At 37.5% G+C, this 144179-nt stretch overlaps 9 protein-coding genes and 4 long non-coding RNA genes across 18 annotated transcripts in view; 9 read left to right on the top strand and 4 right to left on the bottom strand.

Moving 5' to 3' along the window:
- Positions 1–360, bottom strand: part of LOC125272890 — a 1196-nt gene extending 836 nt beyond the window's left edge. Inside the window, exon 1 of the long non-coding RNA XR_007185953.1 lies at positions 233–360. This is a non-coding gene — a long non-coding RNA (uncharacterized LOC125272890). The remainder of the gene's footprint in view (positions 1–232) is intronic.
- LOC125272884 (CD59 glycoprotein-like) overlaps positions 1–2170 on the top strand; it is a 14264-nt gene extending 12094 nt beyond the window's left edge. The window contains exons 1-4 of one of the 2 annotated variants that reach the window (XM_048198052.1): positions 258–329; positions 404–523; positions 668–790; positions 1942–2170. In XM_048198052.1, the coding sequence (XP_048054009.1) occupies positions 281–329; positions 404–523; positions 668–790; positions 1942–2009 (360 nt within the window). In that variant the 5' untranslated portion in view covers positions 258–280 and the 3' untranslated portion in view covers positions 2010–2170. Of the gene's footprint in view, positions 1–257; positions 330–403; positions 524–667; positions 791–1941 lie in introns of those variants that run through there. The other variant, XM_048198050.1, reaches the window with a different exon arrangement.
- A 10433-nt stretch (positions 2171–12603) lies between these two features.
- On the bottom strand, positions 12604–14146 carry LOC125272889. The gene is made up of 3 exons (XR_007185952.1): positions 13110–14146; positions 12936–13046; positions 12604–12851 (listed from the first exon to the last, which is right to left on the bottom strand). It is a non-coding gene; the product is annotated as an uncharacterized LOC125272889 (long non-coding RNA).
- A 291-nt stretch (positions 14147–14437) lies between these two features.
- Positions 14438–45801, top strand: LOC125272879 (prostate stem cell antigen-like). 2 transcript variants are annotated; one of them, XM_048198045.1, is made up of 6 exons: positions 14438–16047; positions 16125–16244; positions 16513–16644; positions 16821–16928; positions 24268–24473; positions 45201–45801. In XM_048198045.1, exons 1-5 carry the CDS (start codon positions 15999–16001, stop codon positions 24456–24458), a joined length of 600 nt encoding a protein of 199 aa, XP_048054002.1. In that variant the 5' UTR covers positions 14438–15998; the 3' UTR covers positions 24459–24473; positions 45201–45801. The 2 variants fall into 2 exon arrangements, with proteins under 2 accessions (XP_048054002.1, XP_048054001.1); XM_048198044.1 differs by having other exon boundaries at positions 14446–16244; positions 45201–45789.
- Positions 43637–45201, top strand: LOC125272881 (prostate stem cell antigen-like). The gene is made up of 5 exons (XM_048198047.1): positions 43637–43766; positions 43859–43978; positions 44254–44385; positions 44586–44693; positions 44993–45201. Exons 1-5 carry the CDS (start codon positions 43718–43720, stop codon positions 45181–45183), a joined length of 600 nt encoding a protein of 199 aa, XP_048054004.1. The 5' UTR covers positions 43637–43717; the 3' UTR covers positions 45184–45201.
- A 3077-nt stretch (positions 45802–48878) lies between the features above and the next one.
- Positions 48879–52901, top strand: LOC125272877 (prostate stem cell antigen-like). 2 transcript variants are annotated; one of them, XR_007185946.1, is made up of 9 exons: positions 48879–48998; positions 49274–49352; positions 49694–49730; positions 49873–49965; positions 50391–50428; positions 50746–50790; positions 51848–51967; positions 52120–52242; positions 52576–52901. XR_007185946.1 is itself a non-coding variant. In XM_048198041.1 (4 exons), the coding sequence occupies exons 1-4, from the start codon at positions 51729–51731 to the stop codon at positions 52692–52694; spliced, it is 411 nt and encodes a 136-aa protein (XP_048053998.1). In that variant the 5' UTR covers positions 51373–51728; the 3' UTR covers positions 52695–52901. The 2 variants fall into 2 exon arrangements, 1 of the variants encoding a protein (XP_048053998.1); XM_048198041.1 differs by lacking the exons at positions 48879–48998; positions 49274–49352; positions 49694–49730; ... (1 more) ...; positions 50391–50428; positions 50746–50790 and adding an exon at positions 51373–51777.
- Positions 52902–57245: 4344 nt separating this feature from the next.
- LOC125272876 lies at positions 57246–58079 on the bottom strand. Of its 2 annotated transcripts, XR_007185945.1 has the most exons (3): positions 57813–57910; positions 57681–57747; positions 57246–57609 (listed from the first exon to the last, which is right to left on the bottom strand). It is a non-coding gene; the product is annotated as an uncharacterized LOC125272876 (long non-coding RNA). The 2 variants fall into 2 exon arrangements; XR_007185944.1 differs by having other exon boundaries at positions 57246–57747; positions 57813–58079.
- Positions 58080–58082: 3 nt separating this feature from the next.
- On the top strand, positions 58083–60145 carry LOC125272875. Its single transcript, XR_007185943.1, has 3 exons — positions 58083–58434; positions 59109–59204; positions 59316–60145. It is a non-coding gene; the product is annotated as an uncharacterized LOC125272875 (long non-coding RNA).
- Positions 60146–64663: 4518 nt separating this feature from the next.
- Positions 64664–122236, top strand: LOC125272874 (lymphocyte antigen 6E-like). Of its 2 annotated transcripts, XM_048198040.1 has the most exons (4): positions 64664–66903; positions 66981–67100; positions 67369–67500; positions 67680–67816. In XM_048198040.1, the coding sequence occupies exons 1-4, from the start codon at positions 66855–66857 to the stop codon at positions 67814–67816; spliced, it is 438 nt and encodes a 145-aa protein (XP_048053997.1). In that variant the 5' UTR covers positions 64664–66854. The 2 variants fall into 2 exon arrangements, 1 of the variants encoding a protein (XP_048053997.1); XR_007185942.1 differs by lacking the exons at positions 66981–67100; positions 67369–67500; positions 67680–67816 and adding exons at positions 121809–121928; positions 122199–122236.
- LOC125272872 lies at positions 68394–73054 on the bottom strand. The gene is given in 2 exon segments (XM_048198037.1): positions 68394–70278; positions 70280–73054. Coding segments are annotated over 2 exon segments (4641 nt in total). The 5' UTR covers positions 73040–73054; the 3' UTR covers positions 68394–68397.
- On the top strand, positions 80465–88919 carry LOC125272873 (vegetative cell wall protein gp1-like). The gene is made up of 3 exons (XM_048198038.1): positions 80465–81354; positions 81473–83027; positions 83254–88919. Exons 1-3 carry the CDS (start codon positions 81247–81249, stop codon positions 83379–83381), a joined length of 1791 nt encoding a protein of 596 aa, XP_048053995.1. The 5' UTR covers positions 80465–81246; the 3' UTR covers positions 83382–88919.
- An 8507-nt stretch (positions 122237–130743) lies between the features above and the next one.
- Positions 130744–133055, top strand: LOC125273168 (GATA zinc finger domain-containing protein 14-like). Its single transcript, XM_048198433.1, has 5 exons — positions 130744–130896; positions 131055–131186; positions 131397–131510; positions 131598–132157; positions 132465–133055. The coding sequence occupies exons 1-5, from the start codon at positions 130803–130805 to the stop codon at positions 133053–133055; spliced, it is 1491 nt and encodes a 496-aa protein (XP_048054390.1). The 5' UTR covers positions 130744–130802.
- A 5596-nt stretch (positions 133056–138651) lies between these two features.
- Positions 138652–142135, top strand: LOC125271485 (urokinase plasminogen activator surface receptor-like). Its single transcript, XM_048195530.1, has 4 exons — positions 138652–140843; positions 141024–141149; positions 141346–141456; positions 141600–142135. The coding sequence occupies exons 1-4, from the start codon at positions 140681–140683 to the stop codon at positions 141944–141946; spliced, it is 747 nt and encodes a 248-aa protein (XP_048051487.1). The 5' UTR covers positions 138652–140680; the 3' UTR covers positions 141947–142135.
- The last annotated feature ends 2044 nt before the right edge of the window (positions 142136–144179 follow it).

Below are 144179 nucleotides of genomic sequence, written 5' to 3'. Positions count from 1 at the left end.
CTGAAGTTTAATAACTTCTGTAAAAGCTTACTGAACTGAACTGTGTGTAAATGAATATTGCATTATATTCTTATATTCTTGCAAGTTATGTGGCAAACAATGAAAAAAGGGGTTAGCCTACATCGCAATATTGAATATCTTTCCGTTTTAAACCAAGAAGGAGAGCCAATGGATATCACACAAGCAATGTACAAACTTTGTGCAAGAGTTATGCCGGAGAAAAAGTCTTAACCTCGGTCAGTATTCACTGCAGCAAGTGAAAGTAAGTTCCTGACACAAGATGGATCTGAGAGTCTCTGTCCTTCTTCTTTTCATTTTTCTCACTGGAGGTACAAAAAACAGCAAGTATTGAATTTGGTACACATACTGTGAAGTGGAAACTCAGTGTCTCTCTGTTTTTAAGGAAATTCTCTCAGGTGTTACTCGTGCTTACCTGATTCGACGGGTTCCTGTAAAGCAAAAGTGGAAACATGTCCAGTTGGATATTCTAAATGTGCGAGGAGTGTACTGGAACAAACAGTTGGTAAGTCCAGTGTGAAGTGGAAATCTGCTGTACTAATTTACTGAAAGTGAAGCTGGAGAGAAAGTACTTGTGGATCTCTTCACATGACTGCAAATCTTGGAATAGTTTTGTCTTATTATATGGCTGTTTATGTCTTTTTTGCAGGTTCCTCTAAGGTGTTCTTCACATCTAAAGTGTGTGCAGATAAGTGTGTACCAGGGATCCATCAGATAGCTGAAGGGACGTTGTCTCTCCACTGCTGTGACACTGACCTTTGCAATGCAGCAGGTATTGTTCCTCATTTGACTGTGTGCAGTTTGATTTTACCTACAGTAACATAAACCAAGGAAATGATTTATACAAGTCATTCAATAATTCAAACAAACAATAATAATACACAAGTGATGGTTCATAAGATGCACAATATCAAGAGTAGTCAAAAATAGTGTAAAGCTTGAACAGCATGAAAAGCATATGAATTAGTCAAGTGCTTTCTGAGAGTTTTTAAAAATTGTGATGAAACTGATCAACAATAAACATGCCATTTTTTAATAACTACACTGTAAAAAAAATCCCGTTGTTTCTACGGAAAAATACCGGCAGCTGTGGTTACCAGAACAATACTGTAAAAATGACATCAAACCGTAAACATACTTACGGAGTTACATGTGAATTTTACATTTTAAATGTGTATATTTAACATTGGATTTCAGTACACTGTAAAAAAAATCCCAGTAAAATTTACGGTAAAATAACATATTTCATTAACTGATATAATGTTAATTTACCAACCTAATGAAGTACTAATATCTGTTTTGTATCTTTATCATACACTGACAGTCACCAAACACAGTGGTGATAAGAGTCACATGATGAATCAAAGTTTATCACAAGCAGCTTTTCCACAAGCTGAGGAGGACAACACTAATATATAGAAGGTGCACACAGTGTCATTTACACACACACTAAACACCATCATGGTAACACACATGACATTTTAAAAATGCAATAAACATTAATTTAACAACATTAGATGTAACATAAAACCCTAATGTACATAACTGATTAGAAAAAAATGAGAAAAACTAAGAAGAAACAGAGTTATTTCAACAAAAAATATATCAAATGTGAAGTGTCACGCAGGGAATTGTGGGAATGTCAATTTACGTTTTTTCACTGTAAATTTTACAATGAATTGTTATTTTTCACTTTCAAAAACGGTGAATTTAATGGTATTTTACCGTAAAATTACATTAAATGTACCGTTAGATCTATTACAGTTATTCACCGTATATAGTACGGAAACTTTCTGTAAACCAATTAACAGTTATTCACCGCAGCATTTTTACAGTCTTTTACTGTTAAAATCACGGTAATTTTTTACAGTGTATTATTATTATTAGTAGTAGTAACACCAATTTCTTCATAATCTTGATTAGATGAAGTGTTTAAGGGAAGCTTCCTCCTGCTCTTCTCTCCTCTGCTCTTCTACTTCCTGTTTCAGTGAGTCCAGATTCAAGACTTCAGATTCTAGTGAAGATCAGCACAAAAACTGAATATGAGACACAATTGATTTAATTTACTGAATACAGCTTGTTTGTTGCTCTGCTGTTCTTTGGTTTAAGGAACTAAAAAGAATTGTATTTACTGCATCAGCACTAACAGATGTATAAATGTATAAAAGTTATTATAGAATGTAATAAAGAATTAAGGAAACAGAGTGTGCTAAACTGCTGTAATAAAATACTTATGTATTAGCCTACACATCTTTCTCAGTTATTTCTGGAATGACTGGAAAATTTGACTGTGACTATGACTATGACTGGAATTATGACTGGAAATTTGATTTATTTTGGTTATTCAACTAGTAAAATTTAAGAAGGTTGAAATGCTTAGAAATAATATGCCTATAATCCACAACTGCCCACAATTACATTTAATACATTAAGCTTTTATCCAGAGAGACTGCACAATTGTCTATGTTGCACATATATATATATACACACACACAGCAAAGATCATCGCAAAAACTGAATATGATACACACAGTCACGTAGCCATCCGTTCAGTCAGGCCCATCCAGTCAGTTGCCTCACAGGGTAGCCTAATGAGTGAATTCTGTTGCAATTATCACAATACTTGACCTATAAAAATAAATCGTATTGTTTCTTTCTTCTTGTTTGCCATATAATGATGAAGATAAGTTAGTTTTTGAGTGGTAGAGCCGTAGCGTATTTCTGCAGTCAGATCAAAGATATAGATCTAAAAAGATGGTGAATGGAGAAACTGTAACTCGCTATATGGCTAAATACATCCCGCCTTCTAAGTAAAAGAGCCAATCGCTGATTGATAAAGTCATTGCGTCACTGCAGCTGCAGTTAGAGGACTGCACATGCTCATCGGCTCATCTAGCCTAAAAAACAAGCTTTTTAACTCTTTTTGTGCAAAAGAAACAACGTTTATGGGACAGTTCATGTCAGATTTTGTTGTTGATTTGAAATATTTCATTTAATTGTGAGTTTGCCAAGCAGTTTTTGAGATTCCAATAACATCAAGCACACAAGCAGGAAACCAAAGTTTAACTGGGAGTGGGAAAGAAAGAGGAAACAGTGTTAAGGTTAATACATTGAAGGATAGATTAAATACACATATGTTTCCCAAACATTTTCATGAGAGCACACACCTACAGTTAGGTCCATACATATTTGGACATTTCTCATGATTTCTGTTATTTTGGCTCAGTACTCCAATACAGATTCTGAAATTAAATGAGAAAAAAATATATATATATATCCATATACAAACCACTATTGTTATTCAAATTTGTATTCTTCCACACAATAAGATCATGGAAAAAGCTGGAAATAAGGGAAAATAGACTTTTTATTGCATTATGGTACTGTAAAAAGCTCAGCCATAAATTCTGCTTTTATGTTTCTAAAATGTTCAGGATTTTTTTTATGCTGTAATAGAGGTGTAAATTCAATCACATGTTTTAGCATTGAGGTCATAGTTTGTGGTGGTGTTGTTATACTTGCTTTATATCCAGATTTGTTTTATATTCCGGCCACCATGTAAATAGGTGGGCCAAAAATATTAAGAAATTCCTCTGAATACAATGTAGTGCAACATCACTGACATACATCTACAAAAGTTTTTATTGAGAATTACCAGAGGTTTAGATGTTGATGATTTGTTGAAAATAAGTTTGGTTTGATGTCACCGCGATTAAGGTCAGCGCTTACCAATGTTCCCTCTAAGTTTTTTTCTCGCTGAGCAAAACTTTTCTTTGTTGAGCGCACATTTTGGCCACCTGAGCAAAAACATACTTTATATCAGACCTGTACAATCAACATAAACACAGAAAAAAATGGTTTTATCATGCAACTGTAACATTTAACAAGCAGTTCAGTCACTAAATTAAGCACATTTTAGGTTACTTGAGATTTTTTTTTTTTCACATTGCTGTATTAACTGTACCAGTCTTTACCAAGAAATTCTATTAAAAAATAATTTCTGTCCTCCTGCAGGACAGTTTAATTCTTTATAATAATATAATATGAGCAGTTACAATGATGGTTTGGAACAACCATAATATTTTTTTGTACAGTCAATTATTAGCAACAGACAGTGTTAAACCATTAAAATTACATGTTTATTGCTTATTAATTTCCCAGATTTTTTATACCAGGAGGTTTCAAGATTTTTCGTGGCAAGGAGCCCTAATCCACTTGGGTAAAGTAGGTTTTATATTCGCACATTCGGACATCCGTATTCAATAGCCTTGTTAATCACACTACATTGGACATTCAGTGGACATTCACAAGTAAATATGCCATTAAAACAATACTTGCCTATTTTGATCGACTGTGAAAAATGTTGTAAGTTGACAATCGTTGGTTGTCAATATCATGGCGCTGCTTAAAATTCGCAAACAATTTATTGCACATTTATTGGAAAGTCTGAATTTAACAGAAGTCCGAATGTGTTAATATAAAACCAACTTCACCCAAGTAAACAATCCCCTTGTGAGATCATTTTTATTAGGCTTACATTATAATATAATAAAATATAATATTTAAGTATTTAAACTGATATACAGTATTATATCAGTTTAAATGCTTCCATTTGTTTTAATATATTATAAAGTGAAAACAAACTGAAGCATTTAAACAGATCTGATAGCTAAATATTTTTAAGAAAAGTGAACGTTAACTCTTTTTATAGTTATTTAAACATCCCTTAAAAACGCACACCACGACCACACACAAAAATCTATTTAAACTGAGGTATATCACTGATGTATTTTGAGTTTGCAAGCTACACCTGTGGTGGGTGTGTGATTGTAAATGTCTCAGAGTTTTAGCATTCTGTGCCCATCATCCGTTATTTCCGCCACTTTTCATTAAAACATGGCGTTTTATTTCACATTTCTTTTCGTTTCGCGTTGCCTCTCATCAGGCCTGGACTGGTAATCTGGCATACCGGGCAAATGCCCGGTGGGCCGACGCACTTGAGGGCGGGGCCGCTATATGATATGATTTTTTTTAATAAACATAAAATTGGCCAACGACCGGCCCATAAAGCAGGGACAGCGGCCCATTGGTTCATTTTCCATACTGACACTGGGCTGGCCCAATCACATCTCTTAACAGACGCCACCCCGTCCCCTCTGTTTCGCCAGAACATCTATGGATTAGGAGGATGGAGAAACAAAAGCGCAAGTGCAAGGGGGGTGCGGAGAAGTTGCGGGCAAAAAAATAAAAACTTTTTTGGGGTTGATGCCTCAACGTGCAAAAATTACTGGCATGTTTAGTGCGGTTACTGTAGCTTCAGTTTCCAAACCTACAGTACCTGACGTGCAAAAACAGGTGAACATAGAAGAACATGGAGGAGACACCTGTAAGGCAGAGGAGCAGCAGGTGTCTGACAGTGAAGCCAATGAGGGACAGAGTAAGCAGGAGAGTATAATAGAAGCGGTAAGCAGGGTAGTTACATGATTAACAGCGAGGGACTCATGATGCGACGACGACGACGATGATGCTTAAATGAATGAATATTATAAGACGACATAATCGTCGTCGTTATTATAAAGTCAGACTGTCACCTACTGCACTGGTCACTCAGTCAGCTAAAGTCAAATAGCACAGCAAAAGTTATTTTGCACTGTTTTTTGTAGCTAGCAGTGCCCTTGTAGCTATCAGAGTTCACTTATGCAGTAACGGCCCTTCTCATAGAAAAACCTGAAATGATGCAATTTGATTTTTCAAAAAAAAAATTCAGGTTATTATTATAATGTAATATTACTGATGATGCGTTTATTTCACAACGAGACTATAAGTGTCTATTTATAGCTGTTAGTCGTGATGATGGTCTACTAGATCTCACTTTTCAGCTATAAAAAGTTATGTTTTGTAGCTCTTGTACCCGATTACTCTGGTATGAACACTTGGTTGTTTATGGCAAGTGAATAACATGAATATAATTTTATTAGGACGTTTTTTTGTGAGTAATTTGGTAGTATAGTTTTCTTTTTCATTGTTTTTAATGGGGAGTATCTAAACAATGAGAGGTAAATGTTTGACACTTAAACAGGGGTTTGTGCTCTTTAAAACAAAGTATATTTGTAATTGTAAATTATAGTTTTTCTGCTCTGTTTCATTGAAAAAAAAAAAAAATCTTTATAGAATTATCAGTATTCTACATCCACGTTCTAAGGGTTAACTAGCTTTTATATCATGGAGCACATTGTCCATCTAGAAATCCTACTCTTACTAAGTGTATTTTTAATAACTCTACCAATTAATTGTAATACTCTGGTGGGTGGTGTCCGACCGATTGTGGTGGGCCGGTCTGAGCAAAAATGCCAGGGCCATTTTTTTGTCCCAGTCCAGCCCTGCCTCTCATATTAAGGTTTTTAGTCCGCAAACATTACAGTATTCTTACCGCGACTGATTGGCTCAGGGCCAGCCAGCTCACAAGCGCTCAATCGTTCTCTTTCTATGGAACCTGTAAACCACATTCACCGGTTGTAACTCTATAGCGACAATAACTCTATAGCGGTTGTCCAGAGCACTGCAATTATTTCTCATTTAAACTACTACAATCAAATGGATTTCTCCACACATGATTTTCATGTCTGTTCTCTGCGCGGCAGTTATTTTTTTCTGCGCGGCAGAAAAAAATAATTGCTGGTGTTAGTGTTTTTGTCTTGGTCTGGGTATTTAAACGAATGTTGTAAAAGGCTCAGGGCGATCCTGTACAAAGATCAGCCCGTAATGTTGGGTGTCTTCCATACACTCAGCATTATGTGTTTTTCTAAGGTCAGGTACAGTGACATGCGTTGACTTTTTTTTTTTTCACCGGGTATGCCATGTAAAAAAAATGTGGTTGATGTAGTAACATTGAATGGGTTTATAGCTAATAAACAATGTTAGTTTACTTAGTAAGTAACACTATAACTGTAACACTAACTTTGTAAGGAACACATAGCAACACAGTGAAAAGGATTTCTAATATGTTGGGCATTTTATTGAGAGTAGCCTACATTTACCTGTTGAGACGTGCCTTCACAAGCAACCGTACGAGCTTTTGTGATGTTCAAGCTGACGGATGTGCGACCTGCGAAAGGTGCGCTTGCAAAATATGTTGTATTTTTGTAAGTCCATAGGTGCCGCTAGTGTCACACAACACCGTTTTCAACTAAAAACTGAAAAATTTGTATGCGTTTTTGCAGTTCATTTACGCGTTTTGGTGGCCTGAAAACGCAAACTTTTGAAAACGGGTTTCAAAATGCAAGTTTTTTAAAACAGTCTCCGTGTAAACAAAAACTCAAATCAGTGAAAACGATGATGTCATGCACATGCGCATTACATGTTCAGTCTATAGTGTTTCATCGCCATCTAATGGCCTGCCAGCAAAATACAGCGTTTTTAGTCATTTTCACGGATTTATATGAAAGGGGGATAATTTTGACAATGGTGTCGTATGTACGCGGAAAACTCAAAGGAAAACTTCTCCATTTTAACCATATCGTTGTTGTGTAAACGTGTTTAGGACACAGATCTAAATCAGACACAACAAATAAGAAACTCCATGGTGTCAATTTAAATGTATGCCAGAATTAATAATTAAATTAATAATAAATTTAATAAGTGTAATATAATTAGTATTAGCAGCCTATTATAAATTAAAAGTAAAATGTAATTATAATTAAGTAGTATAAGTAGGTATAATTAATTATATAAGTAGGCTATGATAAATAAAAATATCAGTATTCTTTAAAATAAAAAAAGTTGAGATTATAACTGATGATGAACAAAACACACACATCCTCTGATAGATACAGTAGGACTGTCTTAAATAATTTATAAGTTTTCGTAAAAAATAAACTTCTCTATGGAGAAAATGAAATACTATGAAAATAGTTTTAGTCATGATTTTTGATGAAATTACTGCATTTTTGACATTTGAATGCATTAGCCGACTTCTCATGAGTCTAGTCAATATAGCTGTATTTTATGTAACCAGCTTTAGTTAATGTTTATTGGAAGATAATAACGTTAGTTAGACTCTAATTGCAGCTAGCTTAAAGGGATAGTTCACCCAAAAATGAAAATTTGATGTTTATCTGCTTACCCCCAGCGCATCCAAGATGTAGGTGTCTTTGTTTCTTCAGTAGAACACAAATGATGATTTTTAACTCCAACCGTTGCTGTCTGTCAGTCAAATAATGCTAGTGGATGGGAACTTCTACTATAAGAGTAAATAAAACTTGCTTAGACAAATCAAAATTAAACCCTGCAGCTCGTGACGACACATTGATGTCCTAAGACAAGAAGCGATCGGTTTGTGCGAGAAACCGAACAGTATTTATATCATTTTTTACCTCTAATACACCACTATGTCCAACGGCATTCATCGCTCGATTCGTTTGGTCTGATCGCGCTCTGACAACGGCAGTGATGTCTCGCTCTCATTGAAGTATATGCGCGAGACATCACTGCCGTTGTCAGAGCGCAATCAGACCAAACGAATCGAGTGATGAATGCCGCTGGACACAGTGGTGTTTTAGTGGTAAAAAATGATATAAATACTGTTCGGTTTCTCGCACAAACCGATCGCTTCTTGTCTTAGGACATCAATGTGTCGTCACGAGCTGCAGGGTTTAATTTTGATTTGTCTAAGCAAGTTTTATTTACTCTTATAGTAGAAGTTCCCATCCACTAGCATTATTTGACTGACAGACAGCAACGGTTGGAGTTAAAAATCATCATTTGTGTTCTACTGAAGAAACAAAGACACCTACATCTTGGATGCGCTGGGGGTAAGCAGATAAACATCAAATTTTCATTTTTGGGTGAACTATCCCTTTAAATGACCAAAGCTTCACTAACGTTAGCTACCATAATTTGATGTCAGTTACACTACATTTACATTTACATTTGCAAGTTCGTTGTCATACAATGTTTATCTTCAGTTATTAGATTTGTAGTTAAAGTTAGAATAACACAGTGTGGCAGGATGAGTTACGTCATCTTATTGGTTGGTTGGAGTGTCGTTGGTAAACCAATTGAGTGATAATAGCTGCCCTATTTAAGGACCCTTATTTTGACGGGTAGGTATGTTTTCTGACTTGGGGTGCTTCTCTCTCTCTCTCCCTGGCATTTCCGTTTCCGTTCCATTTTCCATTCAGGTATGTAGAGTTTTTGTTGGTGGTGTAGTGATGCGCATATTGCGAGGCTAATATGCGCTATTTATAGTTTAATTTAGAGCGGAGCTGGTGGCATTTGGCATTGCGGCAAGTTGTGGCGGAGTTCACTTGCAGGTATGTTTTGATACTTAACTTGCGACCATTTAAGGTGTATTATTTATAGCGTGTTGCTTTTAGTAATATAGCAGCAAGGGCAGGTGCGTATGTGTGTGAAGGCTGATCGCTGGACTGAGCTGCGGCACCGGTAGTGAGTAACCATACAGCGTTGCGTCCAGTATTCAACATCAATTGTAAGTATGCCGCTTTTGTCTTTCATATTTGTTCTGTTTAATTATTTCTTTTTTTGACTAATTGTCATACTCCTGGGTTAAAGGGAAAGGGGAACATTGAGTCCAGTTCTCGGCTAGTGATTTCACGTGACGCAGCTGCTGTTTTGCTTACGGATATATTTTGGTTTCGATCGTGTCATTGGACTGTATACTGTTTTGCTGCCTTGCACGTCGCCGGGGCTGTTAAAGCGGGCTTCGGATACGCGTCCGCAAGGCTGCCTATCAGTTAAGCTTTTGGATTTAATTTTTCTTGTTTAATTTGATTGATTTTGTTTGTTTCGTTTTCTGTTTATTTTGGTTTTTTTCTTTTTATTTCATTATTGTATTTTCTTTATACATTTCTTGTTTGTATGTATTGGGTTGTTTATTTACTTATTTTTGATGCCTTGCTCCGGTGCCATTCTGATGTTGGCTATTCGTTTGTAGGCCTATGTGGTGTTTCTGGAGGCCTGAGCATTAGAACTGTTGCAGTAACTTTATTATTTTGGTGTTTGGCTTATTTTTCATTTAATTGTTATTTGTCTTAATTGTTGGTTTTTCTTTAATGCTTTTTTTTTTTTTTCTCTCTTTCTCTCCAGGGCCAGTGAAGTCGTGTGTGTGGAACTGGGGAGGCTAGCTGCTCCATTCTGCGGTGTTTCACAGTGTGCTGTGTGCTGATACAATTTCTCTTTGGATGGTGTGTGTGTGGTGTTTGCCTGGTGTGGATTGAGGTGGGTTTTGGATGACCTCTTGAGTTGCAGCCGGCCTGCCTGGTTCCCACAAATCCTGGCCCTGGATATTATATTTCTGTTATTGTGGGTGTGTTTGCGAGAGAGTTTTAATTAATGTGATTTTATAATAAAGTCTATTTTGTATGGTTACCCACGTCTCCCTTAATTCCTTGCCTTCAGTTGGTAAAACTTACCTGTGTGTCTTGTATTGGGAGTTATTTCCCTGGCCTCCCACCAGGGTGGCGTAGTCGGATAAAATCTAAACAGTGACTAACATCTTTCTCCATTCGGTATTGTCACATTTTGGCGTAGTCGGCAGGGTTGATGATGAAGAGGAGGTCGATCACAACAGCTCTCCATACGACCTAGACAGCGACCTCCATTCTGGCTCAAAAAGCAACGAGGATCAGATGGACATGGAGCGGATGTCTTTCCTCCTCCCGATGTACAGCATGTTTCAAAACATCAGCCCACGGTCATGTGACATTGGCCTGGGCTCCAACTCTGATGGCAACTTGCATGTGGCACAAACTTGTGAGGTGAGCACACTCTTTGAGGAGGGTAGGCATGATGAAGACAGCGAGGAGGAACCTGTGTTTCAGCTGGAGGATGCTAGCACAGATCTGGCTGTTCCTTTGAACAGCGGAATGAACACAGAGGTTCAGGATGAGGAGATGGCCCAGTCGGCTCATCTCATGACTCTTGGGTTGTGCCGAATCTCCAGCACTAAGTGTCAATCTCAGTCTGTGAATTCAGCGAAAAGCCTCTCCCATCCAGAAGGTGAGCAGGATGCTGGAGATGCCAGCATTGAAGCTGAAATGCAGAAGCCATCCGAGGAGGATGGCGGATTGGCCTGCATCCTCTGCCAGACAGTTGCATCCAGTCGTAGCATGCTAGAGGTGCACCTGAAATGCCATAGTGGAGACCAAGGCTTCAGGTGCCCTCGCTGTGGTTGCGAATCAGAGGAGTGGGTTGATATGGAGCAACACTGGAGGGGACATGGAAAAAGAAAAGGCACAAAGAGGCATAAATGTAGTGTTTGCCCCAGGACATTTAGAAGAGCTGATTCTCGTGAAGCACATGAAGAAAGGCATAATCAGCGGCATCACTGTCGATCTGAGTCTGAGGGGCTAGTTCAGTGTTCTCTGTGCCTGGAATGGTGTCACTCAGGGAAGGAGTGGGAAATACACCAACAATGTCATTTTCAAGGAGGATTTAAATGCTTACACTGTGATTTCGAAGAGAAGTCATGGAAGAAAACTCTGAAGCATATTCACACTCAACACCAACAGGCCGATAAAAATCAAGAGAAACAGATTGCTCACAGTATAGAAAACCAGCAACTTAACACATCCACCAAATACCCAGAATGCCTCAGAGGTATGAAGCCAGACTCATGGTCCCAGGTTAGGAAGAAGAGGTTGAAAAACAGGATTGTGGGAAGGGAAAAAAGCAATGAAGGAGGAAAGGACAGAATGGGTCACCTGAAGGGTGAGACAGCTGTTGGACTCACTGTTTCCAGACGGAAAGAGTTCTGCTGCAACCTCTGTGACAAGAAGTTTTCCACCAAGTTGACCATGCGGCGTCACATGGGCATTCATCAAGGAGATAAGCCATTTAAGTGCCCACACTGCCACTACTGCACTCGTCTCAAAGCCTCGCTCAAACAGCACCTCCGCGTCCACACAGGTGAGAAGCCATACAAGTGTTCGCAGTGCGCCTATGCTTCTATTGACAGAAGCTCTCTGCGCCGACACTCAAGGACGCACACACAAGAAAAGCCTTACTGCTGCCAGTACTGTCCATACAGCAGCATCCAGAAGAAGAGCTTAGACCTCCATTCACGCCGTCATCACACAGGAGAGTCGTTCCCCTGTCACCTGTGCCAGTATTCCACACCAGACCGCCAGCTTCTGGTGCGACACATGAGGAAACATCACAGTGCCGAACAAACCGCCGCACTGGGGCAGAGGAACAGCTCTGGTTCTGGCTCCCAAACTGCTCCTTCTCAAAGAGCACGGACATCCAAATGATATTTATGGTTGATTTGTAAATAAAATTGATTTTTATATATATTTTAAAAGAAAAAAGCATTAAAGAAAAACAACCAACAATTAAGACAAATAACAATTAAATGAAAAATAAGCCAAACACCAAAATAATAAAGTTACTGCAACAGTTCTAATGCTCAGGCCTCCAGAAACACCACATAGGCCTACAAACGAATAGCCAACATCAGAATGGCACTGGAGCAAGGCATCAAAAATAAGTAAATAAACAACCCAATACATACAAACAAGAAATGTATAAAGAAAATACAATAATGAAATAAAAAGAAAAAAACCAAAATAAACAGAAAACGAAACAAACAAAATCAATCAAATTAAACAAGAAAAATTAAATCCAAAAGCTTAACTGATAGGCAGCCTTGCGGACGCGTATCCGAAGCCCGCTTTAACAGCCCCGGCGACGTGCAAGGCAGCAAAACAGTATACAGTCCAATGACACGATCGAAACCAAAATATATCCGTAAGCAAAACAGCAGCTGCGTCACGTGAAATCACTAGCCGAGAACTGGACTCAATGTTCCCCTTTCCCTTTAACCCAGGAGTATGACAATTAGTCAAAAAAAAGAAATAATTAAACAGAACAAATATGAAAGACAAAAGCGGCATACTTACAATTGATGTTGAATACTGGACGCAACGCTGTATGGTTACTCACTACCGGTGCCGCAGCTCAGTCCAGCGATCAGCCTTCACACACATACGCACCTGCCCTTGCTGCTATTACTAAAAGCAACACGCTATAAATAATACACCTTAAATGGTCGCAAGTTAAGTATCAAAACATACCTGCAAGTGAACTCCGCCACAACTTGCCGCAATGCCAAATGCCACCAGCTCCGCTCTAAATTAAACTATAAATAGCGCATATTAGCCTCGCAATATGCGCATCACTACACCACCAACAAAAACTCTACATACCTGAATGGAAAATGGAACGGAAACGGAAATGCCAGGGAGAGAGAGAGAGAAGCACCCCAAGTCAGAAAACATACCTACCCGTCAAAATAAGGGTCCTTAAATAGGGCAGCTATTATCACTCAATTGGTTTACCAACGACACTCCAACCAACCAATAAGATGACGTAACTCATCCTGCCACAACAGTATGGAGGTTGCATACACTTAGTGGCCACTTTATTAGTTACAACTTTATGATCTAATGTAATTCAATTCAAAAGCTCTAGCACAAATTCTACTTTTATTAAGTTTAAAATCAGCCAGAATTATGTAAATTCAATACTAATGCTGTTTTTGGAGTTGTTTAATGACATTGGAGCTTGACATCAAAACAATTTTGTGTTTAGACATCAACCTGATTTTCATTTTCAATCAAAGTTTGACGTCTATGGGTGATGTTGAAGTCCACATCCAGCGCCCGATGGGAAACTTCCCTCTAAAAACTTTATAAGAACGTTAGGGGATAATGTTCTAACAATGTTATCACTAAACATTTTTTCAATGATTGAAAAAATGTTCATGATGAATATTTTGATGAATATTTTAAATAATGTTATCCTACCTTTTTAGGAGAATATTCTGGGAACAAAAATAAAACTTGCCACTGAAAACATTACCAGAACATAGCATAATGTTCTTAAAACATTCTTATAACAATAACATGTCTAGCTGGGTTAGTGAACAGCTTTGGAGAATTTTATGTTTCCCCATTCAAAGAGAGCTGCTCTTGCACAACTGAAGTAGCTGCCTAAGAGGCATTTCAAAGATGGCTGCCAAGGACGTGCCCTAAAGGGATATTTTGGTTAATGGAGGGTATACATTCTTTCGAGTTCCTTTCTGGATTCCATCAAGTCTGCATAATGTACCCTTATGTATAGTTTTTCTTAACAATTCTTTAAAACTTTTTTCTATGCTTCATTTTTGTTAGCCACCTTTTTTGTTATTTAATATGTTTGTATTTAATTTGTATATTAAATTTGTATATATTGTGTATATATATATATATATATATATATATATATATATATATATATATATATATAAAATGTATTTTTCTAATTATCTTTGAACTGATTGTGTAATTGGCATGATACTTTGATCTTTTTAAAACTCTGGAAAAAAAACATAAAATCTCTTATCTTTTTAGTCATGTGCTTGTGAATGTGATCAAAATGACTGAACTCACTCTGATGTGTTTTAGGGTCATAAAGTCTAAAGTCTGATGTCGATTCACTGTGTAGGTGTTAGTCATATATACTGAATTGCAGCTACTGTAAAACTTTAGGATCAAAGATGAAAAACTGTAATATAGCCTTAAATTATTATTTTCTTTTTTGTAAAACATGTCTTGTTTAATTTTATATTTTTCTGAGCAAAAAAGAATGAATATACTTTTTTTTTTTTTTTTACCATGACACCCATTAAAATGTCATTCAGTGTAATAATATTTATGTATCAGAAAATCGTTTTGGGCATATTTAAAACAGGAATCATTTGATGACATATTAAAATCCTCTATGTAAGGATCACAGTGCATCCCTCAAACACTAATTAATTGTAATTTTTAAATCTTTATACTTCAATAATATCCTTCAATATAGAATCATGAAACAACCTTTATCACATCACAGACTTTTTGAGAGCACAACCATCTCAACCATCAGACATAAATCCTGACAGAGTTGACAAAATTGAATTTTGTTTTTCCACTTTAACCACCTGTTGGACAGTGGAGCAATTTTGTTTTCTCTCTCAGTTGTAGCTGCCTTCATAAACATATTAAAAATGCCAAGATTGTCTGGAGCCTAGTGGTTAGTGCACCAACATGGCGCAAATGCATTCATGGAGACCTGAGTTTAATTCCCGTCTCAAGGTCCTTTGCCAATCCTGCCCCCCTCTCTCTGCCCAATGCTTTCCTGTCTGCTCTCTACTGTCCTCTCCAAATAAAGGAACAAAAAAGGCCATAAATATAACTTAAAAAAAAAAAAAAAAAAAAAGCCAAGATTTATCCCACAACTATTTACAGAAACTATTACACCTGCCTGAACACAAGTGTTACAGAGAATCAGACCACGGACGACCGGGCAAAATTTGTCATCTGCGCCATCTCTGAGGACACCCTGTCTGGATGTCGAGCAACCACCAGCAGCGCCTGTCAAGGAGGATCCCTTTGTTCCATCTCGGCTCCGCCCTGGCTCCTCCAGAGACTCTTGTCCGAGTGACTCTACCAGGTTCCCCCATCCCGCCGGCTCCCCTTTGGTCTATCGTCGCGCTGCCTACGCCACGGACATCCAGGCCATCCATTGTGCTTTGTTCCTCCCCTATGGCTACAGTGAGCTCCTTCCTCCCTCTGGGATCACCTCTGTCCTCGGTCTCATCAGTGTCATCCCTGTCCTTAGGTACTCTGGCTCCGCCTATGACGCTCGTCACGTGACATCACCTGGGTCTCCTGCATCAACGATGTCGCTCATTTTTGGGTCAACTACCACTTTAAGGAAGTTGGTTTAAGTAAACCTATACATTTCTTGCAATTCTTTTTTTAAACCTTGATGCCTTCCTTGAACTTTAACTGGCAAGTAAATTATGTAAGCTGATGTTTCTTTTTCAAGAAATGTCTACTTCTGTTAAACTTTAATTTTCTCATGAGATCCTCCTCTTTTGATAAGCTATAAAAATGAGCACTGAAACAGATGTTATTTCATTCTCCTCCTGATCAAAGATGGATCTGCAAATCTCAGTTTTTCTTCTCTTCATTCTTTTCACTGCAGGTACAAATAAACAATAATGTTTTCTTTCTTTTTTTCATTGGATCTCTCTCTCACTTGTCTCTGTTTTATTACTAAAGGACACTCTCTCAGCTGTTATGAGTGCAATGGTCTGACGGGTTCTTGTGTAGATCAAATGGAACTAACATGTCCTAGTGGATCTACTCACTGTGAGAGTTTAACAGCAGTGACACAAATTGGTAAGTCCAATATTACTTAAATTTACTGTTATATTTGACTAATAGAGATGCTGCTATAATTCGCTGGAGCAGCAACAGAATGTATACTAATTTTCTGATGGATTTTACAGTTTCAATCACAAAATCTTCTGCATAGATTTTTTTAAGTTGTTTTCCCTCAGATTGTTATGACTTGTGTTTAAAAAATTGAAATAAAAGTGCTAAATGTTGACATTTATAAATCAGTTTTCCATTTTAATTGGTCTTTCCTGTATCGTTCATATTTTAGGTCACATTACTTCTGAAGAGAAGCGTAAAGGATGTGTTTCTGCCTGTCAAAATGGGTCCATAAACTTAGGCCTTGCCAGGATGACTACTACCTGCTGTAACACAGACCTGTGTAACCTCCAAGACGCTCCAGGTATTGTGCCTAAATGACAATGTGCAAATCTTTTGTAAAGTCAACACACATTTTACTTTCAAAGAAAATACAAAATAAAACGAGGTTTTGACTTGTCATTGAATGGAGCAGCTAAAGGACTGTTTCATTAGAATTTTTGTACAGAAAAAAAAAGAATACTTGATTTCCTCCTGTAGATCCCTCTAATGTCCCAAATGGAAAGAAATGTTACTATTGTGATGGACTGACATGCTCAAACACATTGAGCTGTTCAGGAGATGACGACCGCTGCATCACTGCAAGAGGTAAGAATCTGGAAAAGGAAGATGATTAAAGTCATGATCTTTTAAACTCTCTAAGGTTTAAATATTAGTTACGTAAGGGATAGTCCACGGCTAGCCATGCATTAAAGGATTTTAATGCACGACGTGAAGGCAAAGAACCACCCGACGCGAAGCGGAGGCCTCTGCGTCGTTGCCTCTGCGTCGTGCACATCAGATTGTTTTTATTTTAACGAATTATCACATTTATTTAAATTCATTATTAAAAGAGAGAGACAGAGAACTGAAAGAGAAAGCTCAGAGAGAGATGGAGCGAGAGAGAGATGCATGCGCGCGTTACCTGCACTGTGTGCGTCTCTTCTTTAAAGTCTACAGTCTAAAGTTCCCTCGTTGCTTAAGCATATAACTAACATAGGCTAACTTAATGATTCTTTAATGGATTTATTAAAAATATTTATAATATTTATAAATGACAGGCAACACTGACAGTGACAAGGCAATCTTTATTTGATATTTTGAATCATATCATTTATTTAAATGAATTATGTAGAATGTGAAATAAAACCGGCATGACATTACATTTATTGAAATGCATTAAATTAAATAAATAAAAAATAAATAAATAAAAAAATCAAACAGTTGGAAATTTCTTTTGGGGATTGTTTTACTCATCTATAATTGATGTTAAACTCAACATTTCCATTTATCGTGAAATTATACATGGAAAAGGGTAGGGTCATTTCAGGTTTAGGCTCCCAGCAAGCAATAGCCGTCATTTCACCGTCTCGGTTAACTATAGACCTGACATAGTCCGGCTATGTGTAACCCACTTTTAGCCAAAATAATCTTTCATTTGGTTACATGTCGTTTTTGCCAAAATAACTTGCGAGTTGTATGATATTGCATCATGTAAGTGATGTCAAAAGTGATTACAAGGTGTTTTTTTACATCTTTGACATGTTATATTGCGAAGGCTGTGCGTAGCCACGATAGGCCTAGCTCGTAGTCAGACCGGCTATTTCTAGCCCACTAGTCAATCCTGATTTATTGTAGTTTTTGGACAGGAAGTGCATGAGATATCTCATCATGTTCGTAATGTCAACGATTTCTACAAGATGTAAGTGACATTTCATGACATGGTCTATGTAGTCACGATTTAGCTCTGAATTGGATAGGCTATGTGTAGTCTGCTTTTAGTCCACCCGGCGAAATCGAGGCAGTCTAGTTTTTACGGCTTGGCTATAGCCCTGATTCAGACCAGCAATGAGTGTAACCAAAATAGTGTTAAGTAATTTTCGACCACAAAGCTTGTGGGATTCATGATATACTTGCATTTATATACATATATAGACTTTCTAGTCCTGCATCAGAGAGTCGTCCAACGGTGGTGCTCCGCAAACTATGGTTTGTGTACATTTTGTGAGATACCTTCCACCTGAACAACAAGAATTTAAAGTATACAATTTAGATTTGGAAAATAATATAAACACAGTTTAAATTCATGGGCAAAAACAAAATATCTATTAACCTCTTCACAAATATTTTTCACCATATAGAGAATACGAACCGACGTCATGCTGCGTTGCATGCCGGGGCGGCGCCGCCATTTTGACAGGATCGCCCCCTACTACTTGCACTGAAATGAATACAGATACTTGCTTACCTTTTGTTTTGTTTCTGCCAATAAGTGGAACATTCACATTTTTAATGGTATCGTTTGCAGGGAACAGAAGCTATTTTATAGCATCGCATGATAATTTTATTTATTTTTTCACTGAAGTTTTGTAGAATTTCGTTTACAATGTTCATCTGTTTACCGTGTCGCACGCTGGACTCTAGCTTCTATGAATATCCAAATAAAAGTATGTGTTCTGAGAAAAGTCGATTCATTTATTTGTTGGAAACGTTTAAATGATGCTTAAACGAGCATATTGAGTAGGCCTAACTGTTGTCATTGTAAATATTCCTTTCCACGATCCCAGAGAATCAGAGATTATGGGTCAAAGTCAGCGGACAGACGGACACGAACACCCTGTATTTTTATATTTATTTCAACAAATGACAAAATCAAAACCGCAGGAGCTTGTCAAAGTGAGTCCTTGCAATGGCACATTTTAAAAACGCTGGCTTAGTGGGTAACACTTTAGAATACTGATCCTTCATTAATGAATAACTACACAGGAACAAATGAATAATGCATTATTAACACTATAGTAACTACTATTAACTAACAAGGAACTCTGATGAATGAATTATTAATTAATAGTGCTCAGTTGAAGGTGGTAGTTCACTATTAACTAATCAGTAACTACTGTTTTTTCATACCTACCAGAACTAGGTTCATAATTAATGAGAATAATGCATAATGTATAATTAATTCTAAACTGAAGGTGATAGTAACCCACTAGTAATGACTGAAGTATTACCAACTTAAGAAGGAATTACTAATTATTTGGATCAGTATTCTAAAGTGAGAAACATGATAACTCTCTAGTAACTACTGGAGTCATTGTAAACTTTTGATGTTTTTGTAAAGTATTGGATAGTAATAACTCAAGAGTTACTATATAACTCTTAAGGAACTACTTCTTATTTGGATCAGTATTCTAAAGTGAAGATCAACCCACTAGTAGTGTCACGATCACTAGTGAGAGTGCCCTAATCAGCCACTAGAGGGCACTCCATCCTGGACTTGTTTTCACCCCATGAACTACATTACCCATAACACACTTCCCGGACTGATTATCCCACGTCATTGCACCCAGCTGTTTTGTGTTTGTTCATTAGTGTCTGTCTATTTATACCTGGTTTGTCTCTGCCTTTGTTATGGTGTTTTCATGTATGGTTCCCGGTTTCGTTGTGTGTTCTCTTGTTTTTCTTGTTCTTGTTTTGTACGGATGGCTTTTCTGGATTTTTGACCTTTTGCCTGTTTTTGGACTCACGATTGTTGGATTACCCTTATTAAACAACCCCTGCAAATGCATCTTACCTGTTTGTCTCTGTGCATTTCGTGACAGAAAACACCATCACTTAAAGGATCCAACAGGATGGGAATCCAGATCACTCCCCCGGCTACTATAAAGGAGTGGATGGATCGCCTAGAAAATTTGACCACCCTTAAACAACAGGGGAATCAGGTGGGTGGTTTGGCACAAACATTTTGGACCCTGGCGGTAGGGCTGGGTTACAATGATGCAGCTTTAATCGACCTTTTCAATAATTGTCTGGACTACTCATTACCTCTGTGGGAGATGGAGAGACTGGGAGACCTGGACTTTTGGGGGTTCGTTCACTACCTCCAATGTCGGAGTAGGGGGCCTGCACCGAGTCAACTAGGGCACGCTCCAGCCAGTGAATCCGTCCCTGAAGTCACAGAGGAGGTGGGCACTGAGCCTCCGCTTCACCCAGGTAAAAGGAGGAGGAGGAGGAGAAGGAAGAGGGCTTCCTTCATCCTTCAAGGCCCGGAGGCCTCTCCAGCCAGTGAGTCCACTCCAGAGCCCGCTCCAGTCAGTGAGTCTGCTCCAGCCAGTGAGTCCACTCCAGAGCCTGCTCCAGCCAGTGAGTCCGCTCCAGCCAGTGAGTCCACTCCAGAGTCCACTCCAGCCAGTGAGTCCACTCCAGCCAGTGAGTCCGCTCCAGTCAGCGCGTCCGCTCCAGCCAGTGAGTCCGCTCCAGCCAGTGAGTCCACTCCAGAGCCCGCTCCAGTCAGTGAGTCCGCTCCAGCCAGTGAGTCCACTCCAGAGTCCGCTCCAGTCAGTGAGTCCGCTCCAGCCAGTGAGTCCACTCCAGAGTCCGCTCCAGTCAGTGAGTCCGCTCCAGCCAGTGAGTCCACTCCAGAGCCTGCTCCAGCCAGTGAGTCCACTTTGGTGCCTACAGATGAAGTAGGCACAGAGCCACCGCCTCACCCTCATAAGCGGAGGAAAAGGAGGAGAAGGGCTTCCTCCGTCCTTCAAGGCCTGGAGACCACTCTAGAGTTGTTTGTTGTTTTCCCAAACTCCTTGCCCTGTCGGCGCCAACGAAGCGCCTTGCCCTGCAGTCAACGAAGCGCCTTGCCCTGCCGGCGCCAACGAAGCGCCTTGCCCTGCCGGTGCCAACGAAGATCCTTGCCCTGCCGCCGCCGCCAGAGCAGCCCGTGCCCGCTGCCGTCCCAGGGCAGCCCGAGCCCGCTGCCGTCCCAGAGCAGCCCGAGCCCGCTGCCGTCCCAGAGCAGCCCGCTCTCCCTGATACGGCCACGGAGGCCGTCACCGAACGGTTGCCTGAACCGTTGAGACCCGCCTGGTCTGTTCCTCCAGCACCGCCCTGGCACTCAGCCAGGAATCCAGGTCTGCCAGTGCCCGCCTGGTCAGTTCCTCCAGTGCCGCCCTGGCGTTCAGCCAGGACCCCAGACCTGCGGGACCCCACCTGGCCAGTTCCTCCAGCACCGCCCTGGCCTTCAGTTGGGGACCCTGGATCTGGCCCGCCATCCCTCCCCCTGATCCTCCTCCTGTCCTCCTCCCTCCTGAGTTTTTGTGTTTTTGTTTTTTTTAGTCTGGTGGAGCGTCTGGTAGCCGCTCCTTTGAGGGGGGGTAATGTCACGATCACTAGTGAGAGTGCCCTAATCAGCCACTAGAGGGCACTCCATCCTGGACTCTTGTTTTTACCCCATGAACTACATTACCCATAACACACTTCCCGGACTGATTACCCCACGTCATTGCACCCAGCTGTTTTGTGTTTGTTCATTAGTGTCTGTCTATTTATACCTGGTTTGTCTCTGCCTTTGTTATGGTGTTTTCATGTATGGTTCCCGGTTTCGTTGTGTGTTCTCTTGTTTTTCTTGTTCTTGTTTTGTACGGATGGCTTTTCTGGATTTTTGACCTTTTGCCTGTTTTTGGACTCACGGTTGTTGGATTACCCTTATTAAACAACCCCTGCAAATGGATCTTACCTGTTTGTCTCTGTGCATTTCGTGACAAGTAGTTACTTAAGTGTTACTACATCCTTCTAAAGGAACTACTTCTTATTTGGATCAGTATTTTAAAGTGAAGATCATGGTAACCCACTAGTAATTACTTAAGTGTTACCAAATATATCATAAGGAATTACTGTACAAAAACATACAAAAACATCAAAAGTTTACACTGACTTCAGTAGTTACTAGAGAGTTATCATGCTTTTCACTTTAGAATACTGATCCAAATAATTAGTAATTCCTTCTGAAGGATTTAGCAATACTTCAGTCATTACTAGTGCGTTACCAAGGCCTTTACTCTAGAATTAATTATACATTATGCATCATTCATGTTAATTATGAACCTGTATATAGTAGTTCTTAGTAGTCGGTATGAAAAAACAGTAGTTACTGATTAGTTAATAGTGAACTACCACCTTCAACTGAGCACTATTACCAATTCATTAATCAGAGTTTATTGTTAGTTAATAGTAGTTACTAGAGTGTTAATAATGTATTATTCATTTGTTCCTGGGTAGATATTCATTAATGAAGGATCAGTATTCTAAAGTGTTACCACTTAGTGTATTATGATGACATTATATTAAAAGATGTGCAGACGAGCCCTGAATATGAACGCAGCGCGTTCTCCACACAGTATGCTTTAACAGATATGTACAGAATTTTGTGTTTGTCTCGGTGCATTAAGCGTTTGAATGTCCCCGTTCAAGTTCTACTCATTCACGAGCGGAGTGACAGTCAGACTCGCAAAAGGTGATAAGCAGTGGGTTTAATCAGTGACATTACTAAAAGATTTGCCATCCGGCGTCTTCTCGTCATCTCCTCGACCTGCTTCCCTTGGTGTTTTTACACGTAGAAAAGGCAAAAAACGTTGTTCATTGTCCAGTTTTCTCTCAGAACAATTATCAGAGTTACTATCGCCATTATCGATGCAGCATTAATGACATACAATGGTGACATTTTTCACAATCATGACAGATAACAAATTACTGCACTAAACTCAATGATGGAAAGGCTGCGCGATCCTGTCAATATGGCGTATAAACAAAGAAGTTACCCAGAACTCAACGCGGCGTGACGTCAGATTCGTATTCTCTATTGCCAAGGTAGTTGAGCCCCATCGGCTCCCTGGTGAACCACACTTCGGTGCTCTCGAGTTTGCACAGAGGGATGCGTCTGGAATGCAAATAGAATGCTCCAGCATTTTCTGGACACTTTGACAGATATTTTTTAAAGCTGTCCACGGGACGTAGTGGGTCGCCGGGGCTCGCAAACATAAATCCTCGTAAATTTTCTCTATCCAATGCAGTCTGATCCTTGTGTTTTTTTGTCTCTGGGTTATGCGCCAGGGTCAGGTACTCTTTCCCATTCTTGTCTTGCCAGAGGTTTTGATAGGTTTCGGTTTCCTTCTCTTCCCCTCCGCGCAAAACACAGCTGTATGTCAAACCAAACTTTTCTTACAAGTCCTGTGGGTGTGAAAGGGGAGAGTGCAGGTGCATTTCTGATTTTCTCCAAGTCAGACTCAGTAATACGCGGATGATGAACGCTGGTGTCTTTTCCATTTTTCCTGTAGCGCTTTAAAACTGATTTAAAGACGGCATTGTTTGATGTGAAGTCTTTATCACTTAATATGTTGTATTTTGTAATGTGACAATTAATACCTGCTCTGAGACACATCAAACTTGCGACACTGTATTCGCGTCCAGAGGTAGACTGAACAGAGGCATAAAACTCCTGCAATGTCTTATTTTAAAGAGAAGCAAAGTAGGTTTCGACATCACAATTGTTCTGTCTTTGGCGCAAAAAGTCAGTGAAAGTGTTAACTGCCCATTTAGTTGTCTTTTGTATTGACCTCATCTTTGTCGTCTTCTAGGTCTAGCTCTGCCGGTGTTAATTCTTTGTGCCGCTTTTTGTCATTCAGCGTCGTCTCCAAGTCTTCTATTTCGTCTTGTACCTGGGCCCATTTCTCAAAATTGCCATATTCACCATACAAATTAAATATGCAAAAAAAACATCTATTTAGCCTAGGCCTACCTAAATAAACATTTTAATATATGTAGGCCTTTCTCACTCTGTTTGCAAGTGTAACTGTGTTACTATGGTTACCAATGTTTATAGTGGCGGATTAATTTCGTAATTTTCTGCACACCTTCCAGCCAATCAGAATTGAGTATTTAAACAGACCAAGGTATAAAGATCACATATAACAATGTCCACCTTATGTAGCCTAACTGTTGTAGGCCAGTAAAAGCTGTGCGTGTAAACTCTAGCGACTGTCGCTACAGACTGCGGTTTTTAGCCTCCTCATTAGCACGCCCGCTTCCCACGCTGGAGACCACAATCAAATCCTGCTGGGAGTGGGTCGAGTAGGACTGAATCAACCTTTGTTTTTCTTGTCTTTGTTTTCATCAGTGGCTTCTGGAGGCCCGCCAGCAGTGGTAAAAGGCTGTGTCTCTAAATCCTTTTGTGGTGCCACAACATCAGTTAGAAATGTTGAGAGCTTCTCATGTTGTGAGGGGGACCTGTGTAACGGTGCTCAGAGTGTCTCCCAGAGCTTCCTGTTCCTCTGCTGTTCTCTGCTCTCCTACTTCCTGCTGCACTGAATCCAGCAGCTCTTCATCCTACAATGAGAGACACTGTACTGAATATAGAGCTTGTATTTTCACCGTACTATCTTTGGTGTTCTGATGTGATTTTTTTCCTGTAAAATTCTGATGTGACACTTTATGAAATAAAATACATCACCTTGTTCCTGAGGTAATATTTTTAATAAAGCTTGTCATGCTGTAAAGAAGTCTGATAAAGCTCTGCAATAATAAACTATTTTATTTCTTAAAAAGAGATTAAAGGGATAGTTCATAAAATGAAAATTAACTCATCATTTACTTCCCCGTGTGTTGTTCTAATGCCATATGCACTTCTTTCTTTTTTGGACTGCAAATTTAAAAAATGTCCCACTTTTGCTCGTCCATATGATGGCAGTGAATAGTGACCATCATCAAGCTTTTAAAAGATTCAGAAGTATCAAAGAATGATCCCATGTAACACGTTATATATTCCAAATGTTCTGGGATGAGTGTGTGATTGTGAATAAAAATAAAATAAAATGCTGCTCTGATGCAAGATAAAATTGTTCAGAGAGAATTTGTAAATAATGTAATATGATGCATTTAAGTTAATGTGACATTTTACACTTCAGTTTTATAATTGCCTTATTACATATTTTTACAAGCTAGTGGTACATTTTCTCTTCTCTTAGCACTAATCTCACAACAACAGATAATCAAATGCACTTTTCCAAACAATTTTCTATACACAAAAACCTTAAAGTATCCCTTTCACAACACAATGTTTAATTTACAGTACTCAGCATAAATGAGTTCATCCTCTCTCCGAAACGTAACTAATTTAGCATTCAACATCATACTCTTTACTTGTAAGTCTTGAACAAAATGCCACTCAGTTGGTGTAATGTTGGAGTTGGGGAGTAGTCAAAAAAAAACAGGCAAATATCAGGGCAGGCAGCAAACAATCATAATCCAGGAAACAGTCCAAAATCAAAAATACAGGCAGGGCAAGAAACATGGCAACAAGATCAAAAAGGGCCAAACAATACTCAGCAATGTGTGTGTGTTTTGAGTGCAGCTTATAATGTGTCACTGATGGGAAACAGGTGCGAGTGTGTGATCAGTTCCTAGATGGGGAATTGTGGGAAATGTAGTCCAGAGTGATGTGTGACTGTGTGTGCCATCAAAAGGTGGCAATGGTGAACCGGTGACCTCTGGTGGGGAGTAGCAGGAAACAGCAGGCGCAGGATAGGTGACAGATGGCTGGCCAGTCTCCTAATTTTTATATGGAAAATATTGGCATACGTACAGGTGAGTTATCACACAGCACAATGATACCAGTAGCTTTTAACGCTTCAAACACTGTTGTAATGCTATTGATGGCTTCTTTTTTTAGAAGGTATTGTGGTTTGCACGGTCAATAATCAGACTTTGGTGTAATTCTTACCTACTTTGCATTTCAAATTAAACCCACATCATATTTATTTTTTTAGCCCAAACGTGAATCACATTATTTTCGTCGACTATGCATACACTGCAAAAAATGCTTTTCTTACTTAGATTTTTTTGTCTTGTTTCCAGTCCAAATATCTAAAAAATTCTTAAATCAAGAAGCATTTTCTAGACATTTAAAAATGTTTGCTTAAAACAAGAAAAAATATCTTGTTTTTGGATTGAAATAGGATTCTTTTGCTTACCCAGTTGGCAGATTTTTTTTTTTTCTTGTTTTAAGCAAAAACACAATTCTGAGTTATTTTTTCTGAAAACAAAACAATTTTTGTCTTTGTTGGCCATTGTTTGAATGGTCCCTTGCACAATTGTTATGCCTACTGGAGAGAGAGCAGTGAAATGCCTAATTTACACATTAAATCTCGCCCCAATAAATTTAGACATCTGAAAGCAGGAAACAATGCTTGAATATCATGCCATTTTCATCTTCACATCTCAATGGAACAGAATGTTTTTCTTTCAGGGTTTGCCCCCATTGACAAGACATAATTTCGACTTTGGCATTAATGTGAGCTCTTGTGTTTTAATAACACTGTTTGCGGCCCCACTATCGACCATAAATATCAATTCAACATTTTTGATCCACAATCTTGTGGTAATTGTTTGTTATTCATTATTACTCAAATGACCATATGTGCCTTAGTGCCTACCTTCTGATGGTTTTATTGTTGTATTTATTCGAGTTTCTAAGCACGCAAGCTTATGTGTTTTTTTTCCAAAAAATTATAATCATAACTTTTATCTCCATACCAAAATCCCAGATGGCCAGACAGTGATTAATCTTTTATAAATCGTTAAAATATTAATGTCTGTGACGCTGTGAGCACGGAGACCGTTTTGTAGACTGTTAATATTTTACATTTTTAACTTTAAAATGTTAAATGTTTAGTATGAATCATGGGCGAGGCTAGCCCCTTTTTAGGGGTGCTTCAGTCCAATAATGAAAATGTGTGTGAAATATTTTTAATTGAAATAATCACAGCTTAAATATACGACCATTTTGAATTTCAGCCCATAAAAATGCAAGCCTTAAAGGGATAGTTCACCCCAAAATTTAAATTCTGTCATCATTTATTCACTCTCAAGTTGTTCCAAATGTAAATGTTGGTAACCAGACAGCTGATGGTTGCAATTGACTTCCATAGTATTTTTTTCCCCCTACTATGGAAGTCAAAACATCATTGTTTGTGGTTCAGCTGCAGGTTGGGAAGCAGGCTAGAACAGACTGTGGATGAAATATCCAAGGCTATTTTTTAAATATCAAATAATGTTTAATGTTTATAATATTTATATTTTATTTATGTAATTTCTGCATTTTAAATGACTGTTGTTGCTAGCTGCTAAGGCTGATGAGATGTGTTATCTTACCTGTGAATCATTCATCGTTTTTGTAATTTTGTTTTTAAAGTTTATTTTTATTCATTTATTTATTTTTAATTTTGTAATGTTTTACTTAACAGGCAGTGATTTCAATAAATCTGAGAGTATGCTATTTGAAAATAACAATCAAATCACTGGTGTTTTTTTTAATACTTGTTCTTGTATTTTTGTTATTCATGTTGAAATATTAAATATTGAGTGTCTATTTTGTATTTTTTCCAAGTCTTTTAGTAATCGTTTGTAATAATAAGATTTTTATAGGCTAGCACTTTACTACAAGACAAACAACAAAACACAGAACAGTTTTTCAGGTGAAGGAAAATCTTGCAACTGACAAGGTAAGTAATATATAATATATTATAGTCATTTGCACATGATCATTGAAGGACAATACCTGGAGCATCTCGGAGGTTACACTCGTCTGTGTCACAGCAGGAAGTAGTTGTTTTTATATATCCTTTTATATCCTTTTATATATAAAAGTTCATGGACCCACTTTGACAGACAAGAGCACAATCTTTAGTCTTCACTTTAGTATTAGTGTCACCTAAAAAACATGAATGATACAGGAAAGACCAGTTCAATTGCACATTATTTTGATGGAAAATGTATTTATAAATATGTCCAAATGTAGCATGTTTCTCATTTCAAACATTAAAAAAAAAAAAAAAAAAAACAACAACAACAGAAAATCATAACAATCAGAGAAAATAAATCAAATATCAGAAATATTTGTGTATTATTCTGTGATTGAAATCATAAATACTGCCAGAAAAACGAGTATCTGTTCTGTTGCAGCAGTCAATCAGTCAAATATAACAGTAAATGTCAATCATATTGGACTTACCAAATTGTGTTCCTCCTGTTGAACTCATGCACTTTGAATATCCACTATGACATGTTTGTACTGTTTGATCTGCACAAGAACCATTCAGACCCTTACACTCATAACATCTGCGAGAGTGTCCTTTAGTAATAAAACAGAGACAGTGAGAGAGAACATCTCATTATCTGTATTAGTAATTAAAAACATCACAAACTATTTGTCTTTGTCTGTAATGAAACAGAGATAGTGAGAGGGAGATCCAATGAAAAAAAGAAAACATTACAAACAATATTTGTCTTTTTGTTTATTTGTATACCTGCAGTGAAAAGAATGAAGAGAAGAAAAACTGAGATTTGCAGATCCATCTTTGATCATGAGGTGAATGAAATAACACACCTGTTTCAGTTAATTTTATTGTTTCTCAAAATGGGAGGATCTTCATGAGAAAATGAAAGTTTAACAAAATTAGGCACTTCTTGAAACAGAAAGAGCGCTCAAAGTCGACACTCAGAGGCTGTGTTCTAAATCACACCCTATACCCTCATTCACTATTCCCTACATTAGTTCACTAATATACTGTAGTCCACTTGTTTGTTGTAAATACAGAGTAACCACAACACGTATCATGCTTTTAATGCCTAATAATGTTAAATCCAAAAACTGTAAGGTCAATCAGTACTTTTTTCCTATATATAATCCTATATATTATAAAAAATGATATTTTATTTTCTCTTGTTTCAGCTGAAAAGACCAAAAGGGCCTATTGGAAATGGACGGAGGAGTCAGAAAGCTGCAAAGGCAAATAATTGCAATGGTATGAATGTGTTGCTTTTAACCCTTTATCAAACATTTTATCAAGCATTTGTTAAATTGTCTCAAAGTAAATTAAAATTAGAGTCAAATCCTGTACATATTTATCACCATATTTGTAAATCAGTTGTGCCCCTTCTTGGACAGTCGGATGCCCCACACATAAAAGTTTATATTAATTCCATTGAATTCTTTAAAATGATTACAGATTGGGCCCAAAATGTTCCAATGGTACATGATGTCTCTCCGCACCTCATAACCTACCTCTGTTTGCATCTTTTTTTTACAGTCTATGGTTTCCCATTAAAAGCAATGGCGTTCCCAGTTCGTCCATATAGTGACGCCGAGGGGCACCTTTGGCGTCTCAAAAGCGACGCCGGGGGCGCTTGACCATGCTTCAATTTTTGACGCCTCGGGAGTGAGAACGGGTTGCAATTCAGAAACTTTATGAACACCTGATTAGCAGAATCACTGAAGGACAGAGAAACAAGACCAGAAAAAAGAGAAGAGCAGAAACACAAGAACTACAACTGACTTCAGCCACACTGAGTGTGAAACCAGTTCACAAACCAGTTTGACATTATTTCTTTCATACATGTACAGAAGTTCTTGTTGAGAATTAACAGATTTGGATGTTGATGTTTTATTGAAAATAAAAATGTATTGAAGTTTGCAGTCACCATCGTGGTGACTAGTGTCTGCTTTAGTTGGGCTCTTGACTCTTTTACATTAGCTTTCTCTGGCTGCTGTAACTGAGTGTTTATAAAACACATTTGTTATGGCAGGAAAAAATCCAACATGAAGTTGGTCAGGTTTTTTGCCTGTTGTTATGATGCTGTAATCATCTTGTTCTAATTCACTGATCTCTTTCTGTGTCTAGTCTTTGATTTAACAGGTATTTTATGTTTATTCATTATACCATGTCTGTTAACAACAGCATAAGAACAACAATGTTTATGATGATGAAAACTATATCACCTGATCATCATTGTTTCTGGTTTATTTGCATCAAATGATGTGTTTTGGTAAACACTGTTACAAAGACCACAAACTCACACAAAAAGCCAAGAGTCGAACAGCCCAACGAAATGAAACACTGACCACCAAAATGGTGACCAAACATTTTCAATAAAACATCAACATCTAAACTTCTGTTAATTCTCAAAAAGAACTTCCACTGAGATCTTGAGAGATTTATTGTCTTCTTTTATTTTCAGTTGATTTCAGGCGGTGTGGCTTTAAGTCAGTTGTAGTTGTGTTTCATTTTCTGAGAGTGCAAACCCAGGTGAAAAAAAGTACATTTCTATAATGTAATTAAAGTGCTCTATTTTCATGCTCTAATTTTGTACTTAATATACTAAAAAAATCTTCTTTAGTACTTCTGAAGATAATCTTAAGAAAAACTAAGTGTACTTAACTGTGCTATTTTGAGACACCATGAAATATGGACCTAAATGTTCTTTTACCCCCGGTTTCACAGACAAGGCTTAAGCTAGTCCTAGACTAAAATGCATGTTTAAGCTGTTTTAACTGAAAGCAACTTGTACTGACATATCTTAAAATATGTCACTGCCACTGTTTTGTCTTAAGATACACACCAGCAATGTCTTTTTCTAGGGTATGTTTATAAAAACTACTTAAATATCCTAATTGAAGTAAGGCCTAATCCTGGTTTAGCCTAAGCCCTGTCTGTGAAACTGGGCCATAATGTACTATCTCTGTATTTAAAAAATGTATTTAGATACTACTTATAGTACATTTGAACCCATAGTGTACTAGAAGTGGTAACTAAATATATTTTTAAATACAGAGATAGTATATGAGACCATTGTACCAGTCGCATTGAGACATTTCAAATGATACCAAACATGACTTCACTTGCATTGACACAGAACATACTATTTTTATATAATTATGAGTGAACTGAGTGAAGGGAAGAATGGGTAAAGGGAAGGAAGTGGGGGGAGAAGAAACAAATGCAAAGGAAGGACAGAAGGGAAAGGAGCTTTCCGCATCTTCGCTCTGCATGTGGGATATGGAGACAGATTCCTGTATGTGTTTGTAAGTTCTGCAGCCTCACATTGGTTAAATAAAACTGAACAACTCAACTCTCCTCCAGTGGATTATTGTTACATGTGTAATATAAATGACACGTTTTTGTTTTAAAACTATTTATTTCAGGCCTGTCAGGATAGTTGCCTTTTTGCTTCCATGTGTTTGTCACTTGTGTCTCCAGTTCAGTTTTTATTCATTCCAAGTTAGTTCCCTTAAATTAATAATTACATTTATCACCTGTCAATCATTATGTCCTTCTGTGTATTTAAGCCCTTCGTTTCCTCGCTTCCTCCCCACACAGCAGGGGACTCCTAGGCGGATCCGCATTCAAGTCGCCAAACCCGCGTGACTGTCACATTCGTTTTGACGTCGCCCAAAGGATCAGGTCCGCATCCGGGCGGTGTCATAAATTCTACTGTCAATCAGCGGATCTTGAGCGGACCCATGTCGGATCCGCGGACGCGCACGCGCCTTTACTGTTACGGTTGTATCAATTTGCGGGTCCCAAACGGACCCGCCGCGGAGGTAAGGTTTTAATCGCGGATGCGGAGCGGATGCAGCGCGGAGCCAAGGCGGGGTCCGCGATCTGCCTCCGTTACAGATCCGTCACTGCGCGCAAGTGGACTCCGATACGGGTCCGTTCGTGGCAGAGGTGGAAAGTCCAGGGGTCCGAAAGTAAAAGTCCTGCCATATTTTTTTTCCAGCCGCTGAAGCGCTGTTAAAGTTAATGAGATAAATAAGTGTTTAATTGAGTGATGATTGACCATTATTGAAGACACCTGATGATAACAAGCAGAATCACCAAAGGAGATAATCACATTTTTTTAGACACCATCACAGAGGTCATGGTTTGCTTTAGTTGGGCTCTTGATCCTTCACTTTTTAATATTAGATTTTGTTTGGGCTGTTGTAACAGCTAGTCAAGCAAACAGAAAAGATGATCAGGTGGTGTTGGTTATGTTTTCACCGGTTCCGGTTCAACGCTGCTGCCTGCCTGCTGTCTGACCTACGCTCGGAGCTTCGTGGAGTTTATCCTAAATCCTTCTCTTTATTCCTATTCACATAATATAACTTTCTTATTTTTCACTAGATTACTTAACCTATTGCATAGTATTACTAAACGGAACGATTTATTACTAGCAATCCATCAGCGTAATCACCTAGTGTTAGCCATAGCCTGCTAGCTACCGTCTACTTTCTTTTTTCCTCTAAACCAACCTTCCTTGCCGATTTAATGGCGGATTTATCAGATGTATGTTATTCTGATCTGTCCTCGCCAGATCGGGAAGCTGTGGAGACGTTGCTGCCCGGCATTCATCGATCCACCGCGAGGTACAGCGTCCCGCACATCACCCTTGCCCCAGGCACCGGCAAGCGACTGAGACATCCAGCCAGCGAGTCCCGTGTGCGTTGCAGTTTTTCGGACGGCGTTCATCATACACACGGTCAGTCATGTCCGACGATTATCATGTGTATTAAATGCAACATGTACAGCTTAGCTCTTTCTGTCAGCAGTGAGCCTTACACATGTGATAAATGCAGGGATATTGTCAGGCTGACAGAGAGAATCTCAGAATTAGAGACACGCATCCAAACTTTAATTGAGGATAGTGAGAATGAAAGGGCCTTAGATATTGCTTTGGATGCGACTAGCCTAGTAAACACTGCACATTCGGTTCCGGTTGTAGAAGCCACGCAGCAGGCTAACTGGGTGACTGTGAGGCGGCATAATGGCAAGAACAAACACCACTCTTCCGTTCCGATCAGAACATCAAACAGGTTCTCCCCACTCAGTGACGCACCCACTGAGAATCCTGTTGAAAGTGCCCTAGTTATTGGCGATTCTATTACACGGAACGTGAAAATAGAGACACCAGCCACCATAGTCACATGTTTGCCGGGGGCCAGAGCACCTGACATCAAAGCAAATTTAAAAGTGCTGGCTAATGCTAAACGTAAATATTCTAAAATCATTATCCACGTCGGCACAAATGATGTTCGACTTCGCCAGTCGGAGATCACTAAAATTAACATTAAAGAGGTGTGTGAACTCGCAAATTCAATGTCAGCAGAAGTAATTTGTTCTGGCCCTCTTCCTGTTCGTCGGAGTGATGAGATAGTTAGCAGGTTATCATCACTCAATGGCTGGCTGTCTAAGTGGTGTCCGCAGAATAATATAGGTTTCATAGACAATTGGAAAAGCTTTTGGGGCAGACCTGATCTGTTGAAAAGAGATGGTATTCATCCCTCCCGGGATGGTGCTGCTCTTCTATCTAGAAATTTGGCAAATAGTCTTAGAGCTGAAACATGACAAACCATGGGCCCAGATCAGGACGCAGACAAACTGGCTAAACCGACCGTCTGCTAGCCGCCTCACGTCACAGAACTCAAATAATTCACAGCACATAGAAACTCTTTCACCTAGATATTATCACATAGAGACTGTGTCTGTACCTCGAACTAGTAAATACAAAAAACTTTCCGAAACCTTTTAAGGGTAAAAATGTTAATTGATGTTCAAAAAATGAAAATCACAGATAAATCAGATAAACAAATGATAAAGCTTGGGTTACTGAATATTAGATCTATTTCTTCAAAAGCACTTATTGTAAATGAAATTATCACAGACAATAAACTAGACTTGCTGTGTTTGACAGAAACCTGGCTAAAACCAGACGATTACATTACTTTAAATGAATCTAGTCCTCAAGGTTATGATTATCGACACAATCCTCGACAGAAAGGCAAAGGGGGAGGTGTTGCTGTAATTTATAGTAATATATTCAGAATCATTCAAAAGAATTTCAAATATAATTCCTTTGAAGTGATGGTGCTTTATGTAACATTATGTAAGTTGACATTTGTGCTGGCTACTGTATACAGGCCACCAGGGCACCATAATGACTTTATGAAAGAATTTGCTGATTTTATATCAGAGTTAGTACTGGCTGCGGATAAAGTCGCTTGTTGTTGGTGATTTTAATATCCATGTAGATAATAATAAAGACGCATTTGGATTGGCATTTGCAGACATTTTAAACTCTATTGGAGTTAGACAACACGTGTCAGGACCCACTCATTGTCGTAATCATACCTTAGATCTAATACTGTCGCATGGAATTGATATTGATGCTGTTGAAATTCTACAGCAGAGCGATGATATATCAGATCATTATTTAGTCTCGTGTATAATACAATTAGCCAAGGCTACAAAACCACCACCCAGCCATAAATATTGGTAGAACCATCACGTCTACCACTAAAGATTGCTTTATAAATAATCTCCCCGAGCAGTTTCATCGCCTTAGTATACCTGACAACTTAGAAGAACTCGATGCTGCAACAGAAACTATTGGCTCTCTCTTTTCCAGCACATTAGATGCAGTCGCTCCTTTACGTCTAAAGAAGATTAAGGGAAACTAATCCAACGCCGTGGTATGATGAGCACACTCGGGCTCTAAAACGAGCTGTTAGAAAAGCTGAACGTAGTTGGAAGAAAACAAAACTAGAAGTTTTTCGCCTTTCGTGGAAAGAAAAAATGATTGAAGTACAGAACGGCTATAAGAAATGCTAGATCTACTTATTTTTCAAATCTCTTAATAGAAAACAAACATAATCCTAGGTATTTATTTGACACAGTGGCTAAATTAACTAGAAACAGAGATTCAACTGCTGACGTTTCCATAAGAGCACAGCAGTAATGACTTTATGAACTTCTTTACTTGCAAGATTGATAATATTAGAGAGAAAATTAAAAACATGCAACCGTCTACAGTTTCGCTTCAGACAGTGCACTGTAGTGTCCCTGAGGTAAAACTAGAATCATTCGCCGCTATAGGAGAGGAAGAATTATCTAAACTTATCAAATCATCAAAATCAACGAACATGTATGTTAGACCCAATGCCGACTAAACTACTGAAAGAAATGCTTCCAGAGGTCGTAGGTCCACTTCTTGATATAATTAATTCATCCTTAACACTAGGATACGTGCCAAAAACCTTTTAAGCAGGCTATTATTAAACCTCTTATTAAAAAACCTCAACTAGATCAGAGAGATTTAGTAAATTACAGGCCAATCTCGAATCTACCTTTTCTGTCAAAGATACTAGAAAAGGCAGTTTCAACACAACTGTGCTCCTTTTTAGAAAGAAATGGAATCTGTGAGGATTTCCAGTCAGGATTTAGACCATACCATAGTACTGAGACTGCTCTCGTTAGAGTTACAAACGATCTACTCCTTATCATCCGATCGTGGCTGTATTTCTCTATTAGTGTTATTAGATCTCAGTGCTGCTTTTGACACTATCGATCACAACATTCTTTTAAAAAGACTTGAAAACTATATTGGCATTAGTGGAATTGCTTTGGCATGGTTCAAATCATTACTTATCTGACCGTTATCAGTCTGTAGTAGTTAATGAAGAGATGTCGTATCGATCACAGGTTCAATATGGAGTACCACAAGGCTCAGTACTAGGACCGTTGCTTTTCACTCTGTACATGCTGCCCTTAGGAGAGATAATTAGGAAGCATGGTGTTAGTTTTCACTGCTACGCTGACGATACTCAGCTCTATATTTCCTCGCGCCCTGACGAAACCTACAAATTCACAAAACTAACAGAATGCATAGCTGACATTAAAAACTGGATGACAAGAAATTTCTTATTATTAAATTCAGAAAAAACTGATATCCTAATCTTTGGACCAAAAACTTCCTCACGAAAAAACCTTGAATACTCTCTAACACTTGACGGGTGCTCCATTAAACCTTCGTCCTCAGTTAAGGAACTTGGGTGTGCTCTTCGATACCAATCTTTCATTTGAAAGTCATGTTTCTAGTATCTGTAAAACCGCCTTCTTCCATCTAAAAAATATATCTAAATTACGACATATGCTCTCAATGACAAATGCGGAACAGTTGGTTCATGCATTCATGACCTCAAGACTAGATTATTGTAACGCTCTACTGGGTGGTTGTTCTGCTCGGCTTTTAAACAGACTACAGTTGGTCCAAAATGCGGCAGCTAGAGTTCTTACTAGAACCAGAAAGTATGACCATATTAGCCCAGTTCTGTCAACATTACATTGGCTCCCTATTAAACATCGTATAGATTTTAAAATCTTGCTACTTACTTATAAAGCTCTAAATGGTTTAGCTCCCCAGTACCTAAGTGAGCTCTTAATGCATTATAGTCCTTCACGTTTATTGCGATCTCAGAATTCAGGCCAGTTGATAATACCCAGAATATCAAAATCAACTGAAGGCGGCAGATCCTTTTCCTATTTAGCACCTAAACTCTGGAACAATCTTCCTAGCATTGTTCGGGAAGCAGACACACTCTGTCAGTTTAAATCTAGACTAAAAACACATCTCTTTGCTCTTGCATACACATAACACATTACAATACATTAACATTTTTCAAATCCGTTAAAGGATTGTTACGCTGCAATAATTAGGTCGGCCGGAACCGAGAACATTTCCTATAACACTAGATATACCTGTACATCAGAATAAGAATGGCATCTACGCTAATATCTGTCTCTCTGCTTATCCTGAGGTTTTCCGGGTGCTGGATCCAGGCCGTATCCAGATCAGATGGAGAACCTGTGTCTGGACCTGACTACAACGTAGCCCAGGAGACAATGGGCCTACAGATCCAGTTCTGGCTGCATCTATAATTCAGATTTTTAATCCCCGTATCCGCTTACATATATTTATATATAATCTATTTTTAATCTCTATAATAAAAATGTATAATTCAGATTTTGATCTCCATATCCATTTACATATATTATATATATCTTCCAAGGGGTTTTTTCCCTCCTAGGACTTTTTTCCCAGTGTTAGCACGCTGGGTTTTTCTCCTAGGGGGTTTTTTCCACCCCTGGGAGTCAGCCGACATTGGCTTAATGTAGCACCATCTTGTATATGTTACATATTACCACGCTTGTTTGTACAGCTTATTTTTAACCACTTCCCTTTTTTCTGTGCTTCTAATATGTAAAGCTGCTTTGAAACAATTACCAATTGTAAAAGCGCTATATAAATAAATTTGACTTGACATAATCATTATTTGATCTGAATCTCTGAACTCATTTAGAGCCCAAGTTAGATTTACATTATTGATTACAGCAGCACTGTGATTCTTCTGCAGAAGATCAGCTTTATCAATAAAATATGAAGGATTTCTTAAAAGTTGTTCTGATAAAAAAAAAAAACCTTCTTTTAATCACACACAGACATCAAGAATCAGCCTGTGAATCTCAACAACGGTGACAACCAACATATTCTGATCAACAGATCAACTCTGAACATTAGAAAACAAGCTACTAAAAAGTCACATAAAAACAGCAAAATTTAAATAGTGAGAATAAAGAAAATTACTAAGACAATTCAGCTCATAATTTATTCATGCAGCAATGCATGATGGGAGCCATGGATGAATTTTGATTGGTGGCACCCAGAATGCATTGCAACATGCTTTATTATTCTCACCACTGTTGAGATTCACAGGCTGATTCTTGATGTCTGTGTCTCTAAATGAGAGCATTTTTCTTTCTAAGAACAACTTTTGATGAAACTTTTGAATTATTTTGAAAAAAAGCTGGATCTTCTGCAGCATAATCACAGTGCTGCTGTAATCAATAATGTAATCACTGAACATGAGTTCAGTGATTCAGATCAAATAATAATTATGTGAAAACATAACCAACACCACCTGATCATCTTTTAACTTTGCTTGTCTGGTTGGTTTTAATGCAGTTAAAACTACCTAAATAAATTCTAACATTAGAAAGTCAAGGGTCAAGAGCTCAACTAAAGCAAACCATGACCTCTGTGATGGTGTCTTAAAAATTATGATTTTCTCCTTTGGTGATTCTGCTTGTTATCATCAGGTGTCTTCAATAATGGTCAATCATCACTCAATTAATCACTTATTTATCTCATTAATGCTTCAGTGGGTGGAAAAAAAATATGGCAGGACTTTTACTCTCCGAGCCCTGGACTTTCCACCTCTGCCGCGATACCTCCGCGGTGGATCCGCCACGGAGTCCTTTTGCTGTGTGGGTCAGTTTATTGTGTTGGCTGGTAGTTTTAGTATTAGGTGCTCATGGTAATCCTGCATGTTTCCTTTTTTAGTTCATTATTAAAGACAGTTTTTTTTATTATTAAATACTCTCTAAAAAATGCTGGGTTTTCAAACAAATTTGGGTTAAACATGGACAAACCCAACAGTTGGTTTAAAAATTTAAAGGTGCCATCGAACGTTTTTTCACAAGATGTAATATAAGTCTAAGGTGTCCTCTGAATGTGTCTGTGAAGTTTCAGCTCAAAATACCCCATAGATTTTTTTAAATTAATTTTTTTAACTGCCTATTTTGGGGCATCATTAACTATGCACCGATTCAGGGGCTGCGGCCCCTTTAAATCTCGTGCTCCCTGCCCATCGAGCTCGCGACTCTATAATACAGTGCATTTACAAAGTTCACACAGCTAATATAACCCTCAAATGGATCTTTACAAGATGTTCGTCATGTATGCTGCATGCATGCTTCGGGTCATGTGAGTATAGTATTTATTTGGATGTTTACATTTGATTCTGAACTAGTTTGATTTAGAAAGACAATTTACAAATATCACTAAAAATATCATGATATCATGGATCATGTCAGTTATTATTGCTCCATCTGCCATTTTTCGCTATTGTTCTTGCTTGCTTACCTAGTCTGATGATTCAGTTGTGCACAGATCCAGACATTAATACTGGCTGCCCTTGTGTAATGCCTTGAACATGAGCTGGCATATGCAAATATTGGGGGCGTACTAGGGCTGGGCGATATATCGCATGCGATTGTCACGTGCATTTCGTCAGTAAAGCCGGTTCCCTGATTACCGCGAAATCGCCATCACCTGCTTTCAAATGGAGCGCCATTTAATAGACAGAACCGTAGATCACTGACAAGCGACGCAATATTGCATTCATTATCGAAGGCGATTCATCTGCGATAATGAACGTGATATTGCGTCGCTTGTCTGTGATCTACGGTTCTGTCTATTAAATGCCGCTCCATTTGAAAGCAGGTGATGGCGATTTCGCGGTAATCAGGGAACCGGCTTTACTGACGAAATGCGCGTGACAATCGCATGCGATATATCGCCCAGCCCTAGGGCGTACACCCCGACTGTTACGTAACAGTCGGTGTTATGTTGAGATTCACCTGTTCTTCGGAGGTCTTTTAAACAAATGAGATTTATATAAGAAGGAGGAAACAATGGAGTTTGAAACTCAATGTATGTCTTTTCCATGTACTGAACTCTTGTTATTCAACTATGCCAAAGTAAATTCAATTTTTAATTCTAGGGCACCTTTAATTAAAAATGTAACCTAATGACTGGGTTTGTCCATATTTGACCCAAATTTGGGTCATTGTTCTGAGACTTACGCACTTTTGACTGCGCATAGGCATTAAGCTGGTCCAGCCTTAAAAAATGAATGTCAGATTTCAAATATGAAAATTAATCATAAACTTGGTGAACAGCTTTGGAGAATTTTATGTTCAGAGAGATAGGACCGACTGAATTAGCTGCCCCAGAGGCATTTCAAAGATTGTTGCCAAGGACTTGCCCTAATGGGACTTTAGTCCCTTTCTGGATTCCATCACGTTTTCCTTTAAACCTTTTTTCTATGCTTCGTTTGTGTTAGCCCACTTTTTTGTTCTTTAATTTGTTTGGAAAATGCATGGATGTATATCTTTCCTATTTTGGACCAGAAAAAAAAACATAAAAAGATCAAAGTTTTTCTAATTTAAGATGCATACCTGACATCAGAAAAATAAATAAATAAATAAATAAAATAATAATATATATATATATATATATATATATATATATATATATATATATATATATATATATATATAAAATGTATTTTTCTAATATCAGGTATGCATCTTTTGTTATTTTAGAGCAGTTGTTGTTTTGTATTGATCATTTTTGAACTGATTGTGTAATAGGATGATACTTTGATCTTTTTAAAACTTTGGAAAAAAAACTTATCTTTTTAGTGCTTGTGAATGTGATCAAAATGATGAAACTCACTCTGATGTGTTTTAGGGTCATTAAATAATTAGTCTTTTACAGTGTCCAAAGTCTGATCGTTAATGATTTCAGGGAAAATGACACTGTTTAAACAGGATGAATCATGAGCATCCAGTGTGTTGGTGTTGGTCATGTATACTGAATTGCAGCTTTTGTAATATTTCAGGGCAGTGGTTCCCAACCTTTTTTCGCCAAGGCCCCCCTCCTCTCCGAATCAATACTGCATGGCCCACCTCCTTTCTTTTTTTTACTTCACAAAAAACATTTGTATTGTAGTGTTATTACTTTTCAACCCATGTTATTTCTTTAAAGAAGAAACTTGAGAAGAAAACCTTCAGTTATTTTTTACAAACATACTTTACATTCTTTACACCTTTAAAAGTACTTAGTCTGCTTGGTTATACAGTTATACAGAATTGACAAAATAGATTTTTTTTTTTTTCCACCTTAACCACGTGTTGTACAGTGGAGCAATTGTTTTTTTTTTCTTTCTCAGTTGTAGCTGCCTTCATAAACATATCAAAAATGCCAAGATTTATCCAACAACTATTTACAGAAACTATTACACCTGCCTGAACACAAGTGTTACAGAGAATCGTAGCACCCAAAATGGACGACCAGGCAAAATTTATCATCCTGGCTCAAGAGAGCAAAAACTTTTTTACCTTTTTTGTTAACATTTGTCATCTCGCCATAAACTGCCCCCTCGACGACGAGACCCTTAAGTTGCTTTTCTGGAGGGAGACTATCATTAGGTGTTTGGAGAGCGTCGCATCCCAATCCAGAGAGCAGCCAGACCCAGAGCAAGCTTCTACACCAGTAACCACTGAGATCACGTGAGCCCCCCTCAGACCGAGCGGCACCACCCGCGACGAGCGAGCCAGAGCCAGCTTGCCATCGCCCCGGATGCAGTGCCCCAACATGGTTCTGACCAGTGTTGTGAGCCTGTGACACCAGTAGACGAGGGAACGGAGCAGAGGACTGGCTGATCGACTTCGACCGGGACTTGTCAACTTCCACCCTATCCCACCCGATATCTGAATCTTCATCGTTGTTTGATGACACCATCATCATGTCCAGTCTCCTGTCACTTCCACCACCACAGAGCTCAGCTCCATCGCTTCTGGATGTTTGCAGCTCTGCACCGTCTCTGGGGACACCCTGTCAGGACATCGATCCGCAGGTCGAGTAACCACCAGCAGAGGAGCCAGGGGCGCAGCAGAGTTCAGTTTCAGCCCACTGTCAATATATGTTAAAAAATGCGTCAAAAACTCCCTGAAGTTGAACACACAGATACACAGAACACACACAATTTTCGTTTGAGAAATCTGGCCAAGATTAAATCATGTCTGACTTTTAAGAGTCTTGAAATTGTAATCCATGCTCTCATATCATCAAGACTTGATTACTGTAATTCGTTGTACAAGGGTAGTCAAGCATCTGTCCTACGGCTGCAAAAGGTTCAAAATGCTGCCGCAAGATTGTTAAAGAATACAACTCCACTGGCCCTTATACGGTCCATCATAATTCACGTTATAATGTTTACACATCCATTTTAAAGGCTTCCCTATATCATCCCACATTTCAGTGGCCCAGCTTTGCATTCACAAAACTAGGTAGGATGAGTACATAGTTGTCTTTCCATTCTTCCTTGTATGCCCTATTTTTGCTGTCAACTTTCCTCTTTAGACTCTTTGATAGTGCCATTTTCTCTCACCAGCTAGCTTAAATGTTAACATCACTCTACACATGACGTAATAGCGTACCTCCAGCACGCAAACAATAATAAAAAAAAAAAAAGCAGATTTGTAGGTGAGGATGCCAAGGAATAATTCTGAGTGTAAAAATAGGATACGTCAAATAATTATTACATTACGTTGGGCTACATTGTGTAACAAGCAAATTAAAATAATGCACATTTATTATTCACAATATAGAAAGAGGAAAGAGTTTGTTATGAACATGACTCAAACATGCCATTAATGGGCTTATTCAAGTCTTCTTTTATTTTTTGAATTATTTTTATCCATTTCACATCTCCTCCTGTGTTTTAGCAAGACCTTCTGTGTTGCAAGCTGTTGAATGAAGATACTTGACAGGTTAAGTGTCACTACTCTGCTTTATTAATTTATCCATTTTAAAACCCGGACACCACCACACAAATGTGGCTTTTTGTTAATGACTGTCATACTACAGGATTTAACACAGAGTAACAGCTCAATACCAGTTTCAAAATACACTGTAGAGGCAGGAACACACCAAGCCGACGTTGACGAACTAGTGGCGACGAAAGCAGACTGCGGGGTTGGCTCACGTCGGCAGCGTCTGGGTCCAAAGTTGCCCTGACACACTAAATGGACGCTCAAGCTGACTGCCAAGTAGCACATCGTTCTGCACCTGCTCGAGATGAAATGTACCTTTCTGTACCAATAGGTGGCAGTAGCTGAAAGGCCAATCAGAATGATCAGATGGCCCGACGGACCGAGCTCCAACGCCGATTCAACATTTCGCCGAATACTTTTAACTTTTGTTTTTATGATAAACAAAGCGGTAAAATTTAGTTTACATATTCATTGATCCCAGACACTAATTTCCGCATGATGATTGCGAAGAAAATTTACCTGCAGTGCAGGTGTTAGAGCACTCAGGGCCTGAGTTATACACTTTCAAATAAGAATTAAAAAAAAAAAAGGGGGGGGGGGGGGGTTTATTACAGCACAGACAACATTTTTTCTTTTCTTTTTTTAATCACTTTTAGCTGTGTTTTATGTAACTTCAAAGGGTTTCCTGTGAAATGACACCACAATTTTGCATTTAGAGCAATGTATGTGGGTATGGGAAGCTTTTTAATTTGGGTAGGCCAATTCCAGGTGGGAATCCCCAAAATGGTCCCGGAGTTTAAGAGATTAAAAACCGTGAACACATCACTCCATCCTTGGTCTCTCTACATTGGCTTTCTGTACAGTATAGGATTGATTTTAAGCTTCTTTTATTAGTGTATAAATCTTTGCATCGCCTTGCACTGGCTTATTTATCAGATTTGCTAATTGAGTATCAGTCTGGAAGAACATTGAGATCAACAACTCAAACTTAACTTAAAATTCCAAGTACCAAGTTAAGTCAGAAAGGTAATTGTGCGTTTTCGGTAGTAGCACCAAGATTTGGAATAGTTTACCCTTGCATGTTAGGGATACTGAATCTGTACATGTTTTTAAAATACAGAGTTTTTTGCCATGGCGTATTTGTCTTGTTGATAATAATAATAAGAAGAATTATTGTATTATTATTGTATTATGTTTTGACACTGAGATGATGTAAAGCTCATTGGTCAACATGTGTTATTTTAATAGTGCTATATAAATAAAATTGACATCGACAATGAAAGATGACAGAATTTCCATTTTTGGATCAACTACACTTTAAGGAAGTTGGTTTAGGTAAACCTATACATTTCTTGCAATTCTTTTTTAAACCTTGATGCCTTCCTTTAAGTTTCTGTTACAAGAACTGCCTTCTGTTAAACTTTCATTTTATCATAAAGACCCTCCCCTTTTGATAAGATATAAAATGAACACTGAAACAGGTGCGTTATTACATTCTCCTCCTGATCAAAGATGGATCTGCAAATCTCAGTTTTTCTTCTCTTCATTCTTTTCACTGCAGGTACAAAGACAAATAATGTTTGTGATGTTTTTGATTACTAATACAGATCATTAGATGTTCTCTCTCTCACTGTTTCTGTTTTATTACTAAAGGACACTCTCTCCGCTGTTATGAGTGCATGAGTCTGACAGGTTCTTGTACGGGACAAACAGAACAAACATGTCCCAGTGGATATTCTCAGTGCGAGAGTTCAACAGGGATAACAAAAGTTGGTAAGTCCAATATGACTTAAATTTACTGTTATATTTGACTAATGGAGATTCTGCTATAATTCGTTGGATCTGCAACAGAACAAAATATAAATTTTTCTGATGGAATTTATAATTTCAATCACAAAATATTCTACATAGATTTTTTTTTTTTCATTTGTTTTCCCTCAGATTGTTATGATTTGTATTTAAAAACAAATGAAAAAAGTGCTAAATGTTGACATTTATAAATCAGTTTTCCAGTTTAATTGATCTTTTCTGTTTCATTCATATGTTAGGTGACATTACTTCTAAAGTGCAGGGTAAAGGATGTGTTCCTGTCTGTCAAAGTGGGTCCATAAACTTTGGCCTTGTCAGGACAGCTACTTCCTGCTGTAACACAGACCTGTGTAACTTCCAAAATGCTCCAGGTATTATGCTTCAACGACTGTGCAAATAACTATCTTCTGTTAAGTCAACACTCATCTTACTTCAAAGGACATTTAATCAGAAAATAAAAGGGTGTGACTCGCCGTGAACTGATTGAATTGAGCAGTAACTAAGTTGTTTCTGCTCAAGGAGTGTTGTATTAGATATGAGAATATAAAAGAATACGTGATTTCCCCCGTAGATCCCTCTAATGTCCCGAATGGAAAGAAATGCTACACTTGTGATGGGGAGAGCTGCTCAGCCATATTGAGCTGTTCAGGAGATGAAAACCGCTGCATTACAGCAACAGGTGAGAATCTGAAAAAGGAAGAAGATTAAAGTCGTGATCTTTTAAACTCTCTTAGGTTTAAACAAATGACACAGATCATATACCAATGCCCAGCTTATGTAACTGTTGTAGGCCAGTAAAAGCTGTGCGTGTAAACTCTCCTGATCTCTAGCGACTGTCGCTACAGACTACAGTCTTTAGCCTCCTCATTAGCACGCCCGCTTCCCATGCCGGAGACCACAGTTCAAATCCTGCTGGGAGTGGGTCGAGTAGAAATGGTTACTCATAGACTGAATCAACCTTTTTTTTCTTTTCATCAGAGACTTCTGGAAGCGTGACAGCGACGGTAAAAGGCTGTATCTCTAAATCCATTTGTGATGCCACAACAGCGGTTAGAAATGTTGTGAGCATCTCATGTTGTGAGGGGAACCTGTGTAACGGTGCTCAGAGTGTCTCCCAGAGCTTCCTGTTCCTCTGCTGTTCTCTGCTCTCCTACTTCCTGCTGCACTGAATCCAGCAGCTCTTCACATCCTACAATAATACATATATCAAATCATCTATCAGAGGAAAATATTAGAATTATTTCTTTATTGATTCAATAAATAAATCATCTGTTTATTTTTTGTATTGAATTTGTAAAACAATAATTGTGTTCTCAATATAAGGATTTTCCTGTGCAGTTAAAGATCACAAAAGCAACAAGAGTCTTGTCTTTGATAACAGGAGTGAGCAAGTTTTTAATGTGAACAGAGTCCATAGAAGCAAACAATGTCTTTCTTTTGTTCCATTGAATAAACATTGTCTTAAATCCACTTCCTGTGTCTCTCATTCCTTGATGCTGATGATACATAATAAAAAATAAAAAAGGTAATTGCGACTTTTTAATCTCACAATTCTGATTTTCTTTATCTCAGAATTGCATGTAATAAAGTTGCAATTGTGAGTTATAAAGTCAGAATTGCGAGATATAAACTAAATATAAAATATAAAAAGTTTATTCTGACTTGTTTTCTCAGAAAAAAGATGCAATTGTCTTTTTAAATGTTTTATTCTGTGGGAAACAACCATCCATAATAATACACCTTCTTACACACTACCCTGTAGAGCGGTGAAAAACTGTGCTTCCCGATTACCAACATGCACACTTGTTACCCAGGTTTTCTAAAATATACTGAGTCACAGCGCACCTCAGTGGACAACAAAAACTTGAATTGGATGCCCTGAACTCACGTTAAACTCCCTGAAAGAGTTAAAAGAAACACTGAATATGTCTGTCGAAATATTGAAAAAATTTCACAATAATGAACTTGCTCATTTTGAGTCACTTTGTATAGAATGCCAAGTCTGTCGAAATTAAAAATAAATAAAAACATAAAAAAAACAAGAAGCAAAAATAAATAAATATACATAGAAAAGCAAATATATATATATATATATATATATATATATATATATATATTCTTTGATTTATTTATTCAATTCGATTTTTATTTATTTCTACATTTCTTTATTTATGTATTTATTTCCATATTTGTTCATTTCCACATTTATTCATTTCTACATTTTTACCTTTATGTATTTTTACATTTCTTTGCAATCGAGTACCTCAGGCATGACATATTTTTGTAGGCCAACCCGGAAGTTTGCGGCACACAGGTTCATATTTTTGAGCTAACTGCATTTTAATGTAACTTCCAAAAAATAATTTTTATTTTAAAGTTAATTTTGAAGACTACAGGCTACACTTCTTGTATTTCGGCCACACCACAAGGTGTCACTGTGACCCCAACATATATTTATTTATATATCTATTTATTTATTTTTGCTTTTTTACATTTCTTTGTATATTTATTTATGTATTTATTTATTTTAAATTTCGGCAGACTTGACATTTCATAACTTTGACCCAGAAACACATTTTTGTTTTACTAAGTAACTGAAAAAGTCTCAGCTTTCTAATTTAGTTAAAATCATATTATGGAAGCTCGTTTTTGTCACAACTGAGTAAAAACTATGGTTCTTTAAGAATTAAGAGAAACTTTCTTATAATTACTTAATGTCAGTTGCGAACCATGACTCTCGAAACTTGGCCCTCTCACCCCCTTCCCTCGATGGGAAAAAAGTAAACTCGGCCTAAAATCAGCCTTGCTTAATACTGCTTAATTCTATAATACTGCATGATACTTTTGGAACACAAATTAAGATATTTTTGTGCATGTTAACCAACACTTTCAAGGTTCAGAAAGGTAGGTTACTAAAGACATTGTTAAAATAGTCCACGTGACTGCAGTGGTTCAACTTTAATTTTATGAAGCGGCGAGAACACTTTTTGTTAGAAAAAAAAAAAAAGATTTTATTCAACAATATCTTCTCTTCTGTGTCATTCTCATACGTTATTTACATTCAGTGCTTCCAGGTTCTAGTCAAAACCCCGACGCTGTTCACATGATCAGCACGACGCATGAGTGTGATGCTGACGCAGGAGCCGGCCAAAAATGAATGACAGGATTTTCATTTCTGGGTGAACAAACCCTTTAAGTGAATTTACTGAAGGCTATATCAAGAAAAGTAACTGAGTTTACAATATGTATACATTCATTAATCTTATGCCTAACATGACGAAAATGTCTTTGTTAATGTCTCGATTACAAGCGAGATGATAAATATTATGAAGTACAGTGTCTTTCAGCATATCTTCTGATGTTCATCCGTGTTTTCGTGCCGTGGGAGAGATGATCGGTTCACTGACGCTGGCTGAATGATTCAGTCAACAGGCTTTCATTCCATTGCATCTTCTCACAAAGTAAACAGGCGACAGCTAAAAGATCAAAAATGTAATAACAATTGCTGCAATGATAAATTGATGTTAACTCCAGACTTGCTTTTTTCTTTTTGGAACTGTTGGAAAATGTTGTAAAATTTTAATACATTTTAAAACTACATTTAGCATTATTTATCACCAGATGACAGCAGATCATCTTTTGTAGGGGGAGAGTGGGGATGGCTGCAACACTTTTCGCATTTCCTTGAGTTTCTCAGAGACTGTTTGTATTGGAAAGCCAACATTTTAATACAATATACCCACATCTGTCAGCTACTCACCCACACTGCTGCAACACGTGTAGTCTACACAATTTATACTTGAATAGACACAGTCAAATGTTGCTACTGACCCCAGGGGAAGTTAAAATGTAATAAAAATCATTCTTTAACATCATTTTCAAATGTATTTGTTTTACTTGTGCACATACAGGGTCTTCCCCAAGTTAAATCGTCTGGGGGAAAACATTTAAGTAGTAACAACCAGGTTTTGGTAAATTAATACGAACTACAAAATATTTTTAAATCAAAATCAACACACTGAAGTTTAATAACTTCTGTGAACTTCTGTAAAAGCTTACTGAACTGTGTGCAAATGAATGTTGTAACTTGACTGAATGTTGCATTATATTCTTATATTCTTGCAAGTTATGTGGCAAACAATGAAAAAAGGGGTTAGCCTACATCGCAATATTTAATATCTTTCCGTTTTAAACCAAGACGGCGAGCCAATGGATATCACACAAGCAATGTACAAACTTTGTGCAAGAGTTATGCCGGTGAGAAAGTCTTAACCTCGGTCAGTATTCACTGCGGAAAGTGAAAGTAAAAAGTGACGGAGCTGTAAGCATCCCCATACGGTAAAAAAATATATTTTATCTGGCCAAAATATATTTTAAATATATGGTAAATATATGTTACAAACAATGAAGTTCAATGAAATATATTTTTGAAACTGAAAATATATTTTGTTTCAACCTTCATATACTTAAAATATATTTCAGGGGCAGGAAAAATATATTTATATATAAAAATATATTTCAGGGCGCAAGAAAATACATTTCCAATCTTACAGTCGACAATACAAATGTGCGTGGAAGAAAGCCTTGCGATCAAAACTATCCATTATGTTTGAAGAATTTTAAACACTTACAGAAAAACATGAATTTCCCCATATTTTCCACATGGACACTTTGTTCACATATCTTCCCAAAAAATACAGAGATCCACAGATCATGGCACCTCAATGTGTGTTTTAGTCTATTACTTATTAATTCATTCATTTATTTATTTATTTGTAATTTATTGTCAGTGTAATATAGCGTTTAAATCTACATCAAATACAAATAAAATAGATTAATAAAATCGCTAGACGTACGATGTTAACTGTGACGTAATTTGAATGGGAAACCACTAGCAGCGCTCACGGACTTTTGGAGTAGTGCGCATGCGCGTCATTTTGAACTGTAACGGTCGTCAGTCAACCGGGAGTTCTCGGAGTAAAAGGTAAGAGCTAACGTTATAACTTTATTTTTAGTCGTCATTTTTCACATATGTAATGTTCATTGCTACTTTGAATGTATAATGTTTTATTGTCAAGGGTTTTTTTTTTTTACCTTATTTGTCAATTTAATGCCCTGTTTGTTTATTTGCTCACATGAGGAGACGCATTTGATATTTTCAGATTTCCGTTTTAAAGTTAGTTGTTTTTAATTTGGACACTAGTGAAAACTAACGTTACACACAAAAAATGTTTAATTTAAAAAAAAAAAAAAATTCAGCTGTAGAGTGTTTGGGAGACCGTGCTGCCTGCTGTTGTCGATCGATGATGTTCCTGTCACTGATAGTGGAGCCTGTAACGTAAGTTTTTTTTTTTTTTTTTTTTGCTAAATTTAATGTTTTACTAAACTTGTTAATTAGGCACACGTTATTTGCTCGTGCAGTTCAGGCATATGCTGGTTTGGCATTAATGGCATTTCATACGCTCAATTTTTCTACTATTATTATTATTATCATTATTAATATAGCCTTACTATAATATAATTTTTATTCACTTTCTGCTGAATGACAAGCTGTTTTCGATTATCCAGTTGAGCCAGTGATTCAAAAAGTCGCTTGCAACAGAAGCTGCTTATTTGTCACGACCTACAGGTTTACATGTGTCATTCATTACTGTAAAAAAATCTACTTTTTATTTTTAGTAGCAGAAGCAGAGACGGTTTGTGCAACAGCAACAAGGTGAGAATGATGAGACACTTTAAGAAGTAGAATTTTTTTTTTTTTTAAATTAAGCACTGTTAAGCAAATTATATTATTTGTGTAATTTATGAATTGATATGTTCTCTGCACTTGTGTTAATATCTGTTTCTGTCTGTAACAGGTGCAGGTCCAAACCCATCTGTCAAAAGACGCTTGTCCACTTGCTGTCTGCCCCACCAGCCCAACAATTGTGCTGGAGAACCACAAGTCATAGGTACAGGGTAATGTTCATAGTCAAGTCATCTTCATTTCTGTGGCACTTTATACAAAACAGCTTCACAGTAATAAACATGAAATAGTCAACATGACCCTAGTTGAAGTGAAACACTAGGTGTGTGTTAGAAAAATATTTATATTTTAAAGTCTGTACTTCCAAATAACTCCTCAAGCTTTAAAACACATCACAAATTACAACATGTTGACTTTGAGCCCACATTGGACAGTTGGCAAATCTGTAATGTAACAAATTTAACATAACAGTATTTTCCTCAAACACACCTATTGTTTCACTTGAGAAGAAGTTGATTCGTCAACTGAGGTCATGTGGATTACCGTCATGTTCACTTTGGTTTTTGACCTTCTTGCGTGAACACACAGAGATGGATTATTTTTCTAAATATCTCTGTTTGTATTCCACAGAAAAAGAGAATGACATAATCAACTGGAACAGCATGAGGGTAAGTATCCCTTTGTTAAGTTAGCTTAACTGAGTGACTTTGTGATATTCCACTATCCCTTCATTTGTAAAAGTGAAAATGCAATGCAGAAGTGTAAAGAAAAGCTAATTCGACCTCTCCTCAATCATCAGTTTCTTTACTGTACTGTCCAAAAATATGCCCATTAAATATCTTTAAAATCCAGTATACCTGTAATTGTTTTTGTTCCAGTGTAAACAAAAATATCAGGAAATCAAAAACTAGTTAGAAGACAAAATGCATGCCCTCTGTACCTGTACTGATTCAGTTATTGTGTTTTGTCTTTTGTATGAGTACAGTGGTAGAGACAGAGAAGAAGTGCCCTTGATGAGGAAACCCTGGCAGTAAGTTAATACTTAGTGAAAGGAAAATTTACTAGAAACATTAAGTTAAAAAAATAACTGATTTTTGTCTCATAGTCAAGAAAAGATTTCCAAATGTGTCCAAAGAGGCTTTGAGGATTTGAACTGGGGAAACTGAGACTTCTTGAAAGCAAAAAAGTTATATTTGTTTGAATATTGTAATTTTTTGAACATTGTAAAGTATGTTCCTTGCTGATTATTATTCAAATGTTCATGTGTTATAGACAACAAATAAAAGTTTTTCAAATGTGACATGTGAATGTATTTTCTTGGGTTGAAATATATGTAGGGCAAAATATATTTTTAAATGCTTTTGTAAAATATATTTTGAAAATATATTTTAAAAAAATATACAAAAAATGGCCAAAAAATACATTTTAGGAAAATATATTTATGTAAATATATTTGAAAATATATTTTTTAAAAATATACAAAAAATGGCCAAAAAATATATTTTTAGAAAATATATTTATATGTGAAAATATATTTATAGCGAATATATTTTTTGGCCATTTTTTGTATATTTTGAAATATATTTAAAAATATATTTGAAAATAAATTTTTTTACCGTATGGGTCTGATGCGGCATTAACGGATATTGTCTCAGAGACGAAAAATGTCCTCTTTGTAACGTTCTTATGTGACCATAAAATAACCAAAATGGAACGTCTCCCAAAAGTCATATAAGGAACCTTGAACTGCAGCACTTTCATTACCAAAAGAGGACGTTTTTAGGAATGCCCCGAATGTTCTGTAAAGGTTCAGAATTTGTCACTTTTTGAGAACTTTTAGGGAACATTGCGCAAGGTCACAAGAACATTGCCTTCTATGTGGGGAGGACTTTACATGGTTTCCCAACAAGCCTTAACAGACATTAAAGGAACGGAAACATTGTGATTTCATTCTGTTCCCGACACACGATGGATCTGCGAGTCTCTGTCGTTCTTCTTTTCATTTTTCTCACTGGAGGTACAAAAAACAGCAAGTATTTAATGTATTATTTGGTAGGTCACTGAATGTCTCTCTCTCCGTTTTTAAGGAAATTCTCTCAGGTGTTACTCGTGCTTACCTGATTCGACGGGTTCCTGTAAAGCAAAAGTGGAGACATGCCCAGTTGGATATTCTAAATGTGCGAGGAGTGTACTGGAACAAACAGTTGGTAAGTCCAGTGTGAAGTGGAAATCTGCTGTAATAATTTACTGAAAGTGAAAGTACTGCTGGAGAGAAAGTATACTTGTGGATCTCTTCACATGACTGCAAATCTTGGAATAGTTTTATCTTATTATATGGCTGTTTATGTCTTTTTTGCAGGTTCCTCTAAGGTGTTCTTCACATCTAAAGTGTGTGCAGATAAGTGTGTACCAGGGATCCATCAGATAGCTGAAGGGACGTTGTCTCTCCACTGCTGTGACACTGACCTTTGCAATGCAGCAGGTATTGTTCCTCATTTGACTGTGTGCAGTTTGATTTTACCTACAGTAACATAAACCAAGGAAATGATTTATACAAGTCATTCAATAATTCAAACAAACAATAATAATACACAAGTGATGGTTCATAAGATGCACAATATCAAGAGTAGTCAAAAATAGTGTAAAGTTTGAACAGCATGAAAAGCATATGAATTAGTCAAGTGCTTTCAGAGAGTTTTTACTGTTTTTAAAAAAATGTGTGGAAATTGACCAACAATAAACATGCCATTTTTTAATAACTATTATTATTATTATTAGTAGTAGTAACACCAATTTTCTTTATCATCTTGATTAGATGGAGTGTTTAAGGGAAGCTTCCTCCTGCTCTTCTCTCCTCTGCTCTTCTACTTCCTGTTTCAGAGAGTCCAGATTCAAGATTTCAGATTCTACAGTGAAGATCAGCACAAAAACTGAATATGAGACACAATTGATTTAATTTACTGAATACAGCTTGTTTGTTGTTCTGCTGTTCTTTGGTTTAAGGAACTAAAAAAATTGTATTTACTGCATCAGCACTAACAGATGTATAAATGTATAAAAGTTATTATAGAATGTAATAAAGAATTAAGGAAACAGAGTGTGCTAAACTGCTGTAATAAAATATTTATGTATTAGCCTACACATCTTTCTCAGTTATTTCTGTGACTGACATTTGAAATCTGAAATTTGATTTATTTTGGTTATTCAATTAGTAAAATTTAAAAAGGTTGAAATGCTTAGAAATAATATGCCTATAATCCACAACTGCAAATAAATTACATTTAATACATTAAGCTTTTATCCAGAGAGACCGCAACATTGTCTATGTTGCACATATATACACACACACACGACAAAGATCATCGCAAAAAACTGAATATGATACACACAGTCACGTAGCCATCCGTTCAGTCAGGCCCATCCAGTCAGTTGCCTCACAGGGTAGCCTAATAAGTGAATTCTGTTGCAATTATCACAATACTTGACCTATAAAAATAAATCGTATTGTTTCTTTCTTCTTGTTTGCCATATAATGATGAAGATAAGTTAGTTTTTGAGTAGTAGAGCCGTAGCGTATTTCTGCAGTCAGATCAAAGATATAGATCTAAAAAGATGGTGAATGGAGAAACTGTAACTCGCTATATGGCTGAATATGTCCCGCCTTCTAAGTAAAAGAGCCAATCGCTGATTGATAAAGTCATTGCGTCACTGCAGCTGCAGTTAGAGGATTGCACATGTTTTATGTTTCTAAAATGTTCAGGATTTTTTTTTATGCTGTAATAGAGGTGTAAATTCAATCACATGTTTTAGCATTGAGGTCATAGTTTGTGGTGGTGTTGTTATACTTGCTTTATATCCAGATTTGTTTTATATTCCGGCCACCATGTAAATAGGTGGGCCAAAAATATTAAGAAATTCCTCTGAATACAATGTAGTGCAACATCACTGACATACATCTACAAAAGTTTTTATTGAGAATTACCAGAGGTTTAGATGTTGATGATTTGTTGAAAATAAGTTTGGTTTGATGTCACCGCGATCGAGGTCAGCACTTACCAATGTTCCCTCTAAGTTTTTTTTTTTTTCCCCCCCCTCTAAGCGCACATTTTGGCCACCTGAGCAAAAACATACTTATATCAGACCTGTACAATCAACGTAAACACACATAAAAAATGGTTTTATCATGCAACTGTAACAAGCAGTTCAGTCACTAAATTAAGCACATTTTAGGTTACTTGAGATTTTTTTGTCACATTGCTGTATTAACTGTACCAGTCTTTACTAAGAAATTCTATTAAAAAATAATTTATGTCCTCCTGCAGGACAGTTTAATTCTTTATAATAATATAATATGAGCAGTTACAATGATGGTTTGGAACAACCATAATATGTTTTTGTACAGTCAATTATTAGCAACAGACAGTGTTAAACCATTAAAATTACATGTTTATTGCTTATTAATTTCACAGATTTTTTATACCAGGAGGTTTCAAGATTTTTCATGGCAAGGAGCCCTAAACAATCCACTTGTGAAATCATTTTTTTAGGCTTACATTATAATATAATATAATATAATATAATATATAAATATTTAAACTGATATACAGTATTACATCAGTTTAAATGCTTCCATTTGTTTTTATATATTATAAAAGTGAAAACAAACTGAAGCATTTAAACAGATCTGATAGCTAAATATTTTTAAGAAAAGTGAACGTTAACTCTTTTATAGTTATCTAAACATCCCTGAAACCCACACCACCACCACCACCACACACAAAAATCTATTTAAACTGAGGTATATCACTGATGTATTTTGAGTTTGCAAGCTACACCTGTGGTGGGTGTGTGATTGTAAATGTCTCAGTTTTGTTAGCATTCTGTGCCCATCATCCGTTATTGCCGCCAATTTTCATTAAAACATGGCGTTTTATTTCACATTTCTTTTCGTTTCGCGTTGCCTCTCGTGTTGAGGTATTTAGTCCGCAAACATGATAGTATTCTTACCTCAACTGATTTGGCTCAGGGCCAGACAGCTCACACGCGCTCATCCGTTCTCCTATGAAACCTGTAAACCGCATTCACCGGTTCTAACTCTATAGCTACAATAACTCTATAGCGGTTGTCCAGAGCACTGCAAATATTTCTCAATATTACTACAATCAAAAGTGACCCGCTCTAGAGAAATGAGTAGGAAGTCGCAATGTTCTATTTTAAGATATGGGCCGATAATGTGGAAAAACAATGAAAAAAAAATAAAATCTCCCAAAGTTTCGTAGTCCAGATAATTGAGTAAAGGTAGCCTATTTAAATGGCTATTAAATTTGACATGGAACTCCTGTCATCACTTATGAGCATTTCCCGGTATCCCTTGAAACGTCTCTGCTCTCCAAATATGGTGTTACACGTTGTATAGAAACAATAAAAAAAGCTTAGAAATGTAAACACACTGACATAAACGCTGATTTTTATAAATGGGAAGCCCCGTTTCGACTGACAGGCACGCGATCGGTCCAGCCATCCTCCTGTCACGCTCCGCGTTCTGTGTAAACAAGCTAGCAGATCTCCTCAATGTCTAGTTGTGAATAATAATTTGAGCTTCAGCCTGGTTTAATAGCGCATATATATATATATATATATATATATATATATATATATATATATATATATATATATATATATATATATATATATATATATATATATATATATATATATATATATATATATATATTTTTTTTTTTTATATAAAAAATGTCTTTGGTCAAATTAAGCTAAAATAAATATGTAAAATAAATAGTTTATCCCTTTAAATGCAATGGATTTTGAAAGATAAAAAAAACGGGCAAAAAACCAAAAACAAACAAACAAACAAACAAACAAAAAAAAAAAAAAAAAAAAAAAAACTTTAAAAGCGATTTTCTCAGGTTTTCAATTGGAAAAAGATGGCAGACGACCATAACTCAAATGGGTAGATCTTTAAAACCATTCAAGGTATGACTTTGACTAGGATAGCATTTTAAAACTTATTGTCTCATCTTTCCGATTGTGACCGGGCGATACCCAAAGATCGCACTTGGCTCCGACTACGCCACCGGGGTTTTTATACCCACGGAAATTTTATTATATAGCAACACAAATTTGTTACCAATTGGTGGGTGAGTAGAGACACAGGCAAAGGATTATGCAGATGAGGCAGCTTTATTAAAGTGTACAAAAGTTAAAAACTGTCGCATCATCTCACAAGGGTTCCATAGTAACAGGTCACTAAAGAAACAAAACAAACGACTTTACAAAAACTACAATATACATAAAATAAAGAAGTTTAAAAGGAAGGAGGTGGTCTGCCGCAACCCTTTAATTATCACACCACACTTAATAAACCATAAACCAAATCACTCCAACCTATGAAGCACGGCACTCAATGTGGACACCATTAAACGAGCAGCCAAACTCCTCCCCTTCTTCTACAAAAAAAAAAAAAAAAAAAAAAAAAAAAAAAAAAAAAAAAAAACTTTGCAACAGAAACTAAAATTTAAACTGACAAAGAGAACATTACGTTCAGTATGTGTACAATTCAAAAAAAGAAACAAAAAAGAAAAAAACAAACCAAACCACAATCACCCGCACACTCGAGACACAAAACGGCCAAAGAATGGCCTCGCTTGACGCATGTGCACTAGTGATGGGATTTATGGCTCTTTGAGGGGATCCGGATCTTCGCGATCCGTTCCTTTCAAAGAGCCGTTCAAAAGAACGGCTCTTTTGGCTCTTTTTAAATATTTAGTCAGTTTTAAGAAGCCAGCTTGGGGGCATCTCAGTTTATCCTGGAAATAATCACTGGGAGGAATGATGAGGTGAGATTTGTAGTCAAACAATTAAAACTCGGATATCACACACCAATATCTGAGTTTGAATTATTCTGAAATATTGATTATTACCTCATTTGTCATGTGTGGACTATATTCCATAGGGTTGCACAAATCCCTCTGCTTAGACAGTGACATCACTATTTTGGATTTACCTTTAGTACAAAGTGTGTGTGTGTGTGTGTGTGTGTGTGTGTGTGTGTGTGTGTGTGTGTGTGTGTGTGTGTGTGTGTGTGTGTGTGTGTGTGTAAAGCTACGTTGACTTATGTTATTCATACAATACCTACTCACAAATAAACATCAAAAACAAAGCCGGCTGCAATGAATTTCTGTGAAAAACAGCTTTTACTACAAACACTTCCACACAAGAACATTGTTATCACACAAGAACATTTTGATAGAAAACAAAAAATATTTAAAGTAGATAAAATTAGAATAAATAAAATGGAAATGTCTACATACTACATACTATTACTACTGTAAACTTTGCAAATAGGACATCAGCCCCTTCAACTTCCGCTCCTACCCAATGACAGAGGAACGCAGGGTTTTTTTCCACTGGAGTACTCACGTGAAGGATGCGTGCACAACTAATAACTAATATCATCACGCTATAAAGGGTTGGCCTGCGCTGGGTGCGCCCCTCCCCCTATAACTGTTCTGTCTCGCGGAGGAGCTCATTTGTGTGCATCTGTGTGAAACACGCATAGGAAAAAAGAACGACAGAAAGAACGGCTCCCCTCCAGCCGCGACTCGGCTCCCATCGTTCATGTTTATGAGCCGTTCAAAAGAATCGGTTCGTTCGCGAACGTCACAACTCTAATGTGCACTCCAAGGCGAGCGATAATCCGGGCCGCAGTTACACACACGCGCGTACACACACAGAATTGAAACCCAGGCAAGGCAGCAGTGCGTTACATCACTAGACATGCATTCCGTCGCATAATTCAGCGATGAAACCCTTGGGCATTTAAATCAACCTGCCGAACAGAAATAGCAAAGTTACTAATAAAATCATAAAAACAAACAAGCAGCCTTCTGTCGTACATACCAGGAGATGTTCACCGCGCAGTACTATGCGTGTTGCTGATCATAGCGCGCAGCTATTCATCTACAAACTACACAGAGACACGGTAAATAAATATTCCCTGAAGAATCCTCCATAAAACAAAAACGTACGAACCTGAAACTGGGGTGCAGCTTATACGCGCAGCAGCATGGAGCAGGGACGGCACACCAAACATCCTTCCATTCATAAATGGCGGACTCCCGTAAAGGGGCAGCACGGATGACAACGCATCGCAGGTAACCAATGCCCTCCCATTTTCTACCATAACACTCCGGTCCTGATAGGTTCACCGTTTACCTGACATCAACCAATAAACGACCGAGGGTATACTTCACACTGCTACACAATGGCTGCGTCCGAAACCGCCTACTTCTCTACTATTTAGTAGGGGAAAAGCAGTAGGCGAGCGAATAAGTATGTCTGAAGCAAAAAGAGTAGGCGAAAATTACCTGCGTGACGTACTAATTCTCGCGAGATTCGGACGTGCGCCTACTTAAAGTGCGTCCGAAACCGCCTACTTACCTAATATATAATAGGGGAAAGCAGTAGGCGAGCAATTAAGTATGTCAGAAACCTCAGTAATCATAAAGTAGTCGAGGAGTTCCCGGATGGCCTACTGCTTCCGCCCAGATTCTGAAGTATTCCTTGCTGGATACTTTTCTATCCCAGCAGGCCACGGGAGAGGATACGTCATAATCGAACACGGAGGAGAAAAGCGGCGCGGATGCTGTCAAATGTGAGTATTGAAAACCAAAAATACATTTGTTGAACTACTGTAGAGTAAACTGCTGAATGTGTAAAGATGCTAGACACTATTGTTGTGATTTTGCAGTAAAAACACGATTTATTATGTATAGATAACGGGATAAACACACCTTAATTCTCCAAAGTGGATTTACATATTCTAAACCATATACATCTTAAAGATGCTTACTAAATGTTTATTTAACATCTGACACGAACATCTTCTTCAAATATTATGACTTATGAGTGCTGGATTACGTATTATGAGTGATGTGTGTGTGCTATTATTCACTGTTGTCAACACTTTTACATTACATGAATGAAAATAATGTAAATAAACAAATCTACAGTAACTACACATACGTTTAATCTATTTTATTTGTCCATTAGTATTGTTAATAAATTAAGGAACATTTGTATTGGATAAGAAGTGAGTTAACACATCATCAACATGTGAATGTAGATTTGAGCACATAAATCTCAGAGGAAACTTGAATCTTGTCTGATGTCTGGGGAATGATGCCATCAAAGGCTTTGAGTGAGGATACTACAGAAATGAATACAAAGTCTATTTAAATCTAAAGTCTAGTTTATTTTAATTATTGGAATTTAAACAGACTTATTACAGCACTTTTCTGATTCTTGATGTCTGTGCATTTGCTGCAGAGCTTTGGTGGAGCAGGACCTGCAAGAAAAGCTGACGACAGTATTTGTTAGATAAAAAAAGAGGAAAACCTGAAACAAAATAAAAATATATATAAAGTAAGTAACAAAATATAAAGTAAGATCATTTTGTTATTTCTAATACAGAAATCAAATGACATTGTGTTGTTAAAATGACTGCTTTTGTATTATATTTGTGCATTATTGTAGGATGTGAATGTCCTCAGACTGGTGTGAGCACTGAGGATGGAGAGCCACAGCAGATCCTGGGAATGGTTCAGTGTTATGGACGAGATCCTCCATCACTCCTCCTTCCAAGTGACTCGATCAAGGACACACTGGAGGAGACGCTGCAGAGATCGAACCAGCAACCTTCTGCTGACCAGCTCAGTGGTTTAGACCACCACACCACAAAACTAATGAAGCCATGACAAGAATTAGCAAATGAAAAATAAGAAATGAAATATGCAAGAAACAGAATGCTGACATGAATTAAATGTAAAATGTTTTAATCTGCTGATGGAGAGCACATGAATGTTTGCAGCAGCAGATTGTCCCGCACATCTTCTCCCACTCCTGCTCCAAGGTTGAGGGGTTCAGGGGTCCATCATCATCATCATCATCTTCAGCAGTGAGGAACATGATGATGAAGGTGTTCATCAGCTGCTTGATCAGAATAAAGCTGCAGAATTGGCACAGCTGTGTTGAGATGACAACAGGACTGTAAATACCTGATTGTTAGATCAATACATTTGAATAAAGCTTTGTTTCGTGTGTTGTTGACTTGTATATGCATTTATTTGTCATTATTACTTTTATTAATTCTTTAATTATTAATTATGCTATTATCAGTAAATGTATATATTTTAATAAGCAATGAATTAATGCATGAATTGACTGTAAATGGAGATGTATTCACATCAGCTGTATTTGTCTAGTGTGTGTTCATGCACAGCTGTCATATAACTAAACATTACATTTTGCTTGTTTTATTAAAGAAGTAAAATGAAAAGTAATATAATTAAGTTTTGGTCAGCATTTATCATCATTATTGTGTGTAAGTGTTGGGGTGTGTTAGAAAAGCAGTTCATTCTGGTGTAATCTTAATTTTAAGTACTTTTTACTACTTTGAGTATAAAACCAGTCTTCTCCAAAGACGAGATCTTCGAGCAGCTGCTGATGTCTTCTTTGGCTTCAGACATCGCTAACACTGCGGAAAACTGCTCTAGGTAGGGTTCAGTTACTGGTGCTGTGAGGTGTTGGTGCACCTGTTGCTCATATCTTTATTTTTATTGCAGGATCTACAATTTACATACACAGTAAAATCCCGAGTGTTAAATTAACACCCAAAGTGTACATATGAGTCCATCTTACAGGGTGTTAAAAAGTAACACTGAAGCAGTGTTAAAGTTAATGAGATAATTGATTGATGATTGAGTGATAATTGACAATTAGTGATGACACCTGATGTTAATGAGCAGAATCATTGAAGGAACGAGAGAAAAAAAGGTGTTAATTAATGTTTTATGGAACTTTTCATTTCAAGTCACCATGAAAGAGGTCAGCGTTTGCTTTAGTTGGGCTCTTGACTCTTTACCTTTTATTATTGTTTTTTCTCTGGCTGCTTCAACTTTGTGTTTGTAAAGCACATTTGTTATGGTCAGAGAAAACATGATCTGGTCACAATATAATTTGATGATGCTATAATCATCATGCAGTGGCCTGATGGCCGTTTAGAGACTAAATCTCTGACTCTGTGCTTGATGTGTAGCTTTAGTATAAATGATTGTAGTCCTGTGATTTTACAGCTTGAGATCCAACGCAGTATTAACTTTTATTTTTTTTTAAGAAAAATACATTACACACTGAAGCTTCAGTGTTTAAACACACAGACATCAAGAGTCAGCATGTGATTCTCAAGAACGGTGACGATAAATAAATACAAAATACTGACAAACAGATCAACTCTGAACATCACAAAACAAGCTACTGTCACAACAAAACAACAGAGAAATAAAGCAAACATGAACAATCTATGAAAATTACAGGACAATTCAGCTGCATAATTTATTCATGCAGCAATGCATGATGGGAGCCATGGATGAGTTTTGATTGGTGGCTCCCATCATGCACTGCAACATGAAGCACTTTGTTTGATTGTCACCATTGTTGAGGGTCATAAGCTGATTCTTGATGTCTGTGTGTGTTTCAAAAAAGCCCTTCAGATTATAAAAGCTCTGCTGAGTCTCAAGCAGTAACAGATTTACTATAAAGAAATAATATAATATCTAGATCACCGGTTAATACTGGACCAAAATCTGACCATTTCACAATGAGAAAACACAACCATTATGACTGTGCTTCCCAAAGCATTGTAAACGTAAATTGATCAACTTTGGCTCACTGCACTTTTGGGAAATCCAGCTCAGATCATAGTTTCTTTGGCCATAACAAATGTGCTTTACAAACACAAAGTTGGAGCAGCCAGAGATAAATTAATGTTAATAAATAGAGTCAAGAGCCCAACTAAAGGAAATGCTTTTCACCATCATGGTGACTTCAAACTAAACTTTCATTAAAACTTTAACATCTAAACATCTGTTAATTCTCAGTAAGAACTTTTGTTGATGTATGACAGAAATCAAATCAAACTGGATAATAATAAGTGTAATAATGTTTAATGGCTGGAAGTCAGTTGTAGTTGTTGTGTCTCTCTCTTTTTCTCTTGTTGTTTCTTCAATGATTCTGCTTATTAACATCAGGTGTCACCACTAATTGTCAATTATCACTCAATCATCAATCAATTATCTCATTAACTTTAACACCGCTTTAGTGTTGCTTTTTAACACCCGGCAAGATGGACTCATATGTACACTTTAGGTGTTAATTTAACACTGGGGATTTTACTGTGTACAAGATCATGGAAAATACCATAGTGTATCTTTAACAATGAACAATAATAATGACAAAAAACAAAACAAATATGGGTTTGTATACATCATAGTTTGCGTTTATATACACAGACATAAAGCATGATGACAAGATTAAATATTTTGAATACATCATAATGCATAAAAGTTATTTATTTTTAATTTATAAGCCTGAGGGATGAAACTAAGCTAATTCAACAAGAAAAAGAGGAAAACAAATGAGATTTATGCCACCTTTGCTTGTGGATGGACATTTTTGCATATAAAAAGAAATTAACAATATATTCACGCGAATTTGGGTTTTTGTAACAAAAAATAAATCACATTAGTCACTCATTTCTTTTCAGTTGTTGCGCTTGCGATAACGTCGTAGGTCACATGATAACGTCAACATGGCGGATTATTCTCGGATCTCATTCATACTCAACGAGATTTGGCTGTTAAGTACCTACTCTTTTAGCGCTCGTTAAGTAAGTACTTATTGAAATTAAGTACCTACTCATTGAGTAGGCGGTTTCGGACGCAGCCAATGATACCAAAATCTCAATTTTGAAATTTGGATCACTGTGACTCATTTTGCTGGATCTGGATTTCCCCACACATGAATTTCATGTCTGTTCTCTGCGCGGCAATTATTTTTTTCTGCACGGCCGCGGCTTCAGAAGTGCGCGGCCGCGCACGCGCGCAGCTTAGAGGGAACATTGGCGCTTACTTCAGTTAGGCAGTTTGACTCTTGATTGTTTTAGTGTTAGTGTTTCTCTGGTGTTAGTGTTTTTGTCTTGGTCTGGGTATTTAAACGAATGTTGTAAAAGGCTCAGGGCGATCCTGTACAAAGATCAGTCCGTAATGCCGAGTGTCTTCCAAACATTCAGCATTATGTGTTTTTCTAAGGTCAGGTACAGTGACATGTGTTGACTTTTTTTTTCACCGGGTATGCCATGTAAAAAAATGTGGTTGATGCAGTTACATTGAATGGGTTTATAGCTAATAAACAATGTTAGTTTACTTAGTAAGTAACACTATAACTGTAACACTAACTTTGTAAGGAACACATAGCAACACAGTGAAAAGGATTTCTAATATGTTGGGCATTTTATTGAGAGTAGCCAACATTTACCTGTTGAGACGTGCCTTCACAAGCAACCGTACGAGCTTTTGTGATGTTCAAGCTGACGGATGTGCGACCTGCGAAAGGTGCGCTTGCAAAATATGTTGTATTTTTGTAAGTCCATAGGTGCCGCTAGTGTCACACAACACCGTTTTCAACTAAAAACGGAAAAATTTGTATGCGTTTTTGCAGTTCATTTACGCGTTTTGGTGGCCTGAAAACGCAAACTTTTGAAAACGGGTTTCAAAATGCAAGTTTTTAAAACAGTCTCTGTGTAAACAAAAACTAAAATCAGTGAAAACGATGATGTCATGCACATGCGCATTACATGTTCAGTCTATAGTGTTTCATCGCCATCTAATGGCCTGCCAGCAAAATACAGCGTTTTTAGTCATTTTCACGGATTTATATGAAAGGGGGATAATTTTGACAATGGTGTCGTATGTATGCTTAAAACTCAAAGGAAAACTTCTCCATTTTAACCATATCGTTGTTGTGTAAACGTGTTTAGGACACAGATCTAAATCAGACACAACAAATAAGAAACTCCATGGTGTCAATTTAAATGTATGCCAGAATTAATAATTAATTTAATAAGTATAATATAATTAGTATTAGCAGCCTATTATAAATTAAAAGTAAAATGTAATTATAATTAAGTAGTATAAGTAGGTATAATTAATTATATAAGTAGGCTATGATAAATAAAAATATCAGTATTCTTTAAAATAAAAAAAGTTGAAATTATAACTGATGATGAACAAAACACACACATCCTCTGATAGATACAGTAGGACTGTCTTAAATAATTTATAAGTTTTCGTAAAAAATAAACTTCTCTATGGAGAAAATGAAATACTATGAAAATAGTTTTAGTCATGATTTTTGATGAAATTACTGCATTTTTGACATTTGAATGCATTAGCCGACTTCTCATGAGTCTAGTCAATATAGCTGTATTTTATGTAACCAGCTTTAGTTAATGTTTATTGGAAGATAATAACGTTAGTTACACTCTAATTGCTGCTAGCTTAAATGACCAACACTTCACTAACGTTTGCTACCATAACTTGATGTCAGTTAGGTTACATTTACATTTACATTTGCAAGTTCGTTGTCATACAATGTTTATCTTCAGTTATTAGATTTGTAGTTAAAGTTAGAATAACACAGTATGGAGGTTGCGAACCCGATCACACGAAAATGCGTATTATAGTACGAGTTTGCAATCTCGTAGAATATATACGCCAAAATGAGTTTTGGCGTGCTTATGGTACGCGGTTTTTCGCGTGCATATGATACGCACTTTATGGCGTACTATACGTACGAAACCCCCACTCCCCCACCCCCATCCTACCCAAGAGCGTATCATATACACGCCATAAAGTGCGTATCATATGCACGCGAAAAACCGCGTACCATAAGCAAAACTCATTTTAGCGTATATATTCTACGAGATTACAAACTCGTACTATTGATACGCATTCTCATGTGATCGTGTTGAGGTTGCATACACTTAGTGGCCACTTTATTAGGTACAACTTTATGATCTAATGTAATTCAATTCAAAAGCTCTAGCATAAATTCTACTTTTATTAAGTTTAAAATCAGCCAGAATTATGTAAATTCAATACTAATGCTGTTTTTGGAGTTGTTTAATGACATTGGAGCTTGACATCAAAACAATTTTGTGTTTAGACATCAACCTGATTTTCATTTTTAATCAAAGTTTGACGTCTATGGGTGATGTTGAAGTCCACATCCAGCGCCCGATGGGAAACTTCCCTCTAAAAACTTTATAAGAACGTTAGGGGATAATGTTCTAACAATGTTATCACTAAACATTTTTTCAATGATTGAAAAAATGTTCATGATGAATATTTTGATGAATATTTTAAATAATGTTATCCTACCTTTTTAGGAGAATATTCTGGGAACAAAAATAAAACTTGCCACTGAAAACATTACCAGAACATAGCATAATGTTCTTAAAACATTCTTATAACAATAACATTTCTAGCTGGGTTAGTGAACAGCTTTGGAGAATTTTATGTTTCCCCATTCAAAGAGAGCTGCTCTTGCACAACTGAAGTAGCTGCCTAAGAGGCATTTCAAAGATGGCTGCCAAGGACTTGCCCTAAAGGGATATTTTGGTTAATGGAGGGTATACATTCTTTCGAGTTCCTTTCTGTATTCCATCAAGTCTGCATAATGTACCCTTATGTATAGTTTTTCTAACAATTCTTTAAAACTTTTTTCTATGCTTCATTTGTGTTAGCCACCTTTTTTGTTATTTAATATGTTTGTATTTAATTTGATGTTATCTATTATTTGCTATCTATTATTTGCTATATATATATATATATATGATTGAACTGATTGTGTAATTGGCATGATACTTTGATCTTTTTAAAACTCTGGAAAAAAACATAAAAACTCTTATCTTTTTAGTCATGTGCTTGTGAATGTGATCAAAATGACTGAACTCACTCTGATGTGTTTTAGGGTCATAAAGTCTAAAGTCTGATCGTTAATGATTTCAGAGAAAGTGAAATGAATCATGTCGATTCACTGTGTAGGTGTTGGTCATATATACTGAATTGCAGCTACTGTAAAACTTTAGGATCAAAGATGAAAAATTGCAATATAGCCTTAATTTTTTTTTTTTTTTTTTTTGTAAAACGTGTCTTGTTTAATTTTATATTTTTCTGAGCAAAAAAGAATGAATATACTTTTTTTTTACCATGACACCCACTAAAAGAGACCTGAGTTTAATTCCCGTCTCAAGGTCCTTTGCTGATCCTGCCCCCCTCTCTCTGCCCAATGCTTTCCTGTCTGCTTTCTGTCCTCTCCAAATCTCAGTCTCAATAGAGCCCATACTTTTTTTTTACCTTTCTGTTAACTTTTGTCAACGACGAGACCCTGAAGCCTATTTTCTGGACCGGGGCCAACTACAATTATCCTGGATGGAGACTATCGTTAGGTGTTTGGAGAGCGTCGCGTCACAGAGCTCAGCCAGTCCTCCAGCTCCATCGCATCTGGATATTTGCAGCCCTGCGCCGTTTCTGGGGACACCCTGAGCCATCTCTGAGGACATCCTGTCTGGACGTCGAGCAACCACCAGCAGCGCCTGTCAAGGAGGATCCCTTTGTTCCATCTCGGCTCTGCCCTGGTTCCTCCCACCTTTGGCTCCTCCAGAGACTCTCGTCCGAGTGACTCTACCAGGTTCCCTCATCCCGCCGGCTCCCCCTTGGTCTATCGTCGCGCTGCCTACACCACGGACATCCAGGCCGTCCACTGTGCTTTGTTCCTCCCCTATGGCTACAGTGGGCTCCTTCCTCCCTCTGGGATCACCTCTGTCCTCGGTCTCATCAGTGTCATCCCTGTCCTTAGGTACTCTGGCTCCGCCTATGACGCTCATCACGTGACATCACCTGGGTCTCCTGCACCAGTGATGTCGCTCATTTTTGGGTCAACTATCACTTTAAGGAAGTTGGTTTAAGTAAACCTATACATTTCTTGCAATTCTTTTTTAAACCTTGATGCCTTCCTTGAACTTTAACTGGCAAGTAAATTATGTAAGCTGATGTTTCTTTTTCAAGAAATGTCTACTTCTGTTAAACATTCATTTTCTCATGAGATCCTCCTCTTTTGATAAGCTATAAAATGAGCACTGAAACAGATGTTATTTCATTCTCCTCCTGATCAAAGATGGATCTGCAAATCTCAGTTTTTCTTCTCTTCATTCTTTTCACTGCAGGTACAAATAAACAATAATGTTTTCTTTCTTTTTTTCATTGGATCTCTCTCTCACTTGTCTCTGTTTTATTACTAAAGGACACTCTCTCAGCTGTTATGAGTGCAATGGTCTGACGGGTTCTTGTGTAGATCAAATGGAACTAACATGTCCTAGTGGATCTACTCACTGTGAGAGTTTAACAGCAGTGACACAAATTGGTAAGTCCAATATTACTTACATTTACTGTTATATTTGACTAATGGAGATGCTGCTATAATTCGCTGGAGCAGCAACAGAATGTATACTCATTTTCTGATGGATTTTACAGTTTCAATCACAAAATCTTCTGCATAGATTTTTTTAAGTTGTTTTCCCTTAAAATGTTATGATTTGTATTTATAAAATTGAAATAAAAGTGCTAAATGTTGACATTTATAAATCAGTTTTCCATTTTAATTGGTCTTTCCTGTATCATTCATATTTTAGGTCACATTACTTCTGAAGAGAAGCGTAAAGGATGTGTTTCTGCCTGTCAAAATGGGTCCATAAACTTAGGCCTTGCCAGGATGACTACTACCTGCTGTAACACAGACCTGTGTAACCTCCAAGACGCTCCAGGTATTGTGCCTAAATGACAATGTGCAAATCTTTTGTAAAGTCAACACACATTTTACTTTCAAAGAAAATACAAAATAAAACAAGGTTTTGACTTGTCATTGAATGGAGCAGCTAAAGGACTGTTTCATTAGAATTTTTGTACAAAAAAGAAAAAAAGAATACTTGATTTCCTCCTGTAGATCCCTCTAATGTCCCAAATGGAAAGAAATGTTACTATTGTGATGGACTGACATGCTCAAACACATTGAGCTGTTCAGGAGATGACGACCGCTGCATCACTGCAAGAGGTAAGAATCTGGAAAAGGAGGATGATTAAAGTCATGATCTTTTAAACTCTCTAAGGTTTAAATATACGCAAGGGATAATCCATTGCTAGCCATGCATTGTCGTGTCTTTTCTTCTTAGTAAGCAATAATGACTACTGACGACTTGAAATAAAATAAACAAACTGTTTTACTGAAGTTTTTGAGCCGGATAACACAGATGCAGCGCACACACATTGAATCAATCACATGTTCTTTTTCTGCGCGCTCTCACTTGCTCATTATGCATTATGGGTAGACTTTTCTTAAAGCTGAACAACCCAATATATGACAATTTAAACTTTATCTGTTATTATCAATGACAATTAATTAAACATTCTGTAATTGCTATTATTACTCTAAATTAATTCACAACATCCTCCCCCCCATGAACAAATGTTCATCAACTTAAATCTCTAATGCATAAAGCAGTTGAATGGGTCTCTTTAACACAGTCCTTGTGGATGTGCGAACAGCACAGGATCTAACTTTTCCATCTCTGCCTTGAAACAGCTCTTCAATTCTTCCTAACTTCCAGCTTTGTCTTGGCATGTTGGCATCTCCGATGAGAACTATGTCACCTATCTTTAACTCATTAGGTTTTTGTGTGTTGCAGGAATGCGCAGATTTCAGGTCCAGTAGATAGTCCTTTCTCCAGCGATTCCAGAGATTGGTCATGAGTCAGGTTCCTGTATCTCCACCGTTTTGTCATGTCTTCTTTACTGACAGTGGGATGATCATGGTCTGCTGGAAATGGTTTTGGGGGCAGTGAAGTAAGTCGCTCACCAACCAAGAAGTGTGCAGGTGTTAGTGGTTGTGGCTCATCGAGCTCATTGTGGACAAAGGTAAGGGGTCTAGAATTCAGTGTGGCCTCTACTTCTGAGAGGAGTGTAGACATTTCTTCAAAGGTGAGTGATGCTCTTCCTAGCACCTTCCTCAGGCATGTTTTCACAGACCTTACAAGCCTCTCCCAAAATCCACCCCACCAGGCTGCTCGTTCCACAATGAAACGCCAGGTGATGCCCTTCCCTGAGAAGTATTCCAGCAGCTGTGGATCTTTGATAGCTTGCCACAGCTCGCTAAGGTCTTGATTTGCTCTTTTAAAGGTTTTAGCATTGTCTGAATAAATGACTCTGCACAGTCCTCTTCTGGAAACAAATCGTTTGAGTGCTAACAAGAAACTTTCAGTTGACTGACTTGAAACCAGCTCCAAATGCACTGCTCTAGTGACGGCACATGTGAACAGAGCAACATAAGCCTTGCATTGCACACGATCACTCTTCACATACAGTGGACCTGCAAAGTCTACACCAGTTACTTCAAATGGAGGGCTTTCTGTTAATCTGTCTCGTGGTAATGGAGCAGTGTCCTGCTGTGCGGGCTTTGCCTTGAATCTTTTGCACACAGAACATTTGGACAGAATACTCTTCACAATTTGTCTGCCTCGCAAAATCCAGTGTCTACTTCTAATTTGTACTAGCGTGTCTCTCAGACCGGAATGCATGATAAATTCATGGTTGTGCTGAACCAGCAGCTCACAATATCGGTCTTTGCTGGGAAGAATCCATGGATGTTTCTCTCTGTAACTAAAGTCTGACTGTTGCAGTCTGCCTCCAACACAGAGCAATTCATCTTCGTCAAGGAATGGTTTTAGGTCTCTGATTTTTGAATCAGAGTTCAGGGTTTTACCAGCTTTCAGCAAATTGATTTCATGGCTAAAGCTGCCATCTTGAGTCACTTTTATCCAGTACTTCTCAGCGTCAAACATTTCACTGACAGTCAACTCCCCGCATCTCTTGGAGCTTGAACTTGCATTGTGCACAAACCGTTTGATCCACGCAGTGACTCGCAATACTGTCTTCAGTTTGCTGTACTTCATTAAATCAAGCACAGGTTCCATTCCCTCTTGGTCACTGCTGCTACTGAGTTGCACGATGATTTGCTGATCTTGCTTTTGCTCATTAGTGACATCTTCATTACTTTGTTCTTCATCGCTCTCTTCCAACAGATTTGGTGAGGTCAGAAATGAAGGTCCCTTCCACCAGAGTTCACTTTCCTTCAGTTTAGCTGCAGTCTGACCTCTAGTGGGGAGGTCAGCTGGATTGAACTTGCCTTTACAGTGAGACCACATTGCAGGGTTGGTTAGTGACTGGATTTCAGATACTCTGTTTGACACAAACTGTTTCCATTTGTGAGCTGGACTGCGAATCCACTGCAGAACAATCATCGAATCTGTCCACATGTGAACTTGATGGAGCTCCACATTCAAAGGCTTTAACAGGCTGGTTCCTAGTCTTGCTCCAATCACTGCTCCCATGAGCTCAAGACGAGGCAGTGATATCTTCTTCAGGGGGGCTACCCTGGACTTTGAAGCAACAAGGCATGTGGTCTTTGTTCCATCATCAGCTACTCGCAGCAGGTAGGCAACAGTACTGTAAGCTTTCTCGCTTGCATCGCAGAACACGTGGAGTTGTTGTGCATCGTGTCTGTGCTCAGATTCTTATTCCATACCAGCGAGGAATGATGATGTGGTGGATCTGTGGAAGTTCTGAACACCATCCTTGCCATTCTTGTGCAAGATCTGTGGGCAGCTGCTCGTCCCAGCCAAGGCCTCGTATCCACATCTCTTGGAAAAGGCATTTCACTCGCACAGTGAATGGGGTAAGAAAGCCTATTGGGTCGAATATGCGAGCAGAGAGCTTTAGAACACTTCTCTTGGTATTTTCTCTTTTAGCTACAGCATCCAGCAATGCAGTCAGATCAAAGACGAAATCATCTGTTTTAGTTCTCCATACCAAGCCTAGTACCTTCAACACAGATCCATGCGTTTCTGTCTCCTCTGCGAGTTCACTCACTGTCGTCTTCCATTTCTCCTTCAATGCAGCACAGTTGGTCGTCCACTTGCAAAGATCCATGCCAGCTGCAGACATAATCTTTCTTGCACCAGTAGTTATGGAGAAGGCATTTTCAACATCACTTGCACTTGAGATGAAGTCATCAACATAAAGTGATTCTTTTATTATCTTTACTACCTCGGGTAGTTGGGCTTCATATCCCTTCAGATGCTTTCTCACTGTAGCTGCCAGAAGGAATGGGCTGGGGGACACTCCAAACACCACTCTCGTCATCCGAAGCACACGCAGCTTCTCACCTGCATCTTCATGGGGTGGTGCAGTAAGCCAGAGGAACCTTACTGCATCTCTGTCCTTCTCAGCAAGAGAAATCTGCAAGAAAGCCTTCTTGATGTCTGCGGTAAATGCTATCTCATTCAGTCTGAATTTTATCAGTATGCTAAGCAGATCTGGATGCAGGTTAGGACCAGTAAGTAAACAGTCATTTAGTGATGGAGAGCTAATGTCATGTGATGAGGCATCAAACACTACTCTGAGCTTTGTGGTTACCTTGTCTTCCCGCAGAACAGCATGATGAGGCATGTAGTACTTCACAGCATTTGGAGACAACCTGCCCTCCACCACGTCTTCGACGATGCCCTGCTCAAGGTAATCATTCACAACTTCATTGTATCTGTGATACAGCATTACATCTGACTGCAACTTTCTTTTAAGTCCTTCAAATCTTTTCTTTGCAATTCTGTAGTTATCTGGGAGTTCTGGTTTGTCAGGTCGCCATGGCAGCTCCACTTCATATCGACCATCTTTGTACCGAGTTGTCTTTTCAAACAGGTGAAGAGCCTCCTCCTCTTCAGGACTGTCTGTCTGCTTCATGTTGATGCCAAGGGACTCGATTTCCCAGAAGGCCTTCAGACGTTCTGAGACCAGTGTGTCTTCATTAATTTGTAGGTGCAAGCATGCTGCATCAGAAACACTGGACATTGTGACTGGGCCCTGCACTGACCATCCAAAAATGCTTTCAATGGCCACAAGTGCATCTGTGATTCTTTCTACGTGGCCTGATACTATACTCCAATAATAGTCTGCACCAATCAGCATTGACAACCCTGTATCACAAGTGCTGGGGTCTGGGTAGTCTGCCAACTGCAAGCCCTTTCGTTTCAACTCTGCTTGGACGTGCTCACCTGGAATTTTCATCACAGCGGTGCATACTTGGGGGGTCTCGAGCGCTTCTACTTCAACTTTCTGCTCTTTGTCCCAGATGCTCTGCAGAATTACTTTCACTGTGTTGCGCCTTGATGTTATTGGTGCTGCTGAGCCAAAAGTATGCAGAGTGAACGTTTCTTGTTTAATCACAGGTAATTTCAAAGCTCTTGCTGTGTTTTCACTGATGAAGCTTCTCTGACTGCCACCATCCAGTAAGCAACGAATGCTTTTACGTCCACCAGGTCCATCTGCCCATGCTCTTACAGTCTGAAGCAGCACAGTGTTGTTCTGTTTAGTGGGCTGTATCTTAACAGAATGTGAAGCAAAAGAAGAAACTACATCGTCTTTGTCGTCAGCATCTGAAATGTGCGTTTCTCTTTTCTCACACACAGCACTATGATGTCTGCCTCCACACGCATTACAGCACACTTTGGCCTTACAGAATCTTGCAATGTGCTTTGGCCCAAGACAAACAAAGCATCGTCCCATTTTCATTAATTTTTCTTTCCGTGCAGCAATGTCAGTTTCTGGACACAGTTCTGTTTTGTGTGCTGCACTGTTACAGAACAGGCAGTTCGGTATTCTTTGACTGGTGGTTTGCAGTACTGCAGCTGACGGCATGTGATGCTTCTTCTGCTTCATTTCAATTGATGTGTCTGGCCTTTTAAATGGTTTGTGATAGCTCTGACTGTCTTTGGAATTACCTGGCTTAATCAGTTGCATGGCTCTTTCTCTGCTCAGAATCTCTTGCTGCAGAAATTCCATAACTTCTGAGACCTTCCATTCATCACTGGTTCCTCTTTGACGGCTGTACTGGAGAGCAATGTCATCTGGAATCATCTGTAGCAGAACAGGACATAACAGGCTGCCATATGCCTCTGAAACGACACCCAGCGATTCTAAGCTACGGATCTGCACTTCACATTCATCGTAAAGCTGTCTCAGAGCAGCGACATCATGTGATTTCTTTACTGGGCAGAGATTCAGCAACTTAGTCATATGCGTGTTAATGAGCAGATCCTTTCTTCCGAACCGGTTCTGAAGCAGATCGATCGCGTGATCATAATTGCCGTCTGTCATCATCAGTCCCGCTATTGACTTTGAAGCAGCGCCGGTGTCGTGCCGAAAACTGATCGTCTGCCGAAAACTGACTGCCGTCCGCGGGAGCGCGCACCACATGTTTAAAGGGTATCGCCCCTGTTTCTACACGTCTACAGCTGATTCATCATGATCATGATCAAACGGCCATAACCTGCAAATACATATAACTCTGTGTCCGTCGTAATATCCGTGCTAATAGCAAAGAAACTTTTTCTGTAACGGATTAATCAAAATTATTCATTTAATTAATTTGCCGTTTATTGCTTAATCGAGCATGATTTTACGTGATTATAACAGAAGCATATTTTACTTGCTTTGTGCCAAGCAATCCAGTCCTTTTTACCAGGTGAAATACCTTTAAATGGTAAATAAAACCCATAAAATGCAGTTTTACACCTGCCGAAAAGTGATTGCAGCCTCAATTTATTGAGTAAACTGTTCTTTCTGCCTCAAAATGACTTGATTTCATTCATGAGGGTTATATTTGACAGATTATAGCTCATTCAGTCCTTTTTACCTGTTGTAACACCTTTAAATGGTAAATAAAACCAATAAATTGCAGTTGCCGAAAAGTGATTGCAGCCTCTATTTATTGAGTAAACTGTTCTTTCTGCCTCAAAATGACTTTATTTCATTCATGAGGGTTATATTTGACAGATTATAGCTCATTCAGTCCTTTTTACCTGTTGTAACACCTTTAAATGGTAAATAAAACCTTTAAATTGCAGTTGCCGAAAAGTGATTACAGCCTCTGTTTGTTGTTAAACTGTTCTTTCTGCCTCAGAATTACTTGATTTCATTCATGAGGGTTATATTTGACAGATTATAGCTCATTCAGTCCTTTTTACCTGTTGTAACACCTTTAAATGGTAAATAAAACCAATAAATTGCAGTTGCAGAAAAGTGATTACAGCCTCTATTTATTGAGTAAACTGTTCTTTCTGCCTCAAAATGACTTGATTTCATTCATGAGGGTTATATTTGACAGATTATAGCTCATTCAGTCCTTTTTACCTGTTGTAACACCTTTAAATGGTAAATAAAACCAATAAATTGCAGTTGCCGAAAAGTGATTGCAGCCTCTATTTATTGAGTAAACTGTTCTTTCTGCCTCAAAATGACTTGATTTCATTCATGAGGGTTATATTTGACAGATTATAGCTCATTCAGTCCTTTTTGCCTGTTGTAACACCTTTAAATGGTAAATAAAACCTTTAAATTGCAGTTGCCGAAAAGTGATTACAGCCTCTGTTTGTTGTTAAACTGTTCTTTCTGCCTCAGAATGACTTGATTTCATTCATGAGGGTTATATTTGACAGATTATAGCTCAATCAGTCCTTTTTATCTGTTGTAACACCTTTAAATGGTAAATAAAACCAATAAATTGCAGTTGCAGAAAAGTGATTACAGCCTCTATTTATTGAGTAAACTGTTCTTTCTACCTCAAAATGACTTGATTTCATTCATGAGGGTTATATTTGACAGATTATAGCTCATTCAGTTCTTTTTACCTGTTGTAACACCTTTAAATGGTAAATAAAACCTTTAAATTGCAGTTGCCGAAAAGTGATTACAGCCTCTGTTTGTTGTTAAACTGTTCTTTCTGCCTCAGAATGACTTGATTTCATTCATGAGGGTTATATTTGACAGATTATAGCTCAATCAGTCCTTTTTATCTGTTGTAACACCTTTAAATGGTAAATAAAACCAATAAATTGCAGTTGCAGAAAAGTGATTACAGCCTCTATTTATTGAGTAAACTGTTCTTTCTACCTCAAAATGACTTGATTTCATTCATGAGGGTTATATTTGACAGATTATAGCTCATTCAGTTCTTTTTATCTGTTGTAACACCTTTAAATGGTAAATAAAACCTTTAAATTGCAGTTGCCGAAAAGTGATTACAGCCTCTGTTTGTTGTTAAACTGTTCTTTCTGCCTCAGAATGACTTGATTTCATTCATGAGGGTTATATTTGACAGATTATAGCTCAATCAGTCCTTTTTACCTGTTGTAACACCTTTAAATGGTAAATAAAACCAATAAATTGCAGTTGCAGAAAAGTGATTACAGCCTCTATTTATTGAGTAAACTGTTCTTTCTACCTCAAAATGACTTGATTTCATTCATGAGGGTTATATTTGACAGATTATAGCTCATTCAGTTCTTTTTACCTGTTGTAACACCTTTAAATGGTAAATAAAACCTTTAAATTGCAGTTGCCGAAAAGTGATTACAGCCTCTATTTGTTGTTAAACTGTTCTTTCTGCCTCAGAATTACTTGATTTCATTCATGAGGGTTATATTTGACAGATTATAGCTCATTCAGTCCTTTTTACCTGTTGTAACACCTTTAAATGGTAAATAAAACCAATAAATTGCAGTTGCAGAAAAGTGATTGCAGCCTCTATTTATTGAGTAAACTGTTCTTTCTGCCTCAAAATGACTTGATTTCATTCATGAGGGTTATATTTGACAGATTATAGCTCAATCAGTCCTTTTTACCTGTTGCACCTTTAAATGGCCAATAAAAGCCCTTAAATGCAGTGTTTTTTGAGGACGCTTCATGTCTTAAAAAAAAAACAGTGTTTTTTTACATTCAAAAAATACAGACAGTTTCATGTGATGGGTAGGTTTAGGGGGATAGAATATACAGTTTGTATACAATATAAAAACCATTACGTCTTTGGAGTCCCTGTAAACCACGTGTGTGTGTGTGTGTGTGTGTGTATGTGTAATAAACTACAAGCTGCAGATCACATTTGTACATTTGTATGGCTCAAACTGTACCATTCATTCATTGCTGTCTTGTCTTGCTGTATGTGTTATTAATGCATTAAAAATAAAATAAAATGAAAAAGGGGTACCATTCATGGATCACGTGGTAGCCACAAGTTTTTTTTTGTTTTTTGTTTTGTTTTTTTCTCAACATCCTCTGTTCTCGCTAGTTTTTTTCATCATTTTTCTCGACATGGATCCCACTCTGTTCGATCAGATTTTGACATATAAAAAGAATGGAACATTCCCACCTGATTGTACAAAAAAGCAACAATCAAATTTCCGTCGAAAGATGAAGACCTTTGAGCTGCAAGGTGAGTTTAATTAACGTTAATCCCTTATGCTAATTATGTATTGCGGAGCCCCGCGAATGACATGCAGTAAATCTAGTAGGCCAATTCGTGCGTGCGGTTTCCTAAGTCGTCAAATCATGCGATTTACTTATTAGGGAACGAGATAGTCAATCGAGGGAATGACTTTATTTTTAAAGTAGTTAGTTTAATTGAAGGTATGTTACTGTCACCGTGAAAAATTAATACATTTTAATAGAAACAAACCATATTTACCAGCAAAATTAAATGAGAGGGAAAAAAAGTTTTGTTAAAGGCTGATAGCTGTGTAGGTTAAGACTGTTATCCCTCTGGTTGTCTTCGTTTAGGGGTCACACTTGGCTCCTTTGTGGCCAAAAATAACAGAAGCTTTAATATATATATATATATATATATATATTATTTTATTTTTTTTCCAGGAAATTATATATGTATTATATATTTTTGTCAAATAATATTATAGATTGTTATTTTGGGTATTGGGGGTATTTTATGATACTATGGAATATTTATACAATGAATTTTCATTAGCTATTTTTTCCCCATTGAAAAAAAAATTGTAATATACTTTTAAAATATATTTCAATTAAAGCAGTATTCCATGTTAAAATAGAGACAAGGAATTTTAAATTCATTTTAGTGCCATCTGGTGGGAGTAAAAAAGAAAAACGTAATTCCATGGTGTAGCCAATAAATTCCTATATAATTTTATGTAAATTGGCTTATAAATTCTACTTGTGTTTTTTTAGAAAATTTATTAAGATATAATATATATTAATAATACATTTATTAAGTTTTCGATTTGTATTTATACTTTGACATTCTCAAAAACTATTTTTTTGTCAAGGTTTAGATGTTTTTTGTTTACTACAGTCAAAACTGTTCACAGGGGAGGACATTTTATTACACATAACATCAAAAACTGCTTTGTGGCTGAATTATTTATCATATTTCACACATTTCTGTAAACTTGCTCTGAGAAGACCAGAGGGTTAAGCCTATTGCTAAATGTGTAGATGGTGTCTGCCTCCTGAACCAATACTGGGACCTGATTGTTTGGTATACATTTTGATTTGAATACAGTTTAGATTAAAATATATACACATTTTATTTTGTTGACCATGTTACAGTGCAATATTGGTTATTAATATAAGTTTCAGGAATACATTACCATGGCTTATAACTCATAATAGATTTCTTTGACTTATTACAGATGGCCAGTTGTACTATGTAAGGTACAGAGGGACACCTCGGTCTCTCAAGGCTAAAGTTTTATGTGGTCCAGCAGAGGCCAATGATGTCTTTGTCGACTTCCACGCCAGCAGTGGAGGCGCACACTGTGGCCAAAAAAAAACCAGAGACGCAATATCCAAAAGGTTTTACTGGCCTGGAATTTCAGATGACATTGATTTGTGGGTTAGTATATATATTTATATTCATTTTGAATATTTATATTCACTTCTTCTTTATGGTTTTCTGCTAATACAAATTAATCGAAATGTGTTTCTGTTTGAAATTAAAATTATAAAAAGAAATGTGCATGAGCTTTACAGCATTCATAATGACGCATGATGAATTTTTTTCCCCCTTTTAGGTGAGTCAGTGTGTGGCATGCCAGGCCAGCAAAGCTATCATTAAACAGGAGGTGGAGTACACTCCAATAAAGGTACATTTAATGTTTATTGTTTTTATATTATCTTCTACTTATAGACAGAAAAATGTTATAAACAGAAATCAAATTAGTGTCACTCCTATTTTTTCACATAGAAATGAAATTGCACTATTCACACTTAAAGGAATAGTTCACCCAAAAATGAAAATTGTCCCATGATTTACTCACCCACAAGCAATCATAGGTGTATATGACTTTCTTCTTTCAGACAAACTCAATATGATATATATTTATATATATTTTCAATTTGGGAACCCAAATTTAAAAATAAAATAAAATGCATCCATCCATAAAACAAATCAATCCATACAATTCCAGAGGGCCTTTTGCAGTGAAGGGATACATTTTTTGTAAGAAAAATTTCCATATTTAAAACTTTATAAATTCAAATAACTAGCTTCCAGCACTCAGCATGATTTCAAAAACAACACATTCCTGCGCCAGATTGCCTCTTTTTCTTTTTCTTTTTTTTACACAAATTAATGTCAACTGAATAAGTTTCATTTGCATTAGGCATATCGGAACAACTAGAAATTTTTCTTAAAAAAAAAAAATAAGAATTGGTAGTCACAATACTGACCTTGGCAAAATGTGATGGGGACATGTCTCAGCTGCAACTTAATTTAAATTTAAAATTTTAACTTGATAAGTTACAAATACAGCCGTATTTGTTTTCAATATTTCAGTTCACCTTGCCAGACACAAGTAATTTATCCAAAATGATTAGCCAATTAGTGCCAAGCACCACCCACTGAAAATTAAAAAAAAAAAAAATTAATTATGAAAAAAAAGATATTTAAACAATAGTGTGTTAAAGAGGATATTGTGAAATAAATCAAATAAAACAATAAATGTCGTATTTTCATGTAATTTTACAAAGTAAATAGATACATTATTTTTACATTTATTTTATTATGTAATTATTAATTAAATTAATCATGTCATCATTATTGAATTATTTCAGAATAATTGTTAATTGTTGTACATTTAACTGTTGTTTTATGTACTTCATTACTTATTTAATTATTTCATTTTGAGTAATTTCGTGCTCCATACCTTATGAGTATGAAAATATTCTTGTGAATTAATACATTACTGCTCCTCTGTAATATATTTTGAAAACTAAAGATTTTAAGCTTTTAAATTATGTCTAGTTTGTCAAGATTAGTTTTGGTTTCTTATAAAATGTTACTGTTTTAAATATGTGATGGCTGTGGGCTCGCTGGTGGGTCGGTAATTCTTAAGGTGTTAAAGATATCATTACAAAAATGTAATTACTAATGCTTTTTGTGTTTTGAAAGGTAACCCAGCCATTTGAACTAATTGGAATGGATTTGGTTGGAAAGCTAAAAACCACTTCCAGTGGCAATCAGTACATATGTGTACTGATTGACTATCTAACAAAGTGGCCACAGGCCTATCCTTTAAAGTCCAAAAGTGCAGAGGAAGTTACTCAATGCATCCTAAAATTTTTCTATCAGTTTGAAGCACCACAGAGAATTCTTACTGATCAGGGGAAGGAGTTCGTCAATGAGGTAAGTACAAATAACTACTGAAATGCAAAAGTTATACCCAACATTTGCAGTATATTTAGGTAAATATATATTTTATGATAGGCTAGCACCTATTTTATTCTTTTTTTCTTTTTATGTTACAGATCAATAAGAATGTTTGCAAGGCCCTCAACATTAAGAGAAGTCTCTGTGCTCCTTATCACCCACAGACGAATGGGTTGGTAGAAAGAATGAATGGGACGATACAGAGGTATAATGTTCATTTTCACTTATTACTTGTGTTTATATAGACCCCTTAATCGCCTACGTCACTGTGACGTCACTGCTCTAGCTGGAGGCAAAACATAAATAAGAACTAATAGCGGGTGCGCTAAAAGTTTGAGGTTTTGACTTTAAAATGTCGTCTTGTTGTGTTTTTGGCTGCCAGAATAGAAGGAACAGGACTTTTGGTTCAAAACTAAAGGTTTACCAGATCCCGGCAGACATTCCTTCACAGAAATCAAAAAGATAATTGTGGTTGAAAGCAATATGGCGTACAGACTGGACGGAGACGATCATAAATAATACTCGTGTTTGCAGTGCACACTTCATATCAGGTAAAATAATTGATGCATATGTAATGGTGTGTTGGTTTTATCTAGTACAAATCAGCACGTTTCTGTTTTATAGGTGAAAAGTCGCCAACTTTCAGCGCACTAGCTAGCTTAAATGTTAAACAAACATACAGCGATAGATGTGTGTGCCATCCTTTGAATGGTCTCTTAAAACAATCCACATTGCTAGCCATAATCATAGTTAGCCCAGCGTTAGGTTACATTAGACAATAAGCCTTGACAAAATTCCCCGAACCACCTGAAAGTAATTCATATGTTGTCTAGGAAATATCCAAAACTTTATTTTGTAAAGTTTTATTTTTGTAAAAGTTAATTTACAAAAATAGCTGTCACGGTCCCGCAGAGTCAGTGACTGTACATATTCGGACAGTTCTGAACCTTCTTCTGCATCTATGTTTAATAAATCCCTCCTAAAACATAATAGCTTACGCTTGTCAACATTGAGTCCAGCGTCTCTTTTTGCCTCCAGCTAAGCCCCGCCCACCAGGAAACGTTGCAATGTTTACAAACTTTTAAGGGGTCTATACAGTTCATATATGTACATTATTATATATGTACTTATATGTGTGTACATATATGTCTGTATACCAGAGGGGTCAAAACCCAGTCCTGGAGGGCCACTGTCCTGCAGAGTTTAGCTCCAACTTAAACCAGAGTGTAACTTCCGTGGACTTCACCTAGCTAGAAAAAAATTAATAATCATATTTTTTATAACTCCTGCCTTGATCAACACAAAATAGGTGTCTTAGAGCCTGAACTTGAATATAGCCAATTTGATTAACTCCTAAGTACTGTTTAGTTATTTGCTGAAAAATAAAAAAAGAGTTTTCATTATTTATGAAGTATTGTTTTATACTATGTACTGCAATATGTCAAAAACATGATGCAGCTCAGATATCATGTGTCAAATGTCATTTGAAAGTTCTCACTGAGTAGAATACAACAAGCATAATTGTTTTGGGCTTTGACTAACATGCTCCGATTGTGAAAATCTACACATCTTTATTTACAGCAGATTCTCACGATTACAATGAGGCCATCAACACAATGCAATAAGTAGATCACAATAAATTCCTCACAGAATTCTGACATATAAAATTATTGGGTAAACAATAAGACTACCTTGGTTTCCAATGGTGTAACATTTGATTACTTTATGCTATCACAAAAAACTTTGACCCAGATGCAGCTCACATGCAGAGGACCTTCAAAAAAGGATTTTTGTATGCCATTCAGAAAAAACAACTCTGAAAAATGTCATTAGGGCTTAAGAGGTTAACAAATGCCTTGCTGTTATTATTCACTTTGTTTTCTCTAGAGCACTGTCCACATTGGTCAAAAACAGACCTGATGAATGGGACAAACATTTGGATGCTGTAATGTTCGGGTTGAGAACAAAGCGTCAAATGACGACAAAATTTTCACCCTTCTTTTTAATGTTTGGTAGAGAGGCGAGGTACCCCTCTCAAATCCCAGATGACTACAGGGTGAGTTACATTTATATATATAAACATATTTTAGTTTTTTTTTAAATATTGGTATAATGTATCCTTAAAACAACATATTTTAGTGTGTTAATATACAAATATCAAAATCATTTTATAGGTGGATAGCAGTGTTGAGGAAAATTTGTCTGTTGAAGAGCTAACAGAGGACATTCTGAAGCTTGACAAAGTTCTTCAGACTGCAATCTCAAATAATAAAACAACAAAGTCAAAACAAAATAAAAAAACAAAAGGCAAAGCTACCTCAAACTTTCATGTGGGCATGAAAGTGTGGCGGTTGAACGTGAGGAGCCAACAGAGGAAAGGAGGCAAGTTAGATCCAAACTACCTTGGGCCCTACACTATAGCCGCTATTGAAGGAAAAAGTGTGGATCTTGTGGACAGCCAAGGAGTGACAATACCAAAAATTAACACAGATCACTTGATGGCATATACAGAGGAACACCCAAGAGTTCCACGCAAGTGTTCAGTGGATTGCTCCACCACTGCCACTACTGGACTGCCCTCTGCTTCTTCCTATGGGGCATCTCCACCGCCAGTGCCATCACCGGCACCAGCATCTCCGCCGCCAGTGCCATCACCGGCACCAGCATCTCCACCACCAGTGCCATCACCGGAATCTCCACCGCCAGTGCCATCACCGGCACCGGGATCTCCACCGTTAGTGCTATTACCGGCACCAGCATCTCCGCCACCAGTGCCATCACCGGCACCAGCATCTCCACCACCAGTGCCATCACCGGAATCTCCACCGCCAGTGCCATCGCCGGCACCGGGATCTCCACCGTTAGTGCCATCACTGGCATATACACCGCCATTGCCATCACCGGCATCTACATCACCAGTGCCATCACCGGCGTCTCCACCACTAATCCATGTGGTATCTTCTGCCCCCTCCTCACCGGCATCTCCACCGCCAGTGCCATCACTGGCATCTCCACCACCAGTGCCATCACCGGCATCTCCACCACTAAAACATGTGGTCTATTCAGCTCCCTCCTCACCGGCATCTCCACCACCAGTGCCATCACCGGCATCTCCACCACTGATCCATGTGGTCTCTTCTGCTCCCTCCTCACCGGCATCTCCACCACCAGTGTCATCACCGCCATCTCCACCGCCAGTGCCATCACCGCCATCTACACCACCAGTGCCATCACCGGCATCTCCACCACTAAAACATGTGGTCTCTTCAGCTCCCTCCTCACCGGCATCTCCACCGCCAGTGCCATCACCGGCATCTCCACCACTAAAACATGTGGTCTCTTCAGCTCCCTCCTCACCGGCATCTCCACCACCAGTCCATGTGGTCTCTTCTGCCCCCTCCTCACCGGCATCTCCACCACCAGTCCATGAGGTCTCTTCAGCTCCCTCCTCACCGGCATCTCCACCACTAAAACATGTGGTCTCTTCAGCTCCCTCCTCACCGGCATCTCCACCACCAGTCCATGTGGTCTCTTCAGCTCCCTCCTCACCGGCATCTCCACCACCAGTCCATGTGGCCTCTTCTGCCCCCTCCTCACCGGCATCTCCAACACCAGTCCATGTGGCCTCTTCTGCCCCCTCCTCACCGGCATCTCCAACACCAGTCCATGCCACAGCATCCTCAGGAGTTGTGACTTCATCAGGGTCCAGCTCTTCAGACATAGAATCACGTATGTACAATTTAGACAGTTATAAGAAGAGGAGTTTTATTTGACAGTGTGGTAATAAAATATAAAAAAAATTATACAATTTTAACACATGGATTCACCACTTGTGAGTAACACCATTGCATAATTTAAGATAGGCATGTAACCTCAATTGTGATTTTTCTTGAGTTTTTCATATTCTTTCTTGACAGGACTTTGCATTGTTTTGTTTGTTTTTCACATTTTACAGGAGTCAAAGAAGCCTGGGAAGGAAAAAGTGTGTATGTGCTACTCTCAAAAATAGGGCCATTCAAACTGTTTTACTCGGATATTCATCACACTGCACCCACACAATATTTTGAAAGTGAGGTGAGTTGATCCATTTAGAAGCACCAAATCACTAGTAAATTTTAATCTGAACTCTGTTTGTTTTCAAGTTTAATTGTTTTGGTAGTAATATAAGTGCTCGTTACATCAACGTGAGTATTGTGTTGCTGTATCGCATTAATTTTAAGGTCATTTTATGTTAAAAACTGTGTAGTGTATGCTGGGACATTGCACCTTTAATACAATAATTTTATGATAAAAACTGTGTAGTGCATGCTGGCACATTGTACCTTTAATACAGTGAGATGTATTAGTGTTTTAAGGTATGTAAAAGAGTACATTAAGGAGACCCCATATTCATATATTACCTCAGGCACAAAGTTGAGAAATTGCACTGGACACACAACAGCTAAATGGTACTGATAGATGCAACTATTAAGCAGACTGGAGATGACATTTTAAATAATTGTTTATTGAATATTATTATAGTTGTGTTTTGATGACCAGTTTGACTTTGTTTGAATAGAAACAGATTCACATGTATTATAACACCAAGCATAGCAAGTGGATAATTCAAGTTTTGTCCAACTAAGCTTGTTGGTGTTCCCATATAACCCGATGTTACTTAGGCTACGTGGTAGACCCAGCCATCTGCGTAGACCCTCCAAAGCTGATGTATTAGCTGTTTTTATACACCTGGTAGGGCACTCTACTTGGGCCCGGTGCTAAGCTCGACCTTGCTCTCCCCACCACTTCCTCCATTTCCCTCAGGCGGGGCTCCTTCAGGTCGAAGTCTGATGAAGGCTCTGGTGGTATTTTCAGCATGGACCCAGCAGTTAATATCTAATGGAGTCACTGTTGGTGGCCTTGAGGTGGTCGTTTATGGTCGTTTATGGCATCCTTGGAGCAGGTGAGGCGGCCAGCCCTCTTTTGGCCAAGGAGCTGCTTGGTCAACTTTAATGGGTTGGCCAAGAATGCTGCCCTCTTCCTAGCTCTCTCATTCCGCCTCCTTCTGTGGAACTCTGCCCTCCGTAAGGTCAAGAGTTGTTTCCTTATGATTGCTCTCAGATCCGCTAGACCGGCTCTCTCGACTTTCCCTGCTGACTTGTATTGCCTCTTCAGCTGTCTGAGTTCTTCCCTGAGGCACTGGATTTTCCTTGCTCTGCAGCTTGGAGCACATGCCGATGGAGCTGGCTTGGATGCCTCGGTTCCAAAATGCTCAGCTGCAATGTTCACTATGAGGGTGGTCATCATTTTCAGTCGGTGGTCCATGTCCCTGTTGGCTGTTACTTCCAGGATCTGGCTTGCATCTTCATCAAATTGTTGCCACTCAATTCTCTCGAATAATTTGGGCCACTGGATCCTTGGCTGGATCAAAGGGGCACAGCCAGTTGTTATGACTGCACCTTGCTGACTTGGGTTGCTGGGAGATACTGTCTCGAGTTGTGGTGGCAGGTGAGCTGCTGGCAGCTGATGTTGGCGACACTAGGAGGCTCTAGGCTCTGTGAGTTGCCTAGCTCCTCCTGCGTTTTACCAGAAGTCACTTCTGTGCATTGTGTCATCGCTGCCGCTGTCAAGCATCTCATTCTACATTGATGGATTTTTAAACCCCTTACATTCTTGCATTCCTGCCACAGCTGCACTCTATTGTACTCGTCATTTTTCCTTTGTCATGTGTCATTGTCCTTGAGTCCGTCGGGCACCCTTGGGGGTATCTTTCTTTTGTGGGCTTTGTAGCTTGCTCTGGGTTCTTAGACTGGGTGAACTTAGACTCTTAGAAGTGGTTTGGGCTGCCAACCCTCTCCACCCCAGGTTGCCGTCTCTCATGTATCTCTCCAGATGTCACCACCCAGTCTATTCCTGGTTGTCACTGGTACTCCCAGAGTATTTCAATTTACATGTATTATGTTGTTTAGTGTTTCTTTTAGTTGAGCTCTCGTCTCTTGAGATTTAGTGATAGCTTTTTTTTTATTTAGCCATTATAATAATGTGTTTGTAAAAAAAGTTATGTTAGCAAAAGAAGCAAATACGAACAGAAATCTGACTCTGATGAATTGGCTTAGTTTGCAAATTGTGTTTTCCATTATTTTTTACTGTTTTATTATTAACTTTATTATATTTACTATAGGCTCATCAGTGGTGACACACAAATTGTTCAGTTTGTGCAGCAGTGCATGCTGGCATAAGATTTCCATGCTGTACCAAGCAAATATGGTTTCATGAGAGATAACTACATAATAGAAATACTTCCCGATTTTAAAAATATTTTAAAGGTTTAAGATAATGACTTTATTTATTTATTTATTTTACTTATCAGTTTCTAAAGTGTACAGATTGTATACCTGTGTTAATGAAATCAAACTGTGAGGGAATGAAGCACTTTATAACAATCTCTTTCAACATTTGATTCCTTTGCTAAAATAATGTTTTACAAACAAATGGCTAAAGAAAAACTATATTCAAAGTTTAAAATGAAAGTGTCCATCTAAAGGAAACATTAAACAACATTAAACAGATCACCTCTGTAAATATTTTTTCTTATAAAAATTTGTATTTACTAATGTGTTTATTTATTTTGGTCAGGTCATGAATGCCTACATGTACCTTTTGGTACAGAAGTACAACAAGCATTCAACAGAAAAGGCTGCATGGATTGATTCTTTCGAAATGAGCGACATCTGGAAATATAAAAGAGCAAAAGTCAAGGTTAGTACACAACTATTTGCAAACTGCAATATAAATGTGATTAACACAGGCTTAAGTTCTGTAGTGATCTTCATACAGACAGTGTATTATACACAAATTATATTTAATACACAATTTTATATTTATTATATTTAGATACTTATATTCTACAACAGATACTAAAGGTAATGTGAGTTTTGGTGCCATGTCATCTCCTGTGTGTGTGGGGTGGGGGGGTTCCAGGTGACCTCTTTCTCCTTTTACCTTGGGACACCAGTAATGGAGTCACCTTGACAATATATATAATCCATCCTGTAGAGCCTCTTACTGTTTTATCAACACAAGGAAGACACAGTTGTAACAAAATATAATTTTTTAACAAAAGATATACACTACCATTGAAAAGTTTGGAAACATTTTTGAAATTCAATAAAATTTGGGTCCAAGAATGGTTTCTTGTGTGTTGCTCACAACACTTCCAAATGTTTGTGCATTAAATGTAGAATTTATTTCATCTGAAATTTCAGATGGATCCAAAAAAATTCAAATATATCTTGGGGGTCATCAACGAGCACCACCACTGGACTCTGACGGTAATGTTTATGTTTTATATGCAGTCTTAGTTATCTTTTATTTTCATGTAGTTGGGTACAATATTATTTTTTTTTAGCATTTTAGCATTTAAGGTTTTGTTGTAATCATTTGCAATATCTTAATTATTAAGATTATGATTCCACAAGAGAAGAGGGCTGTGTTCCTGGATCCTCTAGGGGAGACCACAGCAAAAATAAAAAAATGTCAGAATGTGACAAGGTAAATCAACATTTTAAACAAGATCTTCTAAAATTCTAAAGGTGTATCTTAATATTCAATTTTATTTAATAAATAAAGGATTCAAGATTTTTATTGTCATATGTACCTATATACAACTTATTTTGTTGTTATCCCACAATCATAAATTAAAAACCATAAATATTACAGGACCTTCATGATACAGAAGGGCTACAACGTGCCCGGATGGGCATGTGACACGATAGCCCATTCGTGCCAACAGGATGGCAGTTCCTGTGGGGCTTTTGTCCTGAAAGTAAGTTAAATGGATCATAATGCCATATACTGTTTGAAATTCTTTCCTCAGCGTAACACCAGGGGTAACATTAATGGAGACGGTCACCCTGGATGGTAGATGGATAATAAATGGACTGTAAAGATAAAGAGAGAATAAAGTTTTTATTTAAAAATATTGTAATTAATGGGACCTGCATTGAAAAAGCACACAAGGAGATGTTAAGAAGAGTATTCCTGCTGGCAATGTAAGTTAAGGGGGACTTTCTCGCACTAATCATTCTTGTAGTGACATCTTTCTTTAGAATGACCTCACTTGTATTTTATTAAAGAAGGACAGTCTTGCAGCATTAAAACACCATCAAGAGAAAATTAAATAGATAAATAAAGAGAAAATTGTCATTTTGGGGTGAACTATGCCTTTGACAAAATTTAACAACCCCTTGGCAATTTCTGTGACAATTTTTTGTGGTGTTCCACCAGCTGTTGACAAAAGTGTTGGATAATGTAAACATTTCAGTTAGATGACATTGGAGGAATTTGGAGGAATGCCATCCAGCCTGCTGTCCACTACAAATTCAACCTTTTTTGCAACATAATTATTTTCATTATATAGCAACCCATTGTTGTAACTTATTGGAATAACATTGTTTACATTACAAACACATCATTCTTAATTACATAATCCCTTTTCTTTTTTTCTAGTTTGCGGAATGTTTCTTAAAGAATGAGCCGCTACACTTTTCCACAGCTGCGGAAAGTGTGGCGGCTCTGAGAATGCAAATAGCATCTTCTCTCCTGCAGAACTCTGGTATGTTTTAGATACAAGTCCTTGTTTCAAATTTCAAATATTCATTTATTCTTTGGTACCCTAACCATTTAACAGTGTTGGTAAAAATGTGATTACTTATTTGTTTGTAAATACTCGTGTTTTAAAAACATGTTTTATGATAACATTGTTTATTCTGCCTTGACATGATATTCGACTAGCTGAGCTGAAGGACTTGTGCTATTTATGTGGGGAGAAGAGCAGTGGGAAAAAACAGAAAGTGACTAACTGGGTAAGCATTCCAAAAAATATGTTGTCTTTTGTCAGACCTTTATTAAATTTGCCATATTAATTGAAGGTGAAATAATGTTCATTTAAGTATTGTTTGATATGGATTACAGAAATATTTATGCTTGACTTCAAAATATATTTGTCAACATGTTTAGATTGGCTGTGATACATGTCCCCGGTGGTTCCACTGCAAATGCGTTCAACGCACAAGGAAGCACAAAACATATGTATGTCCTGTTTGTGAACCTTGAAACATAATCAGTTTTTCTGATCATTTATTTTATCTTATTTTCGTTTAATGTTATTGTTCAGTTTTATTTCTTTAACATTTTAGTTATTTTAAAAGATATTATATAACTAAATTTTAATTTAAACCTCACTGTAACTTCAAAAATTGTAAATAAAAACATTTAATGAAATATTCCCATCTCATATTATTCAGAATAACACTGAATTGAAAAAAAAAATGTTATGAAAAAGTGGTACTGAAAGTAAGATAATTACGATAACTTGCAGCAGATCAGTAACTTGACATCATTTTGAGACAGAATTCTGTAATCACTTTTCGGCAACTGCAATTTAAAGGTTTTATTTACCATTTAAAGGTGTTACAACAGGTAAAAGGGACTGAATGAGCTATAATCTGTCAAATATAACCCTCATGAATGAAATCAAGTCATTTTGAGGCAGAAAGAACAGTTTAACAACAAATAGAGGCTGTAATCACTTTTCGGCAACTGCAATTTAAAGGTTTTATTTACCATTTAAAGGTGTTACAACAGGTAAAAGGGACTGAATGAGCTATAATCTGTCAAATATAACCCTCATGAATGAAATAAAGTCATTTTGAGGCAGAAAGAACAGTTTACTCAATAAATAGAGGCTGCAATCACTTTTCGGCAACTGCAATTTATTGGTTTTATTTACCATTTAAAGGTGTTACAACAGGTAAAAAGGACTGATTGAGCTATAATCTGTCAAATATAACCCTCATGAATGAAATAAAGTCATTTTGAGGCAGAAAGAACAGTTTACTCAAATAGAGGCTGCAATCACTTTTCTGCAACTGCAATTTATTGGTTTTATTTACCATTTAAAGGTGTTACAACAGGTAAAAGGGACTGAATGAGCTATAATCTGTCAAATATAACCCTCATGAATGAAATCAAGTCATTTTGAGGCAGAAAGAACAGTTTACTCAATAAATTGAGGCTGCAATCACTTTTCGGCAGGTGTAAAACTGCATTTTATGGGTTTTATTTACCATTTAAAGGTATTTCACCTGGTAAAAAGGACTGGATTGCTTGGCACAAAGCAAGTAAAATAGGTTTCTGTTATAATCACGTAAAATCATGCTCGATTAAGCAATAAACGGCAAATTAATTAAATGAATAATTTTGATTAATCCGTTACAGAAAAAGTTTCTTTGCTATTAGCACGGATATTACCACGGACACAGAGTTATATGTATTTGCAGGTTATGGCCGTTTGATCATGATAAAATCAGCTGTAGACGTGTAGAAACAGGGGCGATACCCTTTAAACATGTGGTGCGCGCTCCGCGGACGGCAGTCAGTTTTCGGCAGACGATCAGTTTTCGGCACGACACCGGTTAGATACGTCTTTAAGTAATTAAACTTCTCTGTTTTGCTCAGCACGTCATTTTTGTGAATAGCGGTTTCAAACTGATTCCAAAAGTCTTGCCACAAGCTAATTTCACCGCTAAACTTGCTGATTATTAACTTGGGTAACTTAACTGTTTGTCCGCGCTGCGAGGGCTCTGCGTCACTCGGCCTGCTGTTGTCCCGGTTTCTCTGCATCACGCGCTTCACGCGAGCCTTCGCGCTGATGATTCGCTCTCCATATTCCTCGACATCCGCGACTTCATTCTCCAGATCATCAGTGTCTATCCTTTCCTCTATTTCATGGTCTAACTCCAGCAGCGTTCCCTCTTTTGCAGATAACAGGGCTAACAGTTCACTTAATCTGTCAATGATCGGATCTTCTTTGCTAACCTCCGTTTCGATGTCTTGCAAAAGTCTCGTGGTGGAACTGCGCACAGCTCTCCGTTTTCTGAGTAGTCTTTCAAGTCGCTCCGCCATTTCGGACATTGCTTGCTAATTATCCCGGGTTTCGGCACCAAAGAATGTCGTGTCTTTTCTTCTTAGTAAGCAATAATGACTACTGACGACTTGAAATAAAATAAACAAACTGTTGTACTGACGTTTTTGAACCGGATAACACAGATGCAGCGCACACACATTGAATCAATCACATGTTCTTTTTCTGCGCGCTCTCACTTGCTCATTATGCATTATGGGTAGACTTTTCTTAAAGCTGAACAACCCAATATATGACAATTTAAACTTTATCTGTTATTATCAATGACAATTAATTAAACATTCTGTAATTGCTATTATTACTCTAAATTAATTCACAACATGCATTAAAGGATTTTAGTGCACAACGTGGAGGCGAAGAACCTCTGGTTGCCTCTGCGTCGTGCACATCGGATTGTTTTTATTTTAACGAATTATCACATTTATTTAAATTCATTATTAAAAGAGAGAGACAGAGAACTGAAAGAAAAAGCTCAGAGAGAGATGCGTGCGTTACCTGCACTGTGTGCGTCTCTTCTTTAAAGTATACAGTCTGAAGTTCCCTCGTTGCTTAAGCATATAACTTACATAGGCTAACTTAATGATTCTTTAATGGATTTATTAAAAATATATATAATATTTATGAATGACAGGCAACACTGACAGTGACAATGCAATCTTTATTTAAACTAATCATATCATTTATTTAAATGAATTATGTAGAATGTGAAATAAAACCGGCGTGACACATTACATTTATTGAAATGCATTAAATTAAAAAAAAAATCGAACAGTTGGAAATTTCTTTTGGGGATTGTTTTACTCACCACTATAGCCTACTAATTGATGTTAAACTCAACATTTCCATTTATCGTGAAATTAGACATGGAAAATGGTAGGGTCATTTCAGGTTTAGGCTCCCAGCAAGCAATAGCCATCATTTCACCGTCTCGGTTAACTATAGACCCGACATAGTCCGGCTATGTGTAACCCACTTTTAGCCAAAATAATCTTTCATTTGGTTACATGTCGTTTTTGCCAAAATAACTTGCGAGTTGTATGATATTGCATCATGTAAGTGATGTCAAAAGTGATTACAAGGTGTTTTTTACATCTTTGACATGTTATATTGCGAAGGCTGTGTGTAGCACACAATAGGCCTAGCTCGTAGTCAGACCGGCTATTTGTAGCCCACCTATAGTCAATCCTGATTTATTGTAGTTTTTGGACAGGAAGTGCATGAGATATCTCATCATGTTCGCAATGTCAATGATTTCTATAAGATGTAAGTGGCATTTCATGACATGCTGTCGAGTTTGCACAGAGGGATGCGTCTGGAATGCAAATGGAATGCTCCGGCATTTTCTGGACACTTTGACAGATATTTTTTAAAGCTGTCCACGGGACGAAGTGGGTCGCCGGGGCTCGCAAACATAAATCCTCGTAAATTTTCTCTATCCAATGCAGTGGGATCCTTGTGTTTTTTTGTCTCTGGGTTATGCGCCAGGGTCAGGTTTTGATAGGTTTCGGTTTCCTTCTCTTCCCCTCTGCGCAAAACACAGCTGCATGTCAAACCAAACTTTTCTTACAAGTCCCGTGGGTGTGAAAGGGGAGAGTGCAGGTGCAGTTCTAATTTTCTCCAAGTCAGACTCAGTAATACGCGGATGACGAACGCTGGTGTCTTTTCCATTTTTCCTGTAGCGCTTTAAAACTGATTTAAAGACGGCATTGTTTGACTTGAAGTCTTTATCACTTAATATGTTGTATTTTGTAATGTGACGATTAATACCTGCTCTGAGACACATCAAACTTGCGACACTGCAGGCACGTGCACACATAGACCAAAAAGGGCTTGAGCACCTGCCCTTTTTCTTCCTCGAGAGAAAGTGCCCTTTTTGGGGGGTGTTTTTTTTTTGTTTTTTTTTAAATAAATGAATATATATTCGTGTTTGCGCACAGCTTCCCTGTCAAACAAATATATTTACTGAATAAAACAAATAAAAAAATACTATATCAAGTCGGCTTTGTCGAGAGCAGATGGCCTCCCTCCGCGACACGCCATTCATGCCCGCACTCACGCTCGCGCGCCACGCCCCACCTAACCTAACCTCGAGTTTGAAAACTTGTGACAACTATTCCCGCGAAAATTTAAACTGCAATTTAAAGGTTTTATTTACCATTTAAAGGTGTTACAACAGGTAAAAGGGACTGAATGAGCTATAATCTGTCAAATATAACCCTCATGAATGAAATCAAGTCATTTTGAGGCAGAAAGAACAGTTTAACAACAAATAGAGGCTGTAATCACTTTTCGGCAACTGCAATTTAAAGGTTTTATTTACCATTTAAAGGTGTTACAACAGGTAAAAGGGACTGAATGAGCTATAATCTGTCAAATATAACCCTCATGAATGAAATAAAGTCATTTTGAGGCAGAAAGAACAGTTTACTCAATAAATAGAGGCTGCAATCACTTTTCGGCAACTGCAATTTATTGGTTTTATTTACCATTTAAAGGTGTTACAACAGGTAAAAAGGACTGATTGAGCTATAATCTGTCAAATATAACCCTCATGAATGAAATAAAGTCATTTTGAGGCAGAAAGAACAGTTTACTCAAATAGAGGCTGCAATCACTTTTCTGCAACTGCAATTTATTGGTTTTATTTACCATTTAAAGGTGTTACAACAGGTAAAAGGGACTGAATGAGCTATAATCTGTCAAATATAACCCTCATGAATGAAATCAAGTCATTTTGAGGCAGAAAGAACAGTTTACTCAATAAATTGAGGCTGCAATCACTTTTCGGCAGGTGTAAAACTGCATTTTATGGGTTTTATTTACCATTTAAAGGTATTTCACCTGGTAAAAAGGACTGGATTGCTTGGCACAAAGCAAGTAAAATAGGTTTCTGTTATAATCACGTAAAATCATGCTCGATTAAGCAATAAACGGCAAATTAATTAAATGAATAATTTTGATTAATCCGTTACAGAAAAAGTTTCTTTGCTATTAGCACGGATATTACCACGGACACAGATTATATGTATTTGCAGGTTATGGCCGTTTGATCATGATAAAATCAGCTGTAGACGTGTAGAAACAGGGGCGATACCCTTTAAACATGTGGTGCGCGCTCCCGCGGACGGCAGTCAGTTTTCGGCAGACGATCAGTTTTCGGCACGACACCGGTTAGATACGTCTTTAAGTAATTAAACTTCTCTGTTTTGCTCAGCACGTCATTTTTGTGAATAGCGGTTTCAAACTGATTCCAAAAGTCTTGCCACAAGCTAATTTCACCGCTAAACTTGCTGATTATTAACTTGGGTAACTTAACTGTTTGTCCGCGCTGCGAGGGCTCTGCGTCACTCGGCCTGCTGTTGTCCCGGTTTCTCTGCATCACGCGCTTCACGCGAGCCTTCGCGCTGATGATTCGCTCTCCATATTCCTCGACATCCGCGACTTCATTCTCCAGATCATCAGTGTCTATCCTTTCCTCTATTTCATGGTCTAACTCCAGCAGCGTTCCCTCTTTTGCAGATAACAGGGCTAACAGTTCACTTAATCTGTCAATGATCGGATCTTCTTTGCTAACCTCCGTTTCGATGTCTTGCAAAAGTCTCGTGGTGGAACTGCGCACAGCTCTCCGTTTTCTGAGTAGTCTTTCAAGTCGCTCCGCCATTTCGGACATTGCTTGCTAATTATCCCGGGTTTCGGCACCAAAGAATGTCGTGTCTTTTCTTCTTAGTAAGCAATAATGACTACTGACGACTTGAAATAAAATAAACAAACTGTTGTACTGACGTTTTTGAACCGGATAACACAGATGCAGCGCACACACATTGAATCAATCACATGTTCTTTTTCTGCGCGCTCTCACTTGCTCATTATGCATTATGGGTAGACTTTTCTTAAAGCTGAACAACCCAATATATGACAATTTAAACTTTATCTGTTATTATCAATGACAATTAATTAAACATTCTGTAATTGCTATTATTACTCTAAATTAATTCACAACATGCATTAAAGGATTTTAGTGCACAACGTGGAGGCGAAGAACCTCTGGTTGCCTCTGCGTCGTGCACATCGGATTGTTTTTATTTTAACGAATTATCACATTTATTTAAATTCATTATTAAAAGAGAGAGACAGAGAACTGAAAGAAAAAGCTCAGAGAGAGATGCGTGCGTTACCTGCACTGTGTGCGTCTCTTCTTTAAAGTATACAGTCTGAAGTTCCCTCGTTGCTTAAGCATATAACTTACATAGGCTAACTTAATGATTCTTTAATGGATTTATTAAAAATATATATAATATTTATGAATGACAGGCAACACTGACAGTGACAATGCAATCTTTATTTAAACTAATCATATCATTTATTTAAATGAATTATGTAGAATGTGAAATAAAACCGGCGTGACACATTACATTTATTGAAATGCATTAAATTAAAAAAAAAATCGAACAGTTGGAAATTTCTTTTGGGGATTGTTTTACTCACCACTATAGCCTACTAATTGATGTTAAACTCAACATTTCCATTTATCGTGAAATTAGACATGGAAAATGGTAGGGTCATTTCAGGTTTAGGCTCCCAGCAAGCAATAGCCATCATTTCACCGTCTCGGTTAACTATAGACCCGACATAGTCCGGCTATGTGTAACCCACTTTTAGCCAAAATAATCTTTCATTTGGTTACATGTCGTTTTTGCCAAAATAACTTGCGAGTTGTATGATATTGCATCATGTAAGTGATGTCAAAAGTGATTACAAGGTGTTTTTTTACATCTTTGACATGTTATATTGCGAAGGCTGTGTGTAGCACACAATAGGCCTAGCTCGTAGTCAGACCGGCTATTTGTAGCCCACCTATAGTCAATCCTGATTTATTGTAGTTTTTGGACAGGAAGTGCATGAGATATCTCATCATGTTCGCAATGTCAATGATTTCTATAAGATGTAAGTGGCATTTCATGACATGCTGTCGAGTTTGCACAGAGGGATGCGTCTGGAATGCAAATGGAATGCTCCGGCATTTTCTGGACACTTTGACAGATATTTTTTAAAGCTGTCCACGGGACGAAGTGGGTCGCCGGGGCTCGCAAACATAAATCCTCGTAAATTTTCTCTATCCAATGCAGTGGGATCCTTGTGTTTTTTTGTCTCTGGGTTATGCGCCAGGGTCAGGTTTTGATAGGTTTCGGTTTCCTTCTCTTCCCCTCTGCGCAAAACACAGCTGCATGTCAAACCAAACTTTTCTTACAAGTCCCGTGGGTGTGAAAGGGGAGAGTGCAGGTGCAGTTCTAATTTTCTCCAAGTCAGACTCAGTAATACGCGGATGACGAACGCTGGTGTCTTTTCCATTTTTCCTGTAGCGCTTTAAAACTGATTTAAAGACGGCATTGTTTGACTTGAAGTCTTTATCACTTAATATGTTGTATTTTGTAATGTGACGATTAATACCTGCTCTGAGACACATCAAACTTGCGACACTGCAGGCACGTGCACACATAGACCAAAAAGGGGCTTGAGCACCTGCCCTTTTTCTTCCTCGAGAGAAAGTGCCCTTTTTTGGGGGGTGTTTTTTTTTTGTTTTTTTTTAAATAAATGAATATATATTCGTGTTTGCGCACAGCTTCCCTGTCAAACAAATATATTTACTGAATAAAACAAATAAAAAAAATACTATATCAAGTCGGCTTTGTCGAGAGCAGATGGCCTCCCTCCGCGACACGCCATTCATGCCCGCACTCACGCTCGCGCGCCACGCCCCACCTAACCTAACCTCGAGTTTGAAAACTTGTGACAACTATTCCCGCGAAAATGCAACTGCTGTCTGGCTATGAGAAGCGAAAAAGAAAAAAAGCCCTAGATGGATCAATCCCGTGCATTTCTTTCAGGTAGGCTTCACAAACCTGAAAGTTTTGTCTATTTAAGGGTTATTTATACATTTAACGCTGCATTAATAGTTTGACCACAAACAACGCATCTGCCTGATTTGATACTAATGAAATTTATGTCATATTATAATTTCAATTATTTTATTGTGCTGTGCATTGCGTTTTGAACCATGGTAAAGATATCGGTTGGGCTGTCAATACCAGAAGAGGAGCATCCATGAACCGCATTATTAGACAGTTTTCTAAGGATGCATGGTTTATTAAAACTATTTAAAAATCATAATACAGCATCAGCTACATAATGCTATTCTTAAATCTATGCTTACAAAGGATAATACATCAGTCGCTCTGTCTTTGCATGTTTGATGTCCACATATTCTTGTTGACGAAATTACGGTGGCTGTAGCATTTCTATCACAAAGAAGTGGCCGAATATTATTATTTAACTAATAATATATTTTTAATCATGGTTGGCTTTGATCGTGGATTTGATTGTGCTGTGCTGTCTAACAACAAAAATCAGCAGGCTTTTGGCGCCCTCTGCAGGCATTTGTTATAATATATAATGCATTAAGCATTAACAGTTCAGGCAAAAAAATATTGATGCCCAGACAGCAACATAGTGTTGGCCCAGATCTGGCACACATCTGGTACATGTGGATTACATGCGTACCAGATGTGGGCCGACACTATGTTGCTGTCTGGGTGTGTTTAAATATGCAGATTAGTTTGTCTTGGTTAATTTAGAATAAATCTACAGATGCAAACTGACGGATGGTAGTAGGCTTAAAACAAATTCCATCTAAATGTGTAGGGTTAGGGTTAAGTTTTCTTTCCATTAGAGTAAAAGACATGACCAAAATCTTAAAATTGTCCATTTCATGAAAGAAGTATTCCAATAACACCAAAAAAATTAAAACAATTTATTGATTTGTGCAAAATAAACAAATTATTAGTGAAACTATGTCCCTCTCCTTGGAGCAGTCATTTATTCAAAATATATATAGCTACTTGAAAATAGTTGCTGTTGACTTCTCTTGTGATAAATCTAGTGAATACTAAAGAAGACCATGGTCTCTGTGTCTTATTTAAAAGAGAAGCAGAGTAGGTCTCGACATCACAATTGTTCTGTCTTTGGCGCAAAAAGTCACTGAAAGTGTTAACTGCCCATTTAGTTGTCTTTCGTATTGACCTCATCTTTGTCGTCTTCTAGGTCTAGCTCTGCCGGTGTTAATTCTTTGTGCCGCTTTTTGTCATTCAACGTCTTCTCCAAGTCTTCTGTTTCGTCTTGTGCCTGGGCCCATTTCTCAAAATTGCCATATTCACCATACAAATTAAATATGCAAAAAACATCTATTTAGCCTACCTAAATAAACGTTTTAATATATGTAGGCCTATCTCACTCTGTTTGCAAGTGTAACTGTGTTACTATGGTTACCAATGTTTATAGTGGCGGATTAATTTCGAACTGTAATCAAACTGACTGGAACTACCTGTGCATTAAACCGTTTTACTGCACACCTTCCATCAGAATTGAGTATTTAAACAGACCAAGGTAAAAAGATCACATATAACAATGTCCAGCTTATGTAACTGTTTTAGGCCAGTAAAAGCTGTGCGTGTAAACTCTCCTGATCTCTAGCGACTGTCGCTACAGACTGCGGTCTTTAGCCTCCTCATTAGCACGCCCGCTTCCCACGCTGGAGACCACAATCAAATCCTGCTGGGAGTGGGTCAAGTAGGACTGAATCAACCTTTGTTTTTCTTTTCTTTGTTTTCATCAGTGGCTTCTGGAGGCCCGCCAGCAGTGGTAAAAGGCTGTATCTCTAAATCCTTTTGTGGTGCCACAACATCAGTTAGAAATGTTGAGAGCTTCTCATGTTGTGAGGGGGACCTGTGTAACGGTGCTCAGAGTGTCTCCCAGAGCTTCCTGTTCCTCTGCTGTTCTCTGCTCTCCTACTTCCTGCTGCACTGAATCCAGCAGCTCTTCATTCTACAATGAGAGACACTGTACTGAATATAGAGCTTGTATTTTCACCGTACTATCTTTGGTGTTCTGATGTGATTTTTTTTCCCTGTAAAATTCTGATGTGACACTTTATGAAATAAAATACATCACCTTGTTCCTGAGGTAATATTTTTAATAAAGCTTGTCATGCTGTAAAAAAGTCTGATAAGCTCTGCAATAATAAACTATTTTATTTCTTAAAAAGATTAAAGGGATAGTTCATAAAATGGAAATTAACTCATCATTTACTTCCCCGTGTGTTGTTCTAATGCCATATGCACTTCTTTCTTTTTTGGACTTTTTGCAAATTTAAAAAATGTCCTACTTTTGCTCGTCCATATGATGGCAGTGAATAGTGACCATCATCAAGCTTTTAAAAGATTCAGAAGTATCAAAGAATGATCCCATGTAACACGTTATATATTCCAAATGTTCTGGGATGAGTGTGTGTGATTGTGAATAAAAATAAAATAAAATGCTGCTCTGATGCAAGATAAAATTGTTCAGAGAGAATTTGTAAATAATGTAAAATGATGCATTTAAGTTAATGTGACATTTTACACTTCAGTTTTATAATTGCCTTACTACATATTTTTACAAGCTAGTGGTACATTTTCTCTTCTCTTAGCACTAATCTCACAACAACAGATAATCAAATGCACTTTTCCAAACAATTTTCTATACACAAAAACCTTAAAGTATCCCTTTCACAACACAATGTTTAATTTACAGTACTCAGCATAAATGAGTTCATCCTCTCCGAAACATAACTAATTTAGCATTCAACATCATACTCTTTGCTTGTAAGTCTTGAACAAAACGCCACTCAGTTGGTGTAATGTTGGAGTTGGAGAGTAGTCAAAAAAACAGGCAAATATCAGGGCAGGCAGCAAACAATCATAATCCAGGAAACAGTCCAAATTCAAAAATACAGGCAGGGCAAGAAACATGGCAACAAGGTCGAAAAGAGCTAAACAATACTCAGCAATGTTTGTGTGTTTTGAGTGCAGCTTATAATGTGTCACTGATGGGAAACAGGTGCGAGTGTGTGATCAGTTCCTAGATGGGGAATTGTGGGAAATGTAGTCCAGAGTGATGTGTGACTGTGTGTGCCATGAAAAGGTGGCAATGGTGAACCGGTGACCTCTGGTGGGGAGTAGCAGGAAACAGCAGGCGCAGGATAGGTGACAGATGGCTCCTAATTTTTATATGGAAAATATTGGCATACGTACAGGTGAGTTATCACACAGCACAATCATACCATGTAGCTTTTAATGCTTCAAACACTGTTGTAATGCTATTGATGGCTTCTTTTTTTAGAAGGTATTGTGGTTTGCATGGTCAATAATCAGACTTTGGTGTAATTCTTACCTACTTTGCATTTCAAATTAAACCCACATCATATTTATTTTTTAAGCCCAAACGTGAATCACATTATTTTCGTCGACTATGCATACACTACAAAAAATGCTTTTCTTACTTAGATTTTTTTGTCTTGTTTCCAGTCCAAATATCTAAAAAATTCTTAAATCAAGAAGCATTTTCTAGACATTTAAAAATTATTGCTTAAAACAAGAAAAATAATCTTGTTTTTGGATTGAAATAGGATTATTTTGCTTGTTTACGGCAAAAACATAATTCTGAGTTATTTTTTCTGAAAACGAGACAATTTTTGTCTCTGTTGGCCATTGTTTGAATGGTCCCTTGCACAATTGTTATGCCTACTGGAGAGAGAGCAGTGAAATGCCTAATTTACACATTAAATCTCGCCCCAACAATGCTTGAATATCATGCCATTTTCAGCTTCTCATCTCAATGGAACAGAATATTTTTCTTTCAGGGTTTGCCCCTATTGACATAATTTCGACTTCACTTTGGCATTAATGTGAGCTCTTGTGTTTTAATACCACTGTTTGCGGCCCCACTATCGACAATAAATATCAATTCAACATTTTTGATCCACAATCTTGTGGTAATTGTTTGTTATTCATTATTACTCAAATGACCATATGTGCCTTAGTGCAATGGTTCTCAAACCTGTCCCCCCACCACTGCATGTTTTGCATGTCTTCCTCATCAGACACCTAACTCTTGCAGTCTCTACTAATGAGCTGATGACTTGAATCAAGTGTGTTTGATGAGGGAGACATGCAAAGTGTGCAGTGGTGGGGGGTCCCCAGGACAGGTTTGAGAACCACTGCCTTAGTGCCTACCTTCTGATGGTTTTCTAGTTGTCTTTATTCGAGTTTCTAAGCACGCAAGCATTTCTTCACACGCATGATGTGTTTTTTTCCAAAAAATTATAATCATAACTTTTATCTCCATACCAAAATCCCAGATGGCCAGACGGTGATTAATCTTTTATAAATCGTTAAAATATTAATGTCTGTGACGCTGTGAGCACGGAGACTGTTTTGTAGACTGTTAGTATTTTAAATTTTTAACTTTAAAATGTTAAATGTTTAGTATGAATAAATAGCGCTCATAAACGTCTGTGGAGATGCCATTCTCAAGTGAAACGAGTCGAGGCTTGGACCCAGTAACGGCGTTCCTTACGTCACAACTTAAGCAGATGGAGGATGATCATATTTCTTTTAAATTTTATTATTAATTCGTGTTTACGTCTTTCAAATAGAGCACTTAACCAGCTACAGATAAACTGGTAGCCAGGCAATAGACAAGTGTTCTGGGCCAAGAACGATTAGTAATCATGCTGTGCAGTACCAGGCTCAAGTGGAAACACAACTGGAACCGTTCCTTACCAAAGAAGCGTTCGGCCGGACGATGGAAAAGCGGCTATTGCTGCGAGCAAGGGAGTTAGTTATGCAGTGTGTGTTTCAGTGTGGCCAACTAATTTTAAGGGGCGGGTTGATTTGTTGCTAAAAGTTGTAAAGTTGTAGGCAAAACCTGGAAGCGAGTTAGAATTTTAGGACTTCCGGTTCCATCACACTAAAGTCTACAGGTTTTTGCTAAATCACCTGAAATAAGGTCTGTGGTTAACAAAGCCTCTAAATACTTTCACATTTTGATCTATGACATAAAACACACCAGTTATAAACCGCTTGTGATTTTTTAAACCTTTATTGTGTCTTAAAGATGGCGGTTGTTAACAAGTTGCTAAAACTTCCTTTGGCCGGGACTTTAGACGTCATCATGACAAACAGGACATTTGGACAGCATTTCTCATGAAAAAGTGGTTAAGTATTCATACACAGTGCAGATCATAATCAGCGAGCATGTTTTTAAATAAAGTTGTTTTCTAAATAAATCTGAAGAAGCTTGGTGGTGGTGACGTTGATCCGCGACCATGGTGTGCTGTAGTCCGTTTATAGCCTGCTGTTAGCCTTTTATATCTGACAACTTTATTTAGGCTTCAAAATGTATAAATGTTGTGTTAACTTGTAAAGATTATCTTGATAGACTAAACGTGTAAGTGTCATAACCCCTTATTTTCTGCGATTTTCCAAAAGTCTACGGGAAAAATGCATAGGCTTTCAATCGAGGGAATCTGTGCGCCGCTAACTTCCGGGTTGGCCTACAAAAACGTCATCTGTAAGACTTGATTTTCCTGCTAGACAAAAACTGCGATCAAGCGCCCTGCAATAAAATAATAAAGAAGTAGCAAAGGACAACGCCTTGCCCTCACAACATCTACAGGGATGCAACCTCCCTAACAACCTAACAGCTGTGGCAGTAATTAGTCCAAGGTACGGGCTGATGGGAAATGTAGTGTGTATGTGTATGTGTGTGTGTGTGTCAATACTCGGGAGAGGGCTCCCTCCGATGGCCAGAAGACGGAACCACGGAGTTCTTCTCTGTGACAAGAACACTTTTTGTGAACAAAAACAAAACAAAAATAATGACTTTATTCAACAATATCTTCTCTACTGTGTCATTCCCATACAGTGTTTACGTTCAGTGCTTCCAGGTTCTAGTCAACGCCCCGACACTGTTCACATGATCAGCACGACGCATGCGTGAGATGCTGATGCAGGAGTAAATATTATGAAGTGTCTTTCAGCATATCTTCTGATGTTCTTCCATGTTTTCATGCCATGGGAGAGATGATCGGTTCCCTCAGGCTGGCTGAATGATTCAGTCAACAGGTTTTCATTCCATCGCATCTTCTCACAAAGTAAATAGGCGACAGCTAAAAGATCAAAAAATTAATAATAATTGATAAATTGCTGCACTGATAAACTGATGTTAACTCCGGACTTGCTTTTTTTCTTTTTGGAACTGTTGCAAAATGTGAAATTTTGATACATTTTAAAACTACATTTAGCATTATTTATCACCAGATGGCAGCAGATCATCTTTTGTAGGGGCAGCAGATCATCTGTTTCCAATACAAACGGTCTCTGAGAAACTCAAGGAAATGCAAAAAGTGTTGCAGCCATCCCCACTCTCCCCCTACAAAAGATGATCTGCTGCCAAAAAGTGTTTGCTCTGCTTAATAAAATTAAAGTTGAACCACTGCAGTCACATGGACTATTTAATCTTTAGTAGCTTACCTTTCTGGACCTTGAAAGTGTTGGTTAAATTGCACAAAAATATTTTAATTTGTGTTCCAAAGATGAACGAAGGTCTTGACAGAATTTTCATTTTTGAGTGAACTAACCCTTTAATTTCTTTTCGACTGAAGAAAGAAAGACATGAACATCATGGATGACATGGGGGTGAGTAAATTATCAGAATTTTAATTCTTAAGTGAACTAATCCTTTAAGCTACAGTGATATAAAAGACCAAACTTGCACCTCATTTGTGATGTGACGTTTCTACCTTCAATAGCGTTTAAAGAGAATGACTTACAGTCACAAAACCAACTGTAAGTGTTCATCTAGGACTCAGGTTGAAGAGTGATGCTCCCTACTCTCTCTTACACACACACACACACACACACACACACACACACACACACACACACACACACACACACACGTGAACTCACACAAACTCTTGTACACGCACATGCACATACATATTCAAACACACCCAACTCAAAGTATGTGCATATATACTATTTCTCTTTCTTTCTTTTTTTTTACACATTCATCACACAATTCGTTCTACTTTTTTTCATTTTATTTTTCCTGCTCATATATTATCCTGCTTATACAAATTTTACATTGTGTTGCCAAAGTATTTACATGAGCAGGAAAAATAAAATTAACAAAGTAGAACAAATTGTGTGATGAATGTGTAAAAGAAAAGAAAAGAAAAGAAAAGAAAAGAAAAAAAAGTATATGTGTATGTACTTTGAGTTGTATGTGTGTGTGTGTGTGTGTGTGAGAGAGAGAGAGAGAGAGAGAGAGAGAGAGAGAGAGAGAGAGAGAGAGTAGGGCGCATCACTGTTCAACCTTATACCTAGATGAACACTTTACAGTTGGTTTTGTGACTGTAAATCATTCTCTTTGATTGCTATTAAGATTTAAACTATGGCACTTTTTGTATGATCCCATACAGTAGTGAAATACATAGCAATATTTACATATTACTTGACAGTTTATAGGGAAACACTTTACAGTAAGGTTCATAATGTATTAACTAACGTGAACTATCCATGAGCAATACATTTGTTACTGTATTTGTTAATCTTTGTTAACATTAATAAACATACAGCAGTTTATTGTTCATGTTAGTTCACAGTGCATTAACTAATGTTAACAAATACAACTCTTTATTTTAATAATGTATTAGTAAATGCTAGAATTAATATTAACAAAGATTAATAAGTGTTGTAGAAGTGCAGTTCATTGTTAGTTCATATTAACTAGTTAATATGAAGTGTTACCTTTTATTTTAATAAACATCAAAAATCTAAAAGGTTTGCATCATACCTGAGACCTAGATGAACACTTACAGTTGGTTTTGTGACTGTAAGTCATTCTCTTTAAACGCTATTGAAGGTAGAAACGTGAATACCAAACTTTAGAGACGGTCCCTAAATTTGCGAATATCAAACGTTCAGCGTCAGACCAACTTTATGCCAGTATCTGCTTTCTTGGAGCCTATAATTATAGTACAACTTACATCACAAATGAGGTGCATGTTTGGTCTTTTATATCACTGTACGAGTCCATTTAGCTGTGTTAAGAGTTTTATATGTCCTGACGGCAGGGGAATCCTATGACACATGAGGGAAACCCTAGTATTACAACACAGTGCCGCGATATAAAGTTAAGGAAACTAAACAACAGAGAGAAATAAATGTCTACCTCAGATTTAACGTTTGATCTGTACACCAGCATCAGGGAACAACGTTATACTCTCGTTCACTGTAGAGAAAGCTGTAGTCTACACAGTGAAAGTAACCATAAAGACACTGAATTAAACATAAATGCAGCTTTAGTGTCTTTATCAGCTTTTCTGCATTCATACTGGCCCTGATAATCATTACACATTCACTTACCACTTGCTCCATTTCTGTAAATCCGTTTTATGAATGAACGAATGAATGATGACTTACTAGCCGTACTCTGGACTTCGTAAACAGCCGCTAGCGGCACCTGCTGGTGAAGAAGACTAACAGCAGATGGAGATCATGCATCGGTACTCCACTGGTTTTCCTGCAGTTCCCGGATGTGAAATGTTGAACATCTGAATTTGTGGAAGCGAATTTGTAAAGCGAAATAAAATGGACTGAAAATTGCCAGTCGAATTTTATAGGTTGTATTTTTAAACATAACAAATATTTTGGAAGTGAAATCTTAACGGTGAATATAAATTATTGAATTTTTAATAATGAAAATGTGTCTGAAATATTTTTAATTGAAATAATCACAGCTTAAATATACAACCATTTTGAATTCCAGCCCATAAAAATGCAAGCCTTAAAGGGATAGTTCACCCAAAAATTTAAATTCTGTCACCATTTATTCACCCTCAAGTTGATCCAAATGTAAATGTTGGTAACCAGACAGCTGATGGTTGCAATTGACTTCCATAGTATTTTTTTCCCCCTACTATGGAAGTCAAAACATCATTGTTTGTGGTTCGGCTGCAGGTTGGGAAGCAGGCTAGAACAGACTGTGGATGAAATATCCAAGGCTATTTTTTAAATATCAAATAATGTTTAATGTTTATAATATTTATAATATTTTATTTATGTAATTTCTGGATTTTAAATGACTGTTGTTGCTAGCTGCTAAGGCTGATGAGATGTTATCTTACCTGTGAATCATTCATCCTTATTTTTAGTAAAAAAATTTTAAATGAATTAATATATTTTTAATTTTGTAATGTTTTGTTTAACAGGCAGTGATTTCAATAACAATCAAATCACTGGTGTTGTTTTTAATACTTGTTCTTGTATTTTTGTTATTCATGTTGAAATATTAAATATCGAGTGTCTATTTTGTATTTTTTCCAAGTCTTTTAGTAATCATTTGTAATGATAAGATCCTACAAAAATCCAGTACTTTACTTCAAGACAAACAACAAAACACAGAACAGTTTTTCAGGTGAAGGAAAATCTTGCAAATGACAAGGTAAGTAATAAAATTAAAGTCTTCTTTCTTCTTTCTTTTTAGTAATAATTAGAAATGTAAGAAATAAGTTAGTGTACTGTTGTGCATCCACTTGAGTTTGATCGTCTATTATGAGTCACACAGTTTTCCTAAACCTAAGACAGCAAAAGTAAAAGCTCAGATTATAGCTTATAATTACTGAATTTGTGTTCATCTTTAAAGTTGTTAAAAATTGTGAAAATAAATATTACAGTAAATATTTTAATAATATAGTGAGATGAAAATTGTTTGCACATAGTCCTTAATCTCCAGGAGAAAGTGAGTGAATAGTTTTAATACATTTTTATTATGCTTGTAAACAGTAGATGACATTAATAACATAAACTTTGTATACAATGACTACACAATATATATCAAGAATATATTCAATGTCATCAGAACGCAGGACAGTAAAAGAAAAAGTTAACAATGATTGATAAGAAACATATCAAAGGATAAGAAAAGCTATAAAAAAACGAGAGATTAATTTTTTTGTGGTGGCGACGTACCCCTTCTCTCATGTAAAAGTACACGACTGTCTCCTTCAGTAGGTTATCCACAGCACAATTGACTCACCAGTGAATTGTTCTAAAGCTCCCATCTCTGGTCGACTCTCTGAGCACCGTTACACAGGTTCCCCTCACAACATGAGACGCTCGCAACACCAAGATCATATTCTATGCCATCACAAAGTGATTTAGAGGCACAGCCTTTTAGCGCCATTGACCGGCCTCCAGAAGTTGCTGATGGAAAGAAAGAAAATAGGTTGATTCAGTCTAAGCTGGACATTGGTATATGTGATCTCTGTGTCAAATGATTAAACCTAAGAGAGTTTAAAAGATCATGACTTTAATCTTCTTCCTTTTTCAGATTCTCACATGTTATTTGAACACAGCGGTCTTCGTCCCCTGTACAGATCAATGTGTTTGTGCAGCTCTGAATATCACAGTAGTAACATTTCCTTCCATTGGGGATGTTAGAGGGATCTACGGGAGGAAAACAGGAATTATTTTAATAATTTTTTCTGTATAAAATAAATCTCCTTTAACTGCTCCATTCAGTCAGTTCATGACAGAAAGCCACACCCTGTTTTATTTCCTGATTGAATGTCATTTGGAAGTAAAATGACTTTACAGAAGATAGTCATTTGCACATGATCATTGAAGGACAATATCTGCAGCATCTTGGAGATTACACTCATCTGTGTCACAGCAGGAAGTAGTTGTTTTTATATATCCTAAGTTCAAGGACCCACTTTGACAGACAAGAGCACAATCTTTAGTCTTCACTTTAGTATTAGTGTCACCTAAAAAACAAGAATGACACAGGAAAGACCAATTAAACTGCACATTATTTTGATGGAAAATTTAATTATAAATGTCAAAATGTAGCATGTTTCTCATTCAAACATTAAAAAAATCATAACATTATGAGAGAAAATAAATCAAATATCAGAAATATATGTGCATTATTCTGTGATTGAAATCATAAATGAGTATCTGTTCTGTTGCAGCACCAGAAAATAGTGGCAGCATCTCTAATCAGTCAATCAGTGAAATATAACAGTAAATTTCAATCATATTGGACTTACCAAATTGTGTTCCTCCTGTTGAACTCATGCACTTTGAATATCCACTATGACATGTTTGTACTGTTTGATCTGCACAAGAACCATTCAGACCCTTACACTCATAACATCTGAGAGAGTGTCCTGTAGTAATAAAACAGAGACAGTGAGAGAGAACATCTAATGATCTGTATTAGTAATTAAAAACATCACAAACTATTTGTCTTTGTCTGTAATGAAACAGAGACAGTGAGAGGGAGATCCAATGAAAAAAAGAAAACATTGTCTTTTTGTTTATTTGTACCTGCAGTGAAAAGAATGAAGAGAAGAAAAACTGAGATTTGCAGATCCATCTTTGATCAGGAGGTGAATGAAATAACATCTGTTTCATTGCTCATTTTATAGTTTTTTTCAAAAGGGGAGTGTTTTTATGAGAAAATGAAAGTTTAACAAAAGTAGGCACTTCTTGAAACAGAAAGAGATTTTTAATTTTTCCCCTTGAAGAACACACACATATAACTGCTGAAATTCTGACAGTAACAAACCATTTTCCATTAAAACAGGAATATACTGTAGAAAGCAGTGCATTATGGGTAATATTTTTCATTTTTGAGAAAGTAGCCTACAGGAATATACTGTTTTTTTTTTTAACAATGCTAACAAAGAGTTAACAACGCTCAAAGTCGACACTCAGAGGCTGTGTTCTAAATCACACCCTATACCCTCATTCACTATTCCCTACATTAGTTCACTAATATAGTCCACTTGACAGAGTGAATGAAAAGAATTGAGTGAATTCAGACACTGATGAACACCTGATAATCAGAATCACTGAAGGACAGAGAAACAAGACCAGAAAAAAAGAGAAGAGACGAGCAGAAACTCAAGAACTACAACTTACTTCAGCCACAACGAATGTGAAACCAGTTCACAAACCAGTTTGACATTATTTCTTTCATACATGTACACACTCAAAAAAATAACTTGTTGGTCTAACTTAATTCAATTATGACACCTATTTCCACACAGTTGAACTGATTTATTTGAACTTAAGCTAGGTTAATTGTACTGATGAATAAAATTCATCCTAATTGAATGAGATCACACCAGTTTCATTTGACGTATTCTGTGAATGTTTCCTGAACATAATTCACTCTTGTTGATCCAACCAGTGCTATTGCAATTCAGACTGGTGCCCTTGTGCAGAGTTGCTCAAGTTTTCTGTGAAACATTTGTAGCATGCATGTAATGATCAGGTAAAGAACTTCTCATCACTGGCCTTAGCACAGTTAAAGCTTGTTGAGAACAACATAAATTTATTTCATGTAGCCACCAATAGCCTAACCACAAGGTCTACACTTCAGCATAATGGTAACCTCATAAAAATCGACATAACATAAACTCTTTTAAATGTCAAATATAACTGAACATCAAACTTTAAAATGTATTTCCCTTTCCTAAAAAACACATTAAACAGCACTTAATTTCAACATTTACTGTCCCGATCTATCCGTACGCAAAGCATGCTGGGAACTAGAAATCCACTGCCCAGTTTCAATCAATGCAACATAAATGATTTGTGTAGTCCCAACACAAATGGTTTAGGTTAACCTAACAATTTGCAAATTTAATTTCATTTAACATAATACAATTGAGTGCAAATGCCAATTAAGTAAAAAACTAAAGATTTGTGTTGGTTCAGCTTATTTTATTTAAATAAACTGAGCAAGCAGCTAGAATCATTTTTTCGAGTGCAGAAGTTCTTGTTGAGAATTAACAGATTTGGATGTTGATGTTTTATTGAAAATAAAAATGTATTGAATTTGCTTTAGTTGAGCTCTTGACTCTTTTACATTAGCTTTCTCTGGCTGCTTGTAACTGAGTGTTTATAAAGCAAAGTTGTTATGGCAGGAAAAAGCCAACATGAAGTTGATCAGTTTTTTTGCCTGTTGTGATGATGCTGTAATCATCTTGGTCTAATTCACTGATCTCTTTCTGTGTCTAGTCTTTGATTTAAAGGTGCCCAAGAATGCTTTTTCACAAGATGTAATATAAGTCTAAGGTGTCCCCTGAATGTGTCTGTGAAGTTTCAGCTCAAAATACCCCATAGATTTTTTTAAATTAATTTTTTTAACTGCCTATTTTGGGGCATCATTAACTATGCACTGTTTTTTTTCAGCGCGCCGCCCCTTTAAGACGCGTGCTCCCTACCACACGAGCTCTTGATTATATTACAGCACATTTACAAAGTTCACACAGCTAATATAATCCTCAAATGGATCTTTACAAGATGTTCGTCATGCATGCTGTATGCATGCTTCGAATTATGTGAGTAAAGTATTTATTTTGATGTTTATATTTGATTCTCTATGAGTTTGAGGCTATATGCTCCGTGGCTAATGGCTAATGCTACACTGTTGGAGAGATTTATAAAGAATGAAGTTGTGTTTATGCATTATACAGACTGCAAGTGTTTAAAAATGAAAATAGCGACGGCTCTTGTCTCCGTGAATTCAGTAAGAAACAATGGTAACTTTAACCTCATTTAACAGTACATTAGCAACATGCTAACGAAACATTTAGATAGACAATTTACAAATATCACTAAAAATATCATGATATCATGGATCATGTCAGTTATTATTGCTCCATCTGCCATTTTCGCTGTTGTTCTTGCTTACCTAGTCTGTTGATTCACCTGTGCGGATCCAGACGTTACTGGCTGCCCTTTTCTAATGCCTTTCATAATGTTGGGAACATGAGCTGGCATTATGCAAATATTGGGGCGTACACCCCGACTGTTACGTAAACACGTCTTTTAAACAAATGAGATTTACATAAGAAAGAGAAAGCAATGGAGTTTGAAACTCAATGTATGTCTTTTCCATGTACTGAACTCTTGTTATTCAACTATGCCAAGGTAAATTCAAATTTTGAATCTAGGGCAATGGTTATTTTATGTTTATTTATTATACCATGTCTGTTAACAACAGCATAAAAACTGCAATGTTTATGATGATGAAAACTATATCACCTGATCATTTTGTTTCTGGTTTCTTTGCATCAAATTATGTGTTTTGGTAAACACTGTTACAAAGACCACAAACTCACACAAAAAGCCAAACTAAAGGAAACACTGATAATTTTCAATAAAACATCAACATCTAAACCTCTGTTAATTCTCAAAAAGAACTTCTGCTGAGATTTTGAAAGATTTATTGTCTTCTTTTATTTTCAGTTAATTTCAGGCTGTGTGGCTTTAAGTCAGTTGTAGTTGTGCTTCATTTTCTGAGAGTGCAAACATTGATTCAATGCCATTACATTACAACATCAATTGAGGGTGCAAAAGTGATATTGATTCAATGAGGTTAACATTGACACATTAACATTAATTTAACATTATTTCGATCATTGCTTATTATCTGGGATGTCAAACAGCATGTTAGTATTACCCACATTACCCAGAAGGCTACACTCTAAAAAATGCTGGGTTAAAAACAACCCAAGTTGGGTTGAAAATGGACAACCCAGCAATTGGGTTGTTTTAACCCAGTGGTAGGGTTAAATGTTTGCCCAACCTGCTGGGTAGTTTTATTTAACTCAACTATTGTTTAAAAATTACTGTATTGCTTAATTAAAATTAACCCAAAGTATGTTGGAAATGAACATTTATTAATGTTCAATGAATAATTATTAAACAATAAACATTTATTAAATTGCTTATTAATTAATTTTTATTAATAAACTATTAAACTATTAAATTTATGTTAATAAAATATTAAAGCTTATTAATAAACATTCACCTTTTGTCTATTATTGTTGCCTCTAATTGCATCTGGTTTTTAATTTCCCAACTATTTTGGGTTCATTTTAAGCTAGCCATATAGCAATTTTTAAACAATAGTTGGTTTAAATAAAACTACCCAGCAGGTTGGGCAAACATTTAACCCAATTGCTGGGTTTGTCCATTTTCACCCCAACTTGGGTTGTTTTTAACCCAGCATTTTTTAGAGTATATATTTTATTCTGTTTATATGATCATGTACTGATATACTAATGGTATAAATTTCATGTTACATCACGTGGGTCAAGTTTTCCCATAATATTCTATTTTCTGGCTAGATAAATCATAAAAACCTTAAAAGATAATTGTATACTATGAAAGGTCATCTAATAATTTAACTAGGGCTGTCAATCGATTAAAAATTTTAATCTAATTAATTACATACTCTGTGATTAATTAATCTAAATTAATCGCATACATAATTTTTGCTGTGAAAGTATTAAATATTTCAATTCAAATGAATCAATGCAGGGTTTTTCCTGGGTCAAAAATGGTCTTCGGTGGTGACAGACATGGTCATCCACACAAACAGTAAAAAGTGCCCTACCCACGTGATCTGCGAGCCCGATACTGACAATAAAGTACCCATCACTCTCACTGTAATTCATTCTTGCCCTCTTTGCAAAAAAAAAAAAAAAAGTGATTTTATAGCTTTGTAAGAGAAGATGCTTTTTTGCTAAACCTGAAAAGTATTAAAAAGTAGCATTTAGAAGTTATATTAACTAATAATATAATTTTCTACCATATACAATTGAATGCACCTAGCTAACAACAACTTGCTTTGTTCTGGTTTCACCTCACTCCAGTCTAAAATAACTGATTTTATAGGTAGGCCTAATTTACTACACATTGTCATTTAAATAACCTGAAAATATTCTGGATTATTAAGGCTATTTTACTTACCACTCTTGCTAAATGGGGTAAGCACACTTATTTTCTCATTTCAGAGTTGTTTGAGTAAATGATTCATTATAGACCATGTGGACAGATCTGTTGTTGTCATGATTCATTAAAATGAATCTGTTCAAATGAGTCATTAGGTCGCGAATTGGACATTAGCGGACGTTGACGCGTTGCGTGCGAATCGCGACTGTCATTAGGACATCGTAAAAGATTTATCAACACAGAAAACACTTCACCACTGGATAGGACTTTCTTTTTGTTTACTGAAAGTGTGGTTTATGTCAGCTGCACGTGCAGGGCGCCTGTCAGAGAAGATGAGGTGACGTTCTTTTGAGCACTATTCACACCCAACGGTTATTCAGGAAAAAACATTCTCTGAATGCGCCTCGTGAAACATGGATTCGGTCTTACGAACTTTTAGCATCGTGTCAGTTGATTTAGATTATTATGTTCGAGGTAGAGAGAGTGCAAAGAAGGTGCTTACTTTGAAGACAAAGAGAGCTCGCGTGGACGAGGGAGGAGCTCTGCTCGTTTTGTCCGTCAGCGCAGCAGTCATCTCCCTCCTTCATTTTACAGACGAATGATGGCTAGAACGGCTCCAGGTTCAAAGGTCAATACGGAATGGATTAATCTGCGTTATTTTTTTTAACACGTTATTTTTTCTCAGATTAATTAATCGAAATTAACGTGTTATTTTGACAGCCCTAAATTTAACATCATACTTTCTCACCTTCCATAAAATTGAAGCTGCATGGCTACATGACTTGCCCAGGCCAGCGATGCAAGAGCACCCTGCTGTCTCTACTGCTCCCAGGTTTGTCACCAGTACCCAGGCCGAGTGTGCTTGATTGCTGGACTGACTAGGCTGAACATCAGCCTTCAGAAATACCAGGTCTTTCAGGCCTACTTGGTGGAATAATACAAGACCACTTTACCACTGTGAAGGTACTGGTAGGATTCAGTGCTCTTGTAGTTTTTCATAGCAACACCATCTACTCCAAGGGACAGCACAAATTAATTAAATGTATATTCCCCCGTTACGTTATTTCTGGCCACTTTCTCATGTCATCCTTCCAGTCACTAGTGGCGATCCTTGAAGGATGCGATACATTGTATAATGTAAAGTTTACTTATACTGACAAATTATCTTTGGTTTGTAGCGCTGATTACACTTCCTCTGTCTGTGGCATTTGAGGCGGAAGTCGAAAGACAATCGCGTTCACCGGAAATGGATAAAGTGGGCGGGATTACATAAGGTCTATAGAGGGTATGCATTGACATCACTTTCCCGCCGGAACGCGCTCCTTCAGCTGGACTGAGTGGTAAAAGAACCTGCTGCGTGACTGGATTTAATAGAGGAAACTGCAAAAACTTGAGTAAAACAAACGATTACACTAAAGGTTGGTGTAATGATGGGTCAGTAGAGTGTGGATCCATTTGCAGCTTTATTAACACAATGCCAAATACAAACAAGGGCAAGGCAGTACCGTAAACAAGGACAGGCAATGGTCGGGGCTGACAGCAGAGAATCAGAGTCAGGTCACAGGCAAGGATCAAGACAGGCGGCAAACAATCACAGATCAGTAAACAGGCAGGAATCAGGGCAGACGGCAAAGGTTCACCAGAGGTAAACAGTCCAGGTAATAACGAGATATCAGTCCACAAAATAAACGCTCAGAAATGATCACCACAGCAAATCAAGACTTCACAATGGATGTGTGTGTGCGCGTCTTAAATAGTGTGAATGTGATGCAGAGCAGGTGTAAACGCAATCAGTCCCAGGAATGAGGGCCTATGGGAGATGGAGTCCGGAATGGTTGTGAGTCAATATTCAGGTGATGGCTCCCTCCGGCGGTCCGGAGGATGCACTGTGGGAGTCGCATTCGTGACAGTTGGGCTCGAAAGTATTCCTTACAACTTGTCAAATAAACCTAATCCATGGAAATTGACATGCAGCCAGGAATCGTGTTTCCTGACATTTATATGTGCCTGATTTCGACACAGGGACATATATAAAGCAAATCTGCCTGTGAATATTTTATATAATTACAATATAGGTCGGTTTAAATCCGAGTAATCACTTATATCAATGTTATATATCATCATATCATCCAGCCCTAAAACTTGTATAGTTTTTGTCAGTGTTTATTTAAAAACACCCAATTATGTAGAATTTAAGATGGTAAATATTTAGTTGATGAGTTGTCAACATAATATATAACAATACAATATACGGTATGATTTTATCTCAAAAGCCAACATTTTGACACAAAATGATAACTGCAAATCCATGTTTCTCTGCCTGGAGTCCAGCTGTTTCTGTGAATTGCAGTGATCCATTTGCAGTCTTTAAATATATACCTCAGGTTTTATGTCAAAGCTATTTGTACAGTCAACAAAGCTCTTTCCCGTTTTGGATGTGTTTTGTGTGTTTTTCGCGGCATTCACGCTGAAAACCAATGCTGCCACTCAGTGAGCGTGGCTGCAGTCTTAACGGCTGACGGTGATGTCACGTGCAAACCCTCTATACTCGTTGACCTTATGTAGCCCTGCTGTCTTTTGACTCCCGGTTTGAATTTCCACAGCAATCTTATGTATTTATGAATTAACTGATCGTTTTAAAATCTTCCTGGTCTACTGACATTAAGACATCTGCTTTAAATATTACAATGCTCATGATAACTTTTCTTAACTCTACAATAAGTAAATCCACTTCACTAATTATTCTTTCACAGTGATGCCATAGAAATATATAGGGCTACTGCAAAAATGGAAGTTCAAATACAAAATTCTCAAGATGGCTGCACGCACGTTTCTCTGGCGCATAAGGTCTACAGTTCCCATCTAAGTTACATTAATATAAAACCCAATTCAGTATTTTTCTTCCTATATTTCACAAACAGTGAGCTTAGCCTGGTACAGTATTTGCTCTGCTGGCACTTCTGTCTTCTCTTTTCCCAGCATGATAATTGGATAATAATTGTATAATTAAGTGATTAATTAAGTGATGATTGAGCATTAGAACAGAACAGAGAAACAAAAGCTAAAACTGACTTCCAGCCACAGTTTTGGATGAAAGTTTCAGCTATAAATGCAGTGTAAAGTTTAATTGTATATTAAGAAATATTCTTGTTTTAGTGGAATCAATTAAAATAAGTTCAGAGTACTCATAACATTGTTTTTTTTTTTTTTTAATGAACTGAATTGAGGTAATCGGTTTCATCAAATGAAATGAGTTACCTTAACTTGTTGGGTTTTACAGTGAATGAATGCAAATTCCCGCGATTAACCTCTGGGATTTTGGAGCACCAACTTGTAACAGTTGGTCAATGCGTTCTTTTATTGATTCCCTGTCTTATTCTGCCCTCTAGTGGCTAATATCAAATGAGAAAATGCTGCTATCCTCACTTAGTGTAAATAGAATATATATTTATTAAAAGTATTAAATGGATGCGGCCATATTGGAAGAACAAAAACCCACACAACACCTTCGCCTAACCCTACCCAATAAATACTTTTAATATTATTAAACACTCGCTTAGGCAGTTTACTTCCACTTTTAGTACATTATTTTCATTTTTATTAAAAATAAGTGCCTTTCTGATGTGATAGCCTATGTGATGGGCAAATAGAGAAGAGCAAGCTCGGCAAAAGGCAGATTTGAAACCACAGCGATCGCAGTAAAAGCTAAAACTGTGAGCGAACACGCTACTATTGCGCCACGGAAGACATTAAATTGTGTGTCTTTTATTAAACTTGATATACAATAATGACTTATGTTGAAATAACGAGTTATGTCGAAATAACGACTTAATTAATATCTTGAAATATTACGAGATAAGTTTTCTTTTTTCTCCCCACCATAAGTTTTCTTTTTTTTTCTATCATGCGGTGCAGGGCTTCCATATTTACAGATAGCCTACTTAAATTCACAGTAAAAACAACAACAACAACAAAAACATTTCTTTAGCTGATATAATGTTAATTTACCAACCTATTGTAGTACTTATATCTTTGTAATACACAGATAACTGCCAAAAACTGGTGATGGTAGTGTTGGGAGTAAGGCGTTACAAAAGTAATTATATTAGAGTAATATATTACTTTTTTGCTGTAACGCAGTAATATAACGCATTACTAATAAAATTTGGGTAATATTATAATCATTACAATCTCAGAAACGCACGTTACAACGACGCATTTTAACCCGAAATTAAGTGGTGTTGGTTTTATTTTTTACCAGCACCGCAAGACATTCCAGCACCAGAGCAAAAAAAATCTGCAGGTAAAATAGTGTCTATTTCCTGCTGCTGGAATTCGATAGTTGAGATGACTGCAGAGACGGATTCTACATTTGTGAGATGGACATGTACTCCCATTACTTTCAGAGAAAAGGACAAGAACGTAATAGTCAAGTGCAATATTGCAATATATGTGCGGCACTGAGGGAACTTTCTAGAAATAGCACTTGAAAAAACACCTGAACACACTAACACTAAATAACCTATAAGGGTCTGGGAAGATAAAGAATACACTGGACAAGAGCGTGGGCAAGACAAAGCAACAGATGTAGAAATATCAGTGAGTCGTGAGAGCACACGCCTTCTGGGAATGGACACACCCTCCACAGTAAAATACAGGTTCTTTATTAGCATCTGATTCCATGAAGAACATTTAATATTTATGGAACCATTCTATTGCACAAAAGATTCTTTATAGTGGAAAAGGGTTCTTTAGATTATTAACTCTAAATCTTCATTTAAGAAGAAAATGGTTATTTTAAGAACTGTTCACTGAAAGGTATTGGGGAACACAGAATGGTTCTTCTATGTCATCACTGCAAAACATTTTTATTTTTAAGAGTGTAAAACCGGGGACACACCTAACGATTAGCTTGAAACATTCTAAGACTGAACTGAACACACATACCGATTGTTTCCTTTGACGGGAGCCGATTTATATACTCACACATGGAATTTGAACACCGACTGTAATCGCAGACTGAACGCAACTGGCTCTGACTGGACGCGTTTGAGCGCGATCAGTCATAAGTATCAATTTATATTTATAATCGGCCTTACAATCGTTAAGTTAAGTGTGCGCGGTTTAAGCAAAGTATTGTTAAGCTCTCTTTGGTCTATTTCTCTGGGAATGAGAACATTGTACCAGTCGCACTGAGACATTTCAAATGATACCAAACAGGGAGAACAACGTTCCGCAGCCTCACATTGGTTAAATAAAACTGAACAACTCAACTCTCCTTCAGTGGATTATTGTTACATGCGTTAATATAATTTTTGTTTCAAAACTATTTATTTCATGTCAGTCAGAATTAGGCTAGTTGCCTTGTTTGTCACTTGTGTCTCCAGTTCAGTTTTTATTAATTCCAAGTTAGTTCCCTTAGGTTTAATTACATTTATCACCTGTCAATCATTATGTCTCTCTGTGTATTTAAGCCCTTCGTTTCCTCGCTTCCTCAGTTCATTGTCTTGGCTGGTAGTTTTAGTATTAGGTGCTCATGGTAATCTGTGTGTTTCCTTTTTGAGTTCATTATTAAAGACAGTTTTTTTCATTATTAAATACTCTCTAAAAATGTAAAAAAAAAAAAAAAAAAAAAAAAAAAAACTTTTGACTGCACATAAGCATTAAGCTGGTCCAGCCTTAAAAAATGCATTTTTGTTTTCTTTTTGTCATGATTTGAGTGCTTAGAAACAAAATTTGTTAGATAGTTGTCAGATTTCATTGGTGATTTCAAATATTAATTGTTAACTTGGTGAACAGCTTTGGAGAATTTTCTGTTCAAAGAGATAGGACCTGCTCTTGCACGACTGAATTAGATGCCCCAGAGGCGTTCCAAAGATTGTTGCCAAGGACTTGCCCTAAAGGGACTTTAGTCCCTTTCTGGATTCCATCACGTTTTCCTTTAAACCATTTTTCTGTGTGTGAGATTCCAAAAACATCCTGTGCCCTTTTCATCATGTGATCTTTCTCTGTACACCTTAAAGAGATGCAGGCCTCACGTCATAGTAATGAGTGACCTTATATTCCTTTTATGTACTTCAGTCACTGAACTGCTAGTTTCACTTCTTATATTCTAATTATATAATGCAACTCTGGACAATAAAGTGTGTGCCAAATGATTGAACTGCACTTTGAGTCTGTCTCATTTTTTGGCATCCAGGTACCTGCTTTTCTGTGCCGAATTGCTCAACCTAAAACATTTTCTCTAACTATTTGATCTTCAAATTATTTTATCTGACACTGTGCTTTGTTTGTGTTAGCCCATTTTTTTTGTTCTTTAATTTGTTTGGAAAATGCATGGATGGATATTTTTATTATTTTGGACCAGAAAAAAAAAAGAAAAAGAACAAAGTTTTTCTAATTTAAGATGCATACCTGACATCAGAAGAAAAATTATATATATATAATGTATTTTTCTAATGTCAGGTATGCATCTTTTGTTATTTCAGAGCAGTTGTTGTTTTGTATTGATCATTTTTGAACTGATTGTGTAATTGGCATGATACTTTGATCTTTTTAAAACTTGGGGGAAAAAACAACTTTTATCTTTTTAGTGCTTGTGAATGTGATCAAAATGATGAAACTCACTCTGATGTGTTTTAGGATCATTAAAGAATTTGTCTTTTATAGTGTCCAAAGTCTGATCTTTAATGATTTCAGAGAAAATGAAACTGTTTAAACAGGATGAATCATGAGCATCCAGTGTGTTGGTGTTGGTCATATATACTGAATTGCAGCTACTTTAGGGCAGTGGTTCCCAACCTTTTATACACAAAGACCCCCCTCCTCTCCGAATCCATACTGCATGTTTGTTAAAGAATGCATCAAAAACTTGGGTGTTTATATTGATAGCTCCCTGAAGTTGAACACACAAATAAATCATGTGGTAAAGTCAAGTTTTTATTTTCTTTTGAGAAATTTGGCCAAGATGAAATCATGTCTGACTTTTAAGAGCCTTGAATTTGCAATCCATGCTCTCATATCATCCAGACTTGATTACTGTAATTCGCTGTACAAGGGTAGTCAAGCATCTGTCCTACAGCTGCAAAAGGTTCAAAATGCTGCCGCAAGATTGTTAATCACCCCATATTTCAGTGGACCCGCTTTGCATTCACAAAACTAGGTAGGATGAGCGCATAGTTGTCTTTCCATTCTTCTTTGTATGCCCTATTTTTGCTGTCAACTTTCCTCTTTAGACTCTTTGATAGTGCCATTTTCTCTCACCAGCTAGCTTAAATGTTAACATCACTCTGCACACGATGTAATAGCGTACCCCAGCACACAAACAATTTTTTAAAAAATGCAGTTTAGTATGTGAGGATGCCAAGGAATACTTCTAAATGTGTAAAAATAGGCTACATCAAATAATTATTACAATAAGTTAGGCTCCATTTTGTAACAAGCAAATTAAAATGATACACATCTATTATTCACAATATGGAAAGAGGAAATAAAACAGAGTTTGTTATGAGCATGACTCAAACATGCCATTAATGGGCTTATTCAAGTCTTCTTTTATTTTTTGAGTCATTTTTATCCATTTCGCATCTCCTACATATGTGTGTTTTAGCAAAACTGTCTGTGTTGCAAGCTGGTGAATGAAGATACTTGACAGATTAAGTGTCACTACTCTGCTTTATTAATTTATCCAGTGTAAAACCCGGACACCGCCACACAAATGTGGCTTTTTGTTAATAACTGTCCTACTACAGGATTTAAACAGCTCAATACCAGTTACAAAATACACTGCAAAGGCAGGAACACACCAAGCCGACGCTGACGAACTAGTGGCGATGAAAGCAGACTGCGGGGTTGGCTCACGTCAGCAGCGTCTGGGTTCAAAGTTTCTCTGACACACCAAACCGACGCTCGATAGCCGATGGCCAAGTAGCACATCACTCTGCGCCTGCATGAGATGAAATGCCTTTCTGTACCAGCAGGTGGCAGTAGCTGAACGGCCAATCAGAATGATCAGATGGCCCAATGGACCGAGCTCCAACGTCGATTCAACATGTTGAATCGCCCGAAAAAAGCAGACGAGGACCAACTTCAGCCGACGGTGTGGAACACACTGAGAAAACTTAGTCGGCCGATGAACAAAAACTACCTGACGGCTGACTGTCAGGCTTGGTGTGTTTCTGCCTTAACAGTCTGCCACAGGCAATTCTAGTTGCATTTTATTTCATCAATTAATTTCTTAAATTATCCTTTGACTATGTTCTGGTCCGCCATGTAGTGGCGAAAATATTTTTGGCCCAATGCCAAACTTACTTGCCGACCCCTGCCATATTTGGTATCATTTGAAAGCTTAGAATCAAAACTTTACAGAGAATACTTTTAACTTTTGTTTTTATGATAAACAAGGCAGGCAAAATTTAGTTTACATATGCACTGATCCCAGACACGAAATTTCCGCATGATGATTGCGAAGAAAATATTTCTACAAATAAGTATTTTTTATATTTTTCACAAAACAGTCAAGTCATATATCACAAGAAATCTATCATTCCAAGGAATTTGCCCATGTAGATTAATTGTGTGACATTCATAGATCGAATGATCTTCCAAAGGATCATTATATTCTTCCCCTTCAGGTGCATTTGAATCACTCTTGCATACAATATGATAGAGACAAAATTATTTTTCCTATTATTTGCTGAAATCTAGAGGAAACAAATAGATCTGTGCAGGTGCTAGAGCACTCAGGGCCTGAGTTATACACTTTCAAATAAGAATTTTTAAAAAAAATCTTTTTTTAATTCTTTTTTTAAATCACTTTTAGCTGTGTTTTATGTAACTTCAAAGGGTTTCCTGTAAAATGACACCACAATTTTGCATTTAGAGCAATGTATGTGGGTATGGGAAGCTTTTCAATTTGGGTAGGCCAATTCCAGGTGGGAATCCCCAAAATGGTCCTGGAAGTTTAAGAGATTAAAAACCGTGAAACACATCACTCCATCCTTTGGTCTCTCTACATTGGCTTCCTGTACAGTATAGGATTGATTTTTTTCAGCATTCTTTTATTAGTGTATAAATCTTTGCATGGCCTTGCACTGGCTTATTTATCAGATTTGCTAATTGAGTATCAGTCTGGAAGAACATTGAGATCAACAACTCAAAATGTAACGTTAAAATTCCAAGTACCAAGTTAAGTCAGAAAGGGAATTGTGCATTTTTGGTAGTAGCACCAAGATTTGGAATAGTTTACCCTTGCATGTTAGGGATACTGAATCTGTACATGTTTTTAAAATACAACTTAAGACACAGTTGTTTGCCATGGTGTATTTGTCTTGTTGATGATAACAATAATAATAAGAAGAATTACTGTATTATTATTGTATTATTATGTTTTGACACTGAGATGATGTAAAGCTCATTGGTCAACATGTGTTGTTTTAATAGTGCTATATAAATAAAACTTGACATCGACAATGAAAGATGACAGAATTTCCATTTTTGGATCAACTACACTTTAAGGAAGTTGGTTTAAGTAAACCTATACATTTCTTGCAATTCTTTTTTAAACCTTGATGCCTTCCTTTTAAGTTTCTGTTACAAGAAACGTCCTTCTGTTAAACTTTCATTTTATCATAAAGACCCTCCCCTTTTGATAAGATATAAAATGGGCACTGAAACAGGTGCGTTATTACATTCTCCTCCTGATCAAAGATGGATCTGCAAATCTCAATTTTTCTTCTCTTCATTCTTTTCACTGCAGGTACAAAGACAAATAATGTTTGTGATGTTTTTGATTACTAATACAGATCATTAGATGTTCTCTCTCTCACTGTTTCTGTTTTATTACTACAGGACACTCTCTCCGCTGTTATGAGTGCATGAGTCTGACAGGTTCTTGTACGGGACAAACAGAACAAACATGTCTCAGTGGATATTCTCAGTGTGAGAGTTCAACAGGGATAACAAAAGTTGGTAAGTCCAATATGACTTAAATTTACTGTTATATTTGACTAATGGAGATGCTGCTATAATTTGCTTGGAAGCTGCAACAGAACAAAATATTCATTTTTCTGATGGAATTTATAATTTCAATCACAAAATATTCTACATAGATTTTTTTTTTATTTGTTTTCCCTCAGATTGTTATGATTTGTATTTAAAAACAAATAAAAAAATAAATGTTGATATTTATAAATCATTTTTCCAGTTTAATTGATCTTTTCTGTTTCATTCATATGTTAGGTGACATTACTTCTAAAGTGCAGGCTAAAGGATGTGTTACCTGCCTGTCAAAGTGGGTCCATAAACTTTGGCCTTGTCAGGACAGCTACATTCCTGCTGTAACACAGACCTGTGTAACCTTCCAAGAATGCTCCAGGTATTATGCTTCAACGACTGTGCAAATAACTATCTTCTGTTAAGTCAACACTCATCTTACTTCAAAGGACATTTAATCAGAAAATAAAAGGGTGACTCGCCGTGAACTGATTGAATTGAGCAGTAACTAAGTTGTTTCTGCTCAAGGAGTGTTGTATTAGATATGAGAATATAAAAGAATACTTGATTTCCTCCTGTAGAACCCTCTAATGTCCCGAATGGAAAGAAATGCTACACTTGTGATGGGAAGAGCTGCTCAGCCATATTGAGCTGTTCAGGAGACGAAGACCGCTGCATTACAGCAACAGGTGAGAATCTGAAAAAGGAAGAAGATTAAAGTCGTGATCTTTTAAACTCTCTTAGGTTTAAACAAATGACACAGATCATATACCAATGCCCAGCTTATGTAACTGTTGTAGGCCTGTTGTAAAAGTAGTGCGTGTAAACCCCACTGATCTCAAGAGCCGCTCTAGCGACTGTCGCTACAGACTACAGTCTTTAGCCTCCTCGTTAGCACGCCCGCCTCCCACGCCGGAGACCACAGTTCAAATCCTGCTAGGAGTGGGTCGAGTAGAAATTGTTACTCATAGACTGAATCAACCTTTTTTTTTTTTTCTTTCTTTTCATCAGAGACTTCTGGAAGCCAGACAGCGACGGTAAAAGGCTGTATCTCTAAATCCTTTTGTTATGCCACAACAGCGGTTAGAAATGTTGTGAGCATCTCATGTTGTGATGGGAACCTGTGTAACGGTGCTCAGAGTGTCTCCCAGAGCTTCCTGTTCCTCTGCTGTTCTCTGCTCTCCTACTTCCTGCTGCACTGAATCCAGCAGCTCTTCACATCCTACAATCAGACACACTGTACAGAACATATAGCTTGTATTTTCACTGTATCTTTGGTGTGCTGATGTGATTTTTTGCAGTGAAATTCTGACACTTTATGAAATAAAATACTACATCAGCTTGTTCCTGGGGTCATATTTAATTAAACTTGCCATGCTGTAAAGATAAAACAATAATAAACTATTTTATTTCTTAAAAAGAGATTAAAGGGATAGTTCATAAAATGAAAATTAACTCATCATTTACTTCCCCTGGTGTTGTTCTAATGCCATACGCGCTTCTTTCTTTTTTGGACTTTTTTTTTTTTTTTTTTTGCAATTTTAAAAAATGTTCCACTTTTGCTCGTCCATATGATGGCAGTGAATAGTGACCATCATCAGACTTTTTAAAAAGATTCAGAAGTATCAAAGAATGATCCCATGTAACTCATATCATATATTCCAAGTGTTGTGGGATGATAGGGTAAAGCAGTAAAGGAGAGATTTGATCATGGTTCTCTCAATCTGTCAAACCCTTTTGCTCATGTTGACCTCTGAAACATTTAATTAACAGGTTTTCTGTTACTTAAAGAAGAGCTTCAATAAAAGTATATAAGAGCAATATCTAAAAGGAGAAGACTGTTAATAATAGGATTCTCAGACAAAAACAAACAAAGCCCTGTAAAAGACCATCTGAGCAGACATTTTTGCTTTTCTGCCTAAAGTAAATCTGTTCATCATATAAAGCAATCATGCCTCTTCAGAAAATTTGAAAAAAAGATTTTCATGAATGTCTTACTTTTTTTTTTGCAGAATTGTGTTGTATTAATATATTGTCATTGTATTAATATTTATTTATTATTTCTTTTAATTTTATTATTAATGTCGTTCAAATAGAGCGCTTAACCAGCTACAGATAAACTGGTAGCCAGGCAACAGACAAGTGTTCTGGGCCGAGAACGGTTAGTAATCATGCTGTGCAGTACCAGGCTCAAGTGGAAACACAACTGGAACCGTTCCTTACCATTCTAAGAAGCGTTCGGTCTGACTATGGAAAAGCGGCTATTGCTGTGAGCAAGGGAGTTAGTTATGCAGTTCCTGTGTTGCCAACTCATTTTCAGGGGAAGTTGCTAAAGGTGGGTGGATTTGCTGCTAAAAGTTGCTAAATGACGTTTTTGTATGCAAAACCCGGAAGCGAGTTAGCATTTTAGGACCTCTGGTTCCATGGCCCTAAAGTCTATGGGTTTTTGCTTGTGTCTTAAAAACGGCAGTTGCTAACAAGTTGCTAAAAGGGACTACTTACCGGACTTTAGATGTCATCATGACAAACATTTGGACAGCATTTCTCATGAAAAGTGGATAAGTATTCATACACAGTGCAGATCATAATCAGCGAGCATGTTTTTAAATCAAGTTGTTTTTTAAATAAAGTTTGAGGAAGCTTGGTGGTGGTGACATTGATCCGCGACCATGGTATGCTGTAGTCCGTTTATAGCCTACTGTTAGCTTTTTATATCTGACGACTTTATTTAGGTATAAAAATGTATAAATGTTGTGTTAACTTGTAAAGATTATCTTGATAGACTAAACGTGTAAGTGTCATAACCCTTTGTTAAACACAGAGCTTATTTTTTGCGATTTTCTAAAAGTCTGCATAGGCTTTCGATCGAGGGAATCCGTGCGCCGCTAACTTCTGGGTTGGCCTGCAAAAACACGTCATCCCTGAGGAATCATAAAAAAATATGATTTGAAATATGTTAATTTAGATTTGTTCATAAAAAATAATATAAACATATATTTTATTTGTAAAAGTAATATAAACATCTTTATGATCAGATATTTTTTTTTAAATTCAACATTGAATTATTGAACATACACATTTCTAAACAATTACATTTATGTTTTTTTTATTAACTAGTAAAACTACACATTTTCAACAATTATGGTTTTAAGCAGTGTATTGGGTTTTAGTGTGCTATACACTCTAAGAAAGTCTGTAAAAATAGAGCACAGTTTACTGTGTTAATATGAAGGAATTATCTGTATTATCCAATTTTTCACAGGTGTTTTACTTAAATTATACATTGCATTTTGTGTTTTAGGGTTACAAAGGGTTACAACTTAAAGGTGCCCTAGATTGTTTTTTTACAAGATGTAATATAAGTCTAAGGTGTCTCCTGAATGTGTCTGTGAAGTTTCAGCTCAAAATACCCCATAGATTTTTTTAAATTAATTTTTTTAGCTGCCTATTTTGGGGTATCATTAACTATGCACTGATTTTTTCAGCACGGCCCCTTTAAGAGATGCGCTCCCTCTGCCCCACGAGCTCTCGACTATATATACATCGCATAAACAAAGTTTACACAGCTAATATAACCCTCAAATGGATCTTTACAAGATGTTCGTCATGCATGCTGTATGCATGCTTCGAATTATGTGAGTAAAGTATTTATTTAGATGGTTACCTTTGATTTTGTGTGAGTTTGAGGCTATGCTCTGTGGCTAAAGCTAACATTACACACTGCAGGGTTGCCAACTCTCACGCATCTGGCGTGACACTCACGCTTTTAGCATCAATCTCACGCTCTCACGCACACGCAAGAAATGTCACGCCAAAATCCATTTTTCTCCCCTCTCAATCCGTTACTTGCTGTTGATGACTACTAGACCACAGCGTATTAATGACAGGAGAGGAGTTTAAGGCCCACAGCTGTTACATCTCCCTACAACGTTCTCACTGCAGTATTCTCTGATCGTTGATTGGCTGAAAACCTTGCACCTGATACGTCAGTTGCGTGTGAGAAGTTCAGAGACAGTTCGGAGTATACATGGGTTTCATGTGACGTCACTGTATTCTATCGCCGCCATATTTGGGACCGGTCACAGCTGCGCGCCCTGTTAAAGTCTATGGTGACAGCAGCTACAATTACCAGAGGAAGGCCAACGAAACACTCTCAGAAGGTTCACAACAAGTTTATAATATATCTTGGATATGTGGTGCTGTTAGCCGTTTCAACAGTCGTCAGAACTACAAATTTATTTGATCCCAAAGTAGTTAGATCGGCAGAATTATTGGCTTCATTTAGAAGGGACCACACCACTGGCAGCCAAACAGCAATGCACAACATTAATAACTGCTGGGACTGTCATTTACATAACATTATAACGAGAACACTATTGTAATAAAATGTTGTGAATTCTCTGTGTTGTTGTTTCAGCGTGTTGTTGTGGTAAGAGCGCGTCGACTGAGTTTGATTACATTGATTACATAACTTGTTCAAACTTCACTTGTGCATTCGCGTCATTTTGTACAGATAAAACTTATTAATTTTATTAAGTATAAATATCTGATTATTCTCATAAAGGATGTGTTTCGTTGAGGTAAATAACCCACAGAGCTGATGATCATCTATAGCTTCAGCGCGAGCGCTCAAAAAGTAAGACAAAACATTAATATGATTGGGACTGTCTTCTTCTTATACATGATATTATAATCGTATATATTTGTAAAATAACGTTGTGAATTATTTGGGCTTATTTGCTGTGTTTCGGGGTTTCAATGACGTTACTTCAAGTTCATCTGTGCGTGATTTTGTGCAAATGCTAGTTGTAATATTTTTATTTTGTATTAATATCTGGATTATTTTATATAGGATGTGTTCCGATGAGTTAATTAACTTTCAGTTTATGGGTTTTTTATTATCTTCAGCTTCAGCGTGCGCAGCTCAAACAGCAATGATTAAAGGCAGGGTAGGTAAGAAATTTTGTTCCAAATTTGTTTAAACTTTCTATATATATACATGCATAATTAAAATGTAAGAACTCTGATAAAAAGAGTATAAAAATCGAGTGACTCTAGACCGTTTAATCTGTATTAAACACAGCTCATTATTTCCATCCGGGACGAAACATAGGATTGGCTTAGGCGGCTGTCACTCTCTCGCAACCATGGCAACCACCCTTTTGCCACACATGACCTGCCCACTTGCGCGCGCACGTTTGATTTGGGGAATCCAAGAGGCATGGATCCTAGGAATACCAAAACAATGGCAGAGAAACAGCAAGCTAAATTCACAGTATCGGCCTATGCAGTTAGTGAAGGCAAACCAGGCAAAAAAAGGAAGACAGTAACAGTACAAGAAAAGGCAATGAACAAAAAGTCTTTGGATAAACAAAGAAATAAAACGCGAGTTAATATCGGCGTGGCTTTCCAGCGATGGCGAGAACTGAGGGAACTCAAGGGCTGAAAAGTGACTCCTTGATGGCTTTATTTCTGCTGGACAGGTAAATCTTTCTTTTTGTATTTTGATCATACATATTTTTTTGTTTATTTTTTCATGAAGCATGTGTCATTAGCACACGTAGCTGCGTAATATAGCTAACATAACATTACTTAGCGAGCCGTAGTAGAGACGATAAATAATGATAGCTATAGTGTTGAATTGTGCATAATTTTACCCTCTGTCTAACTCTTTTACCATGTTCACCTGTAAGTTTACCTGCACGTTTTTTTTTCGCCTTTGTTTTGTTTTTATATTCTCTACCTATGTTTACTGATGTCTTTATCTTGTATCTGTGTGTGTCGTACACACTTTGTTGTATGTGTGTGTTATTATTTTGTGTCTGCAATGCAGTTGTGAGTTGATATTTGAGTGTATGTTACTCTGTTGATCTGTAGAACAACGTATATGTTATGAATCTTACACGAAATTCATCTTCATCACAGTGTAAATGATGGTAATGGAAAAACGTGTATCATGCAACCTGTTTTTAGCTTTGCCTTATAGATAGCTCGTTAGCGAATCAAAAAATATATATTTTAAACTTTACCAATATCAATATGCTAGCTTGATAGTGAGTACTAAAATACATCTTGTTTGTTTATCTTCATAATTATAAAGTTATTTTTTATTACATGTGATTCTGACATGATGTCACTACATGCCGTGCTCCTTCCTCTCCGCTCGTCTCAGGTAAATAATGCGTCTTCCAGCTCAGTGGTCGGAGTCACACGTTCATGCGTTTTGGGGGCGTGGCTTTGGAAGGAGCCCAGAAGGGAGGGGGTGGAGTGAATGGAAATAATGAGCTGTCTTTAAAACAGTCGTGAGAGGTCTACAGACACTCGATTTTTATACTTTCTTTTTCAGAGTACTTACATTTTAATTATGTATTGATATATAAATAAAGTTTAAACAAATTTTGAAAAAAAGTTTTTTATACATTTTTTTGCCTACCCTGCCTTTAAGTCATTAAAATGTTTAACGTTACTACACAGTAATATTAAAACTTTAATATTTATTTTAGAAAATGAATGCATTATTTTTAATAACTAGCTCTTATATTGTTCTAGTATTATTTTCATCAACACATAGTTTGATTAATAATAAGGATCATGAACAATAACAATCTCATTTTGATAACAGTATTATTTGAGCTGCGCGCACTGAATGAACACCCGTAAACTGAAGCGCTTTGCTAGAAGGTTAATTAACTCAACGGGACACATCCTATATATGGTAATTCATATATATTTATACAAGATATACATAAAATTACAACTTATATTTGCACAAAATCATGCACGCATACTTGAACTAAGTAATGTAGTCAGCTGGTGTCGTGAATTTGTTCATCCTGTAACAACACGCCGAAACACAGCAACTAGAATTCACAATATTTTCAAATAAATCAAATAAATTTGTAGTTCTGACGACTGTTGAAACGGCTAACAGCACCACATATCCCAGATATATTGTAAACTTGTTGTGAACCTTCTGAGAGCGTTTTGTTGGCCTTCCTCTGGTATTTGTAGCTGCTGTCACCATAGACTTAAACTGGACGCGCAGCTGTGACTGGTCCCAAATATGGCGGCGGGCATAGCGGAAGTGACGTCTTTGAAACCCATGTATAGGTTCGGAACTTCGGAGTCGGAGTCGGCACGTGTGAAAGTTTGGAAGACAATCAAGGTAAGCAAATAATAAAATGGTGAGCCTTGTCACTACAGACGTAGCCTTGCCTGATCAGTCTGTGTGCCGAGACTAAGTTACAGACTTCAACTATAGTTGCAAATGTTGTCTGACGTGCGTTATGATGTGGGCTAGCTAAATTGCTCAATAAAAATGTAGGGTCCGAAATTAACACCCGCCAAGCGCCAAATGCGGGTAGATTTTCCGTTTGGCGAGCAAATCTCAAAAGGCTATCCGCCACACCGGCGGGTTAATGTTCATACCAAAATATGAAATTTCCAGCGCGCACGAGCAGAGAGAGAGAGAGAGAGCCCCGGCCGCGCGCGCGCACTCAATATACAGAGCGGCCAAAGCGTCAAGCTTCCCCGTAGGCTACTTTTTGACAAGCGTCTTTGACAAAGCGGCCAGAGCTTCTTTGCAGCTCAAGTCGGCGGCGGTGTGTACGGTACAGTTAACGCTCTATTTGTTGACGGCGCTGAGGAAAAAGGATGTGAAGCTCCTGCCACTGGAAGAAGCGGTCGCCGCCCATTTGTGGCCGCGCAGAACGTCTTCAGCACTCCCGGATCGTGCACATTCCGCCGCTGGCCAGGCTGCTTCTGCTTTACAAACCATGGCCGTTATTTTCTCAAGAAAATGAGTTTTCTCATAGCGTTTGCAACGCAATACTCGTTCCCTTATCTCTCAGGGAACGTAAGTAACCGAGTACGTTATATACGTTTTGTTAACAACCGATATGACAACTTTAGCACATTTATCAGCTATACATTCATTCAGTGTTTTCCATTAATGACCCTCTGCTGCCGCCACCGTTTCATAATGAACTGAAAATTTAAAACATACTACGTTTGCCAACGAGTTAAAATCGAAACCGTGCTATGGCTTTGTGCCTTTATAAAACAGCAAAAGACAGTGATTAAGTATATATACAATCTGTCTGTGCTGCGTGTTTTAAAGAGAAGTGAGCACATTTGCGCACGCGATCAGCTGGTGATCAAAATAAAAGCTCAAGGATATATCTTTTAAAAAGAAATGAGTACAAAAGTATTGTAAAAAAAAAAAAAATGTTTGAACCCTTTTTAATGTCCAGGTACAAGTCAATGCTGTTTCTTTGTTCATGGGTTGAAGCTCTTAATTTTGAGTTTCCAGAGTGCACCAGATTGATGCATTTAACCTTAAAATGTACAAAATTTTCTTCCGGGGGGGCATGCCCCCCGGACCCCCCTAGCGGAGGTACATCCAACAAAGTTTTACAAATTACACTGTCAAATAATGTACTTTTCAACAAAAGCTCCTTTCATGTCAGTAAAGCTATTAATAGAAAATTGAAATGTCTTTGGACAAATATAGATTTGGGCTAAGCCCCTAATGTTTACAATGTCTGGCTCCGCCCCTGTCAGGTAACAAAACTGACAAAAAATAAAATCAATTATTTCACCCCAGTGATACTAAGTAAACATGGACTGATATTGATTTTTAAAATTAGGGTTACCAAACATTTTCTCCGTGCACACGCGCAAACTGAATTTTTTACAAAGTCTCACTCCAGCCAAAGTCCCAAAGTTGGCAACCCTGTTTGTATACAAAGACAAATAGTGTTTGTGATGTTACTGAGAATAATAACAGATCACTGATGCTTTTTTCTCTGTTTTATTACTAAAGCACACTCTCTCAGCTGTTATGAGTGCATGAATCTGACGGGTTCTTGTGCGGGACAAACAGTAAAAACATGTCCCAGTGGATCTACTCAGTGCTTGAGTTTAACAACAGTTACACAAATTGGTAAGTCCAATATGATTTAAATTTACTGTTTTTTTTTTTTTTTTTTTGACTAAATCTTAAATCTTCTGCATAGATTTCTGATATTTAATTTGTTTTCTCTTAAATTGTATAATGTTTTGTATTGAATTGGTCTTTCCTGTATCATTCATGTTTTTTAGGTGACATTAGTTCAAAAATGAAGATTAAAGGTTGTGTTCCTATTTGTCAAAGTGGGTTCATGAACTTAGGCACTTCAAAGACAACTTATTCTTGCTGTACCACAGACGAGTGTAACGTCCAAGATGCTCCAGGTATTGTACTTCAATGATCATGTGCAAATGACTTCTTTAAAGTCAGCACTCATTTTACTTCCAAAGGACATTCAATCAGGAAATAAAACAGGGTGTGGCTTTCTGTCATGATCTGATTGAATGGAGCAGCTAAAGGAGTGTTGTTTCATTAGATATTTTACAGAAAGTACAGAAAATAAAACAATACTTTTAATACTTTTCCTCCTGTAGATCCTCCCAGCACTACTGTCCCCAATGGAAAGAAATGTTTTTATTGTGATGATCAGAGCTGCTCAAACACTGTGAGCTGTTCAGGGACTGAAGACCACTGCATTACATCTACAGGTAAAAAAACCAACTTCAAAAAGATGAAGATTGATGTTATTTTTTTATATCAATCATTAATTTTAAACATTTGATTCTTTTCATCAGCGGATATTGATGGCCAGACATTTTTTACAAAAGGCTGCATTTCTAAATCTGTCTGTGATGCTGTAGCAGAAGCAGCTGATAGTCTTAATCTTGGGAGCGTCTCATGTTGTGAGGGGAACCTGTGTAACGGTGATCAGAATGTCACCCAGAGCTCCACATATAACCGTGATCAGAATGTCACCCAGAGATCCACATATAACAGTGATCAGAATGTCACCCAGAGATCCACATATAACAGTGATCAGAATGTCACCCAGAGATCCACATATAACAGTGATCAGAATGTCACCCAGAGATCCACATATAACAGTGATCAGAATGTCACCCAGAGATCCACATATAACAGTGATCAGAATGTCACCCAGAGCTCCACATATAACAGTGATCAGAATGTCACCCAGAGATCCACATATAACAGTGATCAGAATGTCACCCAGAGATCCACATATAACCGTGATCAGAATGTCACCCAGAGATCCACATATAACAGTGATCAGAATGTCACCCAGAGCTCCACATATAACAGTGATCAGAATGTCACCAGAGATCCACATATAACAGTGATCAGAATGTCACCCAGAGATCCACATATAACAGTGATCAGAATGTCACCCAGAGATCCACATATAACAGTGATCAGAATGTCACCCAGAGATCCACATATAACAGTGATCAGAGTGTCACCCAGAGCTCCACATATAACAGTGATCAGAATGTCACCCAGAGCTCCACATATAACAGTGATCAGAATGTCACCCAGAGATCCACATATAACAGTGATCAGAGTGTCACCCAGAGCTCCACATATAACAGTGATCAGAATGTCACCCAGAGATCCACATATAACCGTGATCAGAATGTCACCAGAGCTCCACATATAACAGTGATCAGAATGTCACCCAGAGCTCCACATATAACAGTGATCAGAATGTCACCCAGAGCTCCACATATAACAGTGATCAGAATGTCACCCAGAGATCCACATATAACAGTGATCAGAATGTCACCCAGAGATCCACATATAACAGTGATCAGAATGTCACCCAGAGATCCACATATAACAGTGATCAGAGTGTCACCCAGAGCTCCACATATAACAGTGATCAGAATGTCACCCAGAGCTCCACATATAACAGTGATCAGAATGTCACCCAGAGATCCACATATAACAGTGATCAGAATGTCACCCAGAGCTCCACATATAACAGTGATCAGAATGTCACCCAGAGATCCACATATAACAGTGATCAGAGTGTCACCCAGAGCTCCACATATAACAGTGATCAGAATGTCACCCAGAGCTCCACATATAACAGTGATCAGAATGTCACCCAGAGCTCCACATATAACAGTGATCAGAATGTCACCCAGAGCTCTACATATAACGGTGCTCAGAGTGTCTCTCAGAGCTTCCTGTTCCTCTGCTGTTCTCTGCTCTCCTACTTCCTGCTGCACTGAATCCAGCAGCTCTTCATCCTACAATCAGACACACTGTACTGAACATAGAGCTTGTATTTTATCTGAACTATCCTTACTTTTCAGTTAATAAAAAAAAAAATAAAAAATCTCTCAATATATTTTTATTTATTTGAAAAGGGACCATGTATAATTTTAAACATAAATATTTCCATTTCATGCATTGTACCGGATTTAGCCCAAAGCTAATTTTCACCCACAGTGCCCCGGTAGAATATCACAAACAGTTCCAAAAAACATACACACACATTCTGCTGTATCAGAGGCAAAAATAAATACATAAAACAAATTATTAAGAAGTTAATTAAACTGCAACCATGTCAATGTTTACAGAGTTGGATAGATTTTTTAAAAAGATTTAAGCTTCAATTTAAAAAGACCAATAGATGTACATCCTTTTATATCCTAATGTATTTCAAAAGTAGTAGCTTTCACTGAGAAAGACGATAGTCCAAAAGCAGAATGATGAAAAGAAAGGACACAATCACCTCACAAGATCTCACAGTTTTTAGAACAATAAAAAAAAAGAAAAATAGTATAGAAGGAGCCAAAATGGTCAAAATTCAAAAACGTATGTTTCTCCAAGATCCTACATAGATGATGATTTTTTTTTTTTTTCTAAAACATTTAAAGTATGTTTATATTGGGATTTCAAGGGTTAGTTCACCCAAAAATGAAGATTGTCATTAATTACTCACCCTCATGTCATTCCACACCCATAAGACCTTTTAAGATATTTTTGATAAAATCTGATGGTTCCGTAAGGCCTGCATCGCCGGCAATAACACTCCCTTTTTCAGTGCCCAGAAAACTAAAAACATATTTAAAACAGTTCATGTGACTACAGTGTTTCTAACTTAATATTATAAAGTGACAAGAATACTTTTTGTGCACCAAAATTAACAAAATAGTGACTTTTTTCAACAATATCTAGTGATGGGCGATTTCAAAACACTGCTTCATGAAACTTCGAAGCTTTACGAATCTTTTGTTTTGAATCAGTGGTTCGGAGCGCGTATCAAACTGCCAAAGTCACGTGAACTATTGAAGTTTCAAAACACTTATGATGTAACGAAGCCTCGTTTACTGAAATCATGTGACTTTGGCGCTATGAACCACTGATTCAAAACAAATGATTCGTAAAGCTTCGAAGCTTCATGAAGCAGTGTTTTGAAATCAATCATCATATTGTTGAATAAAGACTCTGTTTTTTGCCGCACAAAAAGTATTCTCATCGCTTTATAATATTAAGGGCTTTAGCATATCATTAACTGACCGTGCAAAGGAGTATCTGTGTATGATGGGCAGGGGTGCATATGACTTTTTTGAAGCCCGATCACACGAAAATGCGTATCAATAATACGAGCGTGTAATCTCGTGGAATGTATACGCCAAAATGAGTTTTGGCATGCATATAATACGCACTTTATGGCAAAGTGTCAAAAAAATTAATTGAAAATTAGAGCAAAATTGACTAACAAAAGTGGCTCAGAGTTTATTCTCTGGATAGAATTAATCTGTCTTCATGTTTTAACACGATCACTAAATAACCAAATTCATATGATCAGAATTTCTCTTGCATTTTTGATGTAACAAGCGTGTTAAAGCAGCCAGAGAAAATCTAATGATAAAATATGAAGAATCAAGAGCCCATCTAAAGCAAATGCTCACCTCCATAACGGTGAAACTTTATTATTTTCTATAAACACCCACATAGAAGGTGACATTCTCATGACCTTGTGCAACTTTGCCTAAAAGTTCTCTAAAAGTGACAAAAATTCTAAACCTTTACAGAACATTCAGGACGTTTCTAAAATGTCCTCTTTTGGTAATGAAAGTGCTGCAGTTCAAGGTTCCTTATATGACTTTAGGGGGACGTTCCAATTTGGTTATTTTATGGTCACATAAGAATGTTACAATGAGGACATTTGGGACATTAACAGAACGTTCCCACATGGTCCTCTGTTGGTCATTTAATAAGGTTCCCGATATGAGTGTAGGGGGACGTTCTATTTTGGTTATTTTATGGTCAAGCGAGAACGTTACAAAGAGGACATTTGGGAAGTTAACAGAACGTCCTATAGTAATAGTCCCCTAAACATTCCCATAACTTCCTGAATGTTCCCTGAAGGTCCACCAAATAACGTCCCCCAACCCTTAAAAGAACTCCACATCGTGACGTCTCTGAACGTTCTGGGAACGTTACTAGACAACGTCCTTAATACCAGTGGATGTTCTGAGAATGTTCTGGGAATATAACATTTCTAGCAGGGTTAACTATTTTTAACACTTGTCTAATTACTGGGGTTGTTCCTGACTGCCTAAAAACAGCTACAGTAACTCCATTATTAAAAAGGCCCAATCTTGTTTCTATCAAACTTGCCATTTCTTTCTAAGATTCTTTAGAAAATTGTGTTGACCCAGCTGCAGTCCCATTTGATGTCAAATAATATTCTTGAAAAATTCCAATCGGGTTTTAAGTCTCAACACAGCACGGAAACTGCACTTTTAAAAGTTGTAAATATTTTACTAAAAACAGATAAAGGGAATGCCGTAGCTCTGGTGCTTCTAGACTTAAAGAGATAGTTCACCCAAAAATGAAAATTTGATGTTTATCTGCTTACCCTCAGGGCATCCAAGATGTAGGTGACTTTGTTTCTTCAGTAGAACACAAATGATGATTTTTAACTCCAACCGTTGCAGTCTTAGTCTTAATGCGAGTCAATGGGAATTCCATCTTTAAGAGTAAAAAAAACAAACATGCACAGACAAATCCAAATTAAACCCTGCGGCTCGTGACGACATATTGATGTCCTAAGACACGAAACGATCGGTTTGTGTGAGAAACCGAACAGTATTTATATAATTTTTTACCTCTAAAACACCACTATGTCCAACTGCCATGAGCATCCGGTGTGTGAGGTCTGAATGTGCTCTGATGCCTTAAGTGATCTCTCGCGCTCATTGACCTATACAGCAGAACCTGATTTTGCTAAGTTAAAAATGTTACTGGGTCAACATTTTTGTTGATCCTGGAACAACATTCAAATCAACCAATCAGATTTGAGGGACAAGTTTACAGATTATGTCAAGTTTAGGCTTAAAATCATGAATTGGTGTTTCTACATCAGTGTTATTCATCGATCGTTTCCCTCTGATTTTTAGGATAACTTATGGGTAGGGTTAGGTTTAGCGGTAGGAATAGGGTTAAGACTAAATTTTCAGACTGGAATGTTTTTCCAGGATCAACCAAATATGTTGACCCAGGAATGCATCTAACTCAGCAAAATCAGGACGTGCAACATATACATGCGAGAGATCACTTCCGGCTGTATTACTTTATCGAAATAATATCAAACATGTTGTGAAGATAAAACAACATCTGGGACTGTTTATTTACACTTACAATATTAAACATACACAGAAGCGACTTACAGGAAGCATCATGTTCTTTACTCACACAACCACAGACACACATTGTACTCACACACACACACACACACACCCATCTAGACCACATTCTTATGTCAGATATGGCACACGCAGCACGCGGATGCTTCTCTTCTGTAATTCTTTTATCTGGTCATTTGTATAAAATTGTTCTGTTATATATAACAGCCTTCTTATCTAAAATGTGAAACCAGAAACAGAATCAATCCTTCAAGTAGAATTAAAGTCTTCCCATGCTGACTATGTACAGGCACAACAGGGCTAAATTTCCTCAAGGGATAAAGGCATTTTGTTTGTTTGTTTTTTCCCGCAACAAAACACTATAGCAACAAACCACCACAACACTTCCTTAAATGCCCATGTAGTGACATAAATAGCCATTTTGTCACTTGAGGTATTGTAGGGTGGTTTCTGACATGTGAGATCCAAACAAGATAAATCGTCCTCCAAATACTGCTTTATCAAATTTATTCATCACACAGTTCCTCTGCACAGTGCATATAAAATCCCATCGAATGCCATCACATATTTACAAATGTTGTGCTTCCTTCTCATTACACACCTGCTTTTTCTTACTCTTTGCCTACCTATATACTCATTAAGGCCCACACTCCACCCAGTGGTCAAAAAACAGAATTACAACAGACATAATGGCTCTTACAGGTGCTGGTCATATAATTAGAATATCATCAAAAAGTTGATTTATTTCACTAATTCCATTCAAAAAGTGAAACTTGTATATTATATTCATTCATTACACACAGACAGATATATTTCAAATGTTTATTTCTTTTAATTTTGATGATTATAACTGACAACTAAGGAAAATTCTAAATGCAGTATCTCAGAAAATTAGAATATTGTGAAAAGGTTCAATATCGAAGACACCTGGTGCCACACTCTAATCAGCTAATTAACTCAAAACACCTGCAAAGGCCTTTAAATGCTCTCTCAGTCTAGTTCTGTAGGCTACACAATCATGGGGAAGACTGCTGACTTGACAGTTGTCCAAAAGACGACCATTGACACCTTGCACAAGGAGGGTAAGACACAAAAGGTCATTGCAAAAGAGGCTGGCTGCTCACAGAGCTCTGTGTCCAAGCACATTAATAGAGAGGCGAAGGGAAGGAAAAGATGTGGTAGAAAAAAGTGTACAAGCAATAGGGATAACCGCACCCTGGAGAGGATTGTGAAACAAAACCCATTCAAAAATGTGGGGGAGATTCACAAAGAGTGGACTGCAGCTGGAGTCAGTGCTTCAAGAACCACTACGCACAGATGTATGCAAGACATGGGTTTCAGCTGTCGCATTCCTTGTGTCAAGCCAGTCTTAAACAACAGACAGCGTCAGAAGCGTCTCGTCTGGGCTAAAGACAAAAAGGACTGGAATGCTGCTGAGTGGTCCAAAGTTATATTCTCTGATGAAAGTAAATTTTGCATTTCCTTTGGAAATCAGGGTCCCAGAGTCTGGAGGAAGAGAGGAGAGACACACAGTTTTAGAGCACTTCATGCTTCCTGCTGCTGACCAACTTTATGGAGATGCAGATTTCATTTTCCAACAGGACTTGGCACCTGCACACAGTGCCAAAGCTACCAGTACCTGGTTTAAGGACCATGGTATCCCTGTTCTTAATTGGATACCTGTTCTTAATTGGCCAGCAAACTCGCCTGACCTTAACTGCATAGAAAATCTATGGGGTATTGTGAAGAGGAAGATGCGATATGCCAGACCCAACAATGCAGAAGAGCTGAAGGCCACTATCAGAGCAACCTGGGCTCTCATAACACCTGAGCAGTGCCACAGACTGATCGACTCCATGCCACGCCGCATTGCTGCAGTAATTCAGGCAAAAGGAGCCCCAACTAAGTATTGAGTGCTGTACATGCTCATACTTTTCATGTTCATACTTTTCAGTTGGCCAAGATTTCTAAAAATCCTTTCTTTGTATTGGTCTTAAGTAATATTCTAATTTTCTGAGATACTGAATTCGGGATTTTCCTTAGTTGTCAGTTATAATTGTCAAAATGAAAAGAAAAAAACATTTGAAATATATCAGTCTGTGTGTAATGAATGAATATAATATACAAGTTTCACTTTTTGAATGGAATTAGTGAAATAAATCAACTTTTTGATGATATTCTAATTATATGACCAGCACCTGTACACCTCGGCCCCAATTGTACATGGCAGATAGACATTACAATTCAATACAAATACAAAGAGCCATTAAAGCCCAAAGCAACACTGTAAACTTTGCATTAATCAGTCCTCTGTAGGTTAGAAATTAAACAGTCTTTGCAATCAGTCCATTACATTTCCATGCTGTCATAAAACAGACAAAGCTTTGTTACAGGTCTCTCGAGTACACTGGTTTTAGTTTGAACTTGTACAGACTCGTACAGAACAGACTTCCAGAACTCGTCCCATCAACCAAGATCCACGTGGAGCTGTTGAATCCACAATGACAACAATGTAACCAGGAACAAAGTTTCTCCTTTCCTTGTTCCATTTCTGCCGATCTTGAAGCAAAGGCAAGTATTCATTTGTCTATCTTTTGGACTATTTTGTCCAAAAGATGGACACTATACGTTTGTCACTATATGTGCTAAAAATAGTCCACAAAGGTTTGTGCAACTACTGAGAATCTCTGAAATTGAGAAAAATGACTTGAGTTGTTCTGTTTTAAGTTTTGTTGCAGATGATCATTTCAATCATTTTTCAGTAAGTCCTGAACATGTAAACAGTATTTGGGATAAAATCCCCCTTGTTGAAAGAGCTACAGACGCCCCGATGTCGAAGCCAAAGACCAACGACACCCAAAACACCATTAGATTGGCAGAAGCTGAAGATTTATGCTTATATAATCAATACTGCACTAAATGCACAATACAGCAGATCTTATGAAATGGTAAAAAATTATTAAATGAGAAAATGATTCACTTTCCACTTGTGTCAAATGGCAAGGATCAGTTACTCAGAAAATCCATCAGGCACAATGAATTTCTATTTTTTTTGTCACTAAAGAAATTAGTATCATAAGGTGACATCATTTATTATATTTATTATATATTATGGCTATTATATAAATGTGGCCTAAAGGTCCCTCTAGCCTCTTTGTATTTTTTTTTACCACTTTCTTCCACACAAATAATATCGCTCTATCAACATTTAATGAAAATTGAATATATATTTTTCAATCTTTAGACATTTTAGCACCACAAGCAATTCCTCATGCTGATGATATAGTAAAGAAACGCTAAATGGCCAGAAGAATGTGGACATCTGAACACCTCACCCATTTGTTCCTGTTGATGTTTTCATTAAAGTGTTAATGGAGAGTTGATCCTCCCTTTGCTGCTATTACAGCTTCACTCTTCTAAGGGTTTCCAATAGATGTTATAGGACCGACATCACTGAGGTTCAGGGCTGGGTTTGGCGCAGGCCAGTCAAGTTCTTCAACACCAGATTCCTCAAAAGAACAAACTGATTGTATGGTGTAACATTCAATATATTTAATTGCTGTCACTGGAATGACTAAACTCATTAATCATGACGAGGCTTCCACATTCTTTTGCCCATTTAATGCACATTTACTGCATCAAACAGCCAGTTTCAGAAGTTTTCAGTCGTCCTAAAGAGCTTTTTTTAGCTGGCTCAGACGAGTAAAATATATCTGCGTGACATTGCCCTCAGGAACAGGACTGGACACCCCTGGTATTTTGCATGTTACAGAACACATCTGGGTAATTTCATGCGTGCTCTGAACTTGCATTCTTGAGTATTGTAATCAAACTTCAGATGATGAAGTAGAACGAGAACACAATGACACAAGATCACATAAGAACACATTTTGAGAAACAGCCCTGAAATGGGTGTGTCTGACAAAGGAAAATATTCAAAATGCGCAGTTTGGGGTGGTCCAGGAACAGGGTTGAGAACCACTGTCTCAAACTCATGAACAAAACTGACATCACCTAATTTTCTCATGAAGATCCTCCCCTTCAGACAAGCTATAAAATGAGCCTGAAACAGGTACGTTATTATGTTCACCTGCAGATCAAAGATGGATCTGCAAATCTCAGTTTTTGCTCTCTTCATTCTTTTCACTGCAGGTACAGAGACGTATAGTGTTTGCTTTTGATGTTATTAGATACAAATGCAGATCATTAATGTCTCTCTAACTGTCTCTCTCTTTTTAATTACTAAAGGACACTCTCTAAACTGCTATAAGTGCAAGGGTCAGTCGACTTGTAGCAGTGAATTCGAATCATGCAAAGAAGGATCCAATTGCCTGAATTCAGTATTGATAAATCAAGTTGGTAAGTCCAGTGTGACGGATGGTAAATTACTGTTAGAAATGACTGAGATGCTGATACAGTGGAAAGAAGAAGTATATTTAATGCATAAATAGGATTTATGGTTGTAAGCATAGAATATCTAGTATTGTATTTCTGCTGTGCAGTTGAACTGCTCATTCCTGTATCATTCCTCTGCTTTAGATGAAACTACTCTTAAGTATAAAGGTTGTGCTCCTGCCTGTCAAAGAGGGTCCATGAATATCGGCACTAAACAGTGGTATTCTGAGTGCTGTGGCGCTGACTTCTGTAACAGACTAGATCTTTCAGGTATTGTGCTTTACTGACTATACGGAATAGACTATTTTCTTTAAAGTCAACACTCATTTTACATCGAAAGCACATTCAATCAGGAAATAAAATGTAGGGTGGGATTTGACTTTCTACTAGGAAATCATTGAATTGAGCAGTGATGTTATATTTTGTACAGAAAATAAAATGACGAATACCTGTTTTCCTCCTGTAGAACCCAGCACTATTATCCCCAATGGAAATAAATGTTACTCTTGTAAAGGACAGAGCTGTACAAACACAGTGTTCTGTTCAGGGTCTGAAGACCGCTGCATTACAGCCACAGGTGAGAATCTGGAAATGGGAAAAAAAAGATTAAAGTCATTGTATTTTGTCCCTCCATCATTCATTTTAAACATTTGATACAGATCACAAATACCAATGTCCAGCTTAGATTGACTCAATCTTTGTTTTCTTTCCTTTTATCAGGCATCTCAGACGTTTTCAAAGGTTGTATTTCTAAATCTCTTTGTGATGGCACAACACCGATTCCTAATATTGTGGACTTCTCATGTTGTGAGGGGAACCTGTGTAACGGTGCTCAGACTACCACCCCGATTACCACCCCGAGCACCACCATGAGCTCCACCACGAGCACCACCCCGAGCACCACCATGAGCTCCACCCTGAGCACCACCATGAGCACCACCATGAGCTCCACCACAAAGGTCACCACGAGCGTCGCCCAGAACTCCACGTTTAACAGTGCCAAAAGTGTCTCCCAGAGTTTCCTGTTCCTCTGCTGTTCTCTGCTCTCCTTCTACTTGCTGCACTGAATCCAGCAGCTCCAGCAGACACAATGAGATGCACTTTACAAACATATATAACTCGTATTTTCTCTGTACTATCTTAAGTCCTGATGTGATTCATCGAAAACCATACTGGAAGTTGTATGAAAAAAAATAAGGTTGTATGTTTCTGGATTAATATTTAAATCTTGTCATGCTGTAAAATAAATATACTGCTTTAATAAAAATATTTTGGTGTCAATCCATCTTAAGTGGTCTGATTTTTAATTTTCATACTTTTTTGAGTGATGATTATCTATATATATTAGTATAGCAAAACAAGTGGTTTTTTTTTTCTATTTATTTTTTTGCTCGGTTTAATCACAGTGGCTGTCTTTGTGTCATGGTCCAAAAATTATTGTTATTCTGATGTTAATGGAAACTTGTATATCTCAGATGAGGAGGGTACAAAAACTGATCTCTATTATACATTTCCTTAGACTTATAATTCCTTCCAACTGCAAGAGGGGTCTTTAACGAGCTGTAGAGGGCGCACATCACATCTTTCTTCATCACACCCTATACCTACTTCAGACTTATGTGGCCTCCAGAAGCTTGTGTTCTGCAAGTGAACAGCGCCTTGTGGTGCCATGCCAAAGAGGCACAAAATCACTTTCACAGACCTTGACCTGCCTAACTCTACCTGAGCTGCTGAGTCTTTAGCCATTTTTAAGAAACGGCTGAAAACGCATCTTTTTCCATCAACACTTAACGAGAGTTACGTATGTAACTGCGGTTCTATGAGTTCTGGATGACCGCCAGAGGCAGTGCTTCACACTGGATATTATCTCTCGTTGCAATTGCATAGGTCGAGTTTAATACCAACAAAGTCCCTCATGACCAGGATGACTCGGGGTGCTCCCCTATTTAACCCTGTGACTTCCTGCAGACTGTCCCTACGGAATCTTCTCGCACCGACTCCGAGTGACAGAAAGCTCTGGAGGTCATCCAGAACTCATAGAACCGCAGTTACATACGTAACTCTCGTTCTATTTCGTTCTTCCTGACCGCCAGAGGCAGTGCTTCACACTGGATGACTTATAACAACAAGGTCACGAGGAGGTCCTGCTTACCCTTAAGAGGAAGTTGAGGGCCCAGAAAGGACCGCTGCCCAATGGTATCAGAAGCCGCCACATTAACCCTGTAGTATCTGGAAAAGGTACTTGTTGATGACCATGTAGCTGCTGCACAAATATCACTAAGAGGAACACCTTTTAGTGCAGCCCAAGACGCTGAGATGCCCCTTGTTGAATGACATCTCACCCCCAATGGCACTGAATAATTATTAGATTTGTACGCATGGGTGATCACCTCCACTACCCAGTGCGACAATCTCTGCTTTGAGAGGGGCTGACCTCTTTTTGGCCCCCCGTGACAGAGAAAAAGTTGGTCTGATTGCCGGAAAGCTTCTGTGGCCCTCAGATAGGCCCGGAGGGCTCTTACTGGGCACAAAAGTCTGCTTCCATCCTCCTGTGTACCCAATACTGTAGGATTAAACACTGTCAACTCAATAGCCTGGTTTCTAAAATTGTCAGAGAGCCTTTTGGGGAGAAATGCTGTGTTCGGCCATAATGTCACTACTGAACCATCTGCATTCCAGTGCATACAGGATGTGCTGACTGATAACGCGTGGAGTAATGGCCAAGAGAAATGCTGTCTTCAGTGAGACCCACTTCAGGTCACTCTGCTCCAGAGGTTCAAACGGGTGCAATGTAAGAGATTTTAAGACTAGACTCAGGTCCCATGAGGGCACCCGAGTGGGCTGAGGAGGGTGCAGCCGTTGAGCACCTCTAAGAAACTGAGTAACCAAGGCATGAGTCCCCAATGGCTGACCATCTATTCGCACATGATATGCTGAAATTGCAGCCACATATACTCTCAAGGTAGACACTGTACTATTATTTTCTAACAGAGACTGCAGAAAACGTAAAACCATGGGAACAGGGCATTGCTCTGGGGCCATTGCATGCTTTCTGCACCAATCAGTGAAGAGCTTCCATCGACAGGCTCCTGGTAGAAGGTGCTCTGGAGTTCAATATGGTGTTTTGCACCTCACGATCGCAGACTCTGAAAAGTGGTTCCGGCCCTTCAGAGGCCATACACAGAGCTGCAGGCGGTCTGGATTCGGGTGCCAAATCTGACCCTCCAACTGGTGGAGAAGATCCCTTCTCCTGGGAAGGCTCCAGGGATCCTGCTCTAGGAGATTGTACATCATTGGAAA

This window comes from Megalobrama amblycephala, linkage group LG7 (assembly GCF_018812025.1).
Source record: "Megalobrama amblycephala isolate DHTTF-2021 linkage group LG7, ASM1881202v1, whole genome shotgun sequence".
NCBI classification, from domain to species: Eukaryota; Metazoa; Chordata; class Actinopteri; order Cypriniformes; family Xenocyprididae; genus Megalobrama; species Megalobrama amblycephala.
The sequence above is the reverse complement of the archived record's forward strand: the minus strand, read 5'-3'. Positions and strand labels throughout refer to the sequence as shown.

Bases quoted from the DNA above. Each gene is read 5' to 3' on its own strand.
- LOC125272879 (XM_048198044.1), top strand. From the start codon at position 16,064: ATGTTTTCTTTCTTTTTTTCATTGGATCTCTCTCTCACTTGTCTCTGT. The intron at 16,645-16,820 runs GTATTGTGCCTA...TTCCTCCTGTAG, and splicing joins TAACCTCCAAGACGCTCCAG to ATCCCTCTAATGTCCCAAAT. The intron at 16,929-24,267 runs GTAAGAATCTGG...TGTTTTCATCAG, and splicing joins CCGCTGCATCACTGCAAGAG to TGGCTTCTGGAGGCCCGCCA.
- LOC125272881 (XM_048198047.1), top strand. From the start codon at position 43,718: ATGGATCTGCAAATCTCAGTTTTTCTTCTCTTCATTCTTTTCACTGCA. The intron at 43,979-44,253 runs GTAAGTCCAATA...TTCATATGTTAG, and splicing joins AACAGGGATAACAAAAGTTG to GTGACATTACTTCTAAAGTG. The intron at 44,386-44,585 runs GTATTATGCTTC...TTTCCCCCGTAG, and splicing joins TAACTTCCAAAATGCTCCAG to ATCCCTCTAATGTCCCGAAT.
- LOC125272877 (XM_048198041.1), top strand. From the start codon at position 51,729: ATGGATCTGCGAGTCTCTGTCGTTCTTCTTTTCATTTTTCTCACTGGA. The intron at 51,968-52,119 runs GTAAGTCCAGTG...TCTTTTTTGCAG, and splicing joins TGTACTGGAACAAACAGTTG to GTTCCTCTAAGGTGTTCTTC. The intron at 52,243-52,575 runs GTATTGTTCCTC...CATCTTGATTAG, and splicing joins TGACCTTTGCAATGCAGCAG to ATGGAGTGTTTAAGGGAAGC.
- LOC125272874 (XM_048198040.1), top strand. From the start codon at position 66,855: ATGGATCTGCAAATCTCAGTTTTTCTTCTCTTCATTCTTTTCACTGCA. The intron at 66,904-66,980 runs GTACAAATAAAC...TTATTACTAAAG, and splicing joins CTTCATTCTTTTCACTGCAG to GACACTCTCTCAGCTGTTAT. The intron at 67,101-67,368 runs GTAAGTCCAATA...TTCATATTTTAG, and splicing joins AACAGCAGTGACACAAATTG to GTCACATTACTTCTGAAGAG.
- LOC125272873 (XM_048198038.1), top strand. From the start codon at position 81,247: ATGTTCGGGTTGAGAACAAAGCGTCAAATGACGACAAAATTTTCACCC. The intron at 81,355-81,472 runs GTGAGTTACATT...ATCATTTTATAG, and splicing joins AAATCCCAGATGACTACAGG to GTGGATAGCAGTGTTGAGGA. The intron at 83,028-83,253 runs GTATGTACAATT...CACATTTTACAG, and splicing joins CTCTTCAGACATAGAATCAC to GAGTCAAAGAAGCCTGGGAA.
- LOC125273168 (XM_048198433.1), top strand. From the start codon at position 130,803: ATGAATCTGACGGGTTCTTGTGCGGGACAAACAGTAAAAACATGTCCC. The intron at 130,897-131,054 runs GTAAGTCCAATA...CATGTTTTTTAG, and splicing joins AACAACAGTTACACAAATTG to GTGACATTAGTTCAAAAATG. The intron at 131,187-131,396 runs GTATTGTACTTC...TTCCTCCTGTAG, and splicing joins TAACGTCCAAGATGCTCCAG to ATCCTCCCAGCACTACTGTC.
- LOC125271485 (XM_048195530.1), top strand. From the start codon at position 140,681: ATGCAGATCATTAATGTCTCTCTAACTGTCTCTCTCTTTTTAATTACT. The intron at 140,844-141,023 runs GTAAGTCCAGTG...CCTCTGCTTTAG, and splicing joins AGTATTGATAAATCAAGTTG to ATGAAACTACTCTTAAGTAT. The intron at 141,150-141,345 runs GTATTGTGCTTT...TTCCTCCTGTAG, and splicing joins TAACAGACTAGATCTTTCAG to AACCCAGCACTATTATCCCC.